Source organism: Vigna unguiculata, chromosome 5, assembly GCF_004118075.2.
Source record: "Vigna unguiculata cultivar IT97K-499-35 chromosome 5, ASM411807v1, whole genome shotgun sequence".
Classification (NCBI taxonomy): Eukaryota; Viridiplantae; Streptophyta; class Magnoliopsida; order Fabales; family Fabaceae; genus Vigna; species Vigna unguiculata.
The window spans coordinates 10,664,040-10,807,996 of NC_040283.1; the positions used below are offsets into that span (position 1 = coordinate 10,664,040).

Here is a 143,957-nt window from a genome sequence, read left to right on the forward strand (position 1 = left end):
AACTAGCTTAGCCCAATTTCATTACAAGGAATTACTTCTTTTGGACATTCCAAAGCTGAATGTGCACTAAAACACCAGCTCCAACCAAAAATGATTAACTTGTAATAGATATAGTTTATTTAAGTACAGATTTCCAAATTTCAAAGAGGTTTACAATAAGATATACACAAGCTTCTGAATCTTCAAAAATATTACTATGGTAGGAGCGCTCAGCTATATATATGTATATATATAAATAGATGAATTGTATATGTATATGTGTATACATTGAAGAGTGCACATACCTCTGACGAAGTGAAATTAAGATTCTTGCAGACACCATTTGAACGCGTCACTTTTGCTTGTGCCCATCTGGGAAGCCTTGAAACACTAAATTTAAAAGATGAAGCCTCTCTATGACTGGTCTCAGGATAAAGCATTCCATCCCCATGTTGGCTGTTGTTCATCATTGACCAAACACCATCAGGATTGATCTTGGAGTGCTGGAATTCTTCATTGCAAAAGGATAGACAACCAAGAGAGGGAGGCTGACTAGAGCTTCTTGGAGACAATGGATTGTTTCTTTCCATTACTCTCTCCAATATTCTAGAAGACAATGAAGCAGGCAATTTCCACACAAAAACACAACCCGTACCATCCACCTGAATATTGATAGGTTGATTAACAAATGCCGTTGATCACTAAGGACAGGACATCAATATCTTAATTTTTTCCAACAAGATGAAAATGAACATATGCATAACTGACTACCCAAAAATAAATAATCAAATGAATTATAAAGCATTCACGTTAAATTGCATATTGTTAACTCAAAGAAATGAAGAAGAAATCGACAGTAAGTGTAAAGGAAGCTCACCGAAACTATATGCTTGCAATCAGGTAAGAAGATGACACCAGTAACAATTTCAGCATGCCATGCTGCCTTCGCAGCCATCTTCCCTGTGACCAAGTCATATATGCATATGGACTTGTTAGAGAATGAGCAGACCGCGTAACTGCAGCTTGGGTCCATTATAACCTGTTAACAAAATTACCTTCAGGTAAAGAAGGTTAATATCAGCAATCACTTTCTGATAATGAAGCTCACCTTTATAGGTTCTCCAAAATTTTTATCGTGGTTGTGCGACTTAATTAGTTTCTGAGCAGCCATGTCAAACGTCTTTATCTTCTTATCCTATAAGATAATAATATTAGTACTCAAGTGCTGAATCCATAAATTGAGTGATAATCTTATCAAATTGAGACATGAATAAACTAATTGTTAAAGAATTCACGAGGAAGGTCTTCCACAACAGGAGCAACCCTCCTTGAATTTTGATGATTTTCAATGTTGACATCATCTATCTCACCTGCCCAACAGTGACAACAGTCTCACATGTCAGATCCACAGCCATGTCATAGACAGTTCCACGTTGTAAAGCCTTTTGGCGATGTTGTTGCAAAATCTTATAACCATCATCTGCTATTACCACATCTCGAAGAACCAGGAAACTGTGAAAGAAGGATTATGTTTTTGTTAATCATAGAGGAAATCATTCAGTGTCATACAAACAATGTTAGGTTCACTGATTATTGTATATTACCAAGTAATTTAAAAACAGAAATATAACGGTCAAATAGAATAAGTATAAAATCATCAAAGGGTAAAACTTAATAAAAAAATTAATTATTCTATAAAAATTTGTTGACGTTTCTACCCAAACCATAGGCTACCTCAAACTGCAGATTATATGGGTCTGTATTAGGCATCTACGAAACTACTTCATAGAGAACTATATTCAAATTATCGAGGAATGAATTGTTTGTCTCAAATGGTCTTTCTTCAAAACAAATTAGAAAGAGGATAGAAGCAGGCAAGGGATATTTTATATTTCTTTTAACTGCCTGCAATACAAACTTTCTGAACATATGTTTGAGTGCAAAAATTACTTTTCAGTTTCTGTCTTTCTCAGATTCATTTTTAAAGTTGCTGGATCAGCTTTCAGATCAACTGAATACTACAATCCTATATTACTTTGTAATTTGCATGCAGAAATAAAGCTAAAAGTTTTATTATTTAAATTATAACAATACGTCCGCGCATTATTAATGTAAAATTAATGCAATTTTTTAAACATGGAATGCATTGTGCCAATATATATCAAGTAGAGTACATAGAAACCAATTAAAAGTTTCCTTCACCTGAATTTACAAGTTCATAGCCAACCAATCTATCAGCCATCTCATTATTGATATGTCAATAAGTACACAAATACAAAAATAAAGAACTGTAATTTGTTTTGCGTCTAAGATCGTCTTTCCAGTTTGACTCCATTCAAGTAATATTCGTTAATTGAAAGGCACTACTAGACACTATTTCACAATTGCAGTCGTTATTCCCAAGAGAGTGGTAATGCTTAAAGTAAATATGTTTAAATTTTTCTTCCTAGATATTCCCAAGACATTAAGGTGAAAATTTTCAGTTTTCCTTTGTTCAACTGTAAGGAAGAATTTACATAGTCCCTCTTTTCTTTCAAGTGTGTTTGATATTGTGATGCCAAACCTACTAGCATACCTGTCAGCACTACAACTGAGGATCCTGCAACCGTTGCTGCTAATTTTGATGGAAGTCACTGCAGCTGAATGATCATCAATGCTGTCAATAAGATCAAAATTTCTGCCACATACAATCAAAAAGTCATTGAAATGTATAACCAACCAACTAGGTTATCCTTACAAATTGCAGAAACACACCTTTTCACATCATAGAGATGGATCATACAATCTCGTCCCCCTGAGGCAAGAAAATAATTGTTTTTCACAATTTCCTTAGATATATCTTGGGTGGACAAGGTGAAGCTTAATGTAAGAATCTCCCCATCATGAGCACCCTGAAATATTGTGCAGGATATAAATGACCGTATAAATGTTGTGAAGCTTCAAATACGGTTTTACTGCACAATAATTTCTAAAAAAAAAAATCATGTGCCTGAGCTCACCTGGAAACATGTGTAATCCGATGTTTGAAGGTTGTATATATGAAGGTTCCCTTTGGAATCACCAGCAGCGAGATAATTTCTATCTGAACTAACAGCAAGTGACCGAAACTCTCCATTTGTAACATCTGCCTTAACTGCATCACGTTCAAATGTCCCAGCAGTTACTGCAGCAATAAAGAAGAAGGGCACAACTTGTGAGAACTAAATAACTTAAAAGAGGAGATAATTGTAATTTTTTTCTAACAATCAAGTTACCTAAACATGAAGAACTCAATAGTTCAGTCTTCATATCTTCAGCATCATTTGAGAAATCAGATTGCAAAGCAATATCCCAGATCCTGATTGTACCATCAGTAGAGCAAGTTGCAAAAGAAATCCCCCCCAAACAACCTCTAGCAGTGCACGCAAGAGATGGATCATGCATGTTTTCACAACATAGATTCTTGATATCCCATATGCATGAGGAATGTGAAACAAGCACATAACACTTTGTGACCTGGAAAATAATGACAATTTGTTTCCCATTGCAGATTTGTCAACACCTTGTGGCCAAGAAAATATGGGGAATAAAGCTTGCTGCATCATATAGTAACTTACAAAAAAAAAGACTTGAGTACCATGAGCTTAATTAATCTAATATGAATTATAACCGATTTATAATAAATCAAAAACTATTGTAGAATGATTGTTGGGTGTTGTATGTTCACAAGAGTTGTTTATAATCACATAGTAGGGCACGATAGAATCAGTCATAATACATAGGAATAAATTAGACCCTAAACTATGGTAATTGCATCCCTAATTTCTAGTAACATAACAACTATTAAAACATTGAACATGTTAAATATACTATTGAAAAGTCATAATAACAAACATATTACATAAAACATCTACCTGATTCACATCATGGATGTCATAGATGTAGAGACTATGATCTCCGTAAACAACAACTGTATAGAAAATATAAATACATCAGTGCACAACACAAGATTATGTTAAATAGAATTAGTAAAACAAGTAGAAGATTTAGCAATCACCAATCTTTTCTAAGGCCGAAAACTGACAGGCAATTGCATCAGGCAGGGCAAGTAACTGTTCAGTAGGCTGCTCTGGAACTATAGTGTTACTAACTAAATTGCTTCCTTCAAGTAAGTTTTTTGTCTTTGAATACAATATACTACCCACGTATTCTAGAGAGATGGGGTTGAGTAATTGGACTGTTCCATTATTGCATGCACAAGCAATTAGCTTTGCTGATGCTGATAATGCAAAAGCTTTTCGAACCTGAAAATGAGAATTTGGGAATAATGAAAATTTCAAGGAACTAACAGTCTGACACCATAATAAATCCTCAAACTAGTAGCAACTCATAATTAACTTTAAACTAATACAGTTCATAATGGCATGATCATCTTAGAAAGTACAAACAACATAAGAATGTAAGTCTTGTGCTTATATTATAACATCATTCACTACCACATGCGAAATATAGTTTTAAGTCCCTACAAATCTGTTAAAACATAACCTTTAGCATGCTAAAGACATATTACAAAAATGAGAGGACATGGACATACTTTCAAGGTCACAGACTTTTCAACCGACATCCCAGAATTAATCAGGTATAAAATGCCTGTAAAAAGAAAGAAAACGAATAAGGCACAAAATGCCAGTAAAACAGAAAGAAATGAAATTGTACTACTATCAAACTCATCATGGAAATCCAAGAAACACGAATGCCTTAAAATCTTAACAAAATACAAATTCAATCATAGACTCTCTGAACTGAATCAAACCTGAATCAGTCAATGTATATATGGGAAAGCAATCACCAGCTTTTTTACAATTATCATAGCCATTACAACACCACACAGAACTGATAGATGTAACAGAGCTTGCTTTATGAATAGAAAGATTGACAGGCTTTTCATGTATTGCTAATGATGTACTCTTTCTCAACCCTTCATATAGTTGAGTCTTTCTAGAAGATCCAAGTATCCAGAATTTCAGGTGCTTCTTCCCAGAAGTTACAAAAAAATTTCCATCTGATGAGAAGCTAATACTTGAAATTGTAGAACAAGAAGTTGCTTGAAGCTTTGTTATCAGCTCACCACTCCGCCAGTTCCAAACGTACATATATCCTCCAACAGACACCAGATGTTTACCTTGGACAGAATACTACATAATGAGTAAGAAGCAGTGAATATATAAAATTAAAAGCAAGCATATGGACTGTAAAGTGTAACCAACCTTTCGGTGAGAAACAGATGCATGTAACTCCATGTAGATGGCCTTTCAATTCAGAGACAACAGATAAAGTAAAAGAATCCCACACTAGTACTGATGACTGGTTTCCTGCCTGCAAAACATGTGTTATTCAATTATTTCCAATATTTTCCATATCCACACTAGTATTGTTGAATGAGGAACGCTCCAGTAATGCATTAATAAAGTTCATTTAATGAAAGATATAACCGTGAAAAGCATGTTTTTTATTGTAATACATCAATTTCTGTAAAATTCTAATCATAATGGTTACTAAGTGATTGTGTAAAAATTCCAGCGTTGACCCACTAGCTAGCCTTACCTATTACCAGTTCAACCCCATTGAACCATTTAGATGCAAAACACACCAATACCTAGCCTCTTTCATATGCATATGTTCAAATATAAATCATATCATCTATGGTGTTTAAATTTTGTAAGATCTCACAAAATTAGAAGAAAATAATTCTCTCTCTCTTATTCAGTCTCTTTGCAAGCATTTGATACATACACAAATTGATTGGATAATTTTGGAAACAAGCACAAGCCTGTATTCTAGGAAACAAATCCCTGAGATTATGGAATTGATATGCCAGTAATAAAAACAAGATACAACCAATATATAAAATTAAAACCTAGTCAGAAACTTCCTAAAATATCCCAACAGAATAAAATCTAAAACTTCCTAAAATATCTCAAACACTTCCCCTCAACCTAGTCAATAAGTGTTCTCCATTTCCAACTTCGATATAATTTTCTCAAAGTTGTTAATGTTCAACCCCTTGGTGAGTATGTTTGCAAGTTGTCCTTGAGTAGACACATATGGGGTGCAAATCAAGTCATTGTCAAGCTTATCTTTGATAAAATGTTTGTCCACTTCAATGTGTTTAGTTTTATTATGTTGTTCTGAGTTGTAAGTTATGTTGATTGCAGATTTATTGTCACGATATAACCTCATAAGTTCATCCCATTTTATCTTTAAATCTTCCAGTATAATCTTCAGCCTTAACAATTCACATATTCCTTGAATCATTGCTTGAAATTTTGCTTTGGCACTAGATCTAGCAACCACGTTTTGTTTTTAACTCTTCCAAGCTACTAAGTTTCGGCCAAGAAAGGTGCAATATCCAATATTTGACTTCCTATAAATATCTGAACCTACATAATAAGCAATAGTATATGCCTCAAGACTAGTATTCTTGTTTCTTTTGAAAAAAAAATCCTCTTCCTAGTGTCCCTTTCAAATAGTGGACAATGCTAAGAGAAGCTTGTAAATGTGTTTCCTTTGTTTGACACATAAATTGACTGACCAGACTCACTACAAAAGCAATATTTGGTCATGTAAGATAGAATAGAAGTAAAAGAGAAGAAACATAAAAATGTTCATTGGGATGGATAGATATAAACAAAGTAGATAAAACGAGTAATGAAATCAGTGAGGCATACGACAACTCCATACACTAAAAAGCAAAACATGTATTCATCAATCTTATTTGTTCAGGGTATGCTCACAGTACTTGGGAGAGGAGGACAAAATTTCCATTTTGAGTAAATTTATGTATAAAACATTGATGTATGTAATTCCACCAAAAAGCTTAAGGTTTTGGAAAAGTTGGTTCATAACAACCCAATGACCATCTAGTCAGAGTTCAACCCTTACTTACCTATTAATCTAAATAAATGTTAAAATTGAACGCAAAATAAGTCCCACAAACTGCCCACACTTCAAACCCAAAAGGCTGTTTCATGAGAGGGCTTGTTAGACATAAAACCATTCCTATGTGAACGGTAAGAGTAAGTTCATGACTTATTTAATTAAAGGACAAAACTTGACTAAAGCTTCTTAGCTTCGTATAATGTTTTTCTCAATAAAAACATAGGATAAATATACTTCTCTCCCCTCATGAGATGAAATGTATTACATTCGGTCCATTTTAAAGTAAACAAACTTGTTGAATTTAAAGGGGCTTTACACAAAGATAGGACAATATGGTTTAGAGAGACTTTAGGGAAGGAAATGGGAAAGCTTTACCATTCAAGAGAATGCAGTGCATAGGCTATGCAAGGCATCAACACATATAGCCTCTTAATAGATTCTTGGGTTAAAATTAATTGAGTACAACTTTATAGACACGAATACCCAAAACCACTAAATCCATTTGATCATGAGAGACAAGAAAATACTACTTCCTATGTACATGTACTATTATCATTTCCTTGGAAAAACCTTTTAAGATGGTGAGCCACTATGAACTAGACTCTTAGGCAAATTTTTCCTCTCTATGCAACTTTTACCATCGACTGTCATCAATAACTGGTTTTCATTTGAAAACTTCATCCAAACAAATTATTTTGTCTTCTACAAGTTTCAATGTCATGAACCAGAGAAAATAACTGTCCCCAACACTAAAATGGATTAAAGTATAATATATATTAATCTCTGAAAAGAGCGGAATGTAATTTAAAAAGTAGATGTGAGGGCAGGTAATTTAATAATCTACATAGGGAAGGCAGTGTAATATTTCAAAATCATAATTTGATAATACTCCAACTACGAACAGATTCCTCAAACAGTTTTCTTTTTCCTATAAACCCAACTGAAATGAAAATTTTAAGCTGCACCAAACACGCTTAAAAAAGAATGACGTGGTGGCTAAAAAACTGATATACACATCAACTTAAATTAGACAACAGCACCACAAGCACATAAAGATTGTTATCTGAGTTTAGTCTGTCAAATTCCACGTTCAAATAAATTGGCACTAAGTGAAGTTGTCCACCAGATATATAAGCCACACTCCAAGAGTTGAGGGAGGTGATGTGGAACTTCCCAACTTTGTCGATCAAATTTCATCTTACAGACAATTACCACGATAAGCGATAGACTTTGATACCATGTCAGATTTCATCTTAAAACTAATTGGTGTTAAGTGAAGTTGTCCGACATATATATAAGTCGCACTTCAAGAGTAAAGGCAGATGATGTGGAACTTCCCAACATTGTCCTCTCAACCAAATTGGTTGTGGCACAAGAAGTAGTGGCTTGCGACTTTTAACCAAGTGGCTCAGTCAAATCCTGAAAATATTACTGTGTATGAAATAAACCATACTCTAAGAAGAATACCCACATTATGTGCGTTCAAGGTCCGTGACGGTGTTAGTCATTGCTTCCAGTGATGAATAATCTATATTAATACCATGGTTACAAAAAAAAAAATAATAATAATAAAACTGTGTCCTCTCTATAAATGAGAGATTGTTAGGTAACCATATAATCATTTCTTGCTCATTTTTTTAAACATTTTTATCTAACAATTTAGAAATAAAAAGCCATCCCATTTCTCAGTCAAACTCCTCAATCCAATTTCAAACAAACCCTCAGACATCTAATGGAATATCATCAAATATTATAAAGAAAATAAAATCAATATACTCAAGAATTGTAAAATCAATAAAAAAAATGTCAGTTCACCATTAAAAAGCGCCATCCTCGCGCTAATTCAACAAGACGAACCTATTTTATTTATAGGGTCTGGAACTTATTTCAAATTGGTTACTATGTGAAAGCGCAGAGCAATAATATTAAAACCGAGCTATGAGAATTAACTCTTACCTCTCCAGCGGCAACAAAGCGCCCATCTCGTGACAAAGCTACACAGCTCAAAGGCTTTGGCATTCTATTAGACACCATGAGGTGTGACTGAGTGCCCAAATTCATGTCATACATCACCACCACGGAACCTGCCAAATAAGCACATTTGGAGCTCAAGGCATTTGAAGCTAACCCATTGCTGTTCTTTGTTGTCAACCCAATCACCTCCTCCAAAACCAGCTGAAAGGGGGTGAAAGTGACAAACATCAGGAACACTGAGAGACGCGATTGTGCATTGGTTATGAGAAGTAAAAAGAAATCACGATCCAATTTGCAAATTATGCACCAAAATTTAACTTAACTCGACGTTTCAGCTCATATTGTTACGGAAACAAACAGTGTTAAGGTTTATAATCCTCAAAACCAAGATGCATATCACTCAGAAAAGTTCAAACATAAGTAGCACTCGAACAGCAATAACGCGTTGATTTGGGGGACAAAACACTACTATACTAATACTACGCACTACACAAATTTACCATGAATCATATTTTGTTAGTTTAAGTGGCCAAGAATTCAATTCTCTTTGAGCAAGGTCCCATTTTTTAAACTTTTATGCGAAACAAAAAAACACAAAATCATTGAACCGATAAACCTTTTCCTTCCACGGCTTCTAGTTCAATTGACAAACAAACAATTCTTAGGGTTTATAGTTCATAATTCAAAAGACACATTGTTACATAACACCCAGAAGAGTCATTACAAGTGAATTGGGCTTCAAAGTCACTACTCATCATTCCTAATTAATCAACTAACAGCTCCTAGCTCGACTTCAAAAGTGTGTGGGCTTAGTAGGTTGGAGAAAAAAATGAACTTTGTTTTGAAAATGAATCAATAAAATGAAACCTTTGTGACTGGGTCGGGTTTGTTGAGTTTGCGAGTGGCCTTCATTGTTTCAGGAGAACGTTGGAATCCTCAGAGCATCTTCAGCTTCACCAAGCTTTCATTGCATGCTATCACTCAATTTTGAGTGATAAATGGAGAAGAGAGAGAAGCGGGAATTTCGTACGAACTAGTTTGAAAGCTCGTACGGAACTTTTTTTTTTCGTTTTATCTGTATTTTTAATAAAATGATATAATTATTATTATATTCAAATAAATAAGTTTTAAATATATATATATATATATATATTGAATTGTTATAGTTATTATATATAATAAATAGATGTAATATCGAAAATGAAAAGTTTAATAATTTAAAGGAATAGTTAAATAATTGTATTATTACATTGTAACATATTTAATATATTTTTATAGGTAGAATTTGAATATTAAAATGTATAATAATAATTAAATTGATGTATGATTATGAGTTCAAAAATTAATTTAGGTAATATTCAAATAAATTAATAATTGAAATAAATATTTGATATAATTAAAAATTAAATGTTGTTGAAATGTAATAATAATCTATGTTGAATGTAATGATTGGTATAATCTATAACTATATATAAAGGGGATTCCCTCTTTTGTGTCCACATTTCATAATTCCAACTTTACCTTTTATAATTTAATTATTTATTAAATTTTTAAAAATTAATGGTTATTTGTATAAGTTTTTATAAAATTATTTACTTATCTCCTTTTTCTTTTTTTCTCTTACTATTCATCAACAGTTATTTTTCTCTTATTTTCTCCGTACATTTTATTTTATTTTTTATAAATATACTTTTATTTTATTTATTAACTTAATAACATTACAACATCATCAATTATTAATATAATTCAAAAAAATGTGTACACACAGGCGCGATAGCGCCTGTGTTTACACTAGTTGTTATAATGAAGAATGTAATTATTATAATAAATATAAATGGTAAAATAATGATAAAATAATACAATTTTGAAATTTAAATTTAGAATGTAAATGCATGAAATTAAAACGTTATAATGAAAAGATGTTACATTTTTTTTAAATTAGATTTATATTATTAATATTTAATCAATTATTACTAATGTTTTGTTTGAATCTGAGAATGATAAAAATATTATTTTAATATATGAAACTGTAAGATTAATAAATTATCCTTGCAGTAAAAAATATTATTATTATTATTATTATTATTATTATTTTTTGATATTATTAATATATGTATTATTAAAATAAATGTATTTATATTATTATTTTTATTATTTTTATTATTACTTTTATTATTAATATTATTAATTTTTTATTATTAAGATATAAATATCGTTATCATATTTTTTATTATTATTATTTCATAAATTTATTTTTATTATTAATAATATTAATATTTTTTTTATTTATTATGATGTAAATTAATTTAAATGTAAAAAAAAAACATTGCTATATAATACAATTGTTGTAAATAACTTTATATAATTAAAGTAAAAAAAAACATGAATAAAACAAATTTTATAACACAAGTAATTACTGTAAACATCAAAAAATTTATTGATACATTAAATAAATTCAAAGTATTCTTACAAAACAAAAATTACTTATCTATAATCAAAAAAGTTAAAGGGATTTACTAGTTTACAAGGTTAAAATAACATTGCTGGTTGATAGATGTCCAGCTTGCAATTCCTCGGACAATTGATTATTATTATTAAAAGATTAAAATAATCTTTTAGTCCTATAATTTTTTTAAAAATTAATTAGATTTTTAATTTTCATTTAATTTAATTGAGTCTTTTAATTTTATAAAATGATTTAATTTACTTTTTTTTAATTTTTGTTAAAATTAATATATCAAATAACTCTATTTAATATAGATATTTAAATTAATTTTATTTTTTAAGTGGAGTATTTAATATATAAATTACAAAAAAATCTTTTAAAATTAATTTAATGATCATAACTTAATTGAATTATTTAAAAAAAATAGAGAATTAAATTGAATCAAATAAAAATAAAAATCTAATTAAATTTTTCATAAAAAATAGAGGACGAAAATAAGATTTTAGTGTAAAGCTCATTTATTCTACTCCCTTATTTTAAGGACTACCCTAAAATAGTTAGGCCTAAAGGTCGGCCCATAGGATAAAAGTCATTCGTGTTGCCCTAATTCACACTTCTACTCTTTTTCAGAAACCTAGATCTGTGTTGTCTCCCTCCGCTGCCGTAAAGAGCTCTGCTAGGGTTTACATTTTTCCCGATCGAACAAAGCTCAAACCGTTCCCATATTCTACGTAAGTATCCCTCCAACTATGCTCATTGTTCTGCTATTGTTCTGTTGGGCTACTCATTTCCCTGTTTCCCTTTTCCTTCCAGCACCTTGAATCACCCTGACGTATTTAGGGTCGAGATCTCGTGTTTGCCATTTTTGCAGGTAGGGAAGCTATGGCTTAAACTTATATTCCGCTTCCTTCCATGTTGTTGGCTGTTTTTTTTTAGTTTATGTTGATTAGTGTGAGATTATGTTAACTATGGACGCATGGATATGTTGGGTTGAGTTGGTGTAGGTGGCTGTTGCAGGAGAACAGTGGCGAGACCTGATAATCTCACCCAAGCGAGCCAGTCTCGCCTAGGCGAGACAAACAGGGACTCGCCCAAACCCTCTTGCACGAAAGGTCGCCCAGGCGACCCGCTCAATTTTTGAGCGAGCGAACATCTCGCCTAGGCGAGAAGGGTCTCGCCTAAGCAAGATCCCGCGTTGGCTCCTGGTTCCTCTTTCGAGCCCTTGCCTAGGCGAAGGGGACCCGCCTGAGCGAGACCCTTCGGCCTGAGTGAGGGACTGGGCGAGACAAGGCGGTGTTTGGTTGCTTGATTGCTCTTGGATGATTGGAATTTGTTTGGCTATGATTGTTGTGATGAGATACATGTACATATGTATGTATATATGCACAATGGATTGCTAAGTATGCGTGACATAATTCATGAATGGTGAATGATGAATATTGTGGGAACTTGGCATGTGAAATGAATGAGTGGATTGGAATTAAAGTAACATGGTATTGATATGAGATGAGGCCCTAGACTCATGGGGTGGTGATGACCAGTGGTATGGATTCAAAATGTGATACGTATGAGGAATTAATCTCAGGGGTTGGTATGAAATTGCAAACATGATTTAATGTTCTAATATTGCTAATTTATGATTGTTGGTCCGTGTCAGCGTGTAATTCCTTGGGGTCTCTAGGTGATACCTCCGGGGTTGCGCTTCAGTGGTCGGGACGTAATTCCATGGCCCCTGTTAGTGGGTGTCCATGGTGGTGCCCCATCTGTATAACTAGGTAAGGATTCAAGGTAAGGTTGCATCCTGACACTCTAAGGGGTCAGTTAGTCTCACCTAGAGCGGATTGACTCCTGTGGTGAGAGTAGCAGGAGGCCTGAAATTCATTAAAGGCTAATCTTGTGGTGAGGGAAAATTGATCCATCGTAACACTTGTAACACATAGCTCGGAGGTGAGCAGCTCGGGGGTGAGCAGAGGTATCCACCACAAGTGCAAGCATCCGCTGAATCCGACCAAGTTATACGTATCCGGATGAGTCGAGTCGAGTCATAGTGTATTGATTGAAAAGTCATAATATGCTTGGTTGTTGTATGGATATTGGACGGTGAAATTATGTTTGACTGTATGATGAAAATGTTGTTGGCTCTAGCTTACCTTGTTTATTGTATGGTTGTCTTGTATGTGACTCTTCTTTCTTGCGATGATCATCAATTTAATTGATGGGAGCAGATGGGCGAGGTTCCCGCGGTCAGCAAGGAAATGGAGATTCCGCTGCTTAGCCATCTGGGCTGGACTTTATGTTTCTGTTCTTCATGGGTTTTCTTTAGGGATACGGCCCATGTATTTCTCTATGCCTTACTATTCTACTCTCTTTTTGTTAGACCTTTTATCTAGCTTCCGTTAGCATCGTGGTGTGCCCAGTTTGTAGGGGTTGTGTTAAGGACCCCAGGACTACTCTACATTATTATTTTGTGTGACATTTTCTTTTAATTTCGCTTAGTAATTAAATGGGACATTACATTTAACCTTATTAAAATTAGAGAATAAATATTATACAAAATTATTAATTTGGATGGTGATTTGTTGGTCTTAATAAACAATTATAATAAGATACAATAGAACACAACCTCATTATTTCTTTGCTTATTTTAGAAAATATAACAAAATTGATTATTTATGAATACTTACAAGGTAACTTTGAATATTATCACCTAGATCACATATTGCAAAACTAATCGTCAATATTAGAACAACATGAAGCAAAACTAATCCTCAATATTAGAACAACATGAAGTTGAGGCTATAAATTTTAAATAGAAACACGTTCAGATATAGGAAACTTAAACGACAAAGATATATATGAAAGATATTTACATATGAAATCAATGAAAAATAAAGTTAAACTTAAAACATTCTAAATAAATATAAAATGTATATATAAATAAGCAACTTAAAATAAAATGCAGACATATCGTAAAACCTAATCCATGTACAAAATTAGCAACATGAATCTAAGGTTAATTTTTTTAAAACAACAATGCATGCAATATAGTGAGAGGTAATAACATATGGAATGAGAACAAAATGAAATTAAACTTAAAACATTCTAGACATAAGTAATATGCATGTACAAATAAGCAACTTGTAAAATGTAGACATGTTGCAAAATGTTATTCCCCTACAATGTGGTATCTTCCACTAATTGGCATTGCATATTTCCTTTATCGCCTCTGGCTTTACTGTCCCAACCAGTGTTGATGTCTTCTTCTTCATTTGTTTTAGGGAGAAATCAGGGATCAAAAAGAGAAAACCCTAGGGAATTGGATTGAATCAAATGCAAAGTAAAAGTGGAAGGTTATAAGAGAGAGTGAAACCCTACCAGGAGTGAAGAATTAATGACTCCATTCCCTCAATTTCAAGCCATTTTCTCCCATCAATTCTTAATTTTTGTCTTTGTTGTTGTAGAATTGCAAAAACGAAACAAAGTCCATGGTAGAAGGCGGTGAGTAGAAAGGAAGATGCGTCCATGGAGGTGGGAGAAGTCGTAGAAGGAGCAACAATGGAGGCGATCGCAAAGGTATCAAAGAGAGTGAAGGGTCGGAGAAATCGAAAGTCAGTAACACATTATCACCTTCAAAACTGTGTCAATACTAATTTAAGGAAAAAACCACATTTACTCCTTTTAAATAAAATGAGGACAAAAAAAATAGAATATATTGAATAAATTTCATATTAAGACCAAAAAACTTATTAAGTCATGGTGTATTTAAATTGTCATTGATTTTAACTTTTAAGCAATATAAAATTATTCAATCTAATGAATTCATCTCCTGATGGACCTTGACCAGAAACTCATTCCATTATGTCTGATAATTTTACATTGTTTAAAAATAGAAATCAAATATAATTTAAATATATTTTCTCATTTAATTCTTTGAAACATCATTCAAAAATAAAATTGTGATAAAACTCTAAATTCAAAAGTGGACATAATACCCACCATAAGTTGGAAAGATATGTCATTTGTTGAGGATTGAAGATGTTTTTTCTTTTCAATCTTAGCTTTTACTTCCTATTAGGAATTTACTCTCTTAAAGTGGTTGATTCCATGGTTGAATAGTTGAAAAACATGGTTCCACATGTAAGATTAGTATTAATCGGTAAATTAAAGAAACCCATAATAAAAATTTATAACTATATATAAAGGGGATTCCCTCTTTTGTGTTCACATTTCATAATTCTAACTTTACCCTTTATAATTTAATTATTTATTAAATTTTTAAAAATTAACGGTTATTTTTACAAGTTTTATAAAATTATTTACTTATCTCCTTTTTCTTTTTTTTCTTACTATTCATCAACAGTTATTTTTCTCATATTTTCTCCCTACATTTTACTTTATTTGTTATAAATATACTTTTATTTTGTTTATTAACTTAATAACATTACAATATCATCAATTATTAATATAATTCAAAAAATGCGGACACAGAGGCACAACAGCGCCTGTGTTTACACTAGTCGTGATAATGAGTTATAAAATGACCTCAAAGTTCATAACTTTAATGAGATTCAACCTAATTGATTTGTGTTCTGAATAAGCCTTAGATGTTACACTACAACCAAAAAAAAAACTTAATAATGATCAATTTGAGTGAGTCATAATTATTAGTAACTATAGTAACCAATTTAAATATCAATTTACAAAATTAAAAATTGTTGGTTACTAAAATAGTCACTATTATAAATAAATAATTTTAATTGATCATTAAAATGGTCTTTAAAATTAGCTACTGACTACTAAAAAAATTAATCACTAAAAAATAGCTACGGTTTTGACTATCAAAATGAATTAGTTTATAAAAATGATTAATTGTAATCTTTTATTTATAATAATGACTATTTTAATAATTAATAAATTTTAATTTTGTAAATTTGTATCTAAATTTATCACTATAGTAATTAACTATTTTTAGTTTCTAATGGAAGATTTTCTTTTGTAGTGTTACTCATCAAATAGTTTATTCCAAGTCCAAATTCTAGAAATATTTTGAGGCAAATAGTGATGTTATTTGTGGTTGGATCTCATCAAATCTCAGAAAGGCAATTTTAATTAATACTTAGGTCATGTCTTCTTCCTAATGTTGGCCAACAAATTAGATAAGTAGTGACACCAGACTTTGGAAACTTTCTTTTGATGTCGAAGATTTGGTGAAATAAATGGTTTTGCTTATTGCTAACGTCATTTCAATTAATGCCAAATCAATTATGAAAGAAAATGAAAAAAAATATATGGAAGGGCATGGACGTGTGGATTGGAAACTTTATATGGGTGAATTTTACAAACTTTTAAAAAATTTGAAATACTAAATTTAAGTTACTTTTATTTTAATTTATTTAATTTTCCATTTTTTATTTAAATAAAATATATTTTTGTTATCCATATATATTACAAAAATAAAAATTTATCTCGAAATAACATTGGCAATGTGAATAAGAAAACACTATAGAAATTGATTAAAAAAAATCACTACATACTTCAATTAAATCAATTAAAAAAGAGTTAGGTTAATGCCTATCGAAAAATAGTTGAACCAATATTCGTTAAGAAAACTTAAACAAACGCCAATTTGCAACTACATTGAAAGATAAATAATTTGACCGATGTTAACTAAAAAAAAATCTTATACATTACTTTGAAAATAGAAGGGTTTTACTGCTCTACTTTGTCATTTCTAGCCAATATGGGATTTAGACTCACACTTGAATTTCTAACGATCTTCCCCTCAAGTGCGACTCCCTTCAACCACATTGGTACTGAGTCCCTTCAACCACATTGGTACACTTCCCCTCCAGCAGAAGCATTCACAACCATGAGTACTCCTTTTATACCTTTTCTATATTGCCGTTCTTTTTCACGGGACATGCTTACCTGGAACCCTTTCCAGGAAGACTTTTGATACAAGGGACATATTGCACTCGTCTGAGTCGGTTTTAACCATCGTTCTGATACCACTCTGATGGGAAAAACAAAAACACAACCAAAATACCAGATAATGCAACAGATTAATTTCCCCTAACTTATAAGAATCTATGAGGATCAACAACAATAAAATGGCAACAATAATCACAATCAAAGAGCACACCAATTTTAGCGTGGAAAACCCTTCAATTCAAGGGTAAAACCATGGGTCGTCAAGACCAAAGAACAAACTACACAAACAAGTGCTAACATGCAGCCAAACAACAAAGCATCAAATCTCGCTAATTGAAGAACAAAGTGAGAAAAATCCCTAAAATAGAGCCACTATGCGGGACCAATATCTCAAAGCTGAGATCTCTGATTGACAATCCAAACGGTCATAATGAAGAATCATATGCTGCGAACCTTGTGCCAAAGTTTCAGTCCGATCCAACGGTTAACGAAAACGCACTCTTCAATTTACTGAGACTGCACAATGTGAAAAATCTGCAGAATTTTCTTCCCTTTCTCTTCTTGGCTGCGTTTTTGGTCACTCAATGCTCTCACACTCTATTGACTTGGAAGCTCTCTCACTCATCCTGAGTGAGTCAAATGGGTCTGACCAAGTATATGGTATATGTGCCTTAGTATAATTGGGAGTTCAAACCCAACATAAACAACTCAAATGCTAGCATGAAATGTGTTTATACTTTAAAAAAATGTAAAGTAATTGGATTAAAAAGACTATATTCATTCATTTTTAACGTTTAGAGACTAAACTATATTAAAGTTCCAGGGAATAAAAACAAATTTTAATTTCACATCAAAACTCAAAAATTAAATATATATATATATATATATATATATATATATATTATAGGTATAATTACTGATTTGGTACCCAACTTTTTGCTTAAGTTCAATTTGGTACTCATACTTTTGGTTTTTTCAATTTAGTACCCAAATTATCTAAAGAGATTCAATTTGGTCCTCTCCATTAAGTCGAAGCTAACACCGTGTCCGTACAGAACACGTGTCAAGCCATGAAATTTTTAATTGTTTTTTAAAAAAATAATTTTTTTATTAAAAAATAATTTTTTTTCAAAAAATTTAAAAAACTTTGACGTGTCAGTTTATCATTATGCCACGTGGCAGCTTACAATCATGACACGTGGCAATGGTAGTAGTTGTTTTCAATTTAGTACCCAATTTAAATATTCGATTCAATTTAGTGCCCAATTTTTTAAAATGATCCAATTTTGTCGTTTTCAATTTGAGACCAAATTAGTAACTAAGTTTAAATATAACTTATATATACATGTTAAAATAATTGTTTTGAATTTATACATCAAATCACTACACCTAAATATTCAAATTATATTATTTTTTACAAGTGTAAAAAATTTCATGTGTAAAAAATTACAAAGGTTAAAATGTAAAAAATAAAATAATTTAAGTATTTAGGTGGAATGATTTGATGTATATATTAGAAAAAGTTATTGTAACATGTATATATAAGTTGTAATTAAGTTTATTTACTAATTTGGTCTCAAATTGGAGAGGACGAAATTAGATCATTTTAAAAAATTGGGTACTAAATTGAACCAACAATTTAAATTGGGGTACTAAATTGAAAACAACTATTACCACTGCCACGTGTCATAATTGTAAGTTGCCACGTGGCAGTTTTAAAATTTTTTGAAAAAAAAAATTTTAAAAAAATAATTAAAAAGAATTTTAAAAATTAAAAATTTCATGGCTTGACACGTGTCCTGGACACATGGTTAACTTCAACTTAACGGAGATGACCAAATTGAATCTCTTTAGATAATTGGGTACTAAATTGAACAAACCAAAAATTTGGATATCAAATTGAACTTAACCAAAAAGTTGAGGTACCAAATCAATAATTATACCTATATTATAAGCTATATAGAAAAAATAAATTGGGGGAGGGGACGGCGGCCACGGTCCCCTGAGTAAAATCTAGTTAACATCGATAAAAAAGATAACTCAGCTATACTTTAATTGATGTTGATAAAAAATCTCAGATTCACAACTAACCAAAAATAATTTCAATTGATGTCATCAAAAAAATCACATCTGATATTAGTTGAAAACAAAGTTTTTGTTAAGAAAAAAAAAACTCTCGATGACAGGTAATAAATATCTTAACCTGTATTATTACAAAATCAATTGAAAAAACGATATTGGGTTAATGACAACTTGATCTTGGTAGGCCTAACAATGTTCAACTTGACTAAGATTAAATGTTGAGAAGAGATAGAGAAATGAAGAATGACACATTCTTACTTATTAGGTGAAAGTTTAAACTATCTAATTTGAAGTAATCAAATCTTTGATTATAAATTTTTACCCTACTGCAATTTTTCAAATGATATATTGTAATCAGAGAAAAACAAGCCTCAGTTTTATTAAAATTAAATTGTTTTTAGCATGTACATTATATCATTCAAATGAGTGTGCTATTTATTAATGGAATGATTACAAATTAATTATCTTTCAAATAACAAGGCAATATTTCAATTAAAAATAATAAAAATAATAACAAGATATCAAATTAATAAAATTAAAATCGATTATAAGAGGAATTTAATTCCAATTCTTTTGGATTCATAAATTTTAAATCGAATTCTGGACAAGGGGCGGTACAAGTATAAAACGAAGATAATATTTATAAGAATTGATGATTTTAGAGAATGAAGTTTGTGGTGAATGAAAAAACTTTGTATGTACCAAATGTTTCCAAAAATTAAAAACAAAGCAAAATGGCGTTGCTTGACGTAACGATTAGTTATCAATAGAACTAAAAAATAGAAAAACCGTTCGATTCAGAATTTCTGCCCTTTCGGAGAGGCCAAAGCCATTATCGTATCAACCATTGAAGTCGCATCGGAGACTTTTTTTTTTCTTTGTCTCTGTAGTGAAACAAAGTTTCAATAATATTACAAATAATTATAAATGACATATAAAAGAAAACGTAATGGAAAACACGAGAAAAATTATAAATAATTTTAATATGAAAGGAGATTAACTACTCTTCATAATCGAAAAGTAATAAGCACGCCACATATTACACTGGGGTCAATCTCTACATGTAGTAAATAATGAAAGAAAAAAAAAATGAACATAAGAAAAATGTTATTATATAAATTGTTACATTTATAAATCATAGTATAAATTATATACTATGATTCATATTTTTCTATTCTCAATTTTGTATACCTTATCAGACGTGATGTAATTGTTAAGATCGAAAATTTACCATTAGATCAAAATATGTTAAGAGTGTAAAATGTAAATCATATTATAATTTTCCTAATTTTTATTATCCTTTTAAGACTCATTTCTTATAACTTACCAAACATAAACATGATCATCAAATTCCAAATTTTATCTTAATTTCAGTTTTTATGTTTTAATAATTGTTACTATTTATATTCTGACTCTCCAATTAATTTTTGCTTACAATAGTATTTCATTTAAGTATTTGAAACTAATTCATTTATAATAGATACATTATTTAATAAAATTAGCAAATAAATTTGTTTAAGAATTCTATATTAGTTTGATTGTATTAAAAATATAAATTTAATTATGTTTTAAGTCGTGATAAAGTTGGATATGTTTAGATGAGTACCTGTTTTTTTTTTTTTTAATTTATTGACAGCTCAAAAATTTTATATTTTTCAAGTATATGTCATTTAATTTGTTTTGTTAAATATATAATAATGGATGTTATCTCGACCTGCTACTTTATTTAGTTGCCACTATATTATATTTTATAAAATTTTACAATTTTATGAATTTATGATTGTGTAGTTCTATAATCTTATTGTTCTATAATTTTATAATATTTTTAGATCATGATCCATTTCATAAATCAATCATGTTCTTAAATCTATTGTGGTGTCTCTCTTGTCCGGTGAATATTTTAAGACTGGTATCTACCCACATGTTTGGGTCATTTTCTCAATGACATGTCCAATTCTAATATTGAATTATTATTTGTAAAGATGAATTTTAATTAAATGGAAGAACTTTAGACTTTTACATTTAGAAGAAAGACTTCTTATTTTCCCATTTCACAAATCTATTTCTTGGCATGGACAGGACACAAAATCATCTACTTCTTTTCTTTTAAAAATGCATGGGTTATATCACCTCTTATTAGACATTATAATATATTATATATCTAATTTTGATTTTGACAAATATCCGTAATTTATCGTATAATAAAATACATTATTAAATTATAATAAAAAAAATTAGTCCAGATTTATTGAAAAGAAAGGAAGAATGATATATTGTGAACTCGTTATAAAAAAAATAACACATATGTTACTAAATATTTTTTCTAATATAGGAAACTTGCCCGAAAAGAAAATGCGAACGTAAGTTTAAAAGTTAAGTTTAAAAATTCAATGCTCTAAATAAACAATAAATTTGTAGAAGTACGGATTCCTAAATAAATTTTATGAATAAATCAAGACATAAATTGTCATATAACAAAGTATAGCTTCTGAAAAAAATTTAGAAAATAAAAATATTACTTATAGGATAGGACCCTTTGAAATGAGTAATGTATTAGAAATTTGAAAATAGACAATTTTAGACAAAACAAATATTAGAAATTCTTATTCCAACGATACTGTGGAGGAAAATAATCAAGGGTCTTGGTTGTCTCTGTGTGTGTATGTACATTAATCCATGAAAATTCCTTCCATTTATATCTTGTAAAATAAGATATTTACTTGTCAACCCAATGAAACTGTAAAATGATAAAATTACTTTTAATTCTCGTGTTTTGAAAATTTCATACAAAATTAACCAATATCGATTGAGAGATGAGAGGAAGAATTAAAGAAATATAAAATACTTTTACACTCTTCTCCCTAATAATAATTCCCACATCCAACGTAACATAGAAAAAATTTACACTAATAAAGAAACCAAGATTGAAGGAATAAATAAAGAAGTTAAGATCACAAGAACAAATATATTGGACTGACAAAGCTTTGAATCTCTGTTTGACCTTCTAACTTAGTAATAGAAATTAGATGGAAAATTCCTCAATTTGAACTCTCAAACATGTAATCTATGCAGTAATAAGATTAGTAATACATGAAAAAAATAATGAGATTCCAAATTAGTAATACACAGTTAGGACCTAATTAGAAAAGGAACAACATGAACGAGGACTGCAGGAGAAACCACCCAAAAGGTTTTCTATGGGAAGAATCATAACCATAAGTATTTAGGGTTTGTAATGATGCACCATTTTCGTTTAGTTAAGTGAAGTGACATTTTACTTACATTTATTTAAAACAAAAATTTTACAGAAGGACATAATAAAGTGAAGTGACAAACCCAAAGGACATTTTACTTACATTTATTTAAAACAAAAATTACATATAACATGAAAACACATTCAATTGAAAATTTATGAAAAAAAAAATAATTTAAATTATTTTTATTGGATATGTTGAAAATAATTAATAAAATGATTGCAAAAAATGTTAGACCTATTTTTTACGTTAATAATTGTAATATCCTAGTTTAACAACATAATACTACTAAAATAAAACATTTCATTATAAATATTAAAAAAAATAGATAATCCAGGATATATATTATATTAGTATAATAATTCGTCATCCAAAAGAGAAAACTATAATAATATAACATATATACATCTCAAACTTCTATACCATGGTTCTATATTATTGTTCTATTCTAAAACTACCAATGATGATCTAATATCGTCCCACAACTCAGAAAGTTGGCTCCTCATCCATAAGAGGTGTCCTTACACCTGCATCTTCATTTGCTCACACCAATAAGGTAATCATTGCAAAAAGAAAAGAATAATGTGTAACACATAACAAAACCAACAAACATAGAGGTAAGCTAACATGCAAAAGAAAACATCATATATGAATTAATTGGTTGTATTAACATACCAAGAACTCTAAACAATTGTAAAATAAACATAAGTTACACAATAAAAGACTTTTCTAGACCCAATTAGCCGGATAAAATGCATCAATATCGATTTGTGATCAATGGACTTTTTGCCACACACAATGTTAGTCATTTTCCTATCAGAAGGACCCCAAATTGGTCTTAGACAAGGACATACTGCTACTCTTACTACCTAATCAATCCTCCTCTACACGAGTTTGAATGATTAATATAGTGTCCAAATGAATTCCATTTTGAATCCCTAATTCAATGCATATCCTAAGAAGCGTACATCAAAAGGATTTCCTCCTAGAATTCCCTACATCATGATCTATTCATATCTCATCAATTTTAGAAGTTCATATCAACACACATACTTTACACTTCATTTCACACTTTCTCAAGTATATTGCACAACAACTTAATAACAAATATATAAATTGTTTGGAATTTTTAAAATAAAATTGTAGCTTCCACAAAACTCATAAGACTATGCTCTTACATTCAAAATAAATATAATTGAATCAAGAATACAATTCAAAGTTATGCATCAAACAAGCAACAGAGGTCAAAGTTATCAACAACCTAAACTATAGGAATCCTACGCGAAAAATTTCTCTAACTAGAAATTTCTATCAAAGATCCAAACGGTTAAAATAAAGATTCAAGTGTTTAGACTTGCTGCAAAAATTCCAACTTGATCCGTCAATTAACGAAGCGAGAATCTCTCTCTTTTTTTAGATGACTCAGAGTAGGAAAATAAAGTGGTGTCGAATGGTACCAAAAAACTCAAACTTCCCATTTTGATCTTTGATTGAGTAATTTGACACTCTTTGGGTTAATCCCTACTTAATAAAGTTTTTAATGATTAAAAAAATTTGTAATTCTTAGCTCAACCAATATCATAATACCCAATTCAAAGATCTCACAAAAGATATTATCAAGAACATATAATTCAAGTTTCTATGCTTTTCATTATTACAATATACATACTAAATATAATTATGCACAATTTCAACATACAACATGAGTTCAATCACAAAACAACTAAATCATATAGGTCATTATCACATAATAGAGACATTACAAATTCATGACCTAAAACACCACATTCTCATTTTTTTTCCAGCCAATTTAGCGAATCTCAACATGCAAAAGCTAAAATTAGCTTTCCTTACTTTAAAATAACTTTCAAGGTTCCTAATACACCAAAACACATCTAGCTCCACAATGTGTCATATTTACACATAAACATTACAAAAACAAACAGGTTATAACATTATAATTACTGATCAATAAAAACTCAAATTGATGACTTTAAGGTCACATGCAAGCCTACATACAAAGAGAAAGATAGACTGGACCAAGAAAAAGGACAAAAAAATTAACATACTCAAAAGAAGTAACTAATCATTTATCATTGATAGAAATTGATGTCTTAATCATAAAGGCGCTCTCTAATCATGATGAGTAAGAATATCATATAAACTTAGATTCAGAACATAAAACAAAAAAATTAGTTTATAACAAAATAATAATTTTATGTAAAATGAGTTTCAATCATTAGAAATCTTTATATAAATTAAATGTTTATTATTAAAATATTAGTTTATATAAATTAAATGTTTATTATTAAAATATTAGTGTTTCCTTCTATAAAAATCACCACTATTCTTAAGTTATCTTTTAGGTTCTCGGAATAATTATATTTAAAGAATAGCTTTGAAATATATATACATGATTGTTTAAAACATTGAAATATTATTTTAAAATGTTAATCTTTAAACAAATATTAACTATTTCAATGTTATACTAAGCTTAATAAATTAGTAAATTTATTGTTATAAATTTATAAATGTTATCTTAACTGCTTCTAGTGTTAAAAATGAAATAATTCTATTATTACACTAAATAATATCTTTGTTATATTTCTTAATGCTGAACAAAATATAAATAAGAATGATTATCATACCTCATCTCAAAACTTAAATGAAAAAAAGAAAAATCATATTAATTTAATTTAATAATTGCATGTGTCAGAAACAAAAAGTCAATGAATAACGATGAATGCTTACAGTAATTTCCTGGGATGCTGAGAAGTCTATGGATCCACAATTGGTGACGTGGAGAGATTAGGTGGTCTTGGTGTTTGGTGGCACGTGCGCATTCCCACACGTGGTACCACGTAATGTGTCTACTCTACCACTTACCTTCACTTTAACACGTAACTTAATGCGACAAAAGCACGTATAATTTTGACTTTTAAATTATTAAGATGAAGTAATTTTGAAGTCGTGCTATATAGTTTCATTCCGAAAAAAATTTCGATACGATTTATCTTATTATAATTTTTATTTAATTTTAGTTAAAGTTACGTCGATGATATTAAAATTTTGTCTCTTTAATACCATTTTAGTGTATTATAAAAAAATTACAGTTATATCAGCTTAATACAATTTTAGTTTATTATATATTTTTAAGTTTTAATTGAAATTATATTAAATTAACATAATTTTAAAATTTTATAATAAAATCGTACTAGCACGATTTTAAAATTCTAAGATTTTAATAATTTTAAAGTCAAAATTATACTATTCCTTTACCAACTTAACGCACCGTCTTTTCCGCACAACATTATTTTTATTTCAGAATATTCTTTTGCTCCCATCTAAATTTTTTGCTTTACTTTAATTTTAAAATATTTGTTTCCTTGTGTATCTTAGTCTATGTTTTAATTAAAGTGTAAACAAATAGAAAAGAAAGTAAAAATAAAATTGAATTACAAATTTTATAAATAATTTGATTGACATAATAATTTTTTAAATAAGTACATTTAAAAATAGATAAATTTTCTGAAAATAAAATAGAATTCGATGTCAACAAATATCTAAATTTTTACTACCTTGGACTATGTAATTGGTTGAACTTATAAAATTGTATCCAGTGTAACGTCCCATTTAATCCTAATTGAAGGAAACGTCAGGATAATATAGCAGCACAATCTTGGAACATAAATATAATTCCTTACAATACTCAAAACACACCACGATGGCAAAAGCTAAATAAGATACAATGTTCAACAATACTCCAATTTAAAATTAAAGGCCAAGCAAATATACGGGCCATAGCCCTATAACGAAGCCCAAAGCAGTAGAATCCGGTCCAGGCGAATCATCCCTTCCCTGTTGACCTCGAGTGCCTCTTGCATCTGCTCACATCAATAAATTGATGATCATCGCAAAAGGAGAAGAACCACATACAAGACAACTAAACAAGCAACAAGGTAAGCTAGAGTAAAAACAGTTTATCATGCAGTCACATGTTATCACACAATCCAAATAGTATTTATCAATCAATCATGTTATGACTTCTCAAACAATACACTAGAGTCAGACTCGACTAATCCGGATTACATATAATATAGTCGGATTTGGCGGATGCTTGCACTTGTGGTGGATATCTCTGCTCACACACGAGTTGCTCACCCCCGAGCTAAGTGTTACAAGTGGTATAATGTCTCAATCCTCCCACACAAGGTTAGTCCTTAATGAGTTTAAGGCCTACTGCTACTCTCACCACAAGAGTCAGTCCATTTTAAGTGAGACTAACTGACTCCTTAGAGTGTCAGGATGCAACCTTACCTTGAATCCTTACCAAATTATATAGATGGAGCACCACCTTGAACTCCCACTAATAAGGGTCATAGAATTACGTCTCGACTACTAAAGCACCACCATGAGGTCTCACCTAGAGGCTCATGGAATTACGCACTGACACAGACCAATCATACTCAATCAATTTATCATGCAGATAACTCTCATGCCAACCTTTATAACCAAATCCACATTCATTTTCCATGTTGAATCCATTCCAACTCATCCTTTCCAATCCATGAATATAGAATTGTACTTCATACCGATACCATGCCATTTTGATACCAACCATTTCATTGAAATCGCATGCCAAGATTTATCTAAGTTCATAATTCACAATCCATGTAGAGATGGCAAATAAACCCGTCCCCGTGGGTATTGTCCGAACCCGTCCCCGTTTTGACGGGGAATCCCCGCATTGACTGGGTATGGGTATGGGTATGGGGAATCCCCGACTTTTTCAGTTGGGTATGGGGATGGGTATGGGGATGTACATATACCCGCCATAATACCCGTCCCCGCCATATCTCCATTCTCGTTTAAATTATTAAAATATTCACAATTAATCAAGTAACTCCTATATATATATATATATATTTTTTCTATTGTTTTTTCTTTTAATTATTTCATTTGTCATGAAAGTCATTCTCATCTCCAATATATTTTTTATCTTATCATAACCTTTATGTAATTATGTTAAAATGATGTATGTTAATAAAAAAAAATATTATGCCTCACATTTGAATATTTATATTATTTTTTAATATTTTTATTTATTATAAATTTTCCTTTCACATGAGAATGTTTATACTCTCAATTTAAGGTAATATAAAAAAATTCTTTACTTATTATTATTATTATTAATTTTTATTTAATTTGAAGAACTCTTTTGTTTCATTAAAATAATTTTTGTTATTTTTCAACCATTAAGTATACATGTTGATATTTGAAAAGTTTTCTTAGTTCTCTAAGATATTTTTCGTCTTATCATACCTTAGTTATACATTTGATTTTCTTTGTGTGATTTTTTTCGATAGTCTCTCAAATTATTTCTAAAACACACATTTGTTAGTTTTTTAATATTTTTATTTATTGTTTTTATTTTTATCATGTAGAATAATATTTCGATATATTCTATCTAATTATTTTTTATTTTATAACTCATTATTAATCATAATGTAATTTTTTCACTTTAAATTCTGTTTGAAGTGGTTAAAATTATATATATATATATATATATATATATATATATATATATATATATATATATATATATATATATAATGATATTTAGGAATAGTATATGATAATTCACTACAAAAAAAACATGAAATGGTGACTGATTTAGTTAGTAACCCATATCAGTCATTATTTTTCGTCATTGGTGGTAGTAGTTGATTTATTGTCTGAATCAATGACTAAATTAGTGACTGATTCAATGATCGAATCGATACTTGATTTAGTGACCAATTTAATTACTAATTTATTTGTAATTTAATGACAAATTTTTTGGTCACTAATGATATTTCTATTTAATTTTAACCACTTCAAACGTAATTTAATAATTAGTTCTCTAAGGTATTTTTCATTTTATCATACCTTAATTATACATTTGATTTCCTTTGTGCGATTTCTTTCGATAGTCTCTCAAATTATTTCTAAAACACACATTTGTTAGTTTTTTAATATTTTTATTTATTGTTTATTTTCATCATGTAGAATAATATTTCGATATATTCTATCTAATTATTTGTTATTTTATAACTCACTATTAATCATACTGTAATTTTTTTCACTTTAATTGTATAAATAACTTTTATTTACTACAATATAAAAATTTAATGTAATTGCTATGAATATTTTTTCGTCACTATCCAACATATATTGAAGTTCAAAAGATACAAAATCTATGTCAAAATTTTATTATTATGTTTATTATTTGTTCTTTGTGTCATTTTGATCAAGTGATGTATTATAACTTTTATTAATGTATAAAAAAGAGATTTATTATAATTTAAAAAAATTGAAGTAAACAAACATTTAAAATATATTTTAATTTGAATATTTGTTTTTCTTTTATTATTATGTTTATTATTTGTTCTTTGTGTCATTTTGATCAAGTAATATATTATAACTTTTATTAGTGTATAAAAAAGAGATTCATTAGAATTTAAAAAAATTGAAGTAAACAAACATTTAAAATATATTTTAATTTGAATATTTGTTTTCCTTTTATATTTTTTTTGAAATATTTTTTAATTTTATCAACTAAGTTCATCAATGTTGTAGTTTGCAAATTTAATAAATGTTTTGGTTCACATGAAATTTTATATGGTATTCTAATATAAAATGTAAACAATTATAATTTATTTTAAGGTATTTGGCATCGAAGAAAATCCTCCTAATATTGAATATTTCATAATATTATGTTTTCTTTACCGTAATTTTTTTTCTTTTATAAAAATTAATATTGAAGTTGTTAGAACACGGGTATGGGTATGGGTACGAGATTATACCCGTTACCCGGTGGGGATGGGGATGGGAAAAAAGTTTGATACCCGTTGGGTTTGGGTATGGGGATGGGGATGAATTTTTTATGCGGGGATGGGTATGGGATAGCGAAACCCGTCCCCGCCCCGCCCCGTTGCCATCCCTAAATCCATGAATCACATCACTCATGCAAATTCATTCATCTGATACTTTATAAATGCATACCAAGACATACATATATCACAAAATAGTATTCATCCCAAATAAATGAGTGCCAAAATTTAAGTACCTGCAATTCCATACAATCAAGCACAACCCACAACCATAATTCTTACACCAAAATTCCTAAGAAAATTTATAATCACCAAACCAAAAATCATTGCAGTAATGCGTGACACATTTCTTAAGTTACAGACATCTAATCGACGATCCAACTGGTCAAACCATAAAATAGCATGTTATGAACCAAATGTCAAAATTTGAGCTCAATCCAACGGTTAAAAAGTCGAGAAAGTCAATTTTACTAAAACTGCACATATCAGATAAATACACAGTCGCCCATCGACCAAGTCAATTAGTCCAGCGACTGCGCGACGCATCAGAATACGAGAAATAACGTCAAATATCACAGTTTCATGAATATTTGAACCCCTAACTCATAAATATACCCAGACATACAACACAGAGGCACATAGATCATGTTATGACAAACAAGCAAGACACTATGACTCTATTATCCGGATACATATATTAAGATCGGATTCACTGGATGCCTGCACTCGTGGTGGCCTCTACTGCTCTGCAGAGCCATTGCCAATGGGTTTCACCCTACCACTCACGAGGTTAGCCTTTAAGCGTCTAAGGCCATTATCCTGCCAAAGACTAGGGCCTCCCGCTACTCTCACCACTTGGGTCAGCTTACTCTACTTGAGACTCACTGACCCTTTAGAGTTTCGGGATGCGATCCTTACTTGAATCCTTATCTTAATATATACACTACACGCCACCATAGAGTCTCCCCATGGGACTCATGGAATTACGCCTATCACACCAAAATCATGTTTCATACCATACCCACCACCTTTATCTTGAAACATCCAATTTTCATGTTAAAGCATCACGAAGTCACAAACTCATGATCAATCTCGTACCAAACATGCCAAATTCGTTCATAAAAAAATATCCAAACACCCAAGCATATGCACTTATATCATATTTAGGAAGGATACCCTAATCAAGACATGCAGCAAACCATCCAAACAGCAAGGAATACAGGGCACGCCTTCGCGAACTCGCTCAGGCGAGATGCTGCCTTCACAGAGGCAGCGAATTCTCGCCCAGGCGAGATAAGCAACAGGTTTTTCCACGAACTCTCGCTTAGGCGAGATGCTGTCCTTCCTGAAACAGTGAATTCTCGCCCAGGCGAGACGCGCGACAGTGGAGGCTTCACGGGATCTCGCTCAGGCGAGGCCTTCTCGCCTGAGCGAGACTATGCGTCGCTCAAAACGGAAAAGGGTCGCCTAGGCGAGTTCTCGTGGCAGTGAGCACCCTGGTACTCTCGCCTAGGCGAGACGAGCTCGCTTGGGCGAAAATAACAAAGTTCACCACTGTCCACCCACATGCAACGGCGGAAACCGCCCAGATCCACTCCCAAACACACATGCAAGGCAGGAAAATGACACAGAGCAACATCTAGAACATGGCCAACCATTTATTTTCACGATTCAACACCATTCAAGCACCCACAACATGGGACAGAACATAAACATGCCACGGTAACTTTAAACTTAAACACATAGCTCCCTTTACCTCTGTTTTGGAGTACCCAAACGCAAGCAGACCCTAACTAAGGGGTTATTACAGATCCAGAAACTCGAGTATAGCTGAAACATGGAAAAAGGAACAAAACGAAGTCAAGAACTCAACCCCAACTTGACCCACGCGTTTTAAACGGAGAGGAAAAGGAAAAGAACGGACCAGAAGTCCCGAAGCTTACTTACTTGGAAAAGAAAGAGTCTTGGTAGCTCGGAGGCGTGTGGCTGGTGTGCCCTAGCAGAGGACAAGAGAGCAGAGAGAACTGTTTTCTGAGAAAAGAAAAGTTGAGGAATGAGGAGAATGGAGGGCTTGTGGTAGGGTAGGGTGCCCTTCTGTAGGGCAGGGCCTTGGGCCTCCGAAAAGGCCAGGCCCAAACTCTACAGTACTGAAAAAGAAGGCTTACAATATCTCCCCAACAACAAAAATTTTTCGTCCTCGAAAAATTAGACTTACTAGAACAGATGCGGATATGAACTCTTCATGTCCTCCTCAAGCTCCCAAGTAGAGTCACCTGTCCTCCGGTCCCAGATGACCTTCACAAGACTAGTGACTCTTCCCTTCCGCTCCTTCACTTGGCGATCCTCTATAGCCACGGGCTGTACCACTACCTGGAGATTCTCCCTGACTTCCACATCCTCCGCCTCCAAGACATGCGATGGATCAAAGACATACTTCCGTAGCTGTGAAACATGAAAGACTGGGTGTAGATTAGCTAACTGGGGTGGCAAAGCAATCTCATAAGCCACGGGCCCTATCCTTCTCAAGATCTGATACGGACCCAAAAACTTAGGAGACAACTTCCTTGAGCGGATAGCCTTCCCCACACCAGTGGTTCGGGTCACCCTCAAGAACACGTGCTCCCCAGCCTCAAACTCTAAGGGCCTCCTTCTTCGGTCTGCATATGCCTTCTGCCGACTCTGTGATGCTTGCAACCTATCTCTCACTAACTGCACCTTCTCCGTGGTTTGTTGCAATAACTCAGGTCCAACCAAAACTGACTCACCGTCCTGGTACCAACATAAAGGAGTCCTACACCTCCTCCCGTACAAAGCCTCGTAAGGCGCCATCCCTATACTCGCTTGGTAACTGTTGTTGTAGGTAAACTCCACCAGCGGTAACACCTCGTCCCAACTGCCAAGGTGATCCAAGATACATGTCCTCAACAAGTCCTCCAAGGACTGAATCACCCTCTCTGACTGGCCATCCGTCTGAGGATGATAAGCAGAACTCATCCTCAACCTGCTACCCATAGCCTCCTGCAGTGCCTGCCAGAACCTGGAAGTGAACCGGGGGTCTCTGTCAGACACTATGCTACTAGGTACTCCATGAAGTCTCACTATCTCTCGGATGTAGAGCTGGGCCAACTTGGTCATAGACATTCTGAGATTCACCGCCAAAAAGTGAGCACTCTTCGTCAAACGATCCACCACTACCCAGATAGCATCATGTCCTCTCACGGTGCGAGGCAAGTGGGTAACAAAATCCATAGCTATGCTATCCCACTTCCACACCGGAATATCCAAAGGTTGAAGCGTTCCATCGGGTTTCTGATGCTCCACCTTTGCCTTTTGACAAGTCAAACAGGCCGATACAAACTGTGCAACCTCCTTTTTCATGCCCTGCCACCAAAAGTTCTCCTTGAGGTCTTGGTACATCTTAGTCATGCCAGGGTGTAGACTAAGACGACTCTTGTGTCCTTCCTCAAGGATCAACTTCCTCAACTCAACATCCTCTGGTACACAAACCCTGCCTCTGAATCTCAACACACTATCACTGCCCAAGGCAAACTCCTTGGTCTGATCCGTCCCCAGTAGTTCTTTCACCTTCTGTAGACTAGCATCCGTGGCTTGTCTTTCTCTGATTAAGCCCAAAAAGTCACTAGATATAACCAAGGTGCTACACCTAATGAATTCCGGCTCCAACTCATACTGTAACTTCATGTCTCTGAAGCTCTCTAGCAACTCCATCTCTTTTATCATCAAGTGTGCCACATGCACTGTCTTCCTACTCAATGCGTCTGCCACCATATTCGCCTTCCCTGGGTGATAGAGAAGCTCAAAGTCGTAGTCCTTTAAAAACTCTATCCACCGCCTCTGCCTCATATTCAGCTCTTTCTGATCGAAGAGATACTTCAAGCTCTTGTGGTCACTAAACACACGGAACTGTGCACCATACAAGTAGTGCCTCCAAATCTTCAAAGCAAAAACCACCGCTGCTAACTCTAGATCATGAGTGGGGTAGTTCTTCTCATGAACCTTCAACTGCCTTGAAGCATAAGCCACCACCTTCCTCTCCTGCATCAAGACACACCCAAGGCCTTGATGAGAGGCATCACAGTAAACCTCGAAGGGTTTACTCACATCTGGGATTACCAACACTGGAGCACTCGTCAACCTCTGCTTAAGCTCTCTGAAGCTCTCTTCACATCTATCAGTCCATACAAACGGTTGATCTTTCCTGGTTAGCTGTGTCAAGGGTGCCACTATCTTAGAGAACCCCTCTATAAATCTCCTGTAGTAGCCAGCTAAACCCACGAAACTCCGAATCTCAGTCACTGACTTGGGACATTCCCACTGTATCACGGCCTCTACCTTAGCTGGATCCACAGCTATACCCTGAGCTGATATAATGTGCCCCAGGAACTGCACCTCTCTCATCCAGAAGTCGCATTTTGACAACTTGGCAAACAGTTGTTTCTCTCTCAAAAGGCTAATCACTATCCTCAGATGCTCGGCATGTTCCTCCTGCGTCCTGGAGTAGATGAGAATGTCGTCTATAAAGACCACGACAAACTGATCTAAAAACGGACGAAAGATCCGGTTCATGTAATCCATGAACAAAGCCGGGGCATTAGTCACACCGAATGGCATGACAACATACTCGTAATGCCCGTATCTGGATCTGAAAGCAGTCTTCTCAACATCTTCTGCCTTCACCAGAATCTGATGATAACCCGACCGGAGATCAATCTTGGAGAACACTGACGCCCCATGTAGCTGATCCATCAAATCATCTATTCTTGGCAAGGGGTACTTGTTTTTGATAGTCAGCTTGTTCAGCTGCCTATAATCCACACACAACCTTGAGCCACCGTCCTTCTTCTTCACAAGCAAAACAGGCGCTCCCCATGGCGAAGCACTCGACCGTATAAACTGTTTCTCAAGCAATTCTTCTATCTGCTTCTTCAACTCCACCAACTCGGCTGGCGCCATGCGGTAAGGAGCTATCGATACAGGACCGGCTTCGGGTACCAAGTCTATGGAGAACTCAACCTCTCTCCTCGGAGGCAAACCTGGTACCTCTTCAGGGAACACATCCTCGAATTCTCTGACCACTGGTATCACTGATATCTTTTCCTCTTTCTCGACTTCCGTCCTAGCAAAGACTATATAATACTGTGCATCGTCCCAAATTTCCTTCATAACCTCATGAGAAGATATTAGCTCGGGTTCCTCCGAGTTGGGGAACAACAACTTCTTCTCCCGGCAGTCGATTAGAACGCGATTGGCAGAGAGCCAATCCATTCCCAAGATCACATCTAACCCTTGCAGAGGGAGGCATATAAGATTAACTTTGTATACGCGTCCCTTTATCTCAACTGAACATCTAGAACACACAGAAGAAGTTCTAACCAACCCAGATGCCGGAGTAGATACCACGAGATCAAACTGTAGCTCACACACCGGCAGACCCAACTCCCGCACACAAGACTCTGACACAAATGAGTGTGTCGCTCCAGAATCAAAAAGCACACAACACGACTTGCCAAAAATCACACAACAACCAATAACTAGGTTACCTGAACCTGCTGCCTCGGACCCAGTCGTCGCAAAGACCCTGCCTGTAGCTTGAGGCCTGCTGCCTCCTCCTCTCTGCTGAGTCTGGCCTGAACTCTGACTCGGAGTCTGTGGTGAGGGTCGTGCTACTGCCCCCTCCTAGAAGGACAATCTCTGCCGAAATGGCCCCCCCTGCCACAAAGGTTGCATCTGCGGAAACCTGGTAGCTGTGGGCAGAAATTCTTCGCATGCGGTCCTCCGCAATGATAACACTGTATCCTGCCGGGTGGGGAAGAGAAACCTCCAGATCCCTGTGGCTGTGGATGGGGTCTAGCGTAAGGCTTCCTCCTTTCTTCAACTCGTGGCCGGGACCCAGATGGTCCGCTAACTCTCTGCTGTGGCTGCTGTTGAGCTTCCACCTCTACCTTCATACGTTCCATGACCCTGGCCTTTTCCACCAAGGCCGCAAAGTCCTTAATGGACAGTGGAGCTACCATCAGACGGATGTCTCCTCTGAGACCATTCTCAAATTTCCTGCAACGCCACTCCTCATCGAGCGGCATGGTGTAGAAATGCCCCAGATGCTTGAACTGCTCGGCGTACTCGGCCATTGACCTGTTTCCCTGTGTCAGCTGGAAGAATTCTACCTCCTTAGCGTACCTCACGCTATCAGGGAAATACTCAGACAAGAACTTCTTCTTGAAGGCTCTCCATGTGATGTCCTCACGTTTCTCCTCCATCACCAGCTTCATGCTGGCCCACCAATGCTCAGCCTCTCCGGTGAGCATGTAAACAGTGAAAGCAAGCCTGCTCTCATCGGGGCACCTCTTGGCATCGAAGATGCGCTCCATATCCTTCATCCATTGGTCCGCCTGGTCGGGACTCTTCTTGCCATCAAACTTGGCAGGTTGGTGCTTCAAGAAGTCTTCCAAACTCCATTCTGGGGGTGGAGGTCGGGGATGAGGACCATACACCTGAGCACCAGCAGCATTCTCCCCTAACTGACGGAGAGCATCCACATGCTGCCTCTGAGCGTCCTCTGCAGCCTGCCTAGCAGCTTCCATCTGCTGCATCATGAAGTGCTGCTGCTCAAGAGAGGCTTCTTGGCGCTGCATCGCCGCCTCATGCTGTTGCATCATAGCATTGCTCTATTGCGTCAAGGCTGCAGCCATAGCCTCGATCGCCCTAGCTAGGTCTTGCCCATCACCCTGAGAAGGTTGAGGAGGAGCTACACGAGGGGGTGCCATATCACTGGACACACAGAAAGCACCATCAGATCTCGGTTAGATTGGAAACTCATCTAAACATGACAGAAAAGACACAACGAAAGCTAAGCAAACACATGGCCCACAGACACTTAGGAACGAAGGCTCTGATACCATAAAAGTGTGACGTCCCATTTTAATAGGTTAATCTACCAAATAAAGCGTCATAAAATTTTGATAACGAGAGCCAATCGAATAAACATGCAACGTACGGAAAGTGACTATTACAGTCACCCCAAGGAGTACTTAGAGGAAAACATGGACATACAACCATGCCATAACGAAAAGAAAATTAACAGAATCCGAACAATTTTGCAAAAGGAGTTGCCACTGGCAACTGATACAAAAGGCCTCCTGGCCCTGAAACTATTCCTAAGACCTCCAAACAGGAAAGTCTAGGCCGCACCGCTGCGTCTCCCAGATCCATCACGAACCTCCCTCCCATCTGCTCCCACCAGAAGGTGATCATCGCAAGAGAGAAAACATAGCAGAAAGCAAACACAAACATGCAAGGGTAAGCTAGTGTAATATAATACTTATCATGGTATAAAAGGAATAAATGTATAAACATTCCCAGACATACAACACAGAGGCACATAGATCATGTTATGACAAACAAGCAAGACACTATGACTCTATTATCCGGATACATATATTAAGATCGGATTCACTGGATGCCTGCACTCGTGGTGGCCTCTACTGCTCTGCAGAGCCATTGCCAATGGGTTTCACCCTACCACTCACGAGGTTAGCCTTTAAGCGTCTAAGGCCATTATCCTGCCAAAGACTAGGGCCTCCCGCTACTCTCACCACTTGGGTCAGCTTACTCTACTTGAGACTCACTAACCCTTTAGAGTTTCGGGATGCGATCCTTACTTGAATCCTTATCTTAATATATACACTACACGCCACCATAGAGTCTCCCCATGGGACTCATGGAATTACGCCTATCACACCAAAATCATGTTTCATACCATACCCACCACCTTTATCTTGAAACATCCAATTTTCATGTTAAAGCATCACGAAGTCACAAACTCATGATCAATCTCGTACCAAACATGCCAAATTCGTTCATAAAAAAATATCCAAACACCCAAGCATATGCACTTATATCATATTTAGGAAGGATACCCTAATCAAGACATGCAGCAAACCATCCAAACAGCAAGGAATACAGGGCACGCCTTCGCGAACTCGCTCAGGCGAGATGCTGCCTTCACAGAGGCAGCGAATTCTCGCCCAGGCGAGATAAGCAACAGGTTTTTCCACGAACTCTCGCTTAGGCGAGATGCTGTCCTTCCTGAAACAGTGAATTCTCGCCCAGGCGAGACGCGCGACAGTGGAGGCTTCACGGGATCTCGCTCAGGCGAGGCCTTCTCGCCTGAGCGAGACTATGCGTCGCTCAAAACGGAAAAGGGTCGCCTAGGCGAGTTCTCGTGGCAGTGAGCACCCTGGTACTCTCGCCTAGGCGAGACGAGCTCGCTTGGGCGAAAATAACAAAGTTCACCACTGTCCACCCACATGCAACGGCGGAAACCGCCCAGATCCACTCCCAAACACACATGCAAGGCAGGAAAATGACACAGAGCAACATCTAGAACATGGCCAACCATTTATTTTCACGATTCAACACCATTCAAGCACCCACAACATGGGACAGAACATAAACATGCCACGGTAACTTTAAACTTAAACACATAGCTCCCTTTACCTCTGTTTTGGAGTACCCAAACGCAAGCAGACCCTAACTAAGGGGTTATTACAGATCCAGAAACTCGAGTATAGCTGAAACATGGAAAAAGGAACAAAACGAAGTCAAGAACTCAACCCCAACTTGACCCACGCGTTTTAAACGGAGAGGAAAAGGAAAAGAACGGACCAGAAGTCCCGAAGCTTACTTACTTGGAAAAGAAAGAGTCTTGGTAGCTCGGAGGCGTGTGGCTGGTGTGCCCTAGCAGAGGACAAGAGAGCAGAGAGAACTGTTTTCTGAGAAAAGAAAAGTTGAGGAATGAGGAGAATGGAGGGCTTGTGGTAGGGTAGGGTGCCCTTCTGTAGGGCAGGGCCTTGGGCCTCCGAAAAGGCCAGGCCCAAACTCTACAGTACTGAAAAAGAAGGCTTACAGGCTATTCTAGTTGTGTTCAATCTTAGTTTTTCATTTAAAAGAGACATCTGATCTTATTTTGGAGGATTCATAATTGTAAGTCAATATTTAATTTTTGGTTTAATTAATCGTAAGGTACCCAGTTTGGTACTACTGTGTCAAATTGGTACCTGTTTTTAAAAAAGTGTCAATTGCATCCCAACTTTTGAAAATTGCTTCAATTAGGTCCTTTTCAGACAGAGTTGACTAACGTCGTTAGTCAACGTGCCACGTGTCAATCTGTGATTTTTTTATTTTTATTTTTAAATTTTAATTTTTTTTAAAATTTTTTTTCAATATTTTTTTAAATTTTTAAAAAATAAAAATAAAAATGCCACGTGTCAAGTCCCTGTGTGTGACACGTGGCATTGTCAATGCCACGTGGCATTGTAATGCCATGTGTCAGTGTCACTATTAGATGTCATTGTGTTGATTTCGATTTAGTCCCCACATATGTCTTTTTGTTTCAATTTAGTACCTAAGTATGTGTATCTGATTCAATTTTGTCCCAATTTTTTTTTTAATAATTAAAATATTTTTGTAATCCATTTTTTATAAGATTAAAAATAATTAAGTATAAATATTTTTACAAAATTAAGTACTAATATTTATTTGTATGAATGTTATGCTATTTTTTTTATTAAAAATGACTTAATAAAATGACTTTTACCACTAAATTTTAATATAAATATCAAATACTTAATTTTTTTAAAACTTTTATACTTAATTACTTTTAATTTTATTAAAAAATATTTTAATTATTAAAAATTATTAGGTCAAAATTGAATCAAATACACATAAGTAGGTACTAAATTGAAACGAAAAAACATAAATGGGGACTAAATCGAAATCATCACAATGGCATCTGATAGTGACACTGACACGTGACATTACAATGCCACGTGACACTGACAATGCCACGTGTCACACACAGGGACTTGACACGTGGCATTTTTAATTTTTTTTAAAAAAATTTAAAAATTAAAAAAAAATTAAATTTTTTTTAAAAAAAAATCAAAAAAACCACAGATTGACAAGTGGCACGTTGACTAACGGCGTTAGTCAACTCTGTCTGAAAGGTACCTAATTGAAGCAATTTTCAAAAGTTGGAATGCAATTGACACTTTTTTAAAACCGGGTACCTATTTGACACACTAGCCCCAAACTGGGTACTATACGATTAATTAAACCTTAATTTTTCAGTATTTATTTTGTATCTTATATTTTAGTGAATTTATTTTTTAGTGACATTATTTTAAATAAATATGTCACACTTCAATGGAACTAAAAAAAATAAAAATAAAACAAGTATAAAATAGAATATTAAATCAAAATTATGTTTTTTTTTTAAGAATAGACGATGGAAAATATCTATTTTAAAATAAGAAGATCAGAATCTATAACAATATATAAAGGGGATTTCCGTACACTTTTTAAAATACCGATTTTACCATTTAAATATAATAATTTATTAAATTTTTAAAAATTGACTGTTACTTTTGCAAAATTTTTATAAAATCAGATGTCTCTATTTCTTCTCTTCTTCTTTATTTATTAATAATTATTCTTTTATTTGTTCTGATATATTTCACTCTACTTTTAATAAATATAATTTTAATATATATATATATATATATATATTAACTTAATAATATTATAATATTATCATCTACTAATATAGTATCACGTATAAATACATACATGTGTGATAGCGCATGTGTTACAAATTAAGCCTATTGGAAAAAACTAAAATTATATTTAAGTCTTATATTCTTTTAAACCGACCTTTATAAATTAATGTTCCAGGATCAGATATTAAATAAGTATATTTTACTAATTAATGTAAAATATATTATACATTAAATGTTATAAAAATACCAAACATTAATTTAAGTAGGATGTAGATTCAGTACCCTATTTTCAATTGTCTAATTCCACAACGTTCACGCGCTAATTTTAATATATTGATAGAGTTAGCAAATTTCAATTTTTAATCCATAGTGCCTCTTTCAATTTTCTCACCAACCCCCTAAGCAAACTCCTCCATCTTTCTTTAATTTTTCTTCATCTTCAATTCTTGTTGATTGCTTATTCAACGCATTCGTTCCCACCAAACACCCTTTGGTTTGGAGATACGTACAATGTTTCAAGTTAAAACCATGCCTCACACAACACCTTCATAATTTTCTGTGCCACAATCCATTGATGATCAATTTGTGACACTTTTTCTTTCCTTCAATGGCTACCTTAAATTCAGCACCACCCCTCTTACGTTTTTCCTCCAGGAGGTCTTCATCTTTGACACCCCATTTGAGTTTTGGCAATTGGGGAAAATCAGAGTTCGGATTTGTGCCCAGAATCTCACCAGCAAAGTTGCAATGGAAAGGCAGAGAAGGGTTGTTGCAGAGGAAGAAAAAGTCACAATGGGGTCTGAGGTGCAGTGCAGAAGGCATAGATGGAGGCATGTTTGTGAGAGGTAGAGAAGAAGGTGTAGCTTTCAGCATCCCAGAGAGGTTGAAGGTGGTGTCTTTGGTTGCATGTGTCATGTGTGTGTGTAATGCAGATCGTGTGGTTATGTCTGTCGCTATTGTTCCTCTTGCTGCCAAACATGGCTGGTCCAGTTCTTTTCTCGGCATTGTTCAGGTACTTCACAGGCCACAAAAGTACCAAACATGTGATCATGAATAGTAAATTGAATAAATTCACCTCTTTCTCTCTCCCCCACATGCTCACAAAAAGGCAAAACAAGTCATCAATGACTTTTAGAAGAACTATTATTTTTTGAAGAGAATCCTATTTTTATATCTGTTTCAGTCATATTGTTTGAAAATAAAAAATTGATATTATTCTGTCTCTTGTTTTCTTCATATATATTTTTTTATATACTATGGTCTCAGAAATAGTTCCCAGAATTAATTAAACAGGACAACTTTGTTGTTCACCGAAAAATATCCTGTGTAAGGAAAAAGTAGTGACTTCGTTGAGAATAATGAAAATGTTGAAGTTAATGAAACAAATTTAAATTTTATCTTGAAAATAATACCTATAGAATTAAATTGCTATAGTTAACTGTACTCTTTGAAAAATGACTGTCTTGTTAATAGAGTTTACAGTAAACTAAAGGTATGACAAAATTAATAATTATTTCTTACAATTAGAAAAGAAAATTGCATGAATTCCTTTCTTATGTAAAAGAACCAGAGAGAGTTTAAATTTGGTTCCTAGTTACTTGAAAAATCATTCTTTGAAAAATTCAGATGAAGTCAAATGTTTATCTTTGTTCAATAACATAGCTCAAATTGGTAAGTAGTTCCTTAGATAATACATATGTCTGTTTTAAAATCAGAACATTTTGCTATGCTTCCATTTGTTTGTGGTGGAGCCATTGGCTAACATGAAGTTCATACCTCATGCAAAATCAGTCATCTTTCCTTTGGGGTTACATATTCTCTTCTGTGATTGGAGGAGCTTTGGTAGATAAATATGGAGGAAAGAGGGTGTTGGCCTGGGGTGTGTTTTTGTGGTCTTTGGCAACTCTTCTCACACCTTTGGCAGCAAACCACTCCACAATGAGCTTGTTGGCAATTCGTGCTTTCTTTGGATTGGCTGAAGGAGTAGCTTTTCCAGCCATGAGCACTCTTATATCAAGGTGACGCCTCTAGAATCTTTGACATAAATATTTAGTTATCTCAGGTCAAGACTCTGCAAAGCACTCTTTTAACATACCCTTTTGAATATATTATCTGATTTTGGTTAAAGTTTGTTTGAAATCACGAATTTTTGTCAGTCACACTCATCATTTTGTAGTTTTCAATAACTTTTTAATCAGCAGTAAAGACTGTTTGAATGAAGGAGTGTGTTGCTAAAGGTCCTCCTCTTGTTTTAGGTGTGATCATTTAAAATGGTTTGCCTAATCTACCTAGTGTCTTGTTGGTATTATTGAAGAAAGAACTCAAGGTCCCATTAATAGGCTTCTCTTATAAGCATCTCATTGTTGTGGATGTAAAGCTGTTCTCTAGATTTTCAGAACTGATCTAATCTTCATATCTTGAATAGGTGGTTTCCAACTAATGAGAGGGCAAGTGCACTTGGAATGTCAATGGCTGGATTTCATCTAGGCAATGTTGTAGGCTTATTGCTGACACCAATTATGTTGTCCACTATAGGAATTTCAGGTCCTTTCATCTTATTCTCATCCCTTGGTTTGCTCTGGGTGATGACATGGGCATATCGAGTCACAGATGATCCTGCAGAAAGTAATTTCATCAGCAGAGCAGAACAAAGGTTAATCCAAGCTGGGAAAACTTCTTCACAAAAGAAGAGCAACAAGTTCCCACCACTACACCTACTGTTATCAAAATTGCCATCATGGGCTATAATATTTGCCAATGCAATGAATAACTGGGTGAGTTCTATGTGAAGATAAGGACTTGCTTCCATGAACCCAAATTTAGCCATACTAATTTTAATCTCACTTAATTTGCAGGGTTACTTTGTTCTCCTCTCATGGATGCCGGTTTATTTCAAAAGCGTAATTACTTTCTTAGGCTGCTCTTACTTTTTACATTGAGTGTTTTATAATCTAGTTTTTTATTGTTACCTGGAAAATACGAATAAGAACTCTATTAAAGCCAACCGGTATATAAAGTGCATGAGTAAAAGTTTCTTTGCCCTTGATTTTATAAAAAGTACATTGTGATTTTCACCCACCAAAATTCAATGGTAGATACACCTTTACTTGTGCACTTTTAAGAAGTTTGTTTTAGAATAGTTTTTCCTACCTACCAAGTTAATAACTGTAGTTTTCCACATGCTTATTCATCACATTTACACCATGCTTATGTTAGCTAATTTTATAGTCTAAAAAAGCTTATGCTAATCATCATTAAATATGATAGTGAAAGCAGGAACATTCAATCATGATAAACTTTTTTTTCCTTCTTCTTCTATAGGTATATAATGTGAACTTGAAGCATGCAGCTTGGTTTAGTGCGGTTCCATGGGCAACAATGGCTATGTCTGGTTATCTAGCTGGTGTTGCATCAGACTTCTTAATCAAGGCAGGGTACCCTACAATATTTGTTCGGAAGTTTATGCAGGTAACTCTTTTAGCCTTTCATGGAGAAGAATGTGATTATATCTATATGTTATTGGCCAGTTTCAGTAATAAGGATCATCTAAAATGCTTGACTAAAGTGACCACTTTAGATAAGCTGTTTTCATTTTGAAGCAATTAGAGACCAATATCAAAAGGAATTCATCTTAAGGGATGGAAACCAATATCTCATTCATGTTGATTTTGTTTCATGGAATCCATGTTGATTTTAGTAATACATGTTCAAGTACAAGGACATTGATCTGCATTCTGCAACAATAATCTGATTCATACTTGGTAAATTGCAGACCATTGGATTCCTTGGGCCAGCAGTGACCTTGCTCTGCTTGAATTATGCCAATACACCCGCCATTGCTGCAACACTCTTGACTATTGCTTTGAGCCTCAGTTCTTTCAGCCAAGCTGGTTACATGCTTAACATACAAGTAAGTTCAACTAAAAATTTGGACATACCCTGAAAGCATTATGATATATTTGAAGAAGTTAAAAGTTGAATTTAACTAATGAATAATAACTTGTAAAAGAAATCCAATTCATTTCATGTTCTGATTTTCCTCTTAGAAAAGGACATTCTGAAATATTTATACAAACATGAACTACATTTTGAGACATTGTGCATGAACTTATGAATCTCAATGGGATCTTACCCTCACGTCTTTCAACATTTTGCATGATGATCAGGATATTGCTCCTCAGTATGCAGGAACCTTGCATGGTAAGAAGCTGAGCAAATTTTGTTGTATGGAATGTTATCTTTTTCCTTTTGCCTTCTGTTTTTCTCATAATGGTTATTGATTTATTTAACAATAACAAAACTTTCACAGGAATCTCAAACTCCGCTGGAACTGTAGCAGCTATCATAAGCACAATTGGAACTGGTTATTTTGTACAGTGGCTAGGATCGTTTCAAGCATTCTTAACTGTAACAGCTGGTCTCTATATTGCGACAACTATTTTTTGGAATCTTTTTGCCACAAGCGACCAAGTCTTGTGACCTTTTCCCTTCAAAAAATCCTTCATTTTCCCGTATAGGCCATCAGAAGCAAGGAAAATTATGAATTCAAAAAGTTATCATATTACAGTAAATGAATGTATGAAAATCAATTTTCAACTCTCCTTTCTTACACAAACAAAAATTGGAAGATTTACAGCCACTATCAACCCTTAAATTAGTCCATTGGTAAGGGGAGTCAGAAATTGTATGTGGGGAAAAATATTTTCACAAATATGTGAAGTATTTCTAGAATATTGATTATTTAGAAATGTTTGTTGTAGAACTATGATATTTTTTAACATAGAGTTATATTGTTATTGAACTATCAAATTACATGCAAACATAGAGGAATGTGTGTGATAAATATGTTTGTGTAAGTTATGTTTAGCACGGTATTTTAATTTTTTTAATAACTAAAATGTTTCTTCGAGCTTATTATTAAATACTCTTATTTCTTTAAAACTTTAGCCACTTCCCTCTAAATTTTAATTTAAGTTGACATCTAACGTTTTCAATGAAGTTTAACACTAGATACTGGCATATTATTCTCATGAAATTTAGGACTCTTTTTGAAATACTTCTTCAAATTATTGTACATTTTCCATTTTCTTTTCTATTTTTAAGGGTATTTTGAAAATGTTAATACACCTTTAAAACTATTAACAAAATAACATGGTTAAATATATTTCTTTTGTATAGAACTACATATGTTTTTGGTCATCTAATGGTGTGTTTGGATGAGGTAATTTAAGGGAGTAATTTATTTATTTGGAGAATTTGAAATTCTTTCAAGGGAAACAATATGTTTAGATGAGAAAATTAAAGAGAAATTGAAATTGAGGAATTTCAAGAAGGTATATAAAATAACTAAAATAGTAGAATTTAAAATTTATTCAAAAAAAGAAGGAAATTGAAATTTTCTAAGATGTTGAATTGCTTTTTGGATAAAATAAAAAGAAAATCCACAGGTCTAAAAAGTCGAGTCAGGCTAGGCAAAAGTCAAGTCGTGTCAGGCCAGGGCGAAGGTCGAGCCAAGAGGTTGGACTAAAGGTCGAGACGGGTCGAGTCAGACCAAAGGACCAGTTAGGTCGGGCCAAACTCACATTTCAATTCTTTATAATCTTCCCCTCGAAGGTGAGTTTATTCCATAATGGTACACATTCCCTCGAGCAAAAGCATTCCTAATTACAAGTGCCCATTTTGTACCATTGTTCATTTTAACGTGACGTGCTTACCTGAACCCTTTGTTAAGAAGACTTTTGATACAAAGACTATGTTGTACTCGTATGAGTTGGTTGCCAAGACTAACTACTGACTCTGATACCGCTAATAGGTATTTCGAGGGAGGATCACTATGAAGATAAACACCAATGTGACCTAAGCTCAACTCACATAAGAGATTGACACCACTTCCAACCTAAAATCGTAAGACAATGAGTTTATAGGTCTTCATCCTTATATGATGCTCAACTTTTCCATCTCTACCCAAAGTGAGACTTAGACTTAGACTTGCATTCTCAACAATCTGCCCCTCAAGGGTGAGTCTCATCCACATTGGTACAACTTGCTCAAGTGGAAGCATTCCTGAACATGAGTACCACTTTTGTACCGTTATTCATCTTAACAAGACACTTACCTAAATCCTTTGTTAGGAAGACTTTCTATACATTGATCATATTTTACTTGTATAAGCTAGTCACTAAGACTAACCATCGTCTCTGATACCATTGATGGGTCTTTCGGGGAAGAATTCACAAGGGAGATATAACACCAATGAGACCTAAGCCCAATCCACACAAGGGATCGACACCACTTGCAATTCAAATTCTTAAGACAATGACTTTATGAATCTTTATCATTATATGTTGCTTAGCATTCTCATTTCTGCCCAATGTGAGATTTAGACTCACACTTGAATTTTCAAATGTTGAAAATTCAAGTGTGAGTCTAAATCTCACATTGTACAAAGATAAGAAAATTGAACACCATAAAAGGATGGGGATTTATAAAGCCATTGTCTTAAGGTTTTGGGTTAGAAGTGGTTTTAATTCCTTTTTGCGGGTTGGATTTGGATCTCATTGGTGTTGTGTCACCCTAGTGAACCCTTCTCTAAGGACCCTAATGGTATCAGAGTTGATAATTAGTCTTGGTGACTGATTCATATGAGTACAATATGGACTTTGTATATAGAAAGTCTTATTGACAAAAGATTAAGGTAAATGTGCCCCATTAAGATGAATGACGATATGAAAGGGATACTCAGGATTGGGAATGCGTCCACTCAAGAGGGTGTACCAATATGGAAGAGACTTATCGTTTAGGAAGAGGTTGTTGAGAATGCAAGTTTGAGTCTAAGTCTTGCATGAGTAGAAATGAAGAAATGAGAAAGTTGAACACTATATTAAAATATCATTTCTATCCAATATGTTTGAGCCTTAAATTTCTAATAAATTCCTAGTGAGACATATTACAAATATCGTTTCTATCTAATATGTGTGAGCCTTAAATTTCTAATAAATTCCTAGCGAGACATATAAGAATTATAAAGAATGTAACTAAAAATTCTCATATTTGGTAGAATATGTTTTAGTTGATTGGTGGTAAACCACGTACATAATAACAACAAAACTATCTAAAGAAAAGGGAGTATTATATATATATATATATATATATATATATATATATATATATATATATATATATATATATATATATATATATATATATATATATATATATAAAGTACTAAAAATTAATTAAGAGTGTCATCTAAATGGTGTGAATGAAACACCTACTTTTTAGTCTAAAATGGTCTTGCAAAAATATAAAGAGTGTGTCACCTAATATATCTGATATCTTTTTTTTTTTTTTTCAAGAATTGTTTGTAACGAGCTATAACTTCAAAAGTTTCGATTATATCAACATTACATTGGTCTATCTGTAATTAGTGTTATCTGATATCTATCGAATCAAAATTAACGTATCAACCAACAAAATTAAACGTTTAGGTAATCATGCTTAGTACAATTTGGAACATGTCTCTTTCAAACAACAAAAACACGAAAGAGAGAAAAAAAATAATACATGCAATGTCAAACATCTCTGCTAAAGCTTTTTTTTTTCTCATTCTAAACGAACAAATTATCTTTCAAAACCAATATAATTTATAAATATATTTAAAGAGAAAATAACAAGAACCAATAATAATGTAATTTAAAAAAAAAAAAAACTCTAATATATCCTTAGATACATCTTGAATATCTAATAACTCCATTGCACAAGTCAACCTTGACTTTCATCCTTTGTAAGTTATGAGTTGAACTTTTTTATCAATAATTATTAAAAATGGAATATCTTATGTTTTGATATATCCCATAATTTCACATTCCTTATAAATTTTAGTTAAAAATAATTTAAATACATTTTTAATATTGGAAATGTCTTTTAAAAATAGAATTTGTAGTATCTCAAATATAATAATTAACTGAGAACGTATTCTAAAATTTATTTAATAAATTAATATAAAAAATATTTTTTATTTATACACAAGGTTACCTTAATATAAGGACTTTGAGAACTTATAATTTTTAAAATGGTTTCAATCAAACACTAGTCTAAATGTTCATATTTTCAGTAACACACTATTTAACCCCTTGTATAGTGTGGCTTTTTCATAGGAACAAACTGAATATTATATGAAAAAAGATATTTAATTTATACTAGTTTAATGAATTGAATTATTTCACTCCATCATTAAATTAGTTCCAACTTCAAATACATTTTTTGAACTAACTCGATTATCCAATTAACTATTTTTAAACATTTTAAAATCTAGTATTAGGATCTTTTCTATTTTATTAGTTTTCTTTCCATTTATTTTTACCTTTTTTTTTATAGAATGTTATTATGTTTATTATTTAAGTTCTTTATCAATTTTTATTCAAAAATTAATAATAAAAGTATAATAGTAATTATAGAAATAAATAAATAAATTAAAGATAATAATGTTGATAGTCAGAAGAAATTAGTCATTTTAAAAAATATCTTCTTAATTTCTGTAATATAAAATTAAGATTTTGCATAAAAATAACATGCAAAATACAGACTCAAACGATAATAATTTAGTTTTAATTGGATCTAATAACCGAATCCATATAATTTAAAATCAACCTGAAGTATCTATTAGTTTTGTTAATTATTAAACTTCGATGAAGAACATGTCTAATTATTTTCAATAGATTTTTTCTTAGTTACAAAACTCAATCTTAAGAACTCATTTAAAATATTGGAATCTAATGAACTCATATCCAAATATTAATAAATTGACATAGTTTCAAATGAATTAAGTTAATTGAAATTGGTGGATTCAAACCTTCCAAATAAAGAAAACAGAAGATAAGAACCATGTAATGTCTCCAATTCTCCTTTTTGTTTTTCCCCTGCAATTTTTACCTAACAAACAAAATCAAAGGATACATAAGAAAAATAAAAATAAAACTACAGATAAAAAGGTGAAACGACATACTGAAAAAGATGACTAACTTGACGTTGAAGTATATACTGAATTGTCTGCAATCGGTGTAGCACAATAATCATATCTTCACCATTGAATATATATCATAATTTTATTATTCATTAGTTATAATTTTAATCTCTATATTCCGCAAAATTATAATTTTGGTTTATAATTTTTTATGTAGTTTTAGTGTCTAATTTTTTTAAATTAATTATAACTCTTAACTTTTTTTTTAATAATTTATAACTTTCCTTAATTTTCAATTCTAAACGTTCTTGATTACATTTAATATAAGTTTGTTTGATATACTAACTTAAATTTTAAATTAATAGGTTTTTTTAATTTACTTAAATATAAAAAATAATATTTAATAATTATATTTTTGTAGATACAAGAATTAATATTTCTCTTCAACTTATCTAATGAAAATTTTTCTTTCCATTTCATTTGGGCAGCTTTAAAAATAAGATGAAACATCTTAAACGCTTAAAAATACCAAATATTTTTTAAAATAAAAGAGTTAGAAATAAAAACTACTTAGTTTTCAATCAATTTTAAAATTATAATTTAATAATAATAATAATAATAATAATAATAATAATAATAATAATAATAATAGTTTGTATTTTATTAAATGTATGCATACCTATAAAGTAAAACTTTAAAAATATTAGAGAATAAGATAATGTGTGTATAAGTTTTCTGTTTACATAAACCATGGTAAGACACGTTTAAGATCTGAACCGTTGAATATTTCATCAGATAATCATAGAACATTAACTGTATGAATGTGTGAATTGCCACTGCACTGAATCAAGTTTCCCCTTCAACAAACAATCAATAGCAAGAGAAGTCCAACAGCAGAACCAATCCTTACCCTTCCTCTTCTTCTCAACAACATCCCAACATAATCTCTCTGACCCTTTTTCTTCTGTGGGCCTCTCTATCTCCAACACCCCATCAAATTCAAACCTTTGCTTCCAAATCATCGCTTTCAGGAATACCCTCTTCATCTCTTTCACCTCAATCCCTTCAAATTCACACCCCCTCGTACTTTCACCAATTTCCCCAACTGGGTTCTGATCAAAATCTGATTTTTTTGCCTATGCTTTTCTGAAAGCCATGAATTTCAGGAGCTTGGAGGATTTCTGGGCCTTTTATGTCAACCAGCATTCAAAGCCATCCACGAGGAGGTGGCACTTTGTGGGCACGCTCTTCAGTATCTTCTTCTTGCTCTGTTCTTTTTTCTTCAGCTGGTGGTTCTTGTTCTTTGTGCCCTTTTCTGGGTATGGTTGTGCCTGGTACAGTCACTTCTTTGTGGAAGGGAATGTTCCCGCAACTTTTGGACACCCCTTTTGGTCGCTCTTGTGTGATTTTAAGATGTTTGGATTGATGCTTACTGGGAAAATGGATAGAGAGATCAAGAGGCTTGGGAAAAGACCTGTGTTGCAAGTGTTCTGATTTCTAGTCATCGGATTGGTCCCTTTTGTTTGAGGTGAGTTTGCATGTGAATCTCTATGATAATTGTGTTTCAATATATTTTTTTTCTCGAGTTTAATTTCTGTGCACTTTCAGTGTAAAATAATTTACAAGGTCAACAAATCAGAAATTGATCACAAACCATTTTTGGCAAGACTTGGAAGTAGGAAAATTTCCGCATGTTGTTTCTTAACGAGCTTCTTGAAGAAATATATTGGAGATTCTAAGTAGCTGATCATGTTTCTTGAACTTAAAAAAGTTTTGTATGATTCATTTAAAGTAAAAGCCTGAGAAGATTGCACAAGAACGATGTGCTAGGATTTTACTAAGCTTAGCTTCTACTTTACAATATTATGAAGTTTCTTTGTACAAGGGTATCGTTTTCAGCTTTAAATCTCTTTCTGCGAATGTTTGGATAATTCTGAAAGTCCCTTCGTGCATTTTCTTCTGCTTAGTATGCTCTTAACAAAGTAACCTGAATTAGTTTGTTTTTGGTATAGGTTCGCAATGACCTTACAAGATTTGAAAGAACCCTTTTGAATGGAATCACAGAAGATGAGAAGACCAACAATTTGTCTTGTTACACTTCATATTGAGAACTTCTGTATGTAATTGAATAAAACAATCATTAGAGTTACTGAATTTCCATTTGATCATCTATAAAATAGTTTCTTGCCTTTAATAGTTTTTGGGTTAGGATTGTATAAAGGCCTTTCTTTGGTGTTCTTCCAATGATTTTCTATACTTTCCCTTACTGGTATCCAAAGATATTGAAGAGATATTTTGCATGATGACTCTTATTTGTTTATTAATGTATTTGCGTGTATTAGAGTTTGACCATCAAGAGCGTTGAAAAAAAAAATTCAGTTCTGAAATTGTGATTTGTTCTAGTATTAGCTGAAGGAGTGCATAACTGAATATAGAGGTCTAGAATGTTGTAGAGGCAACTACTTCTATCACACATTAACAACTATAACCCTTTCAAACTCTGCCTGCAACTGAGTTATCGGGAACATTGAGGTACTGAGAAGAGGCTGTTACATCAAAATTCCATAATCATAGTGCCTTTTGAGTATTGAAGAATTTGTTTCACTACCTTCCAATGTTAAGTTAAGGGTTGGTACATAAATTAGCACAGTTAGATGACACAGCTGAGTTCAGGTATGGTCACTGATATTTGAACTGCAAAAGCATCTTCTTTGTGTTTGGGTTTTTTTTAAATTGAACTCTTTGACCTGTTTTCAATAATTTTACTTTTGTTGGAGAAACCCTTTTTATTTTAAATGAAAATAAAACCAAATTATTCGTTAAATGTTATTAATACTTTAATATAAAATAACAACTTACATTGTTATGAAATAAAACTGTTTTCTTAAAATAACTATAGAAATTAAAGGAAAATCTTAACATAAAGTTTACACCAGAACTATCATTTTCTAAAAAGAATTGTAGAAGTAGGTTATCATTGAACAGCTTACTAATTAAAAAAATAAATAAAAGAAAGTATCATCGTTAGATGAAACATCTTGGTGACCGTTATATTAATTTTTCTTACATTTAAAAGTGAGATTGAATTGTTCTTTGAAGATATTCTCCTTCATTCTCAATTGCTTATTCCAAGAGCTTCAAGCTTGACACTAGGTAGATTGTGATATACATGCATATTTTGATATCCTCAATCTTGCTTAACGACGAGCATTCTTAGGTATGGTGGTACCAATAATGCTTATTTGTATTCACCTCGGTGTATTCACTCATCAAGAATCAATCAATATTTGATAAGGTAGAGTTTTTTCCAATATTTTTTTTATTGATAAGCATTGAGGATTGTATATGAAGTGTATCTCAGTTCTCAAACACTTTTTTTTATCTCTCTGTTTAGATCCATCTATGTCTTTATCTCTCAAACACTTTGGTGGTTCATTTCTTCTACCCTTGCTTTCGATATGGCAACAATTCCTACATCCATGTATTTAGCAACTTTGTCTCAATCTGTCTAAATCTGTTATAAATTTCTTGCAAAGGTTGGTAACAACGGTTAACAAAAGGGTTTGTTATGAGAGGTGAACCTTGTGAGAATCTTAAAAAAAAAAAAAAAACTCTAGCAATAGTCTAATAAATCGATTCTCAACAATTAATTGTTGAATCAAGTACCTTGAAAAATTATGATGTTAATAATAAATTTTCAACTATATGAACACATCAACAAAATTATGTTCAATAAATCCGAGAAGTACTTGAATTGTGAGACATTATTTAGTACATATATATTTGCCACTACTTTTTAATTTATGTGTGATGTCTTTTTTTTCCTTGGTTATACTTTGTTTATTTGCAATGGTGTGATACTATTTTTGTTTTATTCTTTTTTATGTTAGTATAAATAGTTTCAATTGTTAGAATTAATTTCTTTCGTCAAGCCCTATTTAATAATTAATAGGAATGTATGGAGGCTTAATTCGAAAAGAAAAAACATATAAGATATTTCAAATAAAAATGAATTCTTTACATTGTCTGTCAATTTCACCTCACATCATTGTTATTTTCCCGTCAATTATTTAACAGACTTTTTTCATGTTTTCTCTCCCTTCTCTATTTCACTACTATCTTACGGAATACAACTTCATAGAGAACAAGACAATTTTGAAAAATTCCCCAACAAAGATGGTATCAAGTATGATTATTATTAAGCACACATCTAATTCTTAAATTTACAATATGTAAATTGATGTAATATAATCTCAACACGCAGAAGTTTGTAACTATGTTGCTATATAAATTTCTTGCACTATAAAAAATAAGGAGTATTTAAAATTACATTTTAGAAATGAAAGACAAAATCCCCATCTGACACTATGAGCAGCCTAATTAATTACTCTTCTATGCTAATTCAAGAATTGGGGAGAAAATCTAAATGAGAACTTCCAAAGCAAAACTTAAATCAAGACAAGCTAGAAATCTTTGTTACTTTGCAGTTATGAATCCTCCGATAACCGCAAACCTTTCATTCATCACTTTGAACTTTTTGCTTCTTTCGTTTGAATGTTGGTGGACTGCACACAAATAATATATCACAATTGGTATAAATAAAAACCTCATAAAAACACAACAGCCATAAGGAGTGGTGGTCAATTTAATTCCCATCTTTCATCACAAATAAATTGAAAAAACTCAAATAGTGACGCCTAAGACTAATCAAATCAAGATCATGACCACATAATGGTTATTAAGTGGTTCTTGTAAATTGAAAATCTCAAGTATGTCATGTAAAGATAAGTCAGGACCGTGTCATGTGCTAGTCCTACATATGATAATTTCTCCTAAGTTATGGACAACTACTTGAATATTCCACACTACCATATAAATATAAATAACCTTGGTAAACCATATAAATATAAATTAGCTTGGTAAACATACCTTTCAATAAATGTTTGTATATCAGCACCAAGACTTGTATTTAGCTCTTCAATATTTGCATTAACCTCATTGTTACATTTCAATAGGTTGCAAGCATCTAAAACTGAAGCTGATGTATTGGATATAAGTGATGATTCCTTTATCTGTGACTTTAGATGTTCCATCAAAACAAGTGCTGCACAGAGGTTCATTGGAAGTTAGAAAATGTAGGTATTTAGAAATCATGTCACATAAAGGACACAAATTGGATTGGTTTTTATGCACTCAATAGTAAAAATTTCAATTAATTTGCAATGAACGCAGTAAAATTCAATTAAATTCAATTCTAAATCTCAGAAATTCAAATTGCTCGCGCATATCATGAAGCATGACAACAATTCGCTAGGATTTCATTGTATGCATGCGACACTACAGACACAACATCAGCGGACCGGCCAGTGTCCTTCAATGATTTAAATGGATGAAAGCAAGAAAAGAACATCCTAAAATCTTGATTGAATTAATTGTTGAATTATTGTTACATAAACAGAATGTTAGTGCAATCCAGTCACTTTATAAAGGTTAAGATTATAACTAAGTCCTGATAAAAGGGATATGTGTTTTTTATATAACAAATAGTATGACTTCTAGAACATTGCCTCACCATTAATCTTATCATTATACAACAAAACAAACAAAAAAGATACATATATTAACAAGAAATATGCCACAGGGTTTTCTTTTTATTGCATCCACAATCAATGAACATTATTCATATGAAATTTTAGAAAGCATTGCATACAAGGAAAATAAGAGCATAGAGCATACCAATGGCTCGAATCATTTTGAGGTTGAATTTATCAGCCATCTTCTTGCAACCTATCATTTTTGCACGCTGAATGATCAACAATTTCAAGCCAACCAGCATGTCCTGAAAATTTTCAAAATTTGACCATCTTAAGTTAAATTCTTACTAGAGAAATAGCACTTGAAAGTGAAGGAGAAATCCAAATCTAAGAAACAAGCATAACCCCAGTAACCATGAGTAACTGGGTACACCTGAAACTATATTCGCATATCTAACTTTTCTAAGGTATAGGATATATTACACAATGAACAAGATATAACCGGCCTACTTAGATTTGCACATATAACCAGGTCTAAGACACAAACTGACTCTGCCACACTGCATTCCTTAATGAACTATAATTCTGATTATTTTGCTTTCACCGGTTCAAATTCTTCCAAAACAATTAAGTTGTACCAAGAAAATAGAATAAGTAGAATGGTGGTAGACTGGGGAAGATATTTATATCCTGCAAGAAAAGGCTTAATTTTACTTTTGGTCTCCCAGATATCACAATTGTCTGATTTCAATCCCTCAGGTTTTAACTATAACAATTGGTTCTTAAGTGCTGCAAATGTGTGATTTTAGTTTTCTAGGTTCTAATTGTGTAAATTGACTTCCTAAGTATTGTAGATATTAGTCTTCTAAACATACCACAAGTCATTGCCACATTATCAAATTCCAATTACATAGGAACTAAAATCACAAATTAGCAACACTTGGAAGTTCTAATTGGCACAAACGAAATCCAGAGGACTAAAATCATACAAGTCTGATGCCCTAAAACCCAAGGTACAATTAATCCCAAGAAAAATCCAAAGCTTTAACATGAAGATATCTTATCTCCATTCCTTTTGTACATCCACCCATCTACCCTCTCCAGTAATATTATGATTCTATTAAAAACTGCTCAAAAGTGTGATTCTTGCATCCTCTGAAATCTCTGACCATGACTTCTGGTATCAAAGTTTTGACCAAAACACTTAAAAACCCTAAACTAACATTATCTAAAGCAACCAACCTAGATAATCTAAAACAAAGAAAACGATCATGAAATGTTATCGACCAAGTGAATGAACAAGTAAAGAGGCTTACAATCTCAGACTCTTGAAGGGAGCAAAGCCAAGCAACATCTTCAATCCCAGTCTGGCAATTTTTATCCGGCTCCACCATGTGTTTCAATCTTTTCTTCATGCGTATGCCCTTCATAAGGCCAAAGTGATGACTACAAGATCTGAACTCCTATTAAAATTTCAATCAAGATAAAACAACTGTTAGTAAGAAAAATGGAATAAAAACAGTGTAGTTCCGAACAACATAGGCCCAAAACAAACCAACCAAGGAAAGAAAATTAATGAAACCTCCTAGTAATAAACAGACTCACTGAAAGATAACACTACAAAACAACATAAATTCAATTTTAGCCTAGTACTGGTGCATAAAAAACCAGGGGATCCCACACATATTGTTTCAATTGCATACAATTAGATTTAACAATTATACCATGCAAGAGGGGATATAGCCATAATATATTTCGCATATATTAAAAAAAACTCACGCAAAAGGCAAATAAGCTTTAATAAGATGCATCTAGACTCATGCATGTAGGCATGAACAAAATTCATTGTTCCTTAGCTTTCAAATTATGTAGTATTGGGTCAAATACCTTGTCCACTTAAAATCAAATATTGGCAATCATACCCCTTCTTTGTCTCGTACCTTTACCAGCTCTTTATTCAAAAGACTATGCAATTACCTTGAGAAAAACCACATACGATATAAATAATGGACACCCAGACCAACACGCTATCCTTCATATTTGTATCAAATAGATCCTATTTAGCAGATTTTATGATCTTTTCTTCGACTAACTGATAACCAGAGGAACATCAACGATAAGCACGTTCAACAATGACTTAATCGTAATTACTATAGCAAAAAAAAAATAGTGTTAACAATCTAACAATCAGAGAGTTTAAGGTCTCAACGTAAATACAACAAATATGATCATGTGACAAACATCAACAAGCATTGGGAACAACACGAGAAGGAATTAGAAACGTAAGTGCTTGAAGCATACGCAGAAGAAACAAGAAGCCAAAATGCACCGATGTGATTTGAGAGAGTACTCCAATCAAACGAGATAAAGCAATCATCTTAATCAAGAAACCAGACCTCAGCACACCATAAAGTCAGAAACTCATCCCAAAATCCAAAGAACTCAGAAAATGCCTATACCAAAACTTAGAAACCGCATCCATCCGAATTCATGTTCAATCACACAACAAACCACCAATCTAGTGCGTTTAAACCCAAACAGAAAAATTAAATCCAAAGTTATAAACGACGACGCATATAGGTTATCTAATTTTTCAACAAAAGCAACTCAAATGCACACTCCAAGCCACTCAAAATCAACTCCAATTCGGTCAACAGTCCATGGTAAAATTCGATTAAATCCCAATCAGTTTCTGAATAAATTATTAACCAAACGAAAAAAAAAAAACAAAAAAAAAAGAGAAGGAAAGGGAAAGTATTTGGTACCCGCAACGACGGCCTCGTCGGATTTGCGAGGACACGAGGATAATGAGTCAACGCTGCAAACCCGTTACTGGCGTGACTGATACTGCAGTGAGAGTCCGCTACTGTGCGTTCGTGAGGCAGTGGCGTTAGGGTTTTTTGATTGCCCCTCTCTGAAGAAAGAAGAATCACGTTCCGCTTCCCCTTCTCTGTTTCGTAGTGTATGTGTTCTCCTGTTCTCTTCCCCGTGAGTGAAGTGAGGTGTGCGTGAGCCAATGGTGTCGTGTATGAATGTTGGTGAGGTGTGCCTTGATGTTAGGGTTTTGGAGGGTGTCACGTGACGTCTCAAGAGCGGATGAAGGTTTTGGGAGGTGAAAAAGAAAAGAAATTAGGGTGTGTAAGATATAAAAGTATAACTGAAAAGGTGGTAGAAAACGAGGACATACAGGTGTGGATAATAAAAGGGGTGTCAACAAAACCTATAATTTTATTTTTCTTCTTTTATCATTTTTGTAAGAAATTTTTTATCTAATTTTGGATTTTATTAATCAAACATTATTATCAAAAGAAAGGTTCTAATTTTTTACTAACCTAAATTAATTTAATTAATTTTTAATTTTTAATAGATTAATTTTTCAAACAAAAACTAACTAATCTCTTTTTTTTTTATCGATGACAACTTATATATTTTTCAAATCTTATATAAAATTTTGTATTCATCCGAAAAAAATCCGTTGACAATTATATAAATATAAAATAAAAATTTTAAATAATTATATCATTGAGTGAAAATGTGTCTCATAAATAAGTTAGAAAACTAAATCTCAAATAAAAGTTAATAGAAATTTGTTAAATTAATTATAAACTATAGATAAAAATGAAAATAAATATAAAAATTAAGACGAATATTACAAAAGTGTGGAAATAATAAAAAAATGAACATTTTCTATCAAAATCCGATATAATTAAAATTTATAATAAATAAATATTTATTAAGTATTAATATCACTGACATATATATATATATATATATATATATATATATATATATATATATATATATATATATATATGTAAAACTTGAAGTATAAAAAAATAAAAATGATATTAATAATAATTACACCAATGATAATCTTAATTGTAAGACCCACTATTTTTCTTTGTTAATTTTTTGTCATAAATACAAGAGGTTGTCCCATATCTGTTTAGTCTAGGGCAGGTTTATAGGGAGTCCAAGTCCCTAAATCAGCCTAACACTCCTAATCCCATCTCATTTTCAGAGAATATTCGTTCTCACGTTTTCCTTGCTTCCCAACAGAAAGCTCTGCTAGGGTTTGGTCCCCTCTTGGTCAAGCTAGCTTTAAGCTCAACTCTACTTCACGTAAGTTAACTCTCAGCTCATACTAGTTTCTTTCTAAGGCTCCTTTCGTATTTTTTCGCTAGAGGTCCACTATGGTAACCTCGTTCCTTTCTGTGTCGTTGTTCCAATTCATAAATCTGCTCTTGGAGCTACTGGTTTCGTTGGCTTAAGAGTCAAAGTCTGATATTAGCCCTTTCCAGGTAAAGGAAGTTAGGGTTATGCTAAATCTTTGGTTTTCATGCTTGCTTGGGTGATATTTCATGATTTGTTTGGATTGTATGCTGTTGTGAGCTTATGAGATGTCTTATTGTGTTGTTTGGGTTGTGTTGTTGGACTGTTGCACGATAGAACAATGGTGAACATTGGTTTTCTCGCCCAAGCGAGCATGTCTCGCCTAGGCGATATTACCATAGCCTCGCCCAGGCTCTTTTACGCGAGTTATCGCTCAGGCGACCAACCCTATTTTGAGCGAGCGAACGTCTCCCTCAGATGAAGGGAGTCTTGCGTAAGCGAAAATGCACAGAAGGCTACTGTTCCTGTATGACGACCTTTCGCCTAGGCGAAAGGAGCTCGCCTAAGTGAGAGTCCTTTCGCCTGAGCGAGACCTTTCAACCTAAGCGAGGAGCTGGACGAGGGTGCTTGGCTATTTTGTTGCTTCTTTGTTCTTGGATAGTTGGCACTTGCTTGAATTGAATTGTTATGTTATGTTAAAAGCATGAGATGAATGATTATGCATGAGTGATATGGTTCATGGGTTGAGAATGATAGGTTTGTTATGATCTTCGCATGTGATTTAAATGGGATGGTTGATTATCAAAGTGGCATGGTGTCGGTATGAAATACACTTCTATATTCATGGATTGGGAGGGATGAGTTGGAATGGATTCAACATGGAATATGAATTAGGATTGATTATAAAGGTTGGCATGAGATTTATATGCATGATAAATGTATCATTACTTTGTTGGTTGAATATGATTGGTATGTGGACAGGACATAATTCCATGAGCCTCTAGGTGAGACCTCATTGTGGTGCTTCAGTGGTCGGGACGTAATTCCATGACCCTTGTTAGTGAGAGTTCATGGTGGTGCCCCATCTATATAATTTGGTAAGGATTCAAGGTAAGGTTGTATCCTGACACTCTAATGAGTCAGTTAGTCTCATACAGAGCGGACTGACTCTTGTGGTGAGAGTAGCAGGAGGCTTGAAATCCATTAAGGGCTAACCTTGTGGGTTGGGGTTGAGATAATGTAACACTTAGCTCGGGGGTGAGCAGCTTGGTAGAGCAGGGAAATCCATCACAAGTGCAAGCATCCGCCGAATCCGACTAAATTATATGTATCTGGATGAGTCGAGTCTGAATTTTAGTGTATTGTTTGCAAGTCATAACATGATTGGATGATGTACGTATATCTGACTATGTAAGAGATATAATTGTATGATAAATACTTTTTTTTTTCTACTCTAGCCTACCCTCTGTTGTTTGATGTATGTCTTGTATGTGTGGTTTCCTCTTTTTGCGATGATCATCAATTTATTGATGTGAGCAGATGCGAGAAACACCCTGGTCAACAGAGAGATGATGGTTTCGCTGCGTAGCCCACCTAGGCTGGATTCTACTGTTTTTGACTTTATTATAGGACTATGGCCCATGTATTACTTGTTCTTTAAATTTCAATTTGATTACTGTTGAATTTTGTATCTTGTTTAGTTTTGGCATTGTTGTGTGCCTTGAATATTGTAAGGAGTAGTGTTTGGGCTCCAAAATCGCACTACTATATTATTCTATGTGACGTTTCTTTTAATTAGGATGATTGATTAAATGGGACGTTAATTAATCATATCATATCACCTTTATTTCTGAAGAATTTAATTCTTTAAATAAAAATAAAAATGTTATACAATGAATACAAATATTTAAACGTGATTTCTCTAAATCATTATAAAATGTTAAAAATTATCTATCTTAATAATATGCTACTTATATGAATATATATATATATATATATATATATATGAAACACACGTGTCTATGCCCATATACAACATATGTATATACTTTTGTTTTACAATAATAAAAGAATAAAATTAAATTTTATCATTATTATTAAATTTATAAAAAATATTTCAATTAAGTATGATAGGATATCATCGATAAGATTATTCATTAAATATTATCCTCTTTTGGGACAGAGTCTAGCACATTTGTTCTTGAATCTTAACCCTAAGGTTAAAAAAAGATAAAAAATCAATCATCCATACTTGTACATCTATATGTTCTTCATCATTTAAGTGTCAAGACCAATTTAATTAATGGGAAATGATACATTAACACAAAAAAAAATTTGACAAAATTTGACAGACTACTAAATAAAGTAAAAAAGTACTACTTCTATTACTTCTTTTTAATTGAAAAATAAAAGGTTAATCTACTTCAATCCTATTTATAGAAAACTTGTCAACTTTGTCAAAATATTTTTTATCAAAACATCATTTTCCTTAGTTAATATATGCTCTATCTCACTCTTAATTGACCAAGATGCCTAAGAAACAAAAATTATAATAGACCACTAATCCAAATTAAAGTTAAAAGTTTGATTTCTACACATGGATTTTTGATTCATTTTGATCTTATCTATTTTTTTCTCATCTAAATCTGTATTTTATAAAATAGACTCAATGTAATTCTTTATGTTAGATTAACATTAGCGTTATCAAAACTAGAAAGATTCTAAGATAGAAACCCAAATTTTAACACATGACAGATTAATTTAAATTTTAACATATAATACTAATAAATCATGGTAACACAAATTTAACACATGGAAACGTGACAGATTAATTTAAATTTTAACATATAATACTAATAAATCGTGGTAACACAAATTTAACACATGGAACCATATTGAACTTATTTACAGAAATAAAAACTTAATTGAATAAAAAAATATAAAAAATAATCTAAAACGTAAATCTAAAACGTAATCCATTCAAGTTATAAAAGATTTTACTTATGTCATTTTTCATCTTATGAATAATAAATTTACATTGCCATCTTGCAAATGTTCTGAAGTTTTATACTATCACTTATGTTGTCCCTATGAACAGCCTATCAAGTCTTTTTTTGGCAGCAAAAAATGGCTAAAATAGTAGGATACAAACGGGTCATCATGCTTCACCTCGTCAAAAAGAATATAAACGATATATAGAGAATTAGCCAAATGCTATCTCCTGAAGAACTTCAAGTGTCTTCATATGAACCTGAAAGGCAAGAGTAATAAACAAGAGAAAGAATAATTAGGTGATCATAGACATGGCTGTTTGTTTACTTTAGAAGATAATTTAATCAGCAAAACCAAACATATATTCGCGTGATGCCACCAACCATCACGGCTTCCACTAACAATAATGCTCTATAGGAGTAACAATTGACTATTTAAGATTTGAACAGTTCTTCAGGCACAATCTATTTAGCTTAAATAAATGGGGATGAGGAAATTTTTGTGTAGCAAGCTTGCCTTCAAATGTCAAACTTAGGATCTATTTGATTTGAGAAAATATTTTCAGTTACCATGTCCTATTTTCACAATATAAAAGTATATCTTCTTTTAACTGTGATAAGAAATGAAGAAAATTACTATTTTATTGTTTTTATCATTTTCTACACAAAGTTACAAATCTTTGAAAACAAAATTAATGTAGCATTTATTGTGATTAGTTTGAAAACATAATATGAAAACAGGGAACGTTTTCCTGAACTAAACAAGTCTATAGGGATATTTGGATTGAGAAAACTATTTTCTGCTTGGTTTCACTGTTTCCAATACAAGGAACTTTCTAGCACATGAATACGCTAGTTTTTATAGTACATACTCTACAGGGACATTGACCTTGAAAATAGAAATATTTATGAACTTGAGAAAAAGAACGTACCCATTCCAGATGTTGTGCAGTGATGCCAGAGTCAGTTCCAGCATATAAACCAGACAAAACCTGTTAAAATAAGAATTGAGAAACATTAGTTTGAAATGCATTACAAAATTCAAGATCATTCAAATCTAATGTGACAATCAGAACGTTTATCAAAAAGTATGGGAGACGGTATCATGGTTAAAAAGATCAGGAGTCCACCGTGTGAAATTTTCAACTGGACCAAATATTTTATGTCCACTTGGCTCCAAAATAATACATTCAACACAAAAAGAATGATGTAGCATTTGCATTACCTTGGATACAGTCTCAAGAAACATGCCAGGGCGTACTGGAAGTGTCTTCTCTCCTGTTAAAATTGGCTGCATATCATTGCACGCAAGTTAAATATGCTTAAAGTGTCTATAACTTGCACTCATAACAAAACACACCCCTTAGTTAAATAACACGCGAGCAGGATGCAATTCAACCCACCTTTCCTAGAAATTCAATTGGTTCGGGATCCATAGTGTCTTCCTCATCGTACTTGTCTGCACCTTCATCTTTTCCTTGCATCACATTTCTTATCATATCAAGCACCTTTTTCCCAGGTTTTAGAGCCACCAATTTGCTCAAGAACTCCACCTGCACAGTCAACAGTTTTAAGGATGCCAAGATAGTATTTCTGTCACAGAAAGATGATATCTGTGTAGTTTTGATTTCCCATCACTTTTAGCAATAAACAGCAATATCTTGTGAAACAGAAATGTTGTGCCAGGTAAATATTTCAGTAGAAGTGACAACCATGCTAAAACCAAAATATGGAAACTATATTTCAAATACCTCAGGCTGAGGAAGCGTATAGAATCCACGGTGGTTTCTTTCATCCATAATTCCCCCTCCCATCATATTGCGAGCTTCTTCTCTAATCAAAACAAGTCTTGCAAGTAGTTTTCGGTCTGGGATAACACGACGATTTTCCATTGCCTGAAAAAGTATGGCCCAACACCAAAAATTAACCAGACAGTTTGGGTAAGAATTGAAGCTGCTCCCGAGAGACAAGGAAATAATTTAATAAACAGACCTGGTAGCAAAACAAAAATAACTAAGAGAGTACATATCATTATAACCCAAAATTTTAGAACCTTCTAAGTCAACTACTCTATAAAGTCAGCTACACCTAAATTGAGAAGGCACTCAGTAAATTTGATTCGTATGATTTGCAGATGTGAGAATGAAAATAATCGATTATAAGAGGGTATGAAGCATTTTGTGAATCGTGACATGTAAAAGAGGCTAAAGCAATTTAGACCAATCCCAAGGTCTTCCAAGTACATTTTGCTCTCATCATCCCCATACAACGACAATAAAATCGTTACCCAAGTATGAGTACTAGACATTTTAAAGTTCAACAGACAATCTCAGTGGATATATATAAGTGAAGTTTCTATAAATACCTCCAACAAATCATCAGCTTGATTAGCTATGTCATTTAGATTTGCCCCTGGAATATGAATCTTCAAGTCATTCTCGCCTTTAAATGCACCACCACCAGCTGCAACTCGGCGCATCAATTCATGCCGGCTATCCTTTTTTGGAGTTCTACACAGAAGACCAACTACTTGAACCTAAAAATATGAAGGTGAAAATTCCATATTAATCAAAAGAGCGTAATCTGGAGCTGCCCTTTGGTTAGAAAATTATCAAGAAGTAGCTAAAAAAAGTTCCTTACATGGGGCGGACATTTTTTTGTTAGATGTGATAACACTGTCTCTTTGATCACTTCCAACAGTTCCTTGCGCTAAAAGGAAATAATATGAAATACATAAGCAGTATATTCCAAATCACAACTTCATGAAAGTTTCACGGCTCACCAGCACAGAAAATTATGCTATAGGAATCATCAATTAAAGGATACTAACAGCAATGAAGTAAAATTTTCAGGGCAGTGTGGTTGAAGGACACAAAATATCATGTTGATAACAAATGTCTGGTTGCTTATTTGAGTTCAAATACGCTGCTGCAGTCAGTAAGACTCACGATACAAAAAAAAAATTAATTAAAATGCACTCTCGGTGTAAAGGTATTTCACACTATTATCCAATCATGATTACCATGCATTTTAAGATTAATGATTTCTGAATAACTATACTTGAGACTGGAAAATGTGAGAAATGTTTAAGAGAGTTCAATTGATCTCTTAATTAACTGTTTCATTTATATGTGTCTTACATCAGTAATGAAATAAAAACTTAAACAAATCTAACAAGTTAAATCTTTTACACAACTCAAGCAATCCTGACAATTACTTTAGCAGTCATACTTAAGATGAATTCTTACTGATTGGCAGTGTAGAAATATTTTACACTAATAGTGTATCAAATTCATTTCTTAAAAAAATGAAAACATTACCCTGTTTCTATTTACAAGGGTTTCTTCTGTAGATTTGCTCAAAATATAATTACAAAAAAAAAAAAAAAAAAATCTTGGCAGAACAGAACACATGGATTTCTAACTTCATCTAGATGAGTTATAATCTCTTAAGAAAGCCATACCTTATCATCCTGGTCCTTCTCAGAAAGTTGAATCATGTAGTCAAGGGCTGTCATGAAATCAGACTCCATCTCATCAACTCTCTTTCCTATAACTCCTTGTGCAGCCAACTCCACTGCCACTCTCTCAGAATCCTCGTCCATGTCCATGTCATCCAACTGAACACAAATTTGTACACATAATACAAGCTCATGAATCATCACACATTTTGATTCACTAATTATCAAGTAAAGAACCACAAAAATAAATATTTGCAACAAGAAGAAAAACTAATCACTGCGAATACTTATACAAAACTGACACAAACACACAAATAATCAGTTATCTTCACCGAGAAAATGTGTGACAAGCATGCATAGCCACACAGAGAAAAAAATTCAACAACGAAATCTTTTAAAATTACCTTAAACCAAAAAGTATATCAACACCATGTCAATGAGAAATAAACTATAGAAGAATTTAGCTAGAGCAGAACGATGAAAAAATTAATTAGAACATGTTGAATTTTATTGGAAAAAACCAATTAAACTTCAAATTAAATAGCAATTTATACAATAACAAGAAATATATCAGTTTCGAGCGAGATTGGCCAACCTTCTACATAAGCACTTCTAGGTGAGAAAAATATAAAGAAAAAATGCAATAAACTGTCCATAACAAAAATTAGCTTATGTATAAACTCATTTGTGTAAGTTCTCATGTATAACTTCTCAAAATTCTTCTTTTGAACTTATATATAAATTAATTTTAGTTTACAGAGAAGTTCAGTTCATTCTTTTTTCTTATTTTTCCATCCTAAAACACTCCGTAGAAGTTTGTCCAAATAAGCTTGTTCTCCAGTCTCTTTTAGAAGTGTGTTCTTCACTGTTGTTACAAAGAAAGCTACAATATCTCATTTCATGAAAAGAAAACATTAACAACAACCTTAAATGCGACGAAGTTTAACTCTGAAGAATACAAATTCAACCTCTTTCCCTAGTAACAAAAGTAACAGTGGTAGTAACTCACAAGGGTAATCATTTCTTCCAAGACAGATATAACTTGTTCCCCTCCTCTAAGGAAGGATTCCGTGTGAGTAGGCTCTGAAAGCGACTTTCTGTTTTTCCTCTTTTCATCCTTCTCCAGTTCCGGATATCCTCCACCCACCTCGTAACTACCAATGGATGCCGAAATGCGATTCTTTCCAGTGAGCTTTTTCAGCCTCAACCTGCATCGGTGCTGCGAGGAACTTAATTTTGGACAGAAAGATTGGAAAAGATTGGGATAGGTGTAGGAGCAAGAGGGTGCAGAAACAATCATCTCGTGGATTTCAATTCATAATTATCTTCTTCAAAGCTTGGGGTTTTTTCACATTCCAGGGTTTTAGCACAATGAAAATATTGAAAAAAATAGAACAAAACTATGTTTTAAACTAGGTTTTTAATTAATAATCAAAACATTTTAACAAAGCCGTTTTAGCTCAGCTGGTAGAGCGCATGGCTTTTTAACCATGTGGTCGTGGGTTCGATTCCCACAGACGGCGGCGCTTTCAATATTAATTTTAAATTTTATGATTTGACTTACTTTCAGTCTGAAACTAACAGAAACCTACGTTAACACATACATACCAATCAACACATTCGACTTCCCTCCATTAATATTTATACTGCAGAGCTCAGTCAAAAGTTAATTATAGCTGTCTAATTAAAAGCAACAAATCAAAAAACCTTAAAAAATCTCAGTTTCATTCTACACAAATCAAGTACTTCAAAGAACAGAAAAGACCTTAAAACAAACCCAAAAAATGTGCTCAAATTGAAGTGCAGCACTAGAATGTATAAAAACAATCAGACAACTGTAGTGCAGCAAACACCATTGAAGATTAACAACCTATTCATATTGTACGACATATCAATACCAATCCATACATGCAAGAGTTCTCTTGCTCTCAGGGTAGGAGGACAAACCATCATTTCAGGCTTTTTCTCATTATAAAAACCATACAATGCATCAATGTAGTCAGGTTTGTAGATTCCTTCAGTTTAACCCTCAAAATTAAATGATAGACAGATACTTATTCATGCTTCTTTCCTTTGGTTAAATAGTGTATTAGAAAACTAGCTAGTTATTCAAGTTTTACAAATTGTTAGAGATAGACGAAGTTGTTGAAGAACCGGTTGAACAACAAGTTTCCCATCAGTAAAGCAACATTAAAAAATCTACCAAAATCAATAGATTAATCAATAATTTCTAGTAATAAGAAGTGTATTTATTATAATCAGATTATAATATCGAAGTTGAAAATGATCGTGAACGGAAACAAATGAAGAATTTTTAAGTATTTCGGTATATCCAATAAGTTTTGTATCGTTTAGGAGTTGAGTTCGAACGAAGCGAAATTTAAATATTTTTTCCTTTTATTTTTTTTAAATATTTTTTAAAAATAAAACTGTAAGAGAACTCGATATTACAAAGTTGCTGTCATTAAAGATCAGAGTAATCCTCCTGTAGGAGAAGGTCGGAAATTTCACATATATATTTACCGAATTAGTTTTCCAAAACACATTTTATATTTGTAAAGCATTCTCTCTATTCTCCCTCTTCTTCTATTAGGAATTCTAAATCACACATTGGATAAAAATAAATATGATGAAAATATATCAATAAAAGGACTCTTACATCTTAATTATTTTAGGTTGAAAATAATATTATGTTATCTTCTTTGGACTTGTTCAGTTGACACCTCATTACTGTCTAATCTTCCTTGTATTTCTCTTCCAATAAACTTAACAGTAATATTAGAGCCCGTTTGAGATTGATATTTTAGTTTTTTCTGTTAATAATGATGAGGATGCAGTAAGCAAAAGGCTGTGTATTTAGGCAAGCAGCAAAGAAGCATTTTTCTTGTGCAAAGTTTCAAGCCTAAAGGGAGGTAGGTTTTGGAAGCTTCTATCGTGAAGAAGAAGCTTCGGAGTTATCCTAAGAGTGAGTGACATACCTGAGAGATGTGAGGGTGGGGATATTTAAAAAGATTTGATAACCAAAGATAGAAAAATGGTGTTTATATTTAGTAATTATGGAAGTTATGTTTAACAAATTGGAACGAAACCTCTAATTTTAGATGAAACTTTTCATATATTAGATTTTTTTTACTATGAATGTCTTGTTAGTTCTGAAGTTGTTCTTGAGTTTATCAGTTGTAATTTGTAGGCATGGGTCTTCTGTTAGCCAATGTTATATGAGATATTGCTTCAGGAATTTCTCTAGATCCTATTGGAAGAATACCTTCCAGTACAAGCAAATCAAACACAAAGCGACTCTGTTCCATGCTGATTCTAGAAGAATGTATTTATGGTGATGGGACAGTCACATTAGTCCCAAGAACTCAAAATGGCTCCAAGAGAATCTAACTGATAATTCTGATTTTGGAAGCACTTCCGTTTACGATGTTGACATAGTTGCTATTCATCATCTGACACCTTGATGGTTAGAGATTAAATTGCATCCATCTCTTGTTTTCTCATGTATAAGAGAAAGGAATGCTTCTGTAAATCCTGAAACAAAATTTAATTGAACACGATTCTTCTTCTCCTTTCTTTTTAATTCTAGTTATAATATTTGTTTGATAACATATAATTGCTGGTGCTGATATAAAACCTTGTAAAATTTGGGCTTCTAAAACAATTATTGATAACATCTTAAGATTATTGGACTGCTACAAAGTGTTATGGTTTATCATTTGTAATTGTCAATGTATACTACATGTTACTATTTTTAGTATTTGGTGTTTCTTATTTCTAAATAGATAAATTAATAATAATTTTAAAATGTTACAAAATGCAATACGTAGCAATTTTTGATTGTTATAAAATAAGATAATTGGTAATATTTTTTTAAATGTTAGAAAATGTATAGAAAACAATTTTTTAATTATTAGAAAATATATAGATAACATTTTTCAAACATTAAAAAATAAAAATTGCAATATTTTTGTAATGATAATAAAGATATTAATTGGTAACAATTTTAAAAATATACTAATGATACATAAAAATGTTAAATGTTGTCTTTGCTTTGCACATGACTATAAATTTTTAGACTTTAACAACATTTTTTAAATGTTACTAAATAACAGTGTGTTTTCATAAAATTTTGATATCAATTTATAAATCTGATCCACTTCTCTTCCCTCTCTGCAATCCCCACGATCTTATTCCATTCATGTTCAGCAACATGCAACTTACAAATTTAATTACTAAAGCCGACTACAGAAACAACATGAGGATTTTGTAAGTTAAAAAGTAATTGGAGTTTGGTGGATAAAAAAATAAAACGAAGGACAAAGTAAACTAAGATATATTTCTACAGAAAACTTGGATTCAATACATATAAGAAACTCATGATTGAATGAATCTTAGAAAATAAGACAATCCAATGCATAAAGATAAACTATATTACGTATTTCTAGAATTTGAAAACCTCCTCCAACTATCTTGCATAAAATAATAACAACTTAAGAAGATAAATTCCATATAGGAAAACCATGCTCGTCTCCAATAAGGATTAATGTAGAGAGTGGCAACAATTACCAGCAATACCGATGTGTATGCCACAACAAAACTTACACCAAAAGCATGCATGTCAATCGGAGTGTCATTGTCTTCATCATTTGGAGAAATGGTAGGTGATTGTGCATAAGGATGACAACTTTTTACCAATGGAGGTCCACAAAGAAGAGAATTTCCTTCATAGCTGCTTTCATCAAAGGTAATAAATTGGCCTTTTCGCTCGGGTGTATCACCCGATAAGTTGTTATGAGCAACACTGAATACAGCAAGAGAGCTCAACTGATTTAGTTGAGGAGGAATTTGACCACTCAACATGTTGAAAGAAAGATCCAAACTCTCCACTTTTACTAAATTAGAGAATGTAGTTGGAATTTGTCCAATCAAATCATTGTGAGACAAGTTAAATGCTCGAATTCTCGTCAAGTTTCCAAGCTCAGACGGAATACTTCCGTTTAGTTTATTGCTGGATAAATCAATTCCGGACATATAAATAAGGATGCTTGTTGTATATGTGTAGGATCTTTTCTTCGTAGTGAACTCTGCTTTCTCTTTTATATTTGGTATTAACATAGAGTATTTGCCATTGTCTATACGAACATAGCCATTAAATGCAAGCCATAATACTTGAGGGTCATCACTCTGAAAAGGCACTTTACCCAAGCAATTGGGTATTGGACCAACAAAATTGTTATCAGAAAGGTCTAGTATACTTAAATCTACCAATTGGCATAACTGCTCTGGTAAATGTCCTGTAAAGCGGTTACCTTTCAAAATGAGTATGTTCAACCTTGTATCAGCAAGATCTTGTATCAAATCTTGAATGCCACTAGTTATTTCATTGTAGCTAAGGTCTAGCATCACTATGTAAGATGTGTTGGTGAACATTGTTTTGGATAAACCACTTAACCTGTTGTTGCTCAAATGGATATAATTCACTGAACCATTGGCAAAAGATGGCACATAACCTGTCAAATTGTTGTTTGAGAGATCTAGATATGATAGATATTCAAGTTCCACTAGCCTTGTCGGAATAGACCCTTCAAGATGATTGTTGGACAATGAAAGTGTTTGCAAATTTGACATATTTCCTATCACAGTTTGAAGTGTCCCCACTAAATTGTTATAGCTCAGATCCAAGCGTTGGAGAGATGAGTTAAAAAAGCTACTCGGGATGCTTCCATAAAGGTTATTGTCATCTAAGTACAGCTCCTCCAAGTATTTCAAAGTTGGAAATATGGGTCCATCTAGCTCATTGTGTGAAAGTGTCAAGATTTTGAGTTTAGAGCCATCCCTGGATATGTTCTTTGGAATCTCTCCTGATAAAAGATTATCTGAGAGATCCAAAGTATCCAATAAGCTCATTTGCCCAAACTCAGGAGGAATTGAACCTTGGATGTGATTTCTAGACAAGTTTAGAAATTGCAAATTTGGTAAAATTAAACTAATATTGTTATTGGGGATTTGGCCAGTTATATTATTGTCAGATACATCAATTTTCGTCATGCTTGTAAGGGGATGTGATGGTAGCTGGAGAACACCTTTGAAAGAGCAATTTCTAACAACAAGCTCGGTCAACTTTGTGTTGTTTTCAAACAACCAGTTTGGAAACACTCCTTCCAATCTACAACTAGTGAAATCTAGTTTAGTCAAGCTTCTTTGAAGTAAAAGAAACCTGGGGAGCGGAAGAGAATCATTCTCGGTTGTTGAATGCAAACTAAGCTCTTGTAATTGAAATTTAGGAATCCAAGTTTGCAGACTAGGTTGTAAGTCCAAAATGACTTTGTTGCCGTCACCATATATGAACTTAAGGTTTGAAAGGTTGGCAAATGGTGTAAAAGAAAGAGGAACTTCAAATTGGTTTTGTGTAAAACCAAAATATTCAAGTGATGTAAGACTAGCAATATTTGAATCAAGTTGTCCACTGAATTTATTTTGTGAAAGTTCCAACTTCCGAAGAGATGTCATGTTCAAGAAAGATGAAGGAAGCGATCCAACAAATGAATTTTGGCTTAGATCTAACTCTTCCAGATTTTTCAGCTTAAACCAATCTGAAATATAAAATTTTGAAAAAAAAAGTCATCTTACTGAGGACACAATGCAAAGGTGTAGAATAAATATGTGATGATTCACGATAAAAGGAAATCTAAAAACTACAATGATAAATTAAATTACCTGCTGGAGGAAGGGTGCCACTAATCTTACAATTAGAAGCAGATAAATTTTTCAAAGAAGTCAATTCCCCAATACTTTTGAAAAACTCAGTGTCAAGGGGAGAACTAGAGTCCAGCGCCAAGTGTTCAAGGTTTTTTAAATCACGAAAATCTGCACAATAGAAAAAGAAGTTATATAAACCTTAATTTAATAGTGAAACTAATTGAGTTAGAGTAAAATAAAAAGTATTTCCACCTCCAGCAGTAATATTTCCTATAATCTCATTTTTGATCATAGAAAGCACTCTAATAGATGAGAAAGGTTGTAGTGATTCCCTGAGTCTGCTTCCATTTATCATATTGTTATCTAAATTAAGGACTTCCAATTTTCTTAGACCTTTTGAGCCTGTAACTAAAACATGGAAATAATATTTAATTTGTCATCACATAACAAAACAGATACAGAAACTATGCACTGTAAGGAAATAATAACATGCTTTACAACTGGAATTAAATTGTATTATAAAGAAACCGATTAATACTTTTTTATATCAGTGCTTTAAATACCTTGATGGACAACAAAACTGTTAATTTTGTTATAACTTAGATCAAGACTCTCCAAACTGGTTAACGCCAATAATCCTGTTAGAGACAAATAGAGAATGAAATGTTATAATCATTCATAGAATAATAGTACTACTCTTTCTTCGCTCATATACAATAATAATCTCTGCACAATATAAGTCCAACCACCATAAAATATCTATTATGAGAAGTGACTGCCAACGTGATGAAGCAGTAGAATACATCAAGTTAACTATACTCACCACTTATATCAAGCGATCCTCCTAATTCATTGTCTTTTAATACAAGGGATTTCAGACGTTGAAGCCCACTTAGAGATGAAAGAAATTCATTGGAGAAATTGTTAATTTGGTTATAACTTACATCAAGAATCTCCAAACTCGTTAAAGTCAATAATCCTGTTAGAGACAAGTAGAGAAGGGAATGTTATAGTCATGTTTACTGATATAAAAAAATCTAAAAACTGGCAACATACCTAACAACATAGGTACTGTTTAAACTAACATATATTTTCAACCAACCAAAAGGAACGATGAATATTTGAAATATAGGAAGTGTGACATACTAAGAATGGATGTTGGAGGCAATTGACTGTATCCTAAATCTAAAGACTTGAGAGATGAAAGTTCACTAATAGCAGATGCAATATCAGTGTCATTGAAGTTGTTGCTAGACAAGTCAAGGACCTCAAGATTCTTCAACTTAGAGCATAAACCTGCAAGGTAAAAAACCGTGTTAGATAACATTTTATCCTAAAGCGATTATCCTTAGAAATGAAATGGGAAAATTATTCGACCTTGAATATGCATATCTGAGTCCAAATCATTGTGAGACAGATAGAGTTCCTTGAGAGATGTGAATCCACCGAGAGATGGCAAGATGTCATTAGTCAAAGAGTTCTCACTTACGTCAAGGACCTCTAATCTAACCAACTCCGATGACAGACTTTCAAAAGCTAAAGGCATACACATGTATCAGTAATCATGTATAATAATTATAGAGATGCTTATTACATCATCATAACACAAGAATGCATATCCTCACCCTTGAACGTTTCATCGAACCCGTTGTATGTTGGATCGAACCCGTTGGATGATAGATATAGAATCTTGAGAGATGGAAGGCGATTCACACAAACTACAATGTCGGTGACACCCATACCATTCTCAGTCAAGTCGAGGACTTCCAGATTTTGCAACCCTGCAAAGTATTCAAATCAAATGGAAATAACTATTTTTTTCATGTTTCACTTTCACTGAATAAATCATGATGAAGATCAAAATGTGTCGGAGAATAACCTTCACTGTCCGCACAATCTAGTATCCCATAAATACCCCCCAAGTTGAGACTCTTCAAATCTTTGAAGACAACAAGATTAGCGTAACTTAAATACCGAAGGCCTTGAAGATTAAGTTTGGCCACTCTCCCTGTGGAGGAGTTGCACTCCACTCTTCCCCATTCACAACAATCTGTGCCTTCCCACAGCCAAGACAAAGCGAATTCAGAAAGGGAATTTAGACCCAAAAGAGCTTCTCTCTCTTCCTTCCAACACCCTTCACACCATATCACTTCCACAAAAACAAAAATCAATAAACTCACACCAACGTTCTTCATTTTCATCTTTATATTTTGCAACAAAGGATTTGGCCGTTTAAATAAGAATGAACCAATTAAAGTAAACTAATTTATCGCTGAGTCAAAGTTGGTGGCGACCGCGGTTTTCTACTATGGCTGTTCTCTTCATCAACGGTCTTAAACAGTATATATTAATATATCTATATATATATATATATATCTTTTATTTGATGAATTGGAAGTTGAAAAAAAGCAGAGGCTCCATAAAGGTAGGCAAGTGTGAAGATGAGTGTAGCTCAACCCAAAAGCCGTGACTACTGCAAGTAGTACTACCAAGTAATACTTTCCTCGTCATTTCGTCAAACAAGTTGTCTTCTGCCATGATCCAAATTGCTCAATTATTTTTGGTAGTGGGAATTAACTAATACCTTTTCATACCTCTTTTTCGTACGCGCATGGGACATTGCTTTGCTATACCATACGCAAAATGGAAGTTTTTCATTTCCTCATCTATTTCTATACACAAACATTTGAATTAGAACAATGACAACAAAACGACAAGTGACTAAAATAGGAGAAAAGGAAAATAAAAGAAGGAATTGATGAAGAAATATAATAGAGAAAAAAAAATACCTTAAGTTAAAACTATTATAACTTTCTCTGTCAAATAGAAAAATACAAAAACTTACATAACCTCAGGAAAAAATCTCACTCTTAATTTATCTCTAAATAACATGGAAAATATAAATAAAAAGCAAGAAGGAATTTTGAAAAGATTCCACCAAGGCTTTCTTTAGTAGCCTCGAAAGCTTTGAATTAGTTTAAAGAAACCCATTTACCGTATAAAAACCTTTGTCAAACATTGAGTCTTCCTCCAATTACAAAGAAACAATAAAATTATTAGGATTTTTATAATATGTGTAAACAATGATGAAAGTAGACAGATCACTAATGTTTTGAAGCTTCCTCCAACGAGTCTATTCCAATCATTTTTCATTTTATCTTCTTTCAACAAGTGAAAGTCTTCTTCAAACTTATGACCCTTAAAATAGTAAAATGATCAAATTGGTACCTAGAAGCGAGTGACATATTACTTTAGTCCTTAGAAACATATGGCATTAAATTCATCTCGCGAAGTAAAAATCTCTTAATTTTGTTATTAATTTAGTTCTTTAGTAAGAATGACAAATAAATCTCTGCTCCCGTAGGTATTATCCGAACTCGTTCCCGTTTCAACGGAGAATCCCACATCGATTGGATATGGGTACGAGGAGTCCCCGACTTTTTCAATTGGGTATGTGGATGGGTATGAGGATGTATATATCCCACCATAATACCCGTTCCCGCCATATTTGGTTTGTCATGAAACTCATTCGCATCTCTAATATATTTTTCATCTTATCATAACCTTATATAATCATGTTAAAATGATGTATGTCAATAAAAAAATTTTATGTCTCACCTTTGAATATTTCTATTATTTTTTAAATATTTTTATTTTATTGTATATTTTCCTTTCATATGAGAATGTTTAATACTATCAATTTAAGTGTTTAATAGCATAAATCTTTCATTTACTAGCATAAAATATTTGTTTCATTTGAAAAACTCTTTTGTTTCTCTAAAACAATTTTCATGATTTCTCAACATTGAGTATATATGTTGATATTTGAAAAATTTTCTTAGATCTTTGAGGTATTTTTCATTTTATCATACCCTTAACTATACATTTGTTTTCCTTTGTACGATTTCTTTCAATAGTCTCTCAAATTATTTCTAGGACACACATTTGTTAATTTTTTAATATTTTTATTTGTTGTTTATTTTTATCATGTAGAATACTATTTCAATATATTTTATCTAATTTTTTTCTAATTCATTATCAATCATATTGTAATTTTTTCACTATAATTGTATAAATAATTTTTATTTATTACAATACAAAAATTTAATGTAATTGTATACAAGATCTATGTCAAACTTTTATTATTTGTTCTTTGCGCCATTTTTATCAAGTGATGTATTGTAATTTTTATTAGTGTATAAAAAAGAGATTAATTAGAATTTAAAAATTGAAGTAAACAAACATTTAAAATATATTTTAATTTGAATATTGTTTTCCTTTTATTTTTTTAAAAATATTTTAAAATTTTATCAATTAGGTTTCCTTAATGTTTGCAGTTTGCAAATTTAATAAATATTTTGGTTTTCATGAAATTTTATTTGATATTCTAATGTAAAATGTAAACAATTATAATTTATTTTAAAATATTTGATATCGAAGAAACAACCATCTTCCTAACATTTGAATATTTGATAATATTATGTTTTCTTTACCATAATTTTTTATTGTTTTATAAAAATTAATTAAATTTAAAATAGTAAAAAAACAGATATAAATATAAGTATAAAATTATATCCATTATCCGATGAGACAAAAGATGAAGATAAAAGAAAAATTTAATACCCATTAAATTTAAGTAAAGAAATATGGATAAATTTTTTCTAAAAAACTAATGAGTAGCAAAACTCATCCCGTACAATTGTCATCCCTCTTCTTTAGACTTATGAACAAAGTGACGTGTGTGCATGTACACGGAAAACACTACCTAAATTTGGCAGAGCGATGTGTGCGAACGGCGTTAACTTTGATTAAAGTATTTTAATGATATAAACAAATACTGTCCTTTTTCACATTTTGAGACCATTCAATAATTATGTTATTTTCAAAAAGTAAAGTATATCAGTTTACAAACTCTAAAGAACGAAATTGATCATTTATCCTAATAAAAGTTGTTGATAAGCTATAAAAAAAAATAAAAAATCAATAAACTCACACTAACCTTCTTCATTTTCATCTTCATATTTTGCAACAAAGGATTTGGCCGTTTAAATAAGAATGAAGCAATTAAAGTAAACTCATTTATGGCTGAGTTAAAGCGAGTGGCGACCACGGTAACAGTGAAAGATGACCTGAGGTCAACCCAAAGGCCGTGATGACTACTACTGCAAGCACTACCAACTAATACTTTCCTCGTAATTTCCTCCAACAACTTTTCTTCTGTCATAGTTGCAATGGCCTATTTTAATAATAAAATCAAATTAACTATCTTTTTCCTACTGAGAGATCTTCAATAATTATGATATTTCTGAAATTAAAGTGACAATACTTTAAAAATTCCTAATGTCCTAATCAAATTTGTCAATACTTTAATAAACACCGCTAGAAAACTTAATTTTAGAAATTAATCTTTATTTCAATTAGAGATTAATTTAAAATCAAAATCTTAATAACTAATATTATATTTTAATTTAGATTTTGATTCATAAACCAATTTAATTACTTTTATGTAGATACTAATTTATTGACCAATATACATAAACTAATTTAATTATCATATTGTATATATAGAAATTACTTTAGTGATCAAATTATATAAAAACTAAGTGACCATATTAAGTAAAAGTTAGTTTAGTTATCATAATATATAAAAACTACTTTAGTGACTATATTACATTAAAAACTCATTTAATGACCATATTATATATAAAATAAAAATTAGTAATCTAAATAGTAAAAGATAGTCCCTACATTGGTCTTTAAATAATATATAATAATAATAATTTATTTTTAAATATTGTCTACTTTATTATTTACCTACTTAATCTTTCATAGTTTATCTATCTTTAAATTCAATTTCAATAAATTTAAAATAAATTATAAATAATAATGTATCATCCCAATTTTTTGCTTTTTTGGGGTCTATAACTAACATGTTCCTTACCTTTGGAAGAGACCTCAGGCCTCGAGTACGCAAGAAGAACATGCAGAGCGGAAACAAGCGAGTTAACCCGCTCTAATACCATAATGGAATCCCTCCATATAGTGAGCAAAAACAGAGAAGGAAACTAAGAAATATCACACATCCAAAGCAAGGAAGAAAAAGAACTCTGTATTTTTTTATTAAACTATCTTACTCCAACGAGAGAGACAAATACATATTTAAGGAGAAAGCAAAGAAACAAATATCAAACAGTTTATGAAAATGTTTGATGTCAGTTGCAGAAACAGAAGAACAGATAAACAGAAAACCAATTGCTAAAAACTGACAACATCAATGTCAAACTGTTTCTTTTTTCCAGATTTTGTGTCAACAATTTGGTAAGCAAAGGTCATTATTATTATCAGAATCATTGCAAGACGAGGAGGAAAAATTAATAGGTTCAATGGCCAATCTGAAAAAATTAATACATCTGTGAACAAGTTTAGCTTTGTCTAAAGTGAAAAAATGTTGTAGTGTGAGATTAGGAAAGCAAATGATAATCAGAAACAATGAGAGAAGACATTCGCCATTTTGGATTTTGCTCTTATAATCTGTGCATGGACTCTAATCAAGTGTTTCTTTTGCTCTTTCTCTTTTTTCCTTTTTCAAGACCAAAGTATATCTAAAACACATTGACCCATTGAGCACGATTGTTGTTTGTTGTAAAGGGACTAAACTTCAGTTAAATGTCTGGAAAAAGCATATTTACTGCCACACAAATGCTCCTTGTAAAAATTACACTAGCTTAAACCGCTATGCAGGTATTAAAATGATTGTATAACTGGCACCATTAGTAAAATCTCCATAAATACACTTCAGAAACAAAAACTGCAATTCCTACATTCATTTAAATATGACGAGAAGAGTTTGAGGTTGCCCATATTTAGATTAAAGAATACAACAAAGCCCTTTTGAATATGATTAAATCTAAAAGCTAATCCCTTCAACTTGCACTGAAGAAGCATCTTAGGATACAAATTCATGGTCTATTCAATGACGCGAGACAACACGATCCATTCAACTTTTAATATTTTTACTGTATAAATCAATTCATAGCAAATAACAAGTCAATCTAAGGCATAAAAGATAAACTATATTACAAATTTCTAGAATTTGAAAACCTCCTCCAGCTATCTTGCATAAAGTAATAACAACTCAAGATGATCAATTCCATAGAGGAAAACCATGATCGCCTCCAATAAGGATTGACGTAGAGAGTGGCAAAAATTACTAACAATATCGATATGTATGCCACACCAAAACTTACAACAAAAGCATGCATGTCAACAGGACTGTCATTGTCTTCGTCATTTGGAGAAATGGTAGGTGATTGTGCATAAGGATGACAACTTTTTAGCAATGGAGGTCCACAAAGAAGAGAATTCCCTTCGTAGCTCCTTTCATCAAAGGTAATAAATTGGCCTTTTTGCTCAGGTGTATCCCCTGATAAGTTGTTATGTGCAACACTAAATACAGCAAGAGAACTCAACTGATTTAGTTGAGGAGGAATTTGACCACTCAACATGTTAAAAGAAAGATCCAAACTTTCTACATGTATTAAATTGGAGAATGTAGTTGGAATTTGTCCAATCAAATCATTATGAGACAAGTTCAATGCTCGAAGTCTTGTCAAGTTTCCAAGCTCAAATGGAATACTTCCATTTAGTTTATTTTTTGATAAATCAATTCCAGACATATAAGCAAGGATGCTTGATGTATATGTGTAGGATCTTTCCTTCGTAGTGAAGTTTGCTTCCTCGTTTATATTTCGTACCAAAACCCCTGAATGTGCATTTTCTCCATGAATAAACCCATTGAATGCACCCCTTAATGAGTCCGGGTCATCATTCTCAAAAGGCATTTTACCTAAGCAATTGGGTATTGGACCAAAAAAATTATTATAAGAAAGGTCCAATATATTTAAATCTACCAATTGGCATAGTTGCACTGGTAAATGCCCTGTAAAGCGGTTACCTTTCAAAAGGAGTATGTTCAACCTTGTATGAGAAAGGTCTTGCATCATATCTTGAATGCTACCAATTATTTCATTGTAGCTAAGGTCTAGCATCATTAAGAAAGATCTTTTGCTGAACATTCTTTTGGATAAACCACTTAACCTGTTGTTGTTCAAATGGATGTAATTCACCGAAGCATTGACAAAAGATGGCACAGAACCCGTCAAATTATTGACTGAGATATCTAGATACGATAGATATTCAAGTTCCACTAGCCTTGTCGGAATAGACCCTTCAAGATGATTGTTGGACAACGAAAGTGTTCGCAAGTATGACAAATTTCCAACCACACTTGGTAGTTTCCCCACTAAATTATTATAGCTTAGATCCAAGTAAATGAGAGATGAGTCCAGAAAGCTACTTGGTATGCTACCATAAAAGCTATTGTCATCTAAATACAACTCCTCCAAGTATTTCAAATTTGGAAATATGGGTCCATCTAGCTTATTGTGTGAAAGTTTCAAGTATTTGAGCACTGACCCATCTCCAGATATGTTCTTTGGAATTTCTCCTGATAAATAATTATCTGAAAGATCCAAAGTATCCAATAAGCTCATTTGCCCAAACCCAACAGGAATTGAACCTTGGATGTGGTTTATAGACAAGTTTAGAAATTGCAAATTTGGTAAAATAGAACTAATATTACTGGGGATTTGTCCGGTTATGTTATTGTTGGACACATCAATTCTCCTCATGTTAGTAAGGGGATGCAATGGTAGCAGGATATCACCTGTGAAAGAGCAATTTCTAACAAGAAGCTCAGTCAATTTTGTGTTGTTGTTAAACAACCAGTGAGGAAATGTTCCTTCCAACCTCCAACTAGAGAAATCTAAGCTAGTCAAATTGTTTTGATATAGAAGAAACCTGGGGAGCGGAAGAGAATCGGTATTAGTAATTGAAGGCAAACTAAGCACTTGTAATTGAAATTGAGGAATCCAAGTTTGCAGACTAGGTTGTAAGTCCAATATGACTTTGTTGCCTTCACCATATATGAACTTAAGGTTTGAATGATTGGCAAATGGTGTAAAAGAAACAGGAACTTCAAATTGATTGTCTTTAAAACCAAAATATTCAAGTGATGTAAGACTAGCAATGTTAGAATCAAATTGTCCACTAAATTTATTTCGTGAAAGTTCCAACTTTCGAAGAGATGTCATGTTTAAGAAAGACGAAGGAAGTGATCCCTCAAATTGATTTTGACTTAGATCTAACTCTTCGAGATTCTTCAGCTTAAACCAATCTGAAATATGAAATTTTGAAAAAATAAACGATCTTGATAAGAACACGATGGAAAGGATATAAATTTTCAAAGAAAAAAAGTGTAGGATCAATATGTGATGGTTAACGAGGAAATCTAAAAACTATAATGATAAATTGAATTACCAGCTGGAGGAAGGGTGTCGTTTATTCCACATCCAAAAACAGACAAAACTTTCAGAGAAGTCAATTCCCCAATATTTCTGAAAAACTCATTGTCAAGGTCATAATTATTGTCCAGTGTCAATTGTTCAAGGTTACTTAAATCACGAAAATCTGCACAATGGAAAAAGAAGTTATATTTAGTATAACAACGAAACGAATTTAGCTTAGACTAAAATCAAAAGTATTTTTACCTCCTGCATTGATTGTTCCTATAATCTTATTACTCTTCATAGAAAGCACCCTAATAGATGAGAAAGCTTGTAGTGATTCCCTCAGTTTGCTTCCATTTATCAGATTGTAATCAAAGGTAAAGACTTCCAATTTGCTTAGACTTTTTGAGCCTGAAACTAAAACAGGAAAATAATATTTAATTTGGCAAAACGACATAGCAAATACAACAACTAAACACAATAAAGAAATAAATAGCATGGTTTACAACAGGATTAAAATTGTATTCTGAAGACAACCGATGATGAAGACTTTTTTAAATACCTTGATGGACAACAAAACTGTTAATTCGGTTATTACTTATATCAAGATTCTCCAAACTGGTTAAAGCCGATAATCCTGTTAAAGACAAATAGAGAATGGAATGTTATGATCATTCATAGATAAGAGTACTATTCTTTCTTCGCTCATACAACATAAAAAGAATTCTCTGTTTCAAAGTCTAAGTCCAACCACCATAAAAAAAAATTATGAGTCACTGCCAACGTGATCAACCAATCGAATACATCAAATTAATTATACTAACCACTTATATCGAGCGACCCGTTTAATTGATTGTAGTTTAAATCAAGGAATTTGAGATGTTGCAGCCCAGTTAGAGATGACAGAAATTCATTGGTGAAACTGTTCGAACTCAGCTTCAGGACTTGTAAATTGGTTGGCCATGTAAATCCATCATTCGCTGATAAAAACAGAATTGACAGCATATGGTAATGAGTGTACACACTAAATAAGGAGCATGCATGTTTTCACCGAGTCAAATCTACTTTAATTAAGTAAAGAATAAGGACAACCAACCTAAACGCCGCAAGATACTCTCATTCAACTGGTTCCCCTCTATGTGAGAATCTCCAAAGACCTTATTTTTGATATATCTGGCAACATATAACCTGATCACACTCGCATATATTTTCAACCAAAAGCAACAACGAAGATTTGAAATATAGGAAGTGTGACATACTAAGAATTGATCTTGGAGTCAATTGAGTGTATCCTAAATTTAAAGACTTGAGAGATGAAAGTCCACTAAGAGCAGATGCAATATCACTGTCACTGAAGTTGTTGTAAGACAAGTCTAAGACCTCAAGATTCTTCAACATAGAGCATAAACCTGCAAGGTAAAGTGTGTTACATTACATATATTTTATCCTGAAGCTATTATCTTTACAATTGAAATGGTAAAATTATTCCACCTTGGATGTGACTATCTGAGTCCAATCCAGTGTCAGACAAATACAGTTCCTTCATAGATGTGAATCCCCCGAGAGATGGCAAGATGTCATTAGTCAAAGAGTTCTGACTTATGTCAAGGACCTCTAATCTAAGCAACTTCGATGACAGAGTTTCGAAAGCTAATGGTATACACATGTATTAGTCAAAGGTTGTAGAAGAAGCAAACCAATTTGAAGTAAATATTAAAAAGATGCTTATCACGTCATCGTCATCATCATGTAATCTATATCCTTACCGTTGAATGTTGCATGGAAACTGTTGTATGATAAATACAGAGACTTGAGAGATGGAAGGCCATTCAAACAAACAAGAATGTCGGTGACATTATCTATATTACTGTCACTCAAGTCAAGGACTTCCAGATTTTCCCACCCTACAAAGTATTCAAATTAAATGGAAATAATTATTCATACTTCACTTTTTAGTGAGTAAACAATGATCAAGAAATAGAATGTGTAAGAGAATAACCTTCACTGTCTGCACAATCAAATATCCCAGAACTACGGCTCAAGTTGAGACTCTTCAAATCTTTGAAGACAGCAAGATCAGCGTAATTTAAATGCCAATCTGACGGAAAGAACGCTACACTCCATAGGCGCTGAAGATCAAGCTTGGCCACTCTCTCTGTGGAAGAGTTGCACTCTACTCCTTCCCATTCACAACAATTTGTGCCTTCCCACTGCCAAGACAAAGGGAAGCCAAAACGGGCATTTAGACCCAAAAGAGCTTCTCTCTCTTCCTTCCAACACCCTTCACACCATATCACTTCCACCAAAACAAAAATCAATAAAATCAAACTAACGTTCTTCATTTTCATCTTTATATTTTGTAACAAAGGATTTGGCCGTTTAAATAAGAATGAACCAACTAAGTAAACTAATTTATGACAGAGTCAAAGTTGGTGGCGACCGCGGTTTTCTACTATGGCTGTTCTCTTCATCAACGGTTTTAAACAGTATATATTAATATATCTATATATATATCTTTTATTTGATGAATTGGAAGTTGAAAAGAAAAGAACCCGAGATTTTCTAGAAATCAAAGTAGTTGCTGTGATACTTCCACGGTTCTGTATATACATAAATAAATTCTATTATTCAGCTTTTTTCTTGGCAAAGTATTATTTTAATATACAGAACTCAACATCCAGAAGGTCCATAAAGGTAGGTAAGTGTGAAGGACGAGTTAACCTCAACCCAAATGCCGTGACTACTGAAAGTTCTACCAAGTAATACTTTCCTCGTCATTTCGTCAAACAAGTTGTCTTCTGCATGATTGCAATAGCATCAATCATTTTTGTATCTAATGGTGGTGGGAATTGATTTATACCTTTTGAGACCATTTTTGTGTACGCGTATGGGAGATTGCTATATCATACCCAAAATGGAAGTTTTCTATTTCCTCCTCTATTTCTAAAGACAAACAGTTGAATTAGATCAATGACAACAAAACGATAAGTGGTGACTAAAATGGGAGAAAGGGAAAATAAGGAATTGATGAAGAATCATAATAGAGAAAAAAAAAACTTCAATAAGTTAAAACAAGGTTAAATCATTATATAGGTATCCATTTTTATAGCAAAATTTCAATTAGGTCCTCCATTTTTATTTGACTTAATTGAGTTTCTATTTTCGAAAATTCGTTGCAATTGGTTCATTTCCGTTAGTTGACCAGTAACGGTGCTAATTATGTGCCACGTGTCAGCACGTGTTTTTTTTGACTTTTTTTTAATTTTTATTTAATTTTAATTTTTTTTATATTTTTTTTTTAAAAAATTAAAATTGCCACGTGTCAATCTGACATTATGCCACGTGGTAGAGACAGTGTGATGTGGCAGTGACAGTGCCACGTGTCAATATTGGATGTGAAAAGTCTCAATGTAGTCCCTGTATTTTTTATTTTGTCTCAATTTGGTCCCAATTTTTTTAAAACTGAATCAATTTTATCTTGTATCAAATTTAAATTTTATATAATTTTTACAATGTATTTTTATTATAGTTGATATTTTTAACAAAATTAAATTTATTTAAATGTATATTTTGCACTAATATTTATTTAAATTTTATTTTAAATATTTATATATCCATAATTTATAGATAAATATTAGAGTTGCTTTAAAAATAAAAACTTTATAAATTCAAATATAAAATTTTTAAAAAAAATTATAACAATTCTAACATTTGTCGATAAATTATTGATATATAAATATTTGAAACAATATTTAAATAAAGTTCAATGCAGAATATACATTTAAATAAACTTAATTTTGTTAAAAATATCAATTATAATAAAAATACCATTGTAAATCTATATAAAAATTAAATTTGATAGAGGGATAAAATTGATTCAGTTTTAAAAAAATTAGGACCAAATTGAAACAAAATAACAAATATAGGGACTACATTAAGACTTTTCACATCTAATATTGACACGTGGCACTGCCACTGCCACATCACATCGTTTCTGCCACGTGGCACAATGTCAGATTGACACGTGGCAATTTTAATTTTTAAAAAAAAAATTATAAAAAAATATTAAAAAAAGTCAAAAAAAATCATGTGCTGACACGTGACACATAATTAACACCGTTACTGGTCAACTACCGGAAATGAACCAATTGCAACGAATTTTCGAAAATAGGGACTCAATTGAATCAAATAAAAATGGAGGGACCTACTTGAGATTTCGCTACAAAAATGGAAACCTATGGAATGATTTAACCTTAAAACAATTATAGCATTTCTCTGTAAAATAGAAAAGTACAACAACTTAGAGAACAAATAACATGGAAAATATAAAGAAGAAGGATGAAGGAATTTTGACTTTTTTAATCTTTTTCAGTCACAATATTTCAGGATATTTAAGTGTTATATATATATATATATATATATATATATATATATATATATATATATATATATATATATATATATATATATATATATAAAAGTAGTATCTAATATCAATTCACTTTAGAGAATATTCTTTTTTTTAAGATAAAAATATTGGACATTTGATTTTTGGGGCTTTTCTTACTGCAGCCATTTTTCTTCCTGCATCCCCTAAATTAACAAATGCCCACTTTACCCATAAGAATTTATAAATAAGAGTTTGAAATATAAATTTATGTTAAAACATGACAACTTTACTATTAATATACTAGATGAATCTATTATTTATATTTTTTTTCATGATTTATCATTTGTAGTTTTTTAATTTTTTATTATTTATATTTTTTCACGGTCTAACATTTATATTTTTAGGAGGATTAATAATATTAATATTAAACTTGAGTGTTGATTAACTTCTCTCACAAATTTTAATAATAAAATTAATATTAAATTTTTACTATATAAATTAATTTTTAAAATATAAATGAATTTATATTAAAATTTTAAAAATAATAATAATATGTGGTTGAATATTCATATTTGAAACAAGCTTATCTAAATATCACATAATAGATATAAATATTAATAATAATTTTTAAAATATTATTTGTACTTATTTATATTTGTATTAATATTCAAATTAGATTAAACTGAAAATTTTATTTCAAATTTGAAAAACTTCTCTCACACTTAAACTCAAATCACAAATGCATTCCAATATATTTTTCCTTTTCCTATGTATTAATTGGACAAACACGTATATTTTTGTTTTCCTTTCTCATTTATAATATTATATTTTTCATTTTCCAGTTTTCATGTTCATTGCAGACCATCTTTTTAAGTAAGTTTCGTTTTACTACTTTCTCTTTAAGTATTTGGAAATTTCCACAAAAAATGTGATATGGTCAATTATTCTATTACCTTTTCAGAGGTGTTGATTGACTTTTGGAGCTTTAAATCATCAAAAATTAATTTTTTTTTAATGATTTTGAACAATTGTCACATATTTTTCACCAGTTAGGAAAGCTTAAACATTAATTTAAAAATAATTTTGAATATAGACATAAGTGTATTCTTACAAAATGAAAATTATAAATTTTTAAAACTTTTAAAGATATAAAAATTACTAATGATTTTAATTTTAATTTTTTTTTCAAAAATTAAGATACGTATTGTAATTCGAAATATATGATAATGAAATTTTAAATTAAAATTTAAAATCGTAAAATATTATAAAAATATGGTAACAAAATTTGAATTTGAAATTCAAAATAAAACAAAAATAAAATCAAAACTTTGCTGAATACATAAAAATTATCTAATTTGATATATAAATATGGTACATACATTTATAAAAATTTATTCTCTTTTTAAAATATTTATTTTATATAAAATTATATACAAAATAAAACATGACAATAAATAAATAGTATATATAAATAAGATTTTGTATTTAAATTATACATATATTAATTGAATTTTGTCTATTTTATTTATTTTCTTAAACTTATTGTAGAATCACTTTCTTATTACTAAAAAGTAAAAAGAAACATATAAGTCACATTTTTATAACATTTTGAAAAATAAGTTATAATTTAAAATTTAAAGTATAAAAAAAGCAATGATTTTGTTTTAATTAACATTTATATTGTGAACAATACAGAAAATTTAAAATTCAAAGTTTAAATAAAATATATTTAAATTTAAAAATTACAATAGGATAAAATTTGTAAAAATGTGATGTGAAAGTTTAAATTTATAATTTAGCATCCAAACAAGTAAACATGTCAAGGCAGGTCAAGTCTACCGAGTCACCTGCCAGGTCGCCAAGAAAAGAGTAAGGCGAGTTGAAGTTTCCAACCCATCAACCGGTTGTGGCCCAACCCGCCTAACCCGTCACACTAGCGGGTCAAAGGCGGGTCAGCTCGTCGTGACCGGCCAACCCGCTTTTTTTTAGTGTTTAAAATTAAAAACAATTAAAAAAAATAAATTTTCTATATTATATAAACAAATTTTTATATGTATAAATATTTATAAACAAAAATTTAAAAAAATTTAAAACAAAATTAAAAAATAATAAAATGTAAAGTGAAAAGGTGGGCCAAAGGCGGGACGGGACAAAACAGGTCGGGCTGACCCGTTTTGACACCTCTACAAAAAGTTGTAGAACGTTAAAGCTTTTTAATGAATTTTTAAATATTTTTGAACAAACTTTCTCGTATTTTTGACATTTCACAAAAGCTTAAACAATAATTTAAAACATAATTTTTATAACATAGACATCTGTGTATCATTGCAAAGTGAAAATTATAAATTCTTGAAACTTTTAAAGATATAAAATTGACTAATGATTTCAATTTCAATATTTTTTTTCTAAATTAAGATACATATTACAAATTTGATATTCAAAATATAAAGTAATAAAGTTTGAATTTAAAATTCTAAATTGTAAAAACTATAAAAATATGGTAAAGAAATTTAAATTTGAAATTCAAAATTCAAATAATATAGAAAACCAACTACAAAAGAATAGTCTATTCTTTATATCTTTCTACATAGGGTCTACATTTGTAGTTTTCGATTGTTTATATCTTTATATTTTGTTTGCATCATCCGTCTAATATTTGTATTTTTAAAGAATCTATTATTTACATTTATATACGCAGTCTATCATTTATAGTTTTATATTATCTACTCTTTACATTTTTTTATCGTCTATCTTTTGTATTTTTATAGAATCTACTCAATAATTTATATATTGTTCATCATCTTTATTATTAAAAAATCAACTATTATATATTTTTTACATTATCTATTGAATATTTTATTTAAAATTTAATTTAATTTCTTAATTTTAATTAACTCAATCTTAATATATTATTTAAAATAATTACTACGATATATTTTATTAAAAATGTACATAAATAACTTAAATAAATTTTTATCAAAATTAATTAAAATTTTTTATTTAGTTTTATAAAATAAAAAAAAATTATATTAAATTTAAGTATATTTTTGTAATTTTAAATCTTTAAAATCTCGTGTCTCGTGCATTGCACGGGTAGAAATGATAGTTTATAATAGGCTTAAATACCTTTTTCGTCCTCATTTTCGTAGTGTTTGTTGCGGATGGTCCTCATTTTTACGAAATTTTTAAAATGGTCCTCATTTTCGCAATTCGTGTTTAATTTAGTCATTTTCTGTGACGTCGTTTAAATCAGTAACGGAACACTGTACATGTGGCATTGTCTGTATTACATTGTATTGGGGTATATTACGTATATTGTACATGTGTAGTAATTAGATATTTGGGGATAAATAGGTGAGCTAGGATTTTGAAAATGAATTGTTGGACAGTTGGTCAGTTGCTGCAATCTTCTTCCTCCATTCTCAATTCGTGTTGCTGCAATCTTCTTCTTCTTGCAATCCTGTGTCACGGTCTCAATCTTTTTACTTTACCTCTGGTTGTAATCATTGGAGACAACAATGTTATAGAAACAAATCAAACGATTAATTGGAAAATTGAAATCAAACGAACAAATCGCCACGTCCAATTGTTACTTCCTCTGCAAATCAGAGATGAAGAAACTCGGAGATGAAGAAATCGCTTGTACTCGTCAATCCATAATTGCAGCGCGACCTAATTGGAAATTGTTTTCCCCAAATTGAGAAGTTAACGTTAATAATCCACTAATCCACATGTACAATACACATAATACATCCCAGTACAATGTAATACAAACAATGTCACCTATATAGTGCTCTGTTACTGATTTAAACGACATCAAAGAAAATGACTAAATTAAACACGAATTGCGAAAATGAGAACCAATTTAATATTTGGTAAAAATGAGAATCATCCGAACAAACACTACGAAAATGAGGACGAAAAAGGTATTTAAGCCTTTAAAATAAAATAGGAGACTCTTAAACTTCTTCCTTCTACGCCTCAACCAGACCCTTTCTTCATCTTCATTCGTTCTCACCCTTTGTCGATTCTATCCTTACTGCCTTCGTTCAGTTGATGCTTCATAAATATTGAAACATTCACACTAGGTTCTTCATGGATTGAATAAAGGTGTTGTTTTCGTTTTACTGTATTACTGGAGGTTAATTTAGAATTTCCAATAGGTTACAAATTAATGAATCTGGGACATATAACTGGATTGGGAAAGATATTCTATTCTAGAGTGAATAATCCTGAATATAGTTGTTAACCAATTCAGAATATACTATCAAATTTAGAAACATATTCTAGATTACGTATTCCCCAAAAAACAAAAATACATTATGAAATGTGAAATCCAAAATATATTTGCAAATATGAGAATACATTCCAAATTACTTAATGTTGTGAACATGTTTCTTTTTTTGGAATGTATAATCTAAAATTCATTACAGGATTTCGAAGTGTATTTTGGAATTTTCAATCCGCTAAATATATTTGTGTTGCGTAATGACCAATACAGTGATCAGAGGCAATAAATTCGTGAGAGGCAAACTCATCGGTGGAGAATGATGATTGTGACCGGAGATCGGTACCTGATGAAGTTTGTGCAGTTAGTGGAGGAGCAAGCGGGTCCTCTCATCTAAGAAACCAAGATGCTGAAAGAAGTTGTGTCAGCGTGCATAATATTTAGCTTTTGGTTATTCTGTTTTGCTTTTGGTGATTCTTTTTTTAGTATGTGGCACTCTGTTACGTTTACAACTGGATTGGTTAGCAATTAGTTTTTTCTTTACCACATGCTTAAGTCCATCTATATAATGGGTTGATACTGAAACATTTATAAGTGTGAATAATATAATTTCTTTCATCATTGTGAATCTATATCCTCTTCTTTTTTATTCTTTTCACATGGTATCATTGAGCCATTTCGGGTTCTAGTGATTTTGTTTCTTTGTCGCTTCCTCCATGGCAGCCCATCATACTACTCTTCTTGATTCTTCCAATCCCTACCTCATTACCAATGGCGATAACCCTAGAATCCCTCTTGTTCCGATAAAATTGGATGGCTCCAATTATCATTCCTGGTCATGTGACGTTTCCACTGCTCTATGTTCGAAGAATAAGCTTTAGTTCATCAATGGCACTCTTCCTCGCCTACCCCCTACTTTTGACTTATTTGGCCCGTGGGGTCGCTGCAATTCCATTGTTATGTCATGGCTGGTTAATTCTCTGGATACCTGTAAGACCCAGGAAATTCATATAAATAATAATCAATAAAGTACAAGTAATGGTGAATCGGAAATACCCTAAGGGAGTTCCTTGATAATCTTTAAAACAAGGAACAATGCTAGCTTAAGTGGTTGAGAGTACTTAGTTATATGGAGAGGGCTTGGGTTTGAGTCCTATGTGTGTTGTGGTATGTTTATTTAATTATGTTTTCTTTTACAAATATATTTTGAATGCGGAAGTAAGACTTAACATGGTATGTATGTGTGAATTAAATGTGAATTAAATGATAGCTTGATGGTTATACCTATGGTTGGTAAGTGTTAAGGTGTGAGTTTGAACCTCGGTAGGTGAGAGTTGTTTTTTTTCATATTTTTGTATTTTTTTATATATATAAAAGGAAAATATAGAAACTCTAGAGATTCTCTGGGGGGAAACCAGAAGGGCAACTTGGAATTAGTTCAGGGCAGTAAAAGCACCATTTAAATGGCCATTGATGCTTATAGTGTCAATTAATTTCGTTTAATGATTTTTTTTTAATTTGGACTGAAAATTTTGGGAAGAGGAGAGGTTGAGTGTAATACAGAGGTGCGTGAGTGTGGCAGCAAGAGAGAGAAACGAAATTGCAAAATTAGGGAGAGAAAGAGAGGGTTGGAAAAGAGTGTTAGAGTGGGAACAAGGGTTGAAGCATGGGGGACGAGAAAGGATCATTGAGAGTGCACTAGGAACAAGGAAACCAGGTAAGGGGAGTTGGATCTAGTTCTTTATTTTTGTTATTCTTGCTTTTGGTTGTTTAAATTATAAAACTAGATGAGTGTGGTTGCGTTTTGTTGTTGGTTTCTTTGATCTGTGAACTGCCATTATCATTGAACGTCATATCTTTTATATGCCTTGTGTGATGATGACAGTATTGTGTTATACGTGATTTTTTTGTTGCTTTGTGTAGTCCTTTTGGGACTCATATTCTCGTTCTCGTTACTGGTGTAAAAACATGTAAAATTCCAAGAGAATGTGGGTGGTTTACGTTTAAGTGAATCTGTAATGTATGGTGCAGGGGTTCTTTTGATTTGGACTTTCATTCAAAATGTTGAATTCTCAAAATAAGAAAAAGGAATTGATGGGATGTTGTTTTAGGGTGGGGCCATGTAGATTTTTTTCCCTCTTTCCATTAGAAAAATTCATAAAATATTCCATGTGGGTCTAAGAGAGAAAACCTTGCTTTTTCTTTCCTCATTCACGTAGCTGTAGTGGTTGGTGGTGAAGAATTGGTCTTTGTCTTTGAATTGATACATTTCTTAGGTTATTTAAGTGAAGGCATAACTATAGGGCCCACGTAGCAATTCTTTTTGCTTGTACACTTTGACATTTGGGATCCTATTGCTACACTATCTTTACATGGTCACAAATATTTGCTCACTATTGTTGAACATACTACTAGATTTACTTGGCTATATCCTATGAAGTTAAAATCTGAAACTGGGTTTCGAGTTCAATCTTTTGTCACTCTCATTCAAACCCAATTTCATAAAATCATAAAATGTATTCGAACTGATAATGGTCCTGAGTTTAATCTTGCTCAAATTTTTGCTGCAAAGGAGATTATTCACCACAAAAGTTGTGTTGAAACACCACAACAAAATGGCCTAGTTGAACGTAAACATCAACATATTTTAAATATCACTAGGTCATTATTGTTTCACTCTAGTTTACCACAATGCTTTTGGAACTATGTCGCCGCCTTAGCTGTCCACTTAATTAATCGAATTCCATCTTCCTTATTGGACAACAAATCCCCTTATTATGTGTTGCATGATAAACTACCTGATATTTCTCATTTACGTTTGTTTGGTTGTCTTGCTTTTACATCCACTAATACATCTCATCGCAAGAAATTAGATTCTAGAGCACGAAAATGTATTTTTCTAGGATATAAAAGAGGTGTTAAATGTTTTCTTCTGTGTGATTTACACAATAGGGAGCTCTTTTTGTCAAGGCATGTACATTTTTATGAAAACATTTTTCCTCACAAACAATCATAGGGCTTTTCACCATCTTCTACTTTTACTGATTTGCATTCTATTCCTTATCCTCCACATGACGACCTTTTTCCTTTACCTATATCTTCATCCGAACCTCTACTTCTACCTATTAACCCCTTGCCATCTCAGACTACCCAACCTCCTAATCTTCCACATCCTGAACCTCTACCCAATTCCCCCAACCCTACCATCCCCCAACGAAAATCTCAACGAACCACCAAACCTCCTACTTACCTCCAAGATTATCATTGTGCATTGGCTGAGACTTCTTCTACATCATTCTCCTCTCAGGTCAGGTACCCCCTCTCTAACTCTCTTTCTTATGATTTTCTCTCCTCTTCTTACAAACATTTTTGTTTATCTGTTTCTTCTGTCTCTAAACCTTCCACATACCAAGAGGTTGTTCAGTTTGATTGTTGGAAAGAGGCCATTAGGAATGAACTGCTTGCTTTGGACATGAATCATACTTAGACATTGACACACTTGCCTAAAGGAAAGAAGACCATAGGCTATAAATGGGTTTTTAAAATCAAGCATAAAGCGGATGGCTCAATTGAACGCTATAAGGCCAGTTTGGTTGCAAAGGGGATTACTCAAACGGAAGGAATTGATTTTCTTGACACTTTTAGCCTTGTTGTTAAGATCACCACAATCTAAATGCTTCTCTCCATTGTTGTTGTTCAATGTTGGCACTTAGAATAACTTGATGTGAATACAACTTTTTTACATGGTGATTTAGATGAGGAGGTTTATATGACACCACCAGCTAGTTTGCATCTTTCTGACCCTGCTCTTGTTTGCAAGCTCACAAAATCTTTATATGGCCTTCGCCAAGCTAGTAGGCAATGGAATTTCAAATTGACTGTCACTCTCACAGTAAAGGGTTTTATTCAGTCCAAATCTGATTATGCCTTATTTACCAGGGGGTCACTCACTGGTTTTACTATTGTGCTTACTTATGTTGATGATTTAATCCTTGTAGGGAATAATCTATCTGAGATCACTCAACTCAAATCCCTATTACATAACAAATTTGGCATCAAAAACCTTGGCCCCTTGCGGTTTTTCTTAGGTTTTGAAATTACAAGATATTCTAAAGGCATTTCCCTTAATCAACGCAAATATGCATTGGACCTTCTACAAGATACTGGTTTGTTAGCCTTCAAACCTCTTTCAACACCAATGGATTACTCTCTTACGCTTTCTATGGTTGTTGGATCTTCAATTCCCGATGCATCTATCTATAGAAGACTTCTTGGCCGATTGGTCTATTTGACAAATTCCAGGCCTGACATTAGCTTTGTTGTTAGCAAACTTAGTCAATTTCTCAGCCAATCATCTTCCATTCATTTACAAGTCGTTCTTCGCGTTCTTTGGTACATCAAAGGAAATCCTACACAAGGTCTCTTTTTTCCCACTCAGTCCTCTCTTCACCTTACTAGTTTCTTTGACTCAAATTGGGGGGCTTGCCCAGACACAAGACGGTCTGTCACTGGCTTTTGTTTCTTCCTTGGATTCGCATTGGTTTCTTGGAAATCAAAAAAGCAAACTACTATCTCTAGATCTTCGTTTGAGGTCGAATATAGAGCTTTAGCTCAAGCAAGTTGTGAAGCTCAATGGCCGATATATCTTCTACAGGATTTTGGAATTTCTCTCACATAGTAGCAAATCCAGTAGTTCTTTACTGTGATAGTCAATCAGCTCTTCACATAGTAGCAAATCCAGTCTTCCATGAAAGAACCAAACACATTGAACTGGATTGGCACTTGGTACGTGAGAAAGTTCAGTCCAAACTTATTCACCTCATGCCTATTCCTTCCAAGGACCAAACTGTAAATCTCCTCACAAATCCTCTTGCTCCAGGGCCGTTTCGATATCTTGTTTCCAAGCTTGGAATGATCAACATCCATTCCAGCTTGCGGGGGGATGTCAGCGTGCATAATATTTAGCTTTTGGTTATTCTGTTTTGCTTTTGGTGATTTTGTTTTTAGTATGTGGCATTCTGTTAGGTTTATAGTTGGATTGGTTAGCAATTAGTTTTTTCTTTACCACATGCTTAAGTCCATCTATATAATGGGCTGATACTGAAACATTTATGATGGTGAATAATATAGTTTCTTTCATCACTGTGAATCTATATCTTCTTCTCTTTTATTCTTTTCACAAGCTGAATCCGGCAAGCCTCCACTACGTGCAATCGAGGTTAGAGGCATTGCACAAGGTCGAGAGCCTTCTCGTTGGCGCTCCGGTGGCTCCGAGCTGTGTCGGAGCTGTGAAAATCTTTGTGACTGCTTATTGCATGTTGGAAAATCAAAGTTTTCTATTTAGTTGACTGCATTGCGTCAGGGTTGATGGGCAATTGGAGTTTATGAAGAAAAAAAAAGGGTGCAGGAAGAAACACCCTGGTTTTTGTGAGAAGGTGTTTTAGGCCCATAAGTAATATAGTTATTGAATTTCTTTTAAGTGTAAAATATGTAGTCAATTTGCAGCCATTAAAAAAAATAACTTCATCAAGATTGTCACTGACACGATCAAATCTATGTACGGTATTCTTGTATACATAGACATCCCACGGTATTTATGAGTCAAGTAAATTGAAATTTTCTTACTTTATTAGGTGAATTTGGCATGACAAAATTTAAAAGACTAAAATGACATTATGATCATTTTCAGAGACGAATTTGGTCATTTATCCAAATCAAAATTCACCCAATTAAAAGCTAAATAATGTCATTCTTTATCTTGTCTTCGTGTACCTTCAATTTTTCTTTTGTACCCCCAAATTTTTATATCGATGACCATTATCTTCGTCCAAGTTAAGTAGTTAAGTAATAATTATTATTTACCAGACATATTTAATGTATTTGGTGGTTCTATATTTACTTATCTCGCACCCCAAGTCAGTTTCACACTTTCATAAGCTTCAACGACATTTTCTTCCTTCTTCAAATAAGCTCTCTTTTGAATGGCGTACGTGAGTTTCATGTTACTTCATTTCCTTCATATTTGTTTTTTACGCACACAGGTACGTTTTTGTTCAAGTATTATACGATTTTTTAAATTTTCCTACTAGAATAGTATGGTATTTGTATTGTATTTTGCATGCAGCAGATTTGGAAATTCAGTTTGTAAAGGTATTCACCTGATTTTGAAAATCATAAAGAAAAAAATTTAAGTAATCATTGCATTTGTAAATCTGATTAAGGAAAGCATCATATTTCAAAATTCGATTTATAAAATCATCGAATTTCGAAGAACTCACCAGATTTTGAAATTAGTTCGAAATTGGTTTAGAAATTCACTGAATTTCGAAACACCGTTTAAGAACTCATTAGATTTCGAAATCTGGTTTGAGAATACACCATATTTCGAAATTCAATTTAGAAAGTCATCGAAATTCGATTAAACAATTCACTAAATTTTGTATTCATTTAAGGGACTCACCGAATTTTGATATCCAAATAAGAAACTCATTGGATTTTAAAATTTGGTTAACTTTTCTTCGAAATCTCAAAAGTTGGTTAACTCTTTTCCGGATTTCAAAAAATCTAGTTAACTCTTCACTTGAATTTTGAAATTGATATAAGTAGTTTACCAGATTTCAAAATGTAATATGTATTTGATTTTTCTTATTTTTTTATTTTTTATTTTTTTAGCGGCTTATGTTTTTTTAGTTTTATTTTTAATTTTCTTTATTTTTATGTTCTTTATAGTTTTTATCTTTTTTATAATTTTATTCAATTTTCTTTTTAGTTTTTCTTAATTTTATTTCATTTATTATCTTTAAATTTTGTTATTTGTTAGACGTATTTTTAATGTATGATTAAATTTATTTGTTATAATTTAGTTATTTGTTAGGTGTATTAATTTCTTTTATTTTTTTTAATTTATTTTTCTTGTTTGATAAATTTGTTGATCTCCATTTTAGTTATTATTGAACAACTAAGGTATTCTACACCGATAAATTTAGTTATTTGTCTTTTAAACAAAATGTTTTTGAACTTATGGCTTGCACACCTGAAGGTATAAAACTCGTTAAGTACATGTGAATTTATATGCAAAAACAAAATAAGAATTATGAAATTGTTAGAGACAAAGCATAATTAGTTACTCATTGATTTTTTTTTTTTAAATCTAGTATTGTTTTGTGAAGAGACATATATATTAATATTGGATGCAACAACATTTTGATATTTAATTATCCTAATTGCACAAGAAGATCTGCATTTACATCTAGTAAATGATGTTACAACTTATTTGTACAATTTTCTTGAGAATGATACTTATATGAAGATCCCTAAATGATTTAATTTGTCCAACAAGGTAGATTCTAAAGAGGGTTATTCAAAAAGTTAAACAACTCTCTTTATTGATTAAAGTAATCAAAATGTGTATGGTATAACGGTCTTAATGAGCACTTATTAAAAAAATGGTATAAAAAGGATCCTCTTTGTCTTTATATTTATATGAAAATATTAGAAAATGAATTTGTTATAATTGTTGTTTATGCAGATGACATAAACATCATTGGAATTCTCCTAATGAGCTCACAAAGGTAATTAATTGGGTAAAGAAAGAATTTGAAATCAAGGATATTAGAAGGGCAAATGTTTGAGATTATAAATTGAGTATTTAAATAAAAATATTTTTGTACATCAAGAGCCTTATATAATAAAAGTGCTTAAAAGGTTCTAAATGGACAAGTCATATTCATTATGTACCTCCAATGGTTATGAGGTTCTTAAATGTTGATAAAGGCTCTTTTAGAGCTCAAGAAAATGATTAAGAATTTTTTGGGGTGTTATAGGAGGACTAAATGTATCTTCCTAATTATACTTGACTTGATATTACATTTGTTGCAAATTTGTTATGCAAGATATAATTATTTTCCTATAAGACGGATTGATGTAAAACATATACTTCATTACTTTAAGGGTACTACAAATATGAACTTAATTTATCCAAATGATTCAAAATGAGATATAATTGGTTATGTATATGCATGTTATTTATCAAATTCTCACAATGTTACAATGGTTAATCATAAACCGAATATTTGTTCACATATGGTAGTACAACGATTTCATGACAATCTATGAAACAAACCATAATAGTAACATCATCAAATCATGCATAATTTTAGCATTACATAAGGTAAGTCGTGAATGTGTTTTGTTAAGGTCCATAATTCAACATGTGAGACAAACTTGTGGTCTATTCTCGGAAAAAATGGAATCAACAACCATTGATAAAGACAATAGTGCATTATTCAATTGAAAAGGTGATATACAGATCCAAAAGATTCATTCATGTGAAAATTTCACAAATCTATTTATAAAGTTTTTACCGATGAGAACTTTTGAGTAATTGGTTCACAAAATTGGACTTTGTCAGCTTAATTATATGAGTTTACATAGAACAATAAGTGAGAGTGTTATAAATTAATGATAATTTCAGATAATTACTTCTATGATTGATATGATTAATTGATTTGCTACCATTACTTCTGTGAATTAATTACTCATTAATTAATATTTATGAGATTTCTTATGATTTATTGTATAAACTATTTAAGTTGTATAATATATTTATAATATAAATAAACACTCATTTTATCAATAATAAATCACATAAAAATTTCTCTAATTTCATTTTTTCTATTATTAACTTTATTATAAGTTAATAAAAAAATTTGTTATTCAATAACACATACTCGATAATAACTTATATGTTATCGTAATCGAGAAATAACTATTGTCTCTTCTATGGTACCATGATTGATGAAATTATCCTTAATAACTTAATATTAATTATAATATTACTTTTATATTTAAAGATAAATAACAAAAAAAAAAATAAAGATAATAATTTAATAAAAAATATAATTATTTCACAAAATTTATACACCCAAAAATATTTAATAAAAATTTAATTAAAAATAGTTATAAATTTATGAATGACTTAAATCTTAATTAAATTTATTTTAATTAATTTTTAAAAGTTATAAATGAGTAACAAGTTGAAATTTTATAATAAATTTACTGCAGTAGTAATTTCTAATTAATGGTCGCATCAAATGAAAACTTTTCCCTGACCCTTTCCTCAGGTCCCCACAATCCCCCGTTGGCATAAAGTTTATTAGTCAATGCAGTGTGTCCAAACCCCAAAAACAAGAATAAAAGAAGAACTCCTTCATTCCACTCTCTGTAATCACACTTTCAAATCTCACTCTCATTGCATCCATGATGATCCAAGACGACGCATCTCTCTTCCACAACTCCCTCCTCGCGCTCTTCCTCATCGCACCCCCCACCTTCCTCTCCCTCACCTTCCTCCAGGCCCCTTACGGCAAGCACCACAGGCCCGGCTGGGGGCCCAACCTCCCGCCCCCCCTCGCCTGGCTCCTCATGGAAAGCCCAACGCTCTGGCTCACCCTCCTCCTCTTCCCCCACGGCCTCCACTCCCACAACCCCAAAGCCCAAACCCTCATCACCCCCTTCATCCTCCACTACTTCAACCGCACCATCCTCTACCCTCTCCGCCTCCTCTTCACCCCTTCCAAAAAAACCGCCTCGGGCTTCCCCCTCTCCGTCGCCCTCATGGCCTTCGTCTTCAACCTCCTCAATGCCTACCTCCAGGTCCGTTCAATCTCCCACTACCACACCGATTATACTTCATCGGGTTTTTTCTGGTTCCGGTTTTTTATTGGGCTTTCAGTGTTTCTGTGTGGGATGGGGATTAATGTTTGGGCCGATAGGGTTTTGCTGCGGCTGAAGAGCGAGGGGAAGGGCTACGTGGTGCCCAGGGGAGGGTTGTTCGAGCTCGTTGCGTGTCCTAATTACTTTGGGGAGATTGTGGAGTGGTTGGGCTGGGCTGTCATGACTTGGTCATGGGCTGGGTTGGGCTTTTTTCTTTATACTTTTGCGAACCTCGGGCCCAGGGCGCGTGCCAACAGGAGGTGGTATTTGGAGAAGTTTGGGGAGGATTATCCGAAGCACAGGAAGGGTGTTATTCCCTACTTGTATTGATCATTCTTCTTTTTTTTTTTTTTTTTTCTGTTGCATTGTAATTGGAATGTGGAATTGGATTAAGGGGAAAATCACAAAAAAATTGTATTGTGTTTATGATGATCACAAAAATTTTTATTGTGTTTATGACAACTTTGTTTGCCTAATCTCATTCTGAGATCATGGGATTTTTCTTAATTTTAAATTACAACTTTGGTGATTTTATTTTTAACATTTTTACTCTAATTTTTAACTTTGGCGATATCATAGTTAAAATGGAATCTATTTTTTAAATGTTGTTGTGCTGGTTGTAGTTGAGTGTTTTATTCATTTGTTCTTTAAATGGCGAGAATTTTGATTAGGAATGTTGATGTTGTTGTTTATGGCCCAACGCAAAATTTGCAAATCTTGATGAATATAATTGATAGCAATTTTTAGTGCTGAACACTCACCATCAAATTTTAGGTGAAAACAATGAACATAGTTGTTGTCTCCGAAATTGACATATGTTTTAGTATATGGTCCCATCCCATGCCGCGTCACTGGAGTGGTATAAAAAATGTGTTGAAAATTTAATTTGAATCTTTAAGGCTCTAATTTTCATCTTTCTATGACAATATCATCAACCTGTTCTAAGAAATTCTACTCTTTTGTGTGTTTAACTTTGTTTGGTACTTGGAAATAGACAGTTTCAGTATAACATATAAAGATTACATAAAAGAGTCTTGTTTGTTGAACAATGTATACTTCATCAAAAATCGAATATAATATGTTTTAAGAATCGAAATATGTAGAATTTTTGGGTTCTTCAATCTACATACTGCTATAAAATATTCAGATAGAAGGGTGTTAGAAGTACAGGATGATTTTTGTTTGTTTTATTTATTTTTAATAAAATAAATGGATTTTTGAAATATATATATATATAATCTATTTATTTTTAAAGGAAAATTATAGTACATTCTATCTGTTTCTTATATAAGTAATATTTTTAGAAGTTTATTATTTCAAAAGCAACTATTTTAAGTTTAACGAAATTGACCCATTGCTTGAAATTAAAAAAGAATACAAAAATTTTATATATATATATATATATATATATATATATATATATAATCTATTTATTTTTAAAGGAAAATTATAGCACATTCTATCTGTTTCTTAAATAAGGAATATTTTTAAAAGTTTATTTTCAAAAGCAATTATTTTATGTTTAACCAAACTGACCCTTGAAATTAAAAAGAAGAATACAAAAATTATATTCATTACATCTAATGATACAAGACCCGTTTGATTTTATAACTCCAAGATTTGTAGTAAGTACTTTAAATGTTTATCAAAAGTAGTTGGGTAAAGAAAATATTGACACTACAGTATCGCGTAATGTTTTAATTTAAAATATGTTAGAATAGTATTATTAGATCAATCATTATATTTAAGATTTTTTTTTAACTTTTAATTTTGACTTTGACTTTAAATGGCATCTCAAAGACTTAAGATAATAAGATTTATTCAAATTGTTTTTTATTTTGATTTGTAATTATTAGATGTACCGCAAAAGCTCTCAATCGAAACCCGAGAACATGAAAGTTTCATTTTAAAATCACTTTTTCATACTCATGTAACACACCAATGATGTAATCTCAAGCCCACTAAAATAGCATCTTAAGGATCAATCAATGAAAATCCCTTTTCTATTCATATAGAGTCTATATTCTGAACTCAAAATTATTAAAATAACATAATTAGAGTCGATCATCGAGTTACTATCTTATAGAATAATTCAAGTGTGAGTTTAAGTTTCAAATTGGATAAAATGACAAAGTTAAACACTATATAAGGAAAAAGACCCATAAATTTAATGTCTTGAGGTTTTAGGTTAAGAATGATGTCGATTTGTTATATGGATGGGACCATAAAATGGAAGAAATTCTCGCAAATCGTTATTCCACTCTCTTATGGTGAAACCAAGGATCGATGGACGGTAAGAATGCAAAGTTATCTAGAGGGACTAAGTTGTAAAGGAAAAAAAATGATATGTTGCCCAAAAATCTGCCCATGGCCAAAATCAAAATGCAAAAGGAAAGAAAGACAAAGAAGGCAAAGACAAAGTTATGTTTGTTTGTAAATATTTCACAAATGATTCTTATCAAGTTCATGACTCTAAAGCTAGCCAAAGAAATTTGAGATTATTTAAGGGAGTTTGAGCTGCAAAGGGTGAAAGAGTTTAAGACAATTAAGGAATACTCAAATACACAACAAAGATTTGTCTGCAATTACTTTGACATGAGTGATACATGTCTTGTAAGCATAAGAGCAGCGAAAATTAATGAGAGAAGATCATGTGGTTGAAGGTGTTTTACTTCATACCAGAGATAATGCTTTCATAGTCAAGAACAACAAAAGAAACACATACAACACAGATTTTTCCATTTTGTCCCTATTGTAAGAAAAATAATTGCCAACTCAACAAGTGTTGGTGGATGTCAGATGTAAAATCCACAAATATGGTCAACTAGGACATATGGAAAAGGTATGCAAATCCTAATATCCTCAAGAAGATGTCAAGATTGTGGAGCACAAATCAAAAGAGGAACTTCTTCTTGTAACATCATATGTTATAACAAACAAGTCTACAAAATGTAAGATTATAGATAGTGGTGGTACAAACCGCATGACTCATGATCGAGAACTTTTCAAAGAGTTCAACAAATAAGATATTTCCAAAGTCAAAATTGGGAATGAAGAATAACTTGTTGTGAAAAATATATGATCAATTTCAATTAAAACTCATTTTAGATATCAAATTAATTTTTGATGTCTTATATATTTCTAAGATTACTCAAAATATGTTAAGTGTTGCTCAAATATTAGAGAAAAATTATAAAATTTTATTTGAAAATAAACTTTGTGTGATTAAAGATGCTAATAACATATAAGTATTCAAAGTTCATATGAAAAATAGAAAAAAAAATTGGATTTGATGAAGGGGAATTGACTACAAATAAAGAAAATATAAAAGAATGATCAAGATCAAAAGAAGATGAATATTTCTTGAAAAAATTTGATATCCAAATGAAGAAAGTACATGAAGACTCACATTCTAACATTCATCAAAAGTTCAATGTCACTACTATGAAATTCACAATTAACAAAAAAGATAATACTAATAGTAGAACACATACAATGACGGAAAAAAAAGTATAATTCATTACATTTTTACATTATTCCTTAAAATTCACAAAAATTATTTTATATCAAAATAGTATTTTAAAATGTCATGGCAATAACTTTTAGTTTTACTCATTGTGACTTTTAAAAATTATTGCAAATGTAAAAGAAAAACACTAAAGATTATAGCTGGAAGACTAAATAGAATTTTTCTCTCCCAATATTTGAACTTTATTTTCAATGTAATTCTATTATTCTTTAAAATTTTCAACGTAGTCTCAATTTTAATTAAAATGAGTAGATATGATTTCTTTCATTATATTCATGTTATAGCTGTTGAAAGAGTGACAGTCCTTTCCGTTACATTTTTTTCGTCAATATTCTTGATCCTGTTGAAAGAGTGTAAAACTTTTTTTCACAATCACAAAATAAAATTTACTTTTTTTATAACTGTTTTAAGAGATATTGTTAGAAATTTTTTGACTTGTTTGTTTTGTAGTAATATTGTGGCTTGGTATGGTACTTCAGCTAAACAAGGTCTCTGTAAATAGTTGTGATTCCGTGTTGTTAAATTCGTATTGTGACTGAATTAAGTTGTGGTTTTTAGTGTTTGGAGTTTTGGTTGTGAAAAATGGATGTTACTTTATTTAGCAACAATTTTTCCCTGTTACGTTTGGGATTCCCATGGTTCATTGAAGTACTAGTCTATTTAAAGCATTCAAACAGAATACCAAACAATCAAACATTATCATTCATTTTTCATCCTTCGAAAAATAGAACACAACACTTGACAATTTGTTAACGTTAAATTAATTAATTCCAAAATTTGCTTCCATAAGTATTTCCTAGGATAAGTTAAGGATTTGCACTCCCAATGCCTAAAAGCTCATCTAGAAAGTAGGGCGATCATTCTTGCAGATGAAAACACCTTACAGCACCACACTTGTATTATTTAATTGGTTCTTCAAACTAAAGCAATTTATACAATGTTTGTCTCAGTCTATTTAAGGTGAAATCTAACATTTAAAATGATTAAGTAAATCGAAAAATGAACCAGGAAAAAAATAAGAAAAAACACAAAAGGTCATTCTAAATTTAACTGCAACATTCTGACTCAAACAAATACAAGATGGTTTTCACTTTTATTCCCATGCTGGTCTTCTATTGGAAGATTATAGAAAAATATTAGCCACCATTAACATGGTATCTCCTTTAAATTACCAAAACTGTTTCTAAGAAACATGGCCTTGATGCTAGATCATACACAACCAGCCAGCTGATGATATAGGTACTGTATCAAGATCACTCGCACTGGTGTAGTTTCCACTATTCCGTTCATTCACCTGTTGCAGCCAACATCATATGAGCAGCATTTCTGCAGTTTGTTAAAAAAGGTGCAAACTTTCAGTTTCTAATGAGGTATAACAAAACAGTGTACACATAAATCCAACCTAATTTTTTCACTGCTATAATCTTTAAACCAAAATCACATAAATCCATCTTAGAAGTAGTTAAAAACTACCCTTTTCTTTCTGCATGTCAAGATGTAGGTTTGAACTTAGCACCAACAAGAACAATGTTTTAATGATTCAGAAAACGAACTGAGACTATTTTGTGTAGATCAGATGAACTCACATTAAGAAAAGGTAGAGTTTGCACCAACTTTCTCTCTGGACTCCTCATCGGTGACAGTGTCTGCGACTGAATCAAGAATTCCATTAGACTGCAGATGTTCTTTTAAGCCGGACGAGTCAATGGCCTCTGCAAGGTTCCGCTTAATTTGTTGCACCAAAGCAGAAATTCTATTCTTGGATTCAGAACTTGGCGACTTCATATTCTTGGCAACCTCCGATTTCAGTTGTTGCATCATGCTCTTAATATCTTCCGATGAGTTAACCATCCTATCAATTTGCTTTTGCATTTCTTCTTTTAGTTCTTTTGAAACTGGGTAGGTGGTGTTATCTTCTTTTACAGCAACATCTAAGCCCATCGACTGCAGAGCATTAACCACCTGTGAGTCTACCTCTTTCTTAAAGTCAGTGACTTTCTTCTTCAACTCCTCATCCAAATCACTTCCTGAGGATGCACCAGCACTTCTAATTTCATCCTTTAATGCTTCAAACTCTTTCCTTAATCTAGGATTACTCAAGGCTTGATCAACTCTAGTCTTCAACTCTTGCTTAAATGTGACACTGTCCTTGCTTGTACCTGACAGCTGCTTTGCTATAGATAATTCATTGAAATACTTAAGATTTTTCTGCAGCTGAGCATAATTAGGAGATGCATGCAATTTCTTTTCAAACTCCACCCTTAGCTTATCTACCTTATCCTTCACCGATGGATCAAGACTTTCATAATCTGCATTTGCTGCTGCGACTTCCTCCTGTAGTTGCAACCACCTCTCTGTCAAGCCTGCAGCTTTAATTGCCTCAGAGTATTCATGATTGATCTCCTTCTCCAGTTGCTTTAACATCTCATCTAAATCTAGTTTTGGAGGAACGGGAGAAGATTCTTTAGCTTCCACAATTTGTTTCTTCAGTTTCTGAACCTCAGCTTCCAGTTCAGCATCCGGCATCTTAGTGATAGAAAGATCCTTCTTCTTCATGTTGACCTTTCTCTTAGGATCTATAGGAATACCTTCCTGGAACCCACCGATCTTTCTGAACTTAAGCATTCGATGTTTAATAAGCTCTTCAGAGTCCATCTTGGTGAGTTCCTGCATAATGGGCAAGTAAAACATATGAAGTTTACGCAAAATTACACATATATGTTTTTCAGTAGAATTCTTGCTTCTTGAAACTTACGTCCATGGTGTCATTGATTGCTTTTTTTATCTGTTGAGATGTCCACTCTGGATTTGCATGTGCACCACCAAGCGGCTCCTATTGAAAAGAAACAATGAACAATGAACCTCTATTTAGATTCTATTCCCAAGAGAATATTGCTATCAATCCACGTAATGTTAAATGCTTATGTTGCACAGGAAAAGGTAAATTAGAACAAATCAAAGCAGGAGTTATAGATTCAACAAATTTGCCTGAGTACATAAAATACTCTATATATTCATAATTAAACCATTAAGATGATAAATTCCATGTACATGAACAAGATTTAAGGGAGAGAAAAGCATAATCAATAGCTTCTTACAGGTATAATACCATCTGCAACTTGTAATTTGCACAATTCAGGAGCTGTAATCCTCAGTTTCTCAGCAGCCTGCATAGGACAATAAAAATAAAATAGTTGAATTTAAAAAAATATTATGAAATGAAAGAGTCAAAGTACTGGGGTCATAAATACCTTTGGAGCAGCTTTAGCACTCTTCCACAAGATTGCTGCACATGCTTCTGGACTAAATCACGTAATAAATAAAGGTTAAACCAGCAAAAAACAACAGTAAGACCTCTTCAATTAGTAAAATGATTCATGACAGCACAAGTAGTCAACCATATCACAACACGGACATACATAATAGTAAATCAAACAATGACTTTTCTAGGTGGTCATGTGACTACTAACTTCTATTCCTGATCCTCCATGTATGGTTTGTATGACCCAAATTTATAGTTTTCATTTCTCATAATAAAAAGAGTTCTTTCTTAATAGTAAATTTGAAAATACATTCTGTTGTTTTTCTGAATTCTTAAAGTGAGAGATAAAATTTATATAATACAACCATGAAGCTTGCTTGTGGGACTAAACTCAACAATATGTAACATAATTGAAATCTAACATGCACAGGTGAGGGGCTAAAAGCCTGTAATTGAAATAATTATTAAAATATTATAAATTATGCAAATAGCAAAGTAAAAAACTAAATCACCTTGCAACATAGAAAACGGCATTTTCAAGCATCAGTAGTTTATTAGCACATCCAATCGCAAGGGCACCACCTGAACCACCTTCTCCAATAACTATAGATATAACTGGAACCTTCAGACCAAACATGGATCTCAAATTGTGAGCAATTGCTTCACCCTGCAAGTATGAAAATCAACAAATTGATTAACCTTGTAACAAAAGAAAGCCAAAGAATCTTAGACCCTAACCCACAACATACCTGTCCTAGTTCCTCTGATTTAAGGTCAGCGTAAGCACCAGGTGTGTCAATGAATGTAACTATGGGGAACCCATGATGATCTGCATATTCCATCATACGAAGAGCCTTCCTATACCTGTTTCAATTGGAAGTTTACCATCAGTGTCAAATGCGCAGATAAAATCAATGTAAATTAGCATTCAGACGTTATCTTAAATCTAGTAATTTGTTGCATCAACTAGAGTTCCTAGTGGACATACCCATGAGGAGTTGGCATCCCAAAGTTACGCTGAATGTTTTCTTTAGTATTTCTACCCTTTTGGTGACCAATGAACATGTATCTTCTACCATCTATCATTCCTATACCTGTAGCAATAGCTGGATCATCATAACCTGCCCGATCACCATGGATTTCCATAAACTGAAACATGAAGAAACATGGAATTTCAGGTAAAGTGGTTCATACACAAGACCAATTAAGAAATAAGAAAATGAAATAACTAGAATATTGAAGTTAAAAACAAAAGTAATACTTAGAACACCTTTTCAGTTATGTTAAAGATGTGATCAAGAAAAGTTGGCCTGTTAGGATGTCTTGCGATGTTGACCCGCTGTATAGGAGTCAGATGCGTATAGAGATCCTTTAAAGCCTGAAAAATAATGAGTGGTGAAAAATGAGACTTTTACCAAATTTACTGTTGAAATTGCAAGCATTGGGAGGAAAAACATTAAAATATATATTTGAATCTTGTATAAAGAAACTCCAGATAATTCTATAACAAAATAATAACATAATACAGGCAAAGAACAAGTGCAATGCAAACAAGTCAATAACACTCACACCAACACAATATAAAAACACAATAATATTCTTTACCGAAGATATCACAGTTGCTTAAATATAAAGAGAAGAAAAAAAAAATAAAAAACAATATATATATATATATATATATATATATATAGATAGATATATATATATATATATAGCAGAAACACTTGAATCTGCATTTCAGAAACAACACATACTATAAGCAACTATGAAATCACAGAGAATAAGAACTTTTCACAGGGATTGCTAACATGAATGACACTAGGGTTAAATTAGTTTCTTTAAGACAAAAAGAAATCAGAGTGGGTTAAAATTTAAAAATAATTATATATTCAATCAAGAAAGTAGCAATCAGAGAGCACCACAGTTGCAGTATTCTAATAAGAACTCTTGTTTTAAGTATGAGACTGAGCCCACAATCATAATCATCAACAATTTTCACAGTAATTCAGTTTTCTTAAGAACAAAATTTATTTGTTAAGACACGAAAACCTGCTGGTATTTAGTCTCCAATAATTGAATCTGATCAGTGAAGTCCAGCCCAGTTTCCTCTGCCATCTTTTGTACCTGTTTCCAACCATAAAAAATACTCCTATTAGCCATTAGCATTCAGCACAACCTCCATGAATCAGACAACTACTGCAAATTAACCCTCAGTCAAGCAAACAAAGCACTCATCAACACATACAAAGACGCAAACAGATTAAACAAGAAGTTACATCAAAGATCTTCTTTTGCAGATCAACAAGAGGCTTTTCAAAATCCAAAGTGGCAAGCTTTGGCTTTTCCTTGAGTGGCTTGAAACGGGAAAGGTGGATCAGCACCCCACCCTTCACATTGGGATCAGGATTAGCAGGCCAAGGATAGTCATACTTCTTCGCCTTCCTCAGCTTGGCAGCAACACTAAAATCCCTACTCTTTACAATCAACCTTCCCTTGCCCAAGCTCCTCAAAGGAACACCATTGAAACCGCTGGTTGAACTTCTCAAAAGGTCCGAAGCAGAAGCACCAGCAAGAGACGCAGAAGAAGCAGCCATTCTCCCCTTCAAACTCGATCCCCCAAATCCGAAAAATCTGAAAAAATTAGCAATAATACGAGAAACTCAGAATAAGATCAAAAAAAACAACACTCAACAAGGAAGCGACAAGACAAAATCAACAAGACCCAGAAAGGGAATTTGAAAAAAGAATGAAAAAAGACAAAAGCTTTATCTCGATCCAAAGGAAAACAAAGGAAAAAAAAAAAAAACAAATCTTGTCATGAACCCATTTGAGTTACTCAACTAAGCTCCATTTTCACAAAATCCAAGCAACATTGAGCAAGAGTTTCAAGTCCCCACAATCAATAGAAACCACAACCATTCATTCACAAACCATTTACGAAGCTCCTGGAATTGAGGAAAGCAAACACTACTTTGTAGGAGAAAAAGAAGGAAAAGTTTTCTAGGGAAATTACCAGGGAGAGGTTGAAGATCCAGAAGAAAGAGGCAGAGGAGAAAGTCCAATCTAATGGCAAGGAAGAGAATGCGATATAATTAAGGGGTGTGTTTAAGTGGGAGAACTTCGGTGAGATCGCCAATGAAAAAGAGGAAAACAGAGAAGAGAAAAGGAGTAGTTGTTGTTGGTTTGTTGAGGGAGTGAAAGGCAAAGGAAGAGATTGGGGTTTTGTTATTCAAAGAAGGAAAAGGCCAAACACCTAAGTGAAGGAGGCGATACTTCTTATGCTCAATGACTGTCACAACTCACAATAATGAGCCAGCTTTTTTCGGTTTGGCCGTTAAGCATATACACACACCTCATCCAAACACACACACACAAATCTTTTGTGTAACGTAAAAAAACAACACACCAACATTAACACCAAATCAAAAAAATGTTCTTTAGCTACTCACACAGTCTTGAAGCTCTAGAACAAAAATTATACTAAATATAAATTCGTTTTATTGATTTTGTAAAATTAAATCAAGTATAAATTCATTTATCTCGATGATATTAAAGTTTATTTTAGTTAAATTTGTTGGATTTTGTCTAAGATTTTCCTAATTTCATGTTTCAAATGTTCAGTTTTTAGTGCCGGGATTTTATACAATGAGAGTTTGAGAAATTTTATAATAGTTTTCCATCTGAAGTTATTTTAATTTATTTTAATTTATTTTAAGCTAGATATTGTAATCATAAATAATTTTATGGTAAATATAAAAAATTAATTAATGGCTGGATATAATTTATTTTTTTTGGATCAAGTATGTACTTTGTATCAGTTTTAGGATAAATATGATTTTATAATTGTGAATTTTTTTTAAAAAAATTTTCTAACATTTGTATTAATCATATTAAATATTTAATACACATATAACAAACCAAATAAAATATAATATAATATAATATAATATAGCATAAATTGTGTTAATATGGACATAGTATTAAATATATTATAAGATATTTTATGTATAATATATATATATATATAGCAGATTTATATGTGATATTTTAATAATGTGACCATTAACATGTTATTTGACTTATATATTAATGTACTTTTTAAAAAGAAAAGATAAAAAGACCCTATAAAACAAATTAATGTGAAAGTTAGTGAGAATATAATTAAACTATGCTTATTTACATGTGGAACAATACATTAACTATCATACCATTATTTGGATTTACGTCAACAGATTTTATTAAATCTTAAAAAAATAAAAATTTTCAATAAAAATATCTACGAGTCTCAAGTACAATTATGATATCACCACAAACAAAAATTAAAATTAGTTATAATTTCTAATAATTTATACTATACATGTTTATTAGTTTCGTCTAATAAAATTATATATATATATATATATATATATATATATATATATATATATTAAATCCTTTTTTTACATGTAAAAATGTATTATAATGTTTTTTAAATATGTAAATTATTATCAATTTTGTAATTATCAGAGTTACTTACCTTGTATACATGAACTTTTACCCTATGTTTAAATATAACACGTTTTTTGTTTGGTTTGTAGAATACTTATAATTTTTAATTCAGTATATATTTGGAGGACAAAATTAAGAATACTGAACCAATTTAAAAATTTTATAAATGAATATTCTCTCAGTTATATAAGATAGTTGTTTAAGATTTTTCTTATAAAAAACATTTAATTTTTCTGTTTCAGTCAAAATTTTAAATAAGTTATACTCAAACTATTTTCAATCCACTACAAAATAAAAAGGTACAGTTGAAAAAATATATTGAATTAAAAAATTAAAATAAAAATAAAAAATTATTAAGAAACGGTAATTATAAAATAATAGAAGGAATGATTATAGGACTAAGTTGTTCGTCCCAACAGTACTAAACTTTTTTTAAGTCATGTCTCTTATTACGAAAAGAAAAAGAAAAAAACCTAATTAAAAGGTAATCACAAAAATTTTCTGATATTGATCATTTAATCATTAAAGAAAATCAGTAGATACATGAAGAGAACCGTTGATGTATGTTTGAGAACTTTCATCTTGGCCCTACACGTGCATGCTCCAGTACCTTCTATTACTTCTTCGATTTTAAATATACAAGTAACTTGGAGTGCAACTAAATAATTTAATTTATTAGCAGCATAGATATGCTGTCTATCATATACATATGTATAAAGCAATATAAATTAAGATAATATATTAACCAATTTTTTTTAAAATTACAATCTCTACAGTTATGTATTGAAATAGTGTTTATAAATTTAATAAAATTTAATAACAACATAAATTAAGGAAAAATATCAATGAAAATGTTTAAAGTTTTAATCTCTACGTAATTAAATAAATTTGAAATATAAACAAAGAATTTTTTTTTATGAAATCAAAAATGAAAAAAATGTTAAACTATAAAAAAATATGTGTATTATAAATGTGGTTGAGTGTTTATGTTGTGTTAGGGTTTCTTAAACGGAAGTTAAAAAGGAAACTGACGGCGGACCAAAAAAGTGAGAAAGTCAAAAATATGTTGCTAGGTTTGGTGATCTGCAATTCTATTTGGCTTAAACTGAAACTTATTTACGAATTATTTATACTTTTTTGTAGTTAGTTGTTTACTAATAATCTAATAATAAATTATATAAACACATGTTTAATAAATAAATATATAAATTATTTCCGTTTTAAGATTCTAACACTAAAACACCTTAGAAAATTATTAGATACAACACATTTAGTAACTTTGTACGATCAATTATATATTCTTCGGAAGTTATGAAATCATCAAAATTACTAAGACCGAAGAAAGATACCAAATGTCACGTGACTCAACAAATAACTATAAAAACGTGATTTCATTTTAAAAAAAAATAAATTTTCAATAATAGGAATGGAGTGTGGATCATGCCACTGGCCATAAGTAATGCCGATTTCTTATTTTGCACATATTTCAGTAAGCTACACTTATTTGATTGAGGAAATCACAATAAATATTAAGGTGATTCATATAATGACTTTTACTTTTTACATTCCAAACCCTCAAACTTATTTTATGTTCACAAAAATTTGTATTTTATAAAAACAAAAATTCTATTCATTGATATATGAACGGTGACGTCTGATATATAATCTCAAAAAGACATGAAAATAAATGTTTAAGATCTACTTTGCTATTCTATTGTGTTATTCTATGTTTTGACGCTTAGTTCTTGATTTGATTTTTATATTTAGTCTTTTTTATTTGTTTTTATATATAATCTCAAAAAGACATGAAAATAAATGATTTTTTTTAATTCAATTGAATTTCTATATTTTTATATAGGAGCAATGTGGTCCCTTATTTATTAGTATCGTCTTTCGGGGATCTTAGAAATGAACTCAAAAGTTATAAGTGAGTTCATGTGTTTATTTTTGATGATGCAATAAACAAAAATGAAAAGAATTTATGATATTGAATATGAAGGAGACGATTTTGGTGAGATTGTGTCACCAAAGAAGAGTGAAAATGGAGAAGAAGGTTTGGATTCTAACAATGTTAACATTGATTAGATGGAAGGATCACATTATCTCTATTTATACAATATAGGGACTTAGTTGAATCCAAAACAATGTAGGGATAAATAAATCATAGGCCTAAATATATGAATCAAACTACTAATTTAAACTTTTATTAGAATGACTTGTTGTCACATTCCAAATAAAGTTAACACTAATTTAACAAAAGAGATGACATTGACTTTATTTAATAAATATTGAAACTCGATTGAATAAAAAGCAACTATAGAGACCAAAACAAAATTAAATGCCTAAATATACCAAATTAAACCATGTTTTGATATAGATACTTAAAGGACCATTGAGAGATTGAAAATCTTCTTTTTGTTCATTATACAATGAAAGACATCAAAGTTTATACATTGTTACGATAAATCAAGTTAGTACAATAATTATATTAGACCATGTTAAAAAATTTAAATATAAATTTAAAAAGGTTGAGTAATATATAAAAGAAATACTCACAAACTCCTTACCTTAAAAATCTGAGTTATAAGTGATATTAATCTCTTATATCTTATATGTAAATTTGATTCATCTCTCCACTTCAAAAGATCCATCACACCATAATTTCCTTTTTGTATGAAGTTACAAACAAGAAGAAGAGTTTTTATGTAAATTTGATTCATGACTGACATACAAGAAGAAGAGTTCCATGAGTCAGGTATTATGTGATTAAAATCTAAGCGTCGAACACACAATCTGGCAATTTTTTATATTTACTTTTTTCTTTATTTGTAATCCCTTATACTCTAGATATACATGAAATAAAGTAAGATTCAAGCTTTTCGACCCACAATTTTGAAAGATGTTGAACATAATCTTATCTACACAACATTCTTTTGTTGTGTGAGTGGTGTAAGTTTAAGAGACTTGTTATACAAATACTTAAGGTACTATTTGGAGAACCAATTAAAAAAACGATTATGTTAAATAGATAAGGACTTGGAAATATTACTTGTGTCACAGTTACTATAATAAAATTTGGAAATTTACCAAAAACAAAACAAGGTTTAGTCTCAACAGTTAAAGACAGTAGTAAAAAATTCTCTATAGTTGATGTTGCTATGGGTAACAAGTAAAAGACAAAATAAAGTACTAGTTATAAATTCTAAGTATCTAAGAGAAGAAAAAAGTTAAATGAATTAATTATAAGTTCTTTCAATTGACATTATACAAACTAAATTTAATTCAAAAACTATAATTTATTTTATCTTATTTTCTTTTCCTGTATAAAAAATTATCCACACAAAAGCTAGCTAAAAGCATGGCCAGGACCACAACCCATTCACAATGAAATGTCTTCATATTACAAGGACTGGATAAGAAACAGATATGCAAAAACCAAATTTGGCACCATTTCCAAATCCAAATTAGACATGACTGGATATTAATGTTTTCAGCGCATATAAAGTTTAATTCCGCAAAAGGTACTTTTGCAGAGGAGCAAAGTTGACCCACTAGAGTCAGCCAGTAGCGAAAACCATAAATCCACCAACATCACCGCGTGCAAACAAGCTGTTGTTCCTGAAACTCGTGAGGGATAATTATATCATCTGGAACAAACTGATTGCACGCACATTATGATTGGAGAGCCATCTCGTTATGATTTCACTTTTATATCGTGATTCTAGTACCCAAGGGGACAAAAAATTTCGTTGCCTTTGGTAAATAATAATGTAAAAAAAAGCTCAATGCAGTTAAAATATACAAATACAAAAATAGGCCCAAAAGTAAACGGTTTAATCGCTGTTTAGCGATTCGACTAATGCATGACGAGACAAACATGCGCAGAAACATCCTCAAAAGTAAACAGATATATCCAATAGAATAACGATAGAAAGCCTAACTAGCCCTGGCTACCAAAGCCATCACGGTTATCATGCTGCCACCCATAACCCTGACCATCATGCCCAAGCTCCCCAGAATAGTAGTTCTGTTTCAAATGTGACATGTTGGGTGGAGGCGGAGGTGGTGGTGGCAGGGGCATGGGCTGCGGTGCCAATATACCTTTGCCCTCCCTTGGATCCACAACCATACCTCCCTGTGTTTGTTCAAAAGGCACACCACCAATTCCTGAGTTCCAGGGCTGGGGATAATTTCCTGGAAAATTTGGGCCATTTGGGGCACCTTGTGGGAATCCCAATAATGAACTCTGCTCCCCACCAATATCAGCACCTGAGTCCGGCCTAGGCATATCATAGGGACCACCATAAAAGGGTTGAGCTCGTTCATTTGGGTAAGGGGGGTAACCAAATGGCAGAGGAGGGTTCAACATTGGGTTTGAAGTAACCAGGGAGGGAACATTGGAAGGTTGTGCAGGGTGCATCGTTGCATACTCAGGAAATGGGGTCTCTGGACCCACTGCTTGCTGCCTGTCAGAAAACTGGGAAGGTTCTTGTGGGGGTTGCTGCATGTCAAAACTTTGTTGATGAAAACCCTGTTGTCCGCCTCCAACAGAGCCAGACATGGTATCTGAAGGGTGTTGTTGACCGTAATATGGTGGCTTTGGCTGCAGGGTTTGCCTTGAAGGTGGTTGCTCTCTTGGTGTCTGTCTACGAGATTTATCTTCCAGATCATGTTGCTGGGAATTCGAACCAGGAGAAAAAACTGTTCTTTGGGGACCTCTAGCAGTGGAATCTGAAGCTGTAGATTGCCTAACACTCTGTGCTTCTGAGTCGTTTCCATCTTCTTTATCAGCATTGGGTCGAAGAAGGTTGGCATGGCTGTCTTGGATATGAGATTCAAAATCAGCTTTCTTTAAGAAAGATTTGAGACAATGAGGGGCAGCACAAATCAGGATTCCTTCCATCATTTTGATTGTTTGAATCTTCTGGATTCGTTCATCACACCTGTTTCCCAAGAATGTCAAAAAAACATTTTTTACATAACCATATGATGTTAAACATAAAAGGTAGAGAACTTTTATACATGGAAGCTATCAATTGAAGAGACTATCAAGAAAGCTTCAGTCATTAGGTAAAAGCTCAAGTATGGTTTTATATCCAACATGCCCCCCTTACACTAAGGTCGATCCTGACATCTTATGAACCTAAGGTGAAATAATAAATAAGGACCCCGAATTTTTTATTTATTTTTTTTGTAAATACTGTACACAACCTTTGCCTCCTCAGCAGGACTCCAAAGTACGCTTAAAACTTTAGACCGTTAGGCTAGAGTTTTATCACACTTCAGAGCTCTTTGTACAGGCCTTGACTGATGTATAAATATTTTAAAATAAAAATACATATTTCATAATGATATATTTTATTGCACATAAAATATTTTCTTTACTCATAAATACAAACTATTACATGTGTAGAGGGTTTAATCATTTTATTAAAAAAGATGAAGTTAAAGCATCATTACAAAATAGAAATAACTTTTTTTTAGGGCCCTCTTCACCATGGGCCCAGGGTGATCTCCCCCACAGGCATCCCCAAACTGGCCTTGCCTCACAAAAAGACCTTGAAATTTGAAGTGTAAACTCTGCACAAACCCACCTTGACTTGTGTTAAAACTCAACTTTCTATTAAAATAAAGGGACTAAGAGGAATCAAACTCTGATCCAATTGGTCAGGTTAGTGACACCTTGTCATTTACTAAATATTCCAAAAGCTGAAGTTATTTAGCAATGGACATACCTCGGGTGCTCAAAAAAAACATGGAAAACAGTAAATAAATGAATGAATAAAAAACGATACGTTTTCCATGCTTATTTAAGTATTTTTAGTATATTACTACACATTGCTCGCATACCAATCACTCACACCTATTCAAGCTGGCAGTGCTTGGTTTGGGAGTAACTGGCCCCATATAAATGTACCAATTAAAATCATGTCATCGGCCCCATATCAGGTGCAAATGATGGCAAGCAAGAGGTGTCTACAAATATTTATGAATGAATTCTAATATCATATTTCCAAAGTAATACCAAATTCATTGGAAATCATGTAAAAAGAAAATGTTCAATAGCCCTTCAGAAATATAAAATCACAATGAACCTCTTGAAAATTGAAAGCATACATAGCTTAACTTCAACTTAGTTAATATGTGAAAAACACCGGTAAAAGGACGAAAAAGGGGGATGGAACCATCTAAAGAATGTGCTGAGGAAATATTATGATTCAGAGTGAAGTCCTATATATGATGGACCCAGACAAATGAGTTAAAAGGTTAAAACATACAGCAAAACATTATGATCCAAAAGACACCAATATTCATTGATTTCTGTATGAAGATCAGTAAGATAGAAATATTCTTACAGGTAGCACATTGAATCACTTCTAGAACAATCCAGACAAAAGGCGTGCTCACAAGGGCTCTGCATGACCATAAGCACGTTAATTTAAAGTCAGCCAACATCAAAGTATTTAACTAGTTGTAGCACAGTTTCAGTGGATAAATGACTGAGGTAAAAATTAGAGATGTCATACCACGTGTTTCTAAGTTAAATATAGCAAAACTATGGAGAAACTAATAAATGTGTTACGCATACGATATAAAAGGAAAATATAGGTTATTTGTGATAACAAAGTACCTACCAAGTTCAAAGGAAAGTCTTATCTTACTACTATGACCAATTACAATGGTGAATGATGGATGGTCTTTGAAGGGATGAGGAAAAAGTAGAGTTGCAAAAATGAGAATGTTAAGATGAATGTATAGCCAACAAGCACACAAAAGAGGGACAAAATTTGGAATGATTGTGCACAACAAGATATCAATATAGGAAAAACTAACAGATATCCAGTTAAGGCATCTTGAACAAGTGCAAATAAGACCACTGGAGTCATTGGTCGGGACAGGAGATCATATGGACATTAGCCCTATGAAAAAGGGGAGAGGGAAACAAGGACATTGTGAGAAATTATTAAATAGGTTCAAAGGTGAATAGTATATCCTTGCGAATTTGGTTTTGAACTATGACTATCGTCATTGTTGTAGCACACTTAGGAGAGACTAAGACAAACAATCTAAATTTTATACAATGACAACCATGTCAATAAACAGGTCTGCTTCTGAGAGCATGCTTTACATCTAGAACTCTGAAAGAAAACATGCTACATAGAAAAACAAATGTATTCGATGCAGATATTATTAGATATATATTTTTCATTTCAAAAGCAAATTTAAGATAATAAAGCAACACAGTCAATGTAATAACCAGTGTCATGAAGAAATGCTAAAGAATAAAACCATAAGTCCATTATAGGAAAATACTAAGAGGATAATAACTCTATATAGCCCTAAAATAAAGAAGCTAACTCCAAATCAAAGGCATAAAGGAACATAAAACTTATATTCCCATGAAAGCTCTGGTCAATAAATCGAATGTACATGAAAAGAATTGAGTTTCCACTTAATAAACATTCAGTATTGCAGCTAGCATACTCTACTCAATAAATTAATTTCTCTATCTTGCATCAGATAAAGGCTGGAACTACGCCAAATAATATTTCAATAAACTTTTGAAAAAAAATCCCACACAAAAGCTAAACTGGAATCAAACAACTTAGATCCTGTCATGATTCAAAGCATTGTAACAAACAGAGATCTCAATTTAAAAACGTGCAACCATGCATAAATAATTACCAGGCGTCCATAAATGGCTACAGGGAAATCACAGCGAACACAGAAATGGACTCGCTCGCCAAGCTGGCGACGGGACCTACGGCCCAAAGTTTTCACAAGAGAAGTAGCCGTGGCTGCACCAATGCCCTTTGCAACAGGAAGATCAGCAAGAACCAGATGATCAGGGCACGCAACTGTAACATTCTCAACAGGTGACTGTTTCACCCCTGCTGACCCCTCTGATGCAGGAGCCCTGCTAAGCCGAATCTGAAGCATGTTTCAACCAAAATTATTCCCCCAACTCACAATCTTTCCAACCACTGCTCAGAAACGGGTATAATAGGGTTACGCAAAATACGCCTCCTCCTCCTTTAACATAAAGAGATGAAAAAAAAAATCAGATTAAACCCTAAAAAATGGTGAATAACAGATAAGAGACATATATCCAGAGACGACAATTAATGAAAAAAGAAAAAATAAATAAAAGAGAAAGACTATTAGCATTCAACATGTGCTAAGGAAACTGTATATTTATTTAATTTGACGTTTATCACATTAATCAAATCAATGAATATAGAAGATCTAAAAGAACCCAGAGGCATGCAAATTATTTCATATTAATTAAACTGAGACAAACAAGAATGCCGTGAAATTGTGGAGCATCGAATCTGGCGTTAGAAGAATCAGAGGCATTTATGCTCAAACAGGTTCAAATTCAGGGAAGATAACACAGGGACACTATTAAACCCTTTGAAAAAAAAAAAAAACAAGGGATTTTGAATCGATAAGATTTTTAATTGAGGAAGAAATTCAGAAATTAGAACTAAGAAGCTAAGATTGAAGAAACAAACTCGCAGTTGACGGAGCTAGAAGCTTCTTGTCTCGGATTTGCGTCTTCCTACTTCGCCGCGACGCAGAGACCCTCCAAATCCAACGTACTGATGTGCTTTTTACGAACAAATATGACACTTTCAGAAAATATATTAAAGTATTTTAGTGGAGGAAAAGTGTAATTTAAACCCCGAATTAGATCTCACTTGTTCGTTTGTGTATCCAAATAAAATTTTAGGGCAAAATTTTAAGAAAGTTTAATCAAAGAGTACTCGAAGAGTTCTATTGAAGTGTTCAGAATTCATAGTTTTTATTTTGCTTGCCGATTTAGATATTTAAATAATATTAATAATTATTATAATTATAATTATTAATAATATATAACTGTATATTTTTAATAATAATCTATAATTATATACTAAATTTTTTTTACAATTTTTTATTCTTAATTTATTTTTTATAATATAATTATTTATTTATTTTTTAAAAATTAATAGTTATTTTTATATATAATACTTTCCATTTATTTGCTTTATAAAATCCATGTGTATGCTGATAGTGATTAATCAAGGGCCATAACTAAGATCACACAAATGTTTCATTTTGACCCTGTAAACTCACATAATCCTGAATACACCTTCGGAAGAAACACATTATTCACCCCCTTCTCATTCTTGATAGGGTTTACTTTCAACAAAAGCATGCCATTGCGAGACTTTTAAGTTTCAATGGAGTCGAGTGTTAGAAATTCAACAAAGATATCAATAAAATGTAAACTCATGACTCACAATCATAAAAATTAAACAATATTATGTATTTATACATAGAAATTAGATATTTGGTACCAATGAGTTGTGAACATGTCCATATAAGAGACCACGACATTTCCTAACCAAAAAACCTTAAGACAGTGAGTTTATGAGTTACTATACTTATATATTAGTCATCTTTCTCATTCTCATCTAATGTGGTCCTGTTAACTCAACTTGAATTATTAACACATTTTTATTGTATGGTAGAAAGTTCAAAAAATAAAAGGTTAGAAGTTTGTTGCAATCACATTGACATCCACCTCAGTCAAAAAAAATACACCTTCAATCTCTTACAAGAAACAATAAGGATGGATTGTGTTCTCATGCCTACTCCTATGACTCAATCTTCGTTAACTTATAAGTTTTTCTCTAGTTTCTTCACTCTTTTTTCTTTTTCTATCGCTCACATAGTTTTAACGTCTAATCACATTTTTCTCTCGATGTCTATTATTATTCTCAACTTTAGAATTATTCTATCAATCATTTATGTTCTTAATGAGGTTGACCTAGTGGTAAAAGTTAGAAGGAAGGATGTGAGTTCAACATCTCCACTAAATTTTAAATTTTGAGAAATATAAGATTGATTTGAAAGATTTGAAAAAAATGATGGAAGAAGTTGTAAAAGAAGTTGTAGGTTCAACTCCTCCACTACCTACCATTTGCCTATAAAAGAAAAAACCTTATACCCTTAATGAAAGCTTTAAGTGAAAAAAACCAACCTTGAGTTACAAGACTCCAATTAGAGCTGTCAAAATAGGCAACCCAGTTCGATCCGACTCGACCCCCCACGGGTTGATCACTCAGTGAACCAATCTAACTTGACTCACTTATTAGCGAGTCAAAAAAATTCGAAATCGGTCCAGTCCACCACAGATTGGTGAGTTAAACGTGTTAACTCATTAACTCACTTAATTAAAAAAAAATTATCTTCAATCTAAAAAAACTAAATTATAATTTAAATTTAAATTTAAATAAATTTCTTATAGAATCCAAATGCATTCAAAAGAATATTAAACTCTGAGTGCATACGAAAATAACAAAAATTGTTTTCAACCGAGTGAACGGTGAAAAGTGTTTTCTTCCTCGGGTCTAATATTTGTATTGGAAATTTACCAATATTGGATAATATTTTTAGATTGTTACCGAAGTAGATATATTTTAAGAGGTATATTTAGAAGGTGATTTATGTTCAGATGCGCAGTGATTATTTTTACGAAGTTGAGCTCGGTGAATAAATAAATTCATGTTCCTGAGCATTATATTTGAATCCATATTTTTTTACAGGAAATTCTCTCGTATCAATTGGACACATATATGAATATATTTAATATTCTATTTTTCAAATCAAATCTAAAAAAAATAATATATACATATATGTTGTCTTCGACTTTATAATTTCTATTTTAAACTACTCATATCTTTAATTTAATACGTAATATAATTTTTATATATTTTAGTTATGTATTATGATGCACGGATATGGTACCTGTATCTGATATAATACATATTTATGATACGTCGATATGTTTATTTTGAAAATAATAAAATATTATATTGTAGTATATGTATATTAAAAAATATATAAATTTTTTTAAAATATGATAAATATATATCATTGTTATAATTTGAATTCAAATTAAAATCATATGTATTAATATTATCAAAATAAAAAAATTATAAATTATTGTCATCACAATAGTACTATTATTTTATAGATTACATATTTTATTGATAAGTATTGATAAAATATCCTATTTTAAAATATATCATATAGATATGTATCAAACACGAATACGTGATTCAACTTAAAGTATTACTGAGTCATAATTTATTTATAATCTATACATTTGATCATTGATATTATTATATGATTTAATTAGCAATTATCCAATTGATTTATCATACTTATACTCAATATTTATAATTATAATTTCATTTTTAATATTTGATAAAAAATTTATACTTTTTAAATTTAATATTTGATTTTTTATCTTAATTTTAATATTTTTTGTAAAAAATATTAATTAATATTTAAAACGGTAAATAAAAAACTATGGATACGGATATATCCATTCTTCTATAAGAAGATGAAGTTAAGATAAAATTTCATGTTCAAACTCACATGTTATCATTCTAGCGAAAACTTTGTGATATTTTTTAAATAAGAATATGGTCACATGCAGGATTCCACTTCTATTTTTCAATTTTTCTATAATTCGTGTACGAATTTTTTTTAAAATCTTTTATTGATTATGTAATTTGTATACATTTTTTCAATAAACAATGTAAATAATTTTTTGGCACATAGGTCCTTTTTAGATATTGTTTATTTAGAAAATGATTTCATTTTTAACTCAATTCAAATTTTGTTAATAAACTATATTTTTTATTAATTGAAAGAATTTTTAGAAATTAAAAAAAATGATAAAAAATGTTTTTGTTCAATTAAAAAATATATAAATTAATAATGAAAACAAATATTAAAATATACGATTTGCATGGTTTCTAAATAAATAGTTTCCTTAATTATAGTAAGACATATTCAATTTTATGATGGAGAGAAATAACAAGATAATAGTAAAAACATATATGCTACGCCTATTTGTATTCACATTTTTTATAATAAAAAATAATAAAATTAATAATAATAATATTATTATTATAATTATAAAATTAAATATAAATATTTTTTATTATTTTGTATATAATTTTTTAATTAATAAATTATTAAGTTTAAAAAAAATAGTTAAATTGAGAAAAACTGTTAATTAAAAAAAATGATTATTTGAAAAGTAAAATTAGTAAAATTATGATTTCAATTTTTAAAAAACTTTTATGTAAAGGACAAAACTGAGAAAAGAAAATGTGGATACTAAAAAGTGGTATCTCTTTATAATACAGGTATAGATAATAATCTAGGGGTTAAATGTATAAACTCTATTTCGAACCGAGCAGAAATTTTAATTTATAATTAAATTTTTGCGTAATATCTTACATTTGAACTCTTTATTCAGTTCTTTCTTATGAATTAACTTTTAGGATATTACTTATTAAATGTATTGATATAGAATGAGTTGACATTTCATTGTATTTAAACTTGTAAGTTGAGTTCAACTAATATCATTTGAACTCATCTTCATGGGTCCTGAATAAAATTTCTCCTCTTGCGAGAAGAAAATTGTACTGTGGATTACTGTGTTGTGTGCAGTGAAGAAAAAAAGATTTAGAATAGGGATTTTGCAGTGAGAAAACCTTTGTTAAGCTCCTATCTTCTCTTGATATTGAAGAAACACACTACACTGCATGACTAAGCCCAACTAGCAAAAAATTTATGAGAATTACATAGAGATGACATAACTATTGTCATTTGTTGATACTTCCTTTCCCCCCACAAAATAAATGTTTTGGAACTTTCCAATAAACAACTGAAGAGAAAAGTTTTATTCTCTTGAAAGTTGAATTCTACTGAAGAAAATTCTACGGCTAACTGTTTGAGTTCAAGCTGATTCTAATCTTTTGACGTAGATTTTAGCCTGTCACAGGAAACACAAAAACAAGTGAGATTGAAAACTGCTCAATTTAACAGGTTAACGCAATATGAATAGTGCGAAAATATCAGTATGACGAGACTCAACCCATAATCACAATTGTCATGGTTAAGTCGATACAAAATTCTTTTGCAACTTTTGGGTTTTCTGATCTCTATCTCAATAGATAAGTGTGGTATAAAAATGTGTGCGATAAAAATAAGTAGAAGGTGATAAAAAGGAAAGGTATTACAAAGCATTCAACTTGTACCTGCTCTAAAGTTAAAAACATGATCACATTCCATGATCCTAGTCGTCCAAAATTTGGTATGAACCCCTTATAAAAAGCTAAAGGTCCCTGCAAACATTACATTCCATAAGCAATTAAGTGTGGCAAATTTACAATGATGTAATGTAGCCAAAGCTAGAAATTATCAAGGCAGTTTGTTTAGCAGATCGTGCTTCGTCACCACCACTTAAAGTTTGACACTGTAAAATTTTGTGATGCATCTTAATAAAAAGCCAGAGCAATTATATTCATGCAATATACTAACTAAAATCAAAGAAAACATGCAAGAGAGAAAAATAGTAATAGCGGAAAACAATCATACGTCATTTTTTAATGTCTTGATGAAACAATCGAGGGTGCTTTTGTAACTAGAATCTCCCATCATTCTTGACTTAACCTGTCCATACAACAAAAGAAGATAGCATAATGAACTAGGAGAATGATAAAAGTACAGAATAATGAAGAGCTCAAAAGATGTTATGTAAGAAATATGAAATAAGAAGCTCAACTATGTATATTCACAAGTAAACAACAAGAAATTACCACATCAACAGGGGAACCAACACAAACTGCAAAAAACCCTGCCCCTAGACCAGCTAGAAGATGAGTTAACACATTGTCGGTGAATCCTGGAATCTTCAAAATAGTCTGCAACAAAAGAAATAGTTATACAAAAGTAAAATGAAGAGAATACAAAGTTTTACTCCAAAATTAAGTCCAGTGTCTTTTGCATTACCTGTTTCACTTGATCATAGCTGGCCAATTCAGCAGCATTAATGATACCATTTCTTGTTATGTTGGGTCCAATCCCAGTCCAAAGAGCACCAACTCCTTCCTATGTGTAGGAAGCAAGTGAACAAAACCAAGTATAACCAGAAAAAGGACTGAATACACGTCCCATTTTCACAAACCATATTAAGTTATATGCAAATACCTGTCTCACTATTGTTGAATAAGCATTTAATGATCCAGTGTAACGCCTGGGCACACCAGGGGGCAATTTTCCTTCAGATTGAAGTCTAACTTTCACAAGATCTGTTGGATTAGCCACAGCAATTGCCATAGCACCTGATGATAACACAAGTTCATGTGGTTCAACATCATGGTTTTGCATAATGTATCAATAATTCTAAAACAGCAACAATGTCCAGGAATGGGCTTTACCAGTTGTAAATCCTGCAAGAATTTTCTTAGACAATGGAACATCTCCAACATGGTCAGGTCCAACATAGAAGCTCTTAACCTGTTATAAACCCCATGAAATCTATGTCATCAGATCACATAAGCAAACGGTGGAAATGAACTGCAAATAAATGAACATTCTCCAATGCAAGGTTCCAAACTCACAGGATCATATAATGCAATTCTTAAGCCTCCATTCACACATTGACGTTGTAGCCCTGGTACAATCCCCTTCCAAAGTGCTGAAAGACCTTCTTCCCTGGCGATGGTTGCAACGGTTCCAAGCATTCCCCTATATTTAGGTAAGGCCACCACGTCACCAATCACAGGCTGTTTTTGAAGCTGAAGCCTAACTTTTGCAGTGTCGAGAGGAATAGTACACACCTGAATTATTGGAGCAATAATTTCAAACAAATAGTTATATACAACACAAAGACTAAGTATTTGTTAAAGCAATATGACAAGTGAACTCAAAACACAAGATAGCTTAGTAAATATATAACAAGCAGAACCAATTACCAATCTTTACAGAGTAATAGGACTACAATTCGCAGCTAAGGAAAATTTTAGTATACATCTTTAACTGTTTCACGTAAGATATCTAATGAAATATTTGTTTCTTAAGCAATATTTTCAGTGCAGCCAAAGATTAGACAGGTTAGCCAAACAGGTATTATGATTTTAGAGTAAATCAATTGATCCCACCCCTTTAATTCCAAGATCCACAAACCAGAGAATAATCAAGGTTTCGAAATTGAGGTGTTGTAGTCATAGTGTTGCATGATTGCAGCCAATGTGGCCATAGTTACAGTCGTAGAGAGAATTCAAAACCCTTCGTGTTGTGGCCAAAATAACAGATGCGGAAGGTTTTGAAAAACCCCAGGAAAATAATCATCCATATTGAACCATGGAAATCAAACAGAAAAGTGCGAAGACCTGTCTGTCATCATCATATCAGTAAAAAACACCTTTCCTCTATGGCCATTGTTCAATACACAACACGCAAGTAGCAATTGGCTAGGCACTTATACCAGCACACCATATTTGATAACTAAGCACAGTTCCACCTCCCATATTCAATTCAAAAGGTATCAAAATCAACTAAGGACTACTTAAACGCAAAAAAGAAGAAGCTCTCAGATACTCATCAGATACATGATTTGTCACACTATAGCAAGATCACCCAAGACTTTTAAGAAAAGGTCCATTGCAGCCATCACTGCAGATAGGACCTATTACTGTACGTAGCTAGCAAGAAATTTGAATAGAAAGCACAACATTTTGGGAAATTAACCTCCAATACGCAAAAAAGACGGGATTTTTACACATGATCACAACAAAGAGAAATTGCCCAGAAGAGAAACTTTGATAAAGTGAATACCCAGATGAGAGTTATTGAAAAGAAAGAGATATTAGAGTGACAGATGTACCTCGGCGAAACATGCAGCGAAAGCGCTGCTTGCAAAAATGCCAGCAAAGGAGATGTCAGAATTGGAACTGCCACCTCCCACCATTGCTTCGACAAGGCCAAAAGATGTTCACAACAAATGAAGACAGAGAATTCAAGAAGCAATAGAAAACAAAACAGGAAGAGAGAGAAGAAAATAATTGGTGTTCAGAAGAACGACATTAAGACAGTGAAATTCAGTACTAGGCAGAGGAGTTCTTATATAGCATTTTGTTCGTGTTGGGAATACTCCAAGAATCATATGAAAATATATATAAACCTAAAAGTTCGAAACTGAATTATATTAAAATCTAAACATAGAAGTTAATTTTAGAATGCAATTACACGTATTAACGTATAATTTTTATAATAATTACTTCAAACATGCGTTACCCTGTATTATTAGTTTAGTTGGACCATGAGCCATCATGTTTTAAGCATGCTCGCGTTTTGTATGGGAAAATAGTCCTTTGAAGATTTATTTTCCTTATTTTAGGTAGAGAGATGCATAAGGATGCAGCCATTAATTGACTGAACTGTAATGCTCTGTATTTGCTTATTCAATTACATGTGTCTGCAGAGATATAGTGATTAATTAAGGGCAATAACTAAGATCACACGAATAATATTTCAGTTTGACCCTCTAAATTCGCATAATCATGAATACACCTGCTCAAGAAACACCTTATTTGTCACTTCTCATTCATGACAGGGTATAGTTTCAACAAAAGCATGCCAGACTTTCAAGTTCAATGGAGCCAAGTGTTAGAAATTCAACAATATTATGCATTTATACCTACCTAATCATACATTTACCTAAAATTATTTTATAAATTTATAATTTATAATTTTTTTATTTTGTAATATTATATATTTTTCTAATTTGATATTTTCAAAATTTATAATTTTTATTAACTTTAAGAATAATTTTAGATTAATATATTAACAAATCTTTGAGAGATCCTCATTATTTATAATTTACATTATGTGACAATATTTAAGCACATGACAAGGTGACAATGCAAGTACGTCATAAATAATTTACATTATCTGACAATATTTAAGCACATGACCATTGGCGGAAGTATGAAGGGATATGGGAGCCACGACTCCCCAAACCATTTTTTATTTATTTTATTTTCTATATATTTAAAAAATAATTTTTATAAATTATTATTTTATTTATGTTAATTGATTTTTATTTTTTTTTTATATATTTAAAAAAATATATTTATATATTATTACTTTATTTATATATTATTACTTATTTATATATTATTACCTTATTTATATTAATTTAGTTTGAAAAATCTTTTTTAAAATTTAAAAATTATGTTTTTTTTCTAATATAATTTCTTAAACTTTTTTATTTGGTTTCTCTCTTCCGTGCCTTCATCTCTTTCTCCCGTTTTATTTTCATCTTAATTTTCACCATCAATTTCTTATTATTTTCAAAATCGAATTGCACTACGACAAAATTGAAGAATTAAGGAATATCTTGAATCGAACAATTTCTTCTTTTGAGTAAGTTCATATTTTCCTTTTTATTTTTGAAGCAATATGTTTCTCTCTTGTATGTGGTTTTTCTACACTCTAGGCATATCTTTATCTGTTAGAGATCATAAAATCATGCTTTAATTGTTCATCAAACTCTTATTTGTGTAGATAGAGCTATTTTAGGCTTTGAAGTTGTGTAAGGGAAGAACAAGATTAGGAATCTAGTCTACGGTAAGGGAAGCTAATCATTTAGAAGTTATTAGTTTTCTTAAAATATTGAATCTTGCTTTTAAGATTTAATTTGTGGTATTCATAATTTTATCTTTTTGTAAATAGGTGAGAGGTGAAAAATTTATATTAGAAAAATTATGATAAAGAGTAAAAGATTTAATTCTTTTTTTCAAGAGGAAGGCTTGTGATGAAGATGAAAAAAAATGCATCTACGTCATCTAAAATTAAGAAACTTCATGAGAATCCAAATATTGAAAACGAAAAACAACTCTCTAAGGTTCCTAAAGTTACATATAATGAATTTGAAAATACTTTAGAACGTGATCTGGAAAAGCGTATTCAAATTTGGTAATACCTACCAAATTAAATTGATGAGGTATAGAGGGTTTATCTAAAATGGGGTCCATATCAAATGCGTCTAGAAAATTATCCATTGTTATATTGTTTAGATTCTATTGTCACGAGTGCTTATTTTGAATAACAAAAATGATTAAAGAAATTGATTTTTTTTAATTAAAAAAATTAATTTTTTTTAATTAAAAAAAATAATTTATATATAACAAAAATAATTTGGCCCCCCTAAAATTTTGGTCAAGTTCCGCCACCGCACATGAGAAGGTAACAATGCAAGCACGTCATATATCATATAGGTAACAGAAAAATTTAACGAAAATGACTCATTTGAAATTTTTTGAAATATAATATATTCTTATAGTGAAATTGGGATATTTTGTTTGGTAAATTAATAAAGCTATACTTTCTAGATTATGAAAAAAGCCATTTTTTTTCTAAAAACAAACACCATAACCTCAATTCTCTTCTCAAAATGCTTGTTTATTCTTTTCTCTCAACTCAATGTTTTTCCCACCCAACACAACCTTGATTCTTCCTTTTTTTTTCTCTTCTAATCTTCATCTCTACTTGAATTAGAGGTTAGTTTTTGGTTCGTGGCGGAGTCCTCTTCAAATCCATCCAAATAGTTTCCCCATCCGTGTTGATTTGGGGTTTTATAACTCGAAAATTGTCCTTGAGGTTTCATTGTTTCAATCTTGGTCTACATTCGAGGTAATGGAAGCTAGGTTCATCTTTTAGATTTTGAAATAAATTGTTTATCCTGGTCTTTGATTGCATCTTGATGTGTTGGTTTGATGAGTATACTAAATTGGAGTGGTTGTATTGTTTTTGGTTTTGCATGCTAAAATCAGTGAAAATCTGCTATTCTAACTTAGGAGAGAATTTCCAGCTTAAACGAGATAAGTCTCGTCCAAGCGAGAAAAATCTAGCTTAAGCGAAAATAGCAGAATGTCACTTTGTTCTCTATTCAAATTCTAGCTTAAGCGAGAATTTCTAACTTAAGCAAGAGCGATCTCGTCCAAGCGAGACAAATCTAACTTAAGCGAGAACAATCTCACCCAAGCGAGAAAAATCTAGCTTAAGAGAGAGTGCTGCAAAATTTTAATTCCTTATTTTTAACCTGTGATTGACTGATTAAATTTTAAAAATATGATGTATGAAGCTATGCATGGATGATGTTGGTATTTTGAGGCTTGACTTGGCATGTTTTTTTAAAATATGTGATTGTTTTTGATGTTTGAAATTTGAGATGAAATTATCGATATGTGAATATGAAAATATGATTAAGAATATATTTGACGTAATTCCATGGGTCTCATGGGTAGATTTTATGGTGGTGTTAATTTAGTATATGCATTGGACTATGGATTCAAGTAAGATGATATCCTAAAACTCTAATGATCATTCACATTCAAATAGAGTAAATGGTTCATGTGGTGAGAGTAGCAAGAGATCCTAGTCTAAGATAGGATAATGACCTTAGATGATTATGGATTAACCTTGTGTGTGGTAGGGTGAAACCCATTGACAATGGCTCTGCAGAGTAGTAGAGGCCACCACAAGTGTAAGTCTCTATTGATTCCGAATCCAAATGCATGTATCTGGATAATCGAGTTTAGTGTCAACTATTTGTGTACAGTTATGTAAATTAATTAGAGTTACAATGTATGAATTATAATTGATATGATTTAAATGGTCTTAGGACAACTCTTTTGCATACTAGCTTACCCTTGCACTTTGTGGTTTTGTGTTATTTTCTTCTTTTACGATGATCACCATTTTGGTGGGAGGAGATGAAGGCACATGTGAGGAGTCCGTAGTTAGAGTCATAAGATTGCATGAGAGGTATGAGCAGTTTGTACGTTCAGTATAGGAATACCTTTAAAGGTTCAGGATTGTTGTATAAATAATATAATTTTATAATCTGAATTCTTAAAGGATCGTATAATTATACTCTTATTAGTTAATTTGTCTTTAAATATTATTATGAAATATCTTATTTTATTAATTTTATACTAGTAAAATGAGATGTTACATATTAAATTACACCATGCCTTAAAATTATTATTTTTTTAAAATTGATTAAAGTAATCATAATTAAATCCTGCAATATTATGCAGATTTAATATATATCGATAAGTTGTTTCAAATGTATGATTCGAATGCTGATTTACTGAAATGTTAAACACATTAAAATTCTCATATTATATCATGACGTTCATATTCATAAGATTTTGTTTAGACATTTGAATATATAGAATTAAGTATAAATCATAAGAGTTTGATTAAAGCTGGCATAAATATATTTATCTTTCTTTAGTTAACTGTATTTTGTATATAAAATTAGTATTAGACCCGTGCTTACTCACGGGTCATTGTTTTTTTAAGGTTTTTTAGTTTTTATTAAGAAATTTAATATAATGTATAAATAAATACTTTATTTATATTATTATATTTAATTATTATAATTTTAAATAGAATATTTAAATAAATAGTTTGATAATATAAAAAAATTAAATAATTAATTATTGATACCTATAGAAAACACATTGATATTTCAATTTTAAATATATATTATAAAGAAGGGAGCTTAAAGCTACCTCAGTGCAACGATTGACTACTTGAGAAGGCTTTGGAAAAAGATATGCGAGTTCAAACTACTCTTAGGATTAGGGCTGAGCAAAATAAACCAAACTGCACTACACTACCAAAAACTGCACTGAACTAAAAGACTGTTCGCATGAACTGCACTGAACTGAAAAACAATTCAGATGAACTGAACTGAACTGTTATTCTTACAAATAAACTGGACTGAACTGCACTGCACTGAACTGCACTGCACTATAATATAAATTGAACTGAACTATTATAAACTGAATTGTTTTATGAACTGCACTACGTCAGAACTGAACTGCACTATTTTTGGACTGAACTGCACTAATTTTTAACTTAACTACACTGTTTTTGAACCGAATTGCACTGATTTTGAATAAACTTCACTATTTTTGAATTGAATTGTACTATTTTTGAACCGGATTGCATTGATTTTGAATTGAATTGCACTATTTTTGAACTGAATTACACTATTTTGAATCGAATTGCACTAATTACATATGATTGTACTACGCAATAATAATCTAAAGTTTATAATTTGAAAGTGCTTAGAAAATAATACTTGAAATATGCATCATACTTCAATACACCAATTAACATTTTTATAATTTTTTTATTTATATTAAAGTTTTTTGTAACTTAAAATGTAATTAAAATATTAAAATTAATATAATAAATATAAATATCGGTATTAACTTATTTTTTATATTTTAAAATCTTATGTAATGTTGCTTTTTAGTTTTACAATGTTTATTATGTTGCGTAAAATTTTTTAAAAGGATTTATTTTAGAAAATTCTCAAAATTAATATTTTCTTTAACATTTGTATTCGTTAATATTTGTGTGAAAAATGTTATAGAAATTTTATAAAGTTATAAAATTAATATTTTAAGAATTTTTTAAAATAAATTCTCTTTAAAAAAAGTTGATGCCACGTAATAAATATTTTAAAACTAAAAAATAATATTACATAAGATTTTAAATAAAAAATACGTTAGTACCAATATTTATATTTATTATACTAATTTTAATATTTAAGTTACAAAAAACTTTAATATAAATAAAAAATTATAAAAATGTTGGCTGTCACAAAATTTAATTTTTAAAAATAACTTCTGTAAAATCATAACATAAAAATAACATTACATAGTAAAATTCATTCAAAATAAAATAAGATATTGAATTAGTTTATAATGTTTTTAATAAATTAATTATAAATATTTTATATTTTTTTCAAAGAAAGAGTAAAGAAAAAAATTAAGACAAAATAAAATAAATATTTCAATATAAAAGAGAAAGAATAGAACGTAAGACATAAAACACATAAGTCCAATTCTTATCCTAATACCAATATTTTATTTGAGGTATTTTGCTCTTTCAATCTATTATAGTTCAATAGTTAACTTAACATAAGTTTAGTTTCTTAAAACTAAACTATTTTATAGTACAGTTCAATTATTATTATGAATAGTTTAGTACATTTTAGTTTAATATAGTATAATTAACTATAGTTTAGTATAATTTAGTAAATTATACCCAGGCCTAGTTAGGATGTTTTTATCCTTATTCCGACCCTATAAATTTTCCTATCAATACCAAATCATATCATCAGTAGAAATCAATCTGTAACAAATGCAAACTGCAATTTTCCAAAAAGCAAGTCTTCAGAACCTCCATAATCTTTTGCCAGTAAAGTTTCTAAGAATTGTGTCTGAGAAGGAACATAATAATAAGTTCAAAAATCAACAAACAATAATATGTAAAATTATCAGTTTTTCCTGAGTCAAAATCAATGAAGTACTCAATATCACAGAATACCTATCAAATGTCACAATAGTATCAAGAAACATTATAGCCATACCATCAATGCAAAATTTTCCGCCCTCATCTGCTCAAAACCTTTAGTCAGTTTAGTTATTTCTGACTTATTCAGTGACACATTTTCGGTAGTTAACATCTCAACAAAAGAATAATAGCAAGTGGATCTGCAAATAAATGGAATAGAACAACGAAATAATATAACTTGAAGCAACGTAGAAATAAGCAAATTTATGAACCCTGATAAAAATACTTGAACAGATTTATGACTTAGTAGAACAATAACAATAATGATAAGTATAACATAAAATAGTGATAGACATTAAGCAAAGCATAACATAAAACAAACTAAATATATTAATAACTACAGGAAGATTCCTACTAATTGCTATAACAATATAAATTAATGATTCAACCTTTTAAACAATATAAAGATTCCTGTTTCTTCTGGATTTCTGGATCCTACGTTGCCTTTGCCTGCTAGAATACGAAATATAAAATTTAACACAATTTTTCAATTCTTTGATTTAGTTAATAAAGTTACTTAAGCAGTAATCCAAAACCACTGATAAGGGGAAACAAAACCCTAAAAATACTATTGTTATATAAATTTTATACTATTGATAAGTATATTGATAATTATCGATAAAGTATCTTAAAATATATGATACAAATACATATCAAACACAAATACATGTTAGATACAAATACATGTTAGACATACATATGTAACATAATTTGAAATATCGATGCATTATAACAGATTATTTTATTTAGAATAGTTGAACCATTAGTATTAATGGAATTTAATTTTATTTCTTTTTTTAAATTAGAATTCTTTATTTTTTGATTGAAACTGTATAAAAAGGAAATATTATATGTAATTTTCAGTTTTAAATTATGTGTGAAATATTAGCTATTTCAATTTGTCAAATTGAATATTTTTCAATTTAAAGTACATAAAAAATTAAAAGTAATCTAATAAATATTAAAAGAAGTGAAATAATTAATTGTTTCTAAAAAACTAAAATGTTTAATACTTATGTAACTCCTTAACAAATTTGTCTTTAAAAGGCCTCTTGAAGGTTAAAGTGGAGAATACATTTACATTGTGCCTGATTTCATTTCTAATCCCTAACTTTTCATTATAGATAAAAGGGTTAAATATGTTTTTAGTCCCTCAAGTTTCAGCGTAATTTGGAATTAGTTCCTCATCAAAACTTTTGATCAATTTAGTCCTTCATCTTTCAAAATGCGTGAATTTAGTCCTTTTAACAAAATTTTGTTAAGTTTATCTGACGTTTCAAGCGTATTTCATGATAGTATTTAAATTATTTACATTGTTTGACACATTTTTGCTTCAATTTTAACTTAAATACTATAATGAAATGTGCTTGAAACGTCAGATAAACTTAAAAAAATCTGGTTAAAAGGACTATATTCACGCATTTTGAAAGATGAAGGACTAAATTGGTATAAAGTTTTAATGAGGGACTAATTCCAAAATTCACTAAAACTTGAGAGACCAAAAACATATTTAACCCTAGATAAAAATATGTACCAGTGAGGTTAATCTTTATCAAAGTCACATGATTTTTTTTTTTTTTGAAAAAAACATCTTTTTACACCTCATAGCCAGGTCAATATGAAAAAAAAATTTCAAAACAAATTTCCTTTTACACAAAGAATTATTTAACCCTATTTTTTCATTATGAATGAAATGATAATATGTAAGAGCAAAATTAATCTTTATTGGACACAAATAAATATTTTCATAATAAAAATATAAAAATTATTTGTTTGATTTTTGGGAAAGAGAAATATTTTAAAAAATTATATTTGGTTTTCACACTTGATTAAAGGGAATCATGTTATGATATACATCATAAGGTACTAATACCTTTTCTATAAATAACTTATCCCATGCCAGAGTTGGTTTCACATACCATTTTTTTTCTTCTTATTGCTCTCCCCTCCATTCAACTCCTTATCTCTCTCACTAATCCAATGTTTACTCTCAAACTTCTCTGCTCACAGTTGCACCAATAGCAGCCCCAACAAACCACTCTCTCACCCTTAATTGGTCACTTAACTATGCTTTGATTAACCTTAATGACAGTAAAAATAAAATTCCAATAAAATTAGCTTAAAGGTCATTCAATATTGGTTCTATGGTGGTTTCAAAATTCCTTTCAGCTGCCCTCTTAGACATCTAGGGTTTCTGCTCCTTCACAGTCATGCTAAAAAGAATTTTGGAAAAAAAAAGTTATTTTGCATAGACCAGGTTCAAACACACAACCATTCGATTATCTATACCAATACACAACAAATTCAACAAATTCATGTTTCGTGATAATTCCTATAAATCTAGGATTTTATTAAAACTCATCACAATCAATTATATATTATCAAAAAATGCACAATTAAAATAACACACAATTTGGGCATACATAAGACTCAAACCTAAGTCATCTCAACACAATCAAGTACTCTTAACCATTTGAGTTAGTACTTTTCCACACCATAAAAGTCAATATTAAATGGCATAAAGGCTCACACTACCCACATTTATTAATTAATTATTTTTTTATTTAATTAAATTTCTCGGGTCTTACACTTAACGCCCAAACATGCAAGAAAATTTGCACTTAATGGTGACCCTAACGCTCAACACACATAATTGCGAGAAGAATAGCGCTCAACGTTGGCTTTTTGATGCTTAGCATTCGCTGCATGGCTTTAAATCTTCCAAAATGGTTTTTCTCCTTTCTTCTATGGTTGAAAACTTTTTTGGTTTAAGGCAAATGGTGATTAGTGGTATAATTAGATCAATGTAACCCTAAATGTATTTATTCACCAAAGCAAAGTAAAAATGAGGATTAAGTGGGTTAAAAACTCAAGAGAAGTTGATTTTGTTAACAAAAGATAACTAAAATAATGGTAAAAATTTACATTATCAGTCATGATCATGTGCTAAAATAAGATATTCTCTGGCCCTCCACTATATATTTGATTATGCGTTGTTCACGGGATCTCTTGCCACTATTTCCACATCCTACCCCACAAATCTCTATAAAGAATAATCACTAATGACATCTATAATTGGTGACAGAAGACACGAAAAAATTTAAGAATAAAAAGGAAATATAGAACAACAAATAAATTTATGAATTGAAAATCTAAGGGAACTTAATGAATTACGACACCACATCCATTGCTTGTCTTCTAGAGCTTGAGAGGAGTATGATGGTCATGGTGATTTTAGAGGTGGAGTGTTAAGCCACACTTTTCCTTTAGAAAATCCTACATGTATTCAACGTTGTGGGTCCATGGAACACAATGGTCGTGAAAGGCTTAAAGGAGGCATGTAGTGCTTCCTTGACGAAATATAGAACAATAGATAAATTTATGAATTAAAAATCTAAGGGAACTTAATGACACCGCACATCCATTGTTTGTCTTCTAGAGCTCGAGAGGAGTATGAGGGTGATGGTGCTTCTAGAGGTAAAGTGTGAAGCCACACTTTTCCTTTAGAAAATACTACGTGTATTCAAGGTGGTGGGTCCATGGAACACAATGGTCACGAAAGAGATAAAATCCTATCTACTAGAACATGCAATCAATGATCCCTCTTCTTCCTATTTCTGAAAGTCTTTTTATACTCATCATTCTTTAACCTCTTAGTTTCCCCCCTCCTTTATTCCTGCTCAATGTCTTTTTAATTCTGCCATCTGCATTTATGTTCGCTCTTAATTGTGTAGTCCTTCGCATCCTTTGTGAAACCTTCCATCAATGCTCATCAAGTCGGCCATTTACTAAGCTCATTAAGTCGGCCATTTACTAAGCTCATCAAGTCGGCCATTTTACTGATCAAGGTCCCAATGATATTGGGCCTATCTACACAATTTCCTAATGATTAATATTAAATCTGATAAAGGAGGTTGACCCTTAACCTAACTACCAACACAATCGATATTAAGCCTATCACCACATAGTCTCCTAGCCTTAACTTTTCAAAGTGAAGGCTATCAGTATTAGAGGTGTCAAAACGGGTAACCCGACCCGGCTCGACCCACCACGGGTTAGTCACTTAGTGAGCCAACCCAACCCAGCTCCCTTATTAGTGAGCCAAAAAAATATGAACTCGGCTTGGTCCACCATGGGTTGGTGGGTTAAACAGGTTTGCTCACTAGCTCACTTAATTAAAAAAGAAAAAATAGTCAAAATTAAATTATAGTTTTGATTATAATATAAATAAACTTCAATACAATCCAAATACATTCCAAAAGAATGTTAAACTCCAAATACAAACCAAAATCTCAAAAATACAAATTATCAATGTGTTGGCTAAAAAAAATAACTTAACCTAACCTAACCCAAATGCAAAGATATATAATATATGACAATCATGATCCAATCGTCTTTGAACTTATTAACCCAATCAACATTGAATCTAACACCACATTTTATAGAAAAAGTAGTTAAAAGAATAGATGTAATTAAATATTACTAGTTAAATTCTTTGATAGAAATTACTTATAGTGTGGATATTAAATATTATCCTCTTCCTTTATAGCCGTGATTTTAGAAGAAGATAACAATTGTTTTTTTTATCAGTCATTTTGCGTTACTTATTTTACATCAATTATACTTTTACTTTTTCAAAATATTAAAAACAATTAAATTACTATTTTGTTGCTATTCCTTGTATTAATTAATTATTTAACTAATAATTCATTATTTTTAAAATTTCTATTTATCTATCATTTATCAATAAAAAGGTTGAAGTGGCAGCATTGTGTCTAAGTATCATACCCACATCACAAAAGTGCGATTAACTATATATACTTCAGATACAAAAAAGTTCCCTTGAATGTTCAAATTCCACGTTTAAAGCATCAGATGCCACTTGAATTAGATTCATTGCTCTGAAAAAGTGGGAAATTATGGGATTTTAATGAACCCAAATGCTCCAACCACACAAAGAAGATACCATTTGTTATCAGCAAAACAAACAAATCGGAAAAGAACATGGCATGCCATCCACACACCGAGTACTAAGGCATCTCACTCTTCCGAAAACACTGTTTACCTACTTCACTCACAAATTTTCATTTTTCTTGCTCTAGAAATTTGCCAAAACAAATAAAAAGTATATATTAATATATGAATATTGGAGCAGTACATACAGTTAATTGATATTCTTTTTATCATATTATATTATTTATTATGTCTGCATTTTTTCATATATATCTATATATTTAAAATTTGAAATGTTTAAAATGAACACTAAGTGTATGGATATCTTTTGATAAAAAAAAATCTTTAATTCTACGCGTTTTGTTATCCTATTTTCTTTTAATATTTATATAATGGAGACGTAAGTGTCTAGGAACACTTTTCTATTCGTGTTTATTAAGTCGACGTACATCGGGGTTCAGATATGATGTTACAGTTGATTTTATTGTAAAGTTACAGCTGGCGAGGTGCAAACATGAAGACTGTGTAATAGGTCTTCATATGTAAACTTCACATTCAATGGTTGGTCATTATTACCTGTATGATGTAGATATCATATGCTGTGCGTATCTCATACGAAAATAAACTCCTTGACATGGTCAACCACGTACGAAATATGCCTACTTAAGTCACTAATGTGGGGAAGGAAAATGACAGCAAATATTTTTAATTTTTGGTTTCGGATACGTATCCGAGGTATATATTGTCGAGATAAAAAGACACTTCTTTATATTTCGGTTATTAACTTGAGGCATATTAAATAGTTATTGTCTTGATTTCTGTCCAACCGAGACCTAATGGTGTATTAGAAATTAAAAAAAAAAATTAAATATAGTTTCTGCCTTAGGTCTCGTCCAATCGAAGCAGAAAGTTAGATTTACTATCTCGGTTCTAGTCTAACCAAGGCATATTAGTTATTAAAAAATCATAATAACCTTCTGCCTCAGTTTTGGTTAAAATCGAGGCATAAAGTTGTCGTTTCTTTTTTTAAATTCTGGTCTTGTTTTATTCATAATCACCATATTTAACCTGCAAATTTTCAACCAGAAAACCAAAACCAGCTAGAAACAAAAGCCAAATGCTATTCAAATAGAAAATGTGGCAAAATACTTAAATACTATTCATATTAATGTAGTATTCATTACAATCTCATATGCTACCATAAACAAATATACTAAGTACTATTATACATTTGTATAATGTACTTTGCACAAGTTATCCTTAAATATTTGATGGACTTAACGGGAATTGATGTAGTGGTACTAAATCTCTGCACACAAGAGAATAATTTAAATTAGTATCTAAACTAAGACAAAATTGTAGATAAGTATTTGATATAGTAAAACTATTATTGTTTCCAACCACTTGTGATACGAGCATGTACAATGGTTGATATCCATTGCATTACATAATAACCACACTTATATGAGCCGACTTGTAAATTACGCTACAATGAATGCACAATTATAAGTAATTGAGAAAGAAAAGAAATTGAATAATTATAATACTATAGACCAAAATAGCAAACCTGGACCCAACCATGCTAGCCTTTTTGTCATAGCAGTTGATTTCTCTAACAACATGCTATGTCCAGCAATTGAACAATGAAAAAAGTAAGGTGTTAAGATACAATTATATAAGAAAGAAAGTTCATAAAAAGTAGGTTCTTACCAATCTATAACTTGTTTGAGATGGTTATAGGGAGGCCTGTGCAAGGAACAAAGCCACACAGTAGTGTTGTCCTTCATGAAAATCACAAGTAGTTGTCAATGATGCCTGCAATCAAAACAAAATTCATTGTTTTACCTTAAAATGACAGATTATAATTAGAAGTCAACAAACTACAAATACCCAACAATATACAAGACACAATATATTTCCTTCCCTCGTCCAAAGCATTGGGTAATGTATGCTTGAATGTCATCAAATTTATTGCCTACATGAGTTAGTGGCAGGTTTATGAACCCATATACATCACTCAACCCCATATTGTTACTGACACCAAATATATACCTGAACAAAAACATTTATTTAATATAAATTACTAGATAAATTAGTTAAACATAATGAATGGTTTATATGCTTACATCATCCATAACTGAATAAGGGTAATATTCAGTTCTTCTGTCCTCGATGCAAGCTCAAAGACATCTTGCTTATGCAGGTACATTGGGATGTCACTATCTCTCCCAAATACATCAGAATCCCATGAAACTACCATCGACTTGTCACTTATGATGTTAGCAAGTTGGTGTAATGCACCAAGAGGATCGTCCAAAGATATTGGAATCTTCATAGGTTTAGGACTTTCCACTTCATGCGACTATTATTACATGGAAAAAATAATTTGATTGTGAACATAAATAACATGTAAACTTAAAATGCAGAGTACTATAAGATGAGATTGGGGATCCATACCGATGGGTCAAAAATAGAACCAACCAAATCTTTAGGCCAGGCGAGGAAAGACTAAAATGCTTGTGACACAATATATACCTCATCTGTTGGCACAGGAACTAAAGCATCTGGTACAATGACTTCCTCTATTATGACCTTAACCTCATCATCTGTTAGCTCCATACCATGAAGAACAATGGTTGCCTCAAATACTATTCCACGAACCACTAGTGTCTTCCTTGTACCATGCAGAACATATAGTTCACATTGATGAGCGTCGTCTACATCATCCCTGGTATAGTTGGAGCCGAACCACTTCCCTTTCTACTTCTACTTGTCAAAGCCAATGATAATGTTATTTTATTAAATCACAATTATGGAAGATCATAACTTAGCACAAAATGATTATTAATTTTACCTGTTGGGGGCATAAAATAACCGTGAGTAGCAACTTAAGTGGTTGAGTGTGTTAGGTGTTGTTGAAAGGACTTGGGTTTGAGTCTTGTGTATTCCATTAGTGGGATTTTTAATTATTATTTTACTTTTTGTGTATGCATGAGCTTTTGATGTGGATTTGTGTTGGTTTATGTGCATGAAACATCTATTGGTTTGTTGGTGGTGCATATGCTTGGTAATTGGGTGGATGTGAGTTTGAACCTTGACTAGCATTAAATATTTCATTTTTATAGTCGAGTAGTTTTTTTACATTGATAGATGGAGAGAGAAAGGAGTGTAAAAGGGCTAGAGAGACGAAATTCAGGTAAGGGGAGCTGTATGTTTTTTCAAAGTTTATGGGTTTCTGCTTAGAAACTGCCTAGCGGCAATGAAGGCCCACTAGGCACCTCAAGTTGTTGAGCCCGTGTTTTGGGTTTTCCTAGAAAATGCTTGGTGACAATCATGGGCCACTAGGCGATGCAAGCATTGTTGTTCATTTTTTTTAGTTTTATAGATTCTAGGGCAATGTTGATGTTATGGATTCTTTGTGGTTGATAGTGTTGTGTGATTCCATTATCAATTGTTGATAATTGCTGCTATTGATGTATTTGGTGATTTTACATTCCATGAGCATGAGTCATTCTTAGTTGGATTCAAATGTTGGCATGACTTTAAATTGGAAAGTGTACGTGATCATATAGGATTAATGTGTATGAGGTGTGATAATGTAAATTTGAGTCACGTGCAATGTATAGACATGAAATTTGGTAATTTGAATTTGTGCATGGATGTTTGATGTGTTAAAACCTTTGGTGAAGTTCAAAAACCAGGAATATTCACGCTATTGGTATAACGCCTAATGATATTGGTTGGACCGCCAAGCGAAAAGACAACCAAGGACCCTGGAAAAGGTAGCGCCCGATGGTGAGTTGAGATCGCCAAGCGGTCTGCACTACAACTTCGCTTGGTGACGCTTAGGCTGCGTCAGGCGATAATGTAGTGGTAGGGTGCGTTTGTGGTGTTTTTGCATGGCTTGTTGCAAGGGTCTTGGTCTAGGATATGCTTGGATGAATTACGAGCAGGGAAGTTTGTAATGGAGTTGGAAATGCATGATTAATACAGACAGGAAGGTTCGTATTATATGTACTCTTGTGTAGGAATACGAGTGGGAATGTTCATATGTTTTGTGCTCACACTTGAGGTTGTTATGAGCGGGGAGGTTCATAACAGGTAGTATTCACGCGCGTTGGACTACGAACAGGGAGGTTCATATAGTTGGACTACGAGCGGAGAGGTTCGTAAAGTTGGACCACGAGCGGGGAGGTTCGTGGAAGCATGTGGAATCCCTAAGATCATGAGTGAGTATGTGTTGATCGCATATAGGTTATGAGACTGGGGTTGTCTATGTACCTTCTAGTGTAAAGGTCTTGATAACATAATAAATTGGCTAAGTTATTTTAGGTGATGGGTTTATACTCTTATTTATGCATGCTTACTTCTTTTAAACTCACCTTTTCTATTTGTATTTCGTAACGATCCTGTGACTTGTCACATAAAAGCATATGTGATTCCAAGTGAGGATGACGATGCATAAAGACGAAGCGGGAGAAATAGCTACTGGGATTTTATTTTGGAACTTGTAATTTTTAATTACCAGTTGACTTTGGATTTCGAACTATAATAAATTATTTACAACTTAATTTTTTTATTTATTGTCATTGAAAATTTTAAATTTTCTTGCTTTTTGAAAATAATAATTATATTCAAATTTATTTTTAATTATAATTTTGTTTAGAACGTAATATGCGAGGAGGATGTTGCGATTTCGATCCCTTCTCCTAATAGAGTTTAAAAAATATGATTGTTAGTAATATTAATTAATTTCTTTTAAGTATAGCATAATTTATGAGACATGTCTATCTTGGATTTAAGTTGGTGGTGGATGTGGCTTCTGGATGAAGTCAAGTCATCGTTTTTTATTTTTCCTTCGTCTTTTTTATGTTTAATTAACTATTAATATTTATTTTAATTAAATAAAATCGATAGTCAGCAAATAAAATCTTAACTCCACTCCATGTATTTCTATTTTAAATGAATCCTAACTCAAACCAACAAATTCATCACATTTTAACATATATGAACTTAACTTAATTGAATAAATGTAAGGTTAATATGAAAAAATAGGCTTAGTGTTGGATAAAAATATTAATTAGCCCTTATTTAAATTTAGTACATGGAGATTTTATATTGAAACAAATATATATATATATATATAGTCATAAAAGAATCAAATAAATAAATATTATTTACATAGCATATGATTATTTTTGTGAAAGTTTGTCTGTCTTCTACTCGGGGAGGTTGGTTTCTGATTTGAGTCAAGTCAACATCTATAAAGGTATTAAGTGATGCTTTCCTGTTTAAAGGATGAAGACCAAATGAAGTATGAGATGAAGAGAAAAAAATGCAGAGTGTGTTTATTCATTTTCCTTTTATTGGAAACCGTGTGGTGTGAGAAGGATGTTGAAAGGAAGAGAGAGAAGCACTTTTGGGCCTACATACTCCTTTACTCGTTTCGTGGAAACTCTCTTCAGGAAACTTTCTCTTAGAATTTTCACACTGATTTCGTGGAAACTTTCTCTTAGAATTTTCACACAGATTGTTGTGAATGGGAAGGAAGGACTGCACTGCAACTCTTCCACGCCAAGAGTGGACTTGTCATTTCATAATCACTAAAACTTCATTGCTCTTTCCTTGCTGAAAACTACAAAAGTATTTTTTATATATTATATTAATCTATTATTTCTCGATGATTGTATACATATTTATTTTATATAATTAAAACTAAATAAATATCAATTGAATTTATTAATTACACTATCTTTAAAATTTTGTAATAAATAATATTTTTAAATGTATAAATTATATTTTAAATTTATAACGAATAATATATTGATATGAATTTATTTTTAGTTATAGCATAATCGTAGAAGAAGTAAGTCTATTTTGGATTCCACTTGGTGCTGGTTTTGGCCTATTAGTTGACGTCAACTCATTCTTTTTTATTTTTTTAGACTTTATTTGTTTT

The 143,957-nt window shown here is 31.8% G+C and overlaps 12 protein-coding genes and 1 non-coding gene across 22 annotated transcripts in view; 4 read left to right on the forward strand and 9 right to left on the reverse strand.

Annotated features, from left to right (window-relative positions):
• The window catches only part of LOC114184053 (mitogen-activated protein kinase-binding protein 1), a 12,854-nt gene extending 2,962 nt beyond the window's left edge, over positions 1-9,892 (reverse strand). The window contains exons 1-15 of one of the 2 annotated variants that reach the window (XM_028071289.1): positions 9,739-9,892; positions 8,854-9,072; positions 5,226-5,334; positions 4,772-5,140; positions 4,553-4,608; positions 4,016-4,262; positions 3,873-3,928; positions 3,234-3,474; positions 2,979-3,142; positions 2,734-2,870; positions 2,555-2,656; positions 1,350-1,491; positions 1,088-1,174; positions 857-1,018; positions 285-641 (exon numbers count right to left, since the gene is read on the reverse strand). In XM_028071289.1, the coding sequence (XP_027927090.1) occupies positions 285-641; positions 857-1,018; positions 1,088-1,174; positions 1,350-1,491; positions 2,555-2,656; positions 2,734-2,870; positions 2,979-3,142; positions 3,234-3,474; positions 3,873-3,928; positions 4,016-4,262; positions 4,553-4,608; positions 4,772-5,140; positions 5,226-5,334; positions 8,854-9,072; positions 9,739-9,783 (2,493 nt within the window). In that variant the 5' untranslated portion in view covers positions 9,784-9,892. Of the gene's footprint in view, positions 1-284; positions 642-856; positions 1,019-1,087; positions 1,175-1,349; positions 1,492-2,554; positions 2,657-2,733; positions 2,871-2,978; positions 3,143-3,233; positions 3,475-3,872; positions 3,929-4,015; positions 4,263-4,552; positions 4,609-4,771; positions 5,154-5,225; positions 5,335-8,853; positions 9,073-9,738 lie in introns of those variants that run through there. The other variant, XM_028071290.1, reaches the window with a different exon arrangement.
• A 30,512-nt stretch (positions 9,893-40,404) lies between these two features.
• Positions 40,405-44,857, forward strand: LOC114183446 (probable anion transporter 3, chloroplastic). Its single transcript, XM_028070467.1, has 8 exons — positions 40,405-41,045; positions 41,825-42,051; positions 42,459-42,807; positions 42,889-42,933; positions 43,355-43,501; positions 43,806-43,943; positions 44,200-44,233; positions 44,343-44,857. The coding sequence occupies exons 1-8, from the start codon at positions 40,641-40,643 to the stop codon at positions 44,510-44,512; spliced, it is 1,515 nt and encodes a 504-aa protein (XP_027926268.1). The 5' UTR covers positions 40,405-40,640; the 3' UTR covers positions 44,513-44,857.
• Positions 44,858-49,838: 4,981 nt separating this feature from the next.
• LOC114183628 lies at positions 49,839-51,298 on the forward strand. The gene is made up of 2 exons (XM_028070710.1): positions 49,839-50,523; positions 51,008-51,298. The coding sequence occupies exon 1, from the start codon at positions 50,151-50,153 to the stop codon at positions 50,487-50,489; it is 339 nt and encodes a 112-aa protein (XP_027926511.1). The 5' UTR covers positions 49,839-50,150; the 3' UTR covers positions 50,490-50,523; positions 51,008-51,298.
• A 1,964-nt stretch (positions 51,299-53,262) lies between these two features.
• Positions 53,263-57,660, reverse strand: LOC114183864. Its single transcript, XM_028071024.1, has 5 exons — positions 57,295-57,660; positions 55,846-55,992; positions 54,732-54,834; positions 53,925-54,099; positions 53,263-53,560 (listed from the first exon to the last, which is right to left on the reverse strand). The coding sequence occupies exons 2-5, from the start codon at positions 55,957-55,959 to the stop codon at positions 53,512-53,514; spliced, it is 441 nt and encodes a 146-aa protein (XP_027926825.1). The 5' UTR covers positions 55,960-55,992; positions 57,295-57,660; the 3' UTR covers positions 53,263-53,511.
• A 3,960-nt stretch (positions 57,661-61,620) lies between these two features.
• On the reverse strand, positions 61,621-66,448 carry LOC114183531 (protein PEP-RELATED DEVELOPMENT ARRESTED 1, chloroplastic). The gene is made up of 9 exons (XM_028070581.1): positions 66,102-66,448; positions 65,096-65,251; positions 64,273-64,341; positions 63,998-64,168; positions 63,384-63,527; positions 63,036-63,185; positions 62,858-62,923; positions 62,565-62,624; positions 61,621-61,892 (listed from the first exon to the last, which is right to left on the reverse strand). Exons 1-9 carry the CDS (start codon positions 66,390-66,392, stop codon positions 61,845-61,847), a joined length of 1,155 nt encoding a protein of 384 aa, XP_027926382.1. The 5' UTR covers positions 66,393-66,448; the 3' UTR covers positions 61,621-61,844.
• Positions 66,449-66,541: 93 nt separating this feature from the next.
• Positions 66,542-66,615, forward strand: TRNAK-UUU. Its single transcript has one exon. It is a non-coding gene; the product is annotated as a tRNA-Lys (tRNA).
• A 2,631-nt stretch (positions 66,616-69,246) lies between these two features.
• On the reverse strand, positions 69,247-74,130 carry LOC114183980 (receptor-like protein 9b). Of its 3 annotated transcripts, none has more exons than XM_028071199.1 (9): positions 73,674-74,130; positions 73,420-73,575; positions 73,172-73,330; positions 72,941-73,090; positions 72,618-72,773; positions 72,358-72,432; positions 72,047-72,196; positions 71,813-71,962; positions 69,247-71,688 (listed from the first exon to the last, which is right to left on the reverse strand). In XM_028071199.1, exons 1-9 carry the CDS (start codon positions 73,993-73,995, stop codon positions 69,527-69,529), a joined length of 3,480 nt encoding a protein of 1,159 aa, XP_027927000.1. In that variant the 5' UTR covers positions 73,996-74,130; the 3' UTR covers positions 69,247-69,526. The 3 variants fall into 3 exon arrangements, with proteins under 3 accessions (XP_027927000.1, XP_027926999.1, XP_027927001.1); XM_028071198.1 differs by having other exon boundaries at positions 72,047-72,202; positions 73,674-74,129; XM_028071200.1 differs by lacking the exon at positions 72,047-72,196.
• A 4,610-nt stretch (positions 74,131-78,740) lies between these two features.
• Positions 78,741-83,611, reverse strand: LOC114184940 (receptor like protein 21-like). 4 transcript variants are annotated; one of them, XM_028072356.1, is made up of 10 exons: positions 83,141-83,611; positions 82,908-83,045; positions 82,633-82,791; positions 82,401-82,550; positions 82,238-82,314; positions 81,966-82,121; positions 81,704-81,778; positions 81,403-81,552; positions 81,173-81,322; positions 78,741-81,029 (listed from the first exon to the last, which is right to left on the reverse strand). In XM_028072356.1, the coding sequence occupies exons 8-10, from the start codon at positions 81,440-81,442 to the stop codon at positions 78,871-78,873; spliced, it is 2,349 nt and encodes a 782-aa protein (XP_027928157.1). In that variant the 5' UTR covers positions 81,443-81,552; positions 81,704-81,778; positions 81,966-82,121; positions 82,238-82,314; positions 82,401-82,550; positions 82,633-82,791; positions 82,908-83,045; positions 83,141-83,611; the 3' UTR covers positions 78,741-78,870. The 4 variants fall into 4 exon arrangements, with proteins under 4 accessions (XP_027928157.1, XP_027928155.1, XP_027928156.1 ...); XM_028072354.1 differs by having other exon boundaries at positions 81,403-81,558; positions 83,141-83,610; XM_028072355.1 differs by having other exon boundaries at positions 81,403-81,558; positions 82,238-82,550; positions 83,141-83,610.
• On the reverse strand, positions 81,696-83,919 carry LOC114184339 (receptor-like protein 13). Its single transcript, XM_028071652.1, has 8 exons — positions 83,863-83,919; positions 83,141-83,351; positions 82,908-83,045; positions 82,633-82,791; positions 82,448-82,550; positions 82,238-82,329; positions 81,966-82,121; positions 81,696-81,778 (listed from the first exon to the last, which is right to left on the reverse strand). The coding sequence occupies exons 1-8, from the start codon at positions 83,917-83,919 to the stop codon at positions 81,696-81,698; spliced, it is 999 nt and encodes a 332-aa protein (XP_027927453.1).
• Positions 83,920-98,873: 14,954 nt separating this feature from the next.
• On the forward strand, positions 98,874-100,002 carry LOC114183950 (steroid 5-alpha-reductase DET2). Of its 2 annotated transcripts, XM_028071155.1 has the most exons (2): positions 98,874-99,413; positions 99,533-100,002. In XM_028071155.1, the coding sequence occupies exons 1-2, from the start codon at positions 99,018-99,020 to the stop codon at positions 99,611-99,613; spliced, it is 477 nt and encodes a 158-aa protein (XP_027926956.1). In that variant the 5' UTR covers positions 98,874-99,017; the 3' UTR covers positions 99,614-100,002. The 2 variants fall into 2 exon arrangements, with proteins under 2 accessions (XP_027926956.1, XP_027926955.1); XM_028071154.1 differs by having other exon boundaries at positions 98,886-100,002.
• A 3,880-nt stretch (positions 100,003-103,882) lies between these two features.
• On the reverse strand, positions 103,883-109,575 carry LOC114184874 (acetyl-coenzyme A carboxylase carboxyl transferase subunit alpha, chloroplastic). 2 transcript variants are annotated; one of them, XM_028072251.1, is made up of 12 exons: positions 109,278-109,575; positions 108,541-108,895; positions 108,314-108,388; positions 107,535-107,642; positions 107,253-107,413; positions 107,014-107,128; positions 106,777-106,931; positions 106,254-106,305; positions 106,101-106,169; positions 105,758-105,835; positions 104,589-105,669; positions 103,883-104,296 (listed from the first exon to the last, which is right to left on the reverse strand). In XM_028072251.1, the coding sequence occupies exons 2-11, from the start codon at positions 108,856-108,858 to the stop codon at positions 104,590-104,592; spliced, it is 2,211 nt and encodes a 736-aa protein (XP_027928052.1). In that variant the 5' UTR covers positions 108,859-108,895; positions 109,278-109,575; the 3' UTR covers positions 103,883-104,296; position 104,589. The 2 variants fall into 2 exon arrangements, with proteins under 2 accessions (XP_027928052.1, XP_027928051.1); XM_028072250.1 differs by having other exon boundaries at positions 104,017-104,328.
• Positions 109,576-114,486: 4,911 nt separating this feature from the next.
• LOC114185474 (E3 ubiquitin-protein ligase HAKAI homolog) lies at positions 114,487-119,533 on the reverse strand. Its single transcript, XM_028073210.1, has 4 exons — positions 119,269-119,533; positions 118,439-118,786; positions 117,109-117,167; positions 114,487-115,695 (listed from the first exon to the last, which is right to left on the reverse strand). Exons 2-4 carry the CDS (start codon positions 118,691-118,693, stop codon positions 114,693-114,695), a joined length of 1,317 nt encoding a protein of 438 aa, XP_027929011.1. The 5' UTR covers positions 118,694-118,786; positions 119,269-119,533; the 3' UTR covers positions 114,487-114,692.
• Positions 119,534-123,308: 3,775 nt separating this feature from the next.
• On the reverse strand, positions 123,309-126,759 carry LOC114183904 (mitochondrial uncoupling protein 1-like). 2 transcript variants are annotated; one of them, XM_028071081.1, is made up of 9 exons: positions 126,489-126,759; positions 125,224-125,442; positions 125,041-125,119; positions 124,811-124,944; positions 124,613-124,711; positions 124,420-124,524; positions 124,199-124,273; positions 123,859-123,945; positions 123,309-123,593 (listed from the first exon to the last, which is right to left on the reverse strand). In XM_028071081.1, the coding sequence occupies exons 1-9, from the start codon at positions 126,570-126,572 to the stop codon at positions 123,558-123,560; spliced, it is 918 nt and encodes a 305-aa protein (XP_027926882.1). In that variant the 5' UTR covers positions 126,573-126,759; the 3' UTR covers positions 123,309-123,557. The 2 variants fall into 2 exon arrangements, with proteins under 2 accessions (XP_027926882.1, XP_027926884.1); XM_028071083.1 differs by lacking the exon at positions 126,489-126,759 and adding an exon at positions 126,353-126,446.
• Between the last annotated feature and the right edge of the window lie 17,198 nt (positions 126,760-143,957).

Coding starts and splice junctions, on each gene's coding strand:
- LOC114183446 (XM_028070467.1), top strand. CDS start 40,641: ATGGCTACCTTAAATTCAGCACCACCCCTCTTACGTTTTTCCTCCAGG. Junction 42,808..42,888: donor CCAATGCAATGAATAACTGG/GTGAGTTCTATG, acceptor CTTAATTTGCAG/GGTTACTTTGTTCTCCTCTC. Junction 44,234..44,342: donor GTATGCAGGAACCTTGCATG/GTAAGAAGCTGA, acceptor AAACTTTCACAG/GAATCTCAAACTCCGCTGGA.
- LOC114183531 (XM_028070581.1), bottom strand. CDS start 66,392: ATGATTGTTTCTGCACCCTCTTGCTCCTACACCTATCCCAATCTTTTC. Junction 62,924..63,035: donor CAATTGAATTTCTAGGAAAG/GTGGGTTGAATT, acceptor AATGATATGCAG/CCAATTTTAACAGGAGAGAA. Junction 62,625..62,857: donor TTCTTGAGACTGTATCCAAG/GTAATGCAAATG, acceptor TTATTTTAACAG/GTTTTGTCTGGTTTATATGC.
- LOC114183980 (XM_028071198.1), bottom strand. CDS start 73,995: ATGAAAATGAAGAACGTTGGTGTGAGTTTATTGATTTTTGTTTTTGTG. Junction 72,774..72,940: donor GCCTCCAACATCCATTCTTA/GTATGTCACACT, acceptor TGTCTCTAACAG/GATTATTGACTTTAACGAGT. Junction 71,963..72,046: donor AGGAAATATTACTGCTGGAG/GTGGAAATACTT, acceptor TCTATTGTGCAG/ATTTTCGTGATTTAAAAAAC.
- LOC114184940 (XM_028072356.1), bottom strand. CDS start 81,442: ATGAAGAGTAATAAGATTATAGGAACAATCAATGCAGGAG. Junction 81,323..81,402: donor AGGAACAATCAATGCAGGAG/GTAAAAATACTT, acceptor TCCATTGTGCAG/ATTTTCGTGATTTAAGTAAC. Junction 81,030..81,172: donor CGACACCCTTCCTCCAGCTG/GTAATTCAATTT, acceptor TTCATATTTCAG/ATTGGTTTAAGCTGAAGAAT.
- LOC114183950 (XM_028071154.1), top strand. CDS start 99,018: ATGATGATCCAAGACGACGCATCTCTCTTCCACAACTCCCTCCTCGCG.
- LOC114184339 (XM_028071652.1), bottom strand. CDS start 83,919: ATGACGAGGAAAGTATTACTTGGTAGAACTTTCAGTAGTCACGGCATT. Junction 83,046..83,140: donor TGATTGTGCAGACAGTGAAG/GTTATTCTCTTA, acceptor AATACTTTGTAG/GGTGGGAAAATCTGGAAGTC. Junction 82,792..82,907: donor TTTCCATGCAACATTCAACG/GTAAGGATATAG, acceptor GTATACCATTAG/CTTTCGAAACTCTGTCATCG.
- LOC114183864 (XM_028071024.1), bottom strand. CDS start 55,959: ATGAAGGGCATACGCATGAAGAAAAGATTGAAACACATGGTGGAGCCG. Junction 54,835..55,845: donor CCCTTCAAGAGTCTGAGATT/GTAAGCCTCTTT, acceptor GAAAATTTTCAG/GACATGCTGGTTGGCTTGAA. Junction 54,100..54,731: donor CAAAATGATTCGAGCCATTG/GTATGCTCTATG, acceptor ACCTCTGTGCAG/CACTTGTTTTGATGGAACAT.
- LOC114183628 (XM_028070710.1), top strand. CDS start 50,151: ATGAATTTCAGGAGCTTGGAGGATTTCTGGGCCTTTTATGTCAACCAG.
- LOC114185474 (XM_028073210.1), bottom strand. CDS start 118,693: ATGCTTCAGATTCGGCTTAGCAGGGCTCCTGCATCAGAGGGGTCAGCA. Junction 117,168..118,438: donor TAGCCATTTATGGACGCCTG/GTAATTATTTAT, acceptor ATGGTCATGCAG/AGCCCTTGTGAGCACGCCTT. Junction 115,696..117,108: donor AGTGATTCAATGTGCTACCT/GTAAGAATATTT, acceptor CTTGGGAAACAG/GTGTGATGAACGAATCCAGA.
- LOC114184874 (XM_028072251.1), bottom strand. CDS start 108,858: ATGGCTGCTTCTTCTGCGTCTCTTGCTGGTGCTTCTGCTTCGGACCTT. Junction 107,414..107,534: donor TCTTTAACATAACTGAAAAG/GTGTTCTAAGTA, acceptor TTCATGTTTCAG/TTTATGGAAATCCATGGTGA. Junction 107,129..107,252: donor GGGATGCCAACTCCTCATGG/GTATGTCCACTA, acceptor CAATTGAAACAG/GTATAGGAAGGCTCTTCGTA.
- LOC114183904 (XM_028071081.1), bottom strand. CDS start 126,572: ATGGTGGGAGGTGGCAGTTCCAATTCTGACATCTCCTTTGCTGGCATT. Junction 124,274..124,419: donor TTGGTTCCCCTGTTGATGTG/GTAATTTCTTGT, acceptor TTGTATGGACAG/GTTAAGTCAAGAATGATGGG. Junction 123,946..124,198: donor TCAAGACATTAAAAAATGAC/GTATGATTGTTT, acceptor TAATGTTTGCAG/GGACCTTTAGCTTTTTATAA.